We start from the raw sequence: 142,284 nt of genomic DNA on the forward strand, positions 1-142,284 counted from the left end.
ATCACTGACTGTGGAAACTTTACATTGGACCTCAAGCAACATGGATTGTGTGCCTCTCTTCTCTTGCTCCAGACTCTGAGACCCTGATAATTTACTTTTTATCAAAGAACATAACTTTGGACCACTCAGCAGCAGTCCAGTCCTTTTTGTCTTTAGACCTGGTGAGATGCTTCTGACGCTGTCTGTTGTTCAAGAGTGGCTTGACACAAGGAATGCAACAGCTGAAACCCATGTCTCACATACGTCTGTGTGTAGTGGTTCTTGAAGCACTGACTCCAGCTGCAGTCCACTCTTTGTGAATCTCCCACACATTTTTGAAGTGGTTTTGTTTCACAATCCTCTCAAGGGTGTGGTTATCCCTATTGCTTGTACGCTTTTTCTAAAACTAAGAATGAATTAAATCATAAATACATAAAAAATGTAACTAATAGCATGGCCTTTCCATTTCGTGTGTTATTATAGTCACTTGACTAGTGGCTGGTGTGTGAAGTTTCATAAAACTGGAAAACGTACTGAATTTATGTGGTAGGAGTTTTTTAAAGGAAAAATTAAGAGAAAAAAATAATCTACAAAAAAAAAAAAAAAGTAACTGTATGAACACTGTAAAATGTAATTTATCTAACCACAAGTATTTAATTTTTTCACTATTCAGTTCTTATTTGTTGTTTATTGTACATAAATAAATAAATTTGTTTCAAGGTCCTAAACTTATTCACGGAATATGTAGTCTATGTAATTGTGATATCAGTATCAATTATGAGGTGGGTTTTTGCATTACAGATTCCACAACAACTACTGGGTGACAGATTATATATAGCATAATTGTGTTTTTTCAGTTGATATCACTGTGGTTGATGTACATACGTACGCTGTCATCACGTGGTTGTGCTCTGCGCGTGAAGCTGCAGTAGCTGTGATAAACCACGTGACGCGGTGATCCGGGTGTCAGAGTGGAAGAGAAACAGGTAAATTTTGATTTTCTCGCTTATTGTCTGCGCGAGTCGGTTCGGCCTTGTTGTCGGTTTTGGGGAATCGATTAAGGACGCGAAAGAGTTCGTGTTTTGTTTCCGTCTGATAAGGAGGTTGATAGTAAAGCCTCTGTCTGTCGGCGCTATCTCCACGTTTCTGACATCCAGCCGGGTCTTTGGTTAGTACCTCGTCTGTTGTTCATTTTTATCATTCTGGGCCTGTAGGCCTCAGTGAAGCCTCGGTGTCGAGTGTACAGGTGAACCGACGGGAGTGCGCCTCACCCCGTGGGGCGTGTGCCTTCCAGATAAGCAAATGCAAAATATTATCTTCTCTATTAATCTAAGGAACTATTTACCCACAGTGTTTCAACTACGTTGAGAAATCATGTAGTTGATTAGAAACCGGAAAACTTTCATTGGTGGCCAGCAGCAGCATCATGATGCCCGATAACCGGCCATGAGGTTATTAGACGCTGCCAGAGCGGAAGCCACCCATCATCTAACGTTAGATCTCGTCTATTTTATTTAACGTATTAACATTATTTTAAGACTACTAAAAACCGTCTGTATGTGTTCATATTGTTTCGTTAGATCTTGTGTGTTTGAGTTTATACCGAGTTGGTTTTCCAAGGCCCATCGCCTCGACGTATCAGTAGTCCTTCATCCCTTAAGGTTTATTATTATTATAATTTACTAAGTTGGAATAGCTTACATTTTTCCTTCCTTTTTAGCCAGTAGTTTAATATGGGATTCCCAGGATGTAGATCTAGTGTAGAGCACAACAGGTAAAGTAGGTTACCTGTTGGATGCTTATTTTAGAGATTGATTGGAGACTGTGTAAGTTAGGCAGTGTTTAATGTTCCAGTGCATGGAAATGAATGCCTTTTATGTGCTTCTATTCCTAGAAAATATCCCTTGTTGTAGATCTACTTGGGCTTTGGTGTTTTAATTACTGTAGGGTGTGAGTGCTCAAGGAACATGAAATGACGTGCTGACACTTTCACCCATGGACTGTGTGATTGGTTTCACGTCTCCATCATGGTCTCAGTCTGACAGCTTCATCCTCGCTCTCACCCCGTTCAGAGGCCATTGAGGGTGTTTTTGTTGAGCTGTGTCCGGTAAAGCACGTCGTCCGTCTGTTTTCCAGCGGCTGGTCCCGCGTGTTTCTGTCACGCTGGCTGATTCTATGCGCGTTCCAAAGTGCGCAGTTGCTTTCGGCCACCACATGCCCTGCATTTCCTTATGCGCAGAGCCGCTACACTGGGCTGTTTGGCATTACCACACACAGAATATTTCACAATTTGCAGCAGGTTTATTGATTTTGGTGTCTCTTTATCGAAATATCAATAGTTGCGGTGTGTGTGTGTGCGTTTTAAGAATTAAAAACAAACAGAGGATGTTGAGCCCCGGAAGCGCGTACATGGTTGACCTGTTGCGCCTTGACTTGTAAACATCATAAAGTATTGCTTTTCACGTGCGATAATTGCGCAAAGCTTTCGAATTTCTTGGAATCGTATTTCTGTTGGTGTTCCTGAAAACCGCTGCCGTCTTTTTTATGGGTAGAGCCTCAGGCATGTGACGATGTTTACTTCCAGTTTTGGCTTATCAAAATGGCCACACAAAGGTGTAGCGTGTTTGTTTGCATGCAGGTTTAATGGGAATATGGCTTGTCAAGACCATGTGATGTTTTAAGGATTGCTTATTTTTGGCGAGTTGTCAGTAACATTTCTTCTACCTGTTTCTCTTTTAAAGGCGTGATTCCTTTGTAAATACTGTTATTTGTATATACTGTAAATGATGACTTCAGTGGGCGGAAGCCGGGCCCGGGGCAACTGGGAGCAGACGCAGGGTCAGACACCGAGCCAGTCACAGCACAAGCAGAGGCCCCAGGTGAGCTCTCACACGAGGTTGTGTTGATTAATTCTAGTGATTGGAGAAGTTATGTCAAAGCCCCTTTAGCCCACCCCAAAAAACTGTCTACACCAGTTGAATTTTTATTTTTTTTTAAATTGGGTACTCTTTCCATCTACAGAATATATTTACAGATGTTGACATTTGTTATAACTTTTGACAGGGGCATTAAAACTAGGTCTTGAAATCCTGCATTTAAATGGAGTCTGTATGTTAAAATATCTTAAAACTAAAAAGTTAGGCTTAAGCCTTAAAATAAGTCACTGCCATTGATTTGCATCGAGATGTACACCAGTAAAGTTTTTTTTTTTTTTCTAAGGCACATTTAAAAAAACTAAACGGGCCTAAAAGTGTTAATTTAAGCTTAAATGTCATTGCAACAAGCAACTGTATTATAATTGATCGTATTGGAATATTCAAGATGCCAGCTCATTTGTAAAGATTTACTTTTGTTCTGTGAAGTGCAAAAAACACAAGCTAACCAACAGCCATCATGCACATTAATTTTGAAGGTATGGCTATTTGAAAGCATCAAGCTAATTAATTGTTTTTAGCTTGAACTTAAGACTTGATGCATGATTCAAGGTGATTTACTAATAGATTTTGTGGGTGAAAGGGAAACTCCTACAATGCATATGCCAGGGGTGTAGAAACTTGGTCCTGGAAGGCCAGTGTCCTGTTGAATTTGTCTGCAATTTGCCTCAACACACCTGACTGGAAGTTTCTGGTTCAGGTGTGTTTATTTGGAGTTAGACAGCGTCCCTTAGGACCAGGTTTGGACACCCCTGGCATATGCATTCTCATTAGATGCAAAAATAATTCTTTAGTAAATCCTGAAAGTAAACAACACCAAAAGAGGGATTGTGCTGGTGCTGTTAGTAAATCTGGCACAATAAATGATGCCTACAATCATTGCAGTATGTTTCTCACCTGCCCTGAATTCAGATTTAATAATTTTGTTTATTCAGGCCACTGCTGAGCAGATCCGACTCGCGCAGATGATCTCGGACCATAATGATGCAGACTTTGAAGAGAAGGTCAAGCAGGTGAGTAGGGATGTCGGGAAATGATAGCAGGTTCTGCTTAACCTTCATCAAATGGGCCCTTCAATAAAGACGGTGGTTTGACAGTAGCTTCTAATCAGTTTTTCGTTGCGCTGTTCTGATGTGCCTGTACCTGCAGTCAGCGCACACACAATTTCCCTCAGTGCTCTCTCTATAGCTCTGACGGGGACTATCTGTGCTAGAGTAAAGTTTGAGCTGCTACCGGATGCTCTCTCTCAGTCTCACTCTGAGTTAGAGAGCAACATAAAGCTCAGACACTTCAGTGTTTCCATCAGTCCCCTGAGCCACTTCAGTTTCATTTTGTTGCCTTCCAAATATATGGCCCAAGTCATACACCCATGTGGAGCTTTCATTTCTCTTTTCCAGCTGGTTGACATCACAGGAAAGGATCAGGATGAGTCCATGATAGCGCTTCACGACTGCAATGGAGACGTCAACAGAGCCATCAATGTCCTGTTGGAGGGCAGCCCTGACACCGTGAGTTAAAAAGCCCAAATATATATCATTTATATACTCCTAATATTTAGATTTTGAATTTCTTGAATTGGCTTTGTTTATCTCATTTCAATTTGCTTCAGCATTTTTTCACTTTTTTTAATTTATTATTATTATATAGTTGGGCTTCTATAGATTTTGTTTCGGTATTAGTACTTCAGTCTTTTTAGGAATGAAACTGAAAATATTTTTGTGTAATATTAATAGTTTAACTATAACAATACAGTTTTAAGCTGTTTATTAAAATGTGTTTATATTATACCTGATTCAAAGTCTTATAATTTCAAATCTGTTTTTTTTTTTATATCCATCCCTCTTTTACATGTTAAATTTGCCCTTTGCTTTGCAGGACTCATGGGAGATGGTTGGAAAGAAGAAAGGAGTGTCAGGTCAGAAGGAAAGCACACAGACAGATGGAGGAGATGAAGGCAAGGAGAACCGAGAGAAAGGAGGAGAAAGAGATGTGGCACGTCGCCGAGGAGGGGCCCCGCGGAGGGGCCGTGGAGCCAGCCGTGGGCGAGAGTGTGAGTGGAGAAGTTACTTATGCTTTTGTTGCTACTCCTTTATTTTAGTCTGAAAGATATCTTCACCCTTTTTTTCCAAATTAAACGAGGCATTAAGTTAAATTCAACATTTGCTTTGGGCCATTTAAGAGAACTGTACTTTCTTAGTCTGCAGTCAGCCTCAGGACAGACTGCAGCACACCACAAACCCCTCGCTGCTCTCTCTATAGTGCTGAAGGGACCGTGTGTGCCACAGTAAAGTTTGAGCTGCTACCGGATACTCTCACTCAGCCTTAGTCTGAGGTAGAGAGCAACATAAGGCTCATATACTTTGACTCAAGTCTTGTGGTTTGTTTTATAATCTGACATTGAGAGCTGTTAGTCTTCAGCAATCATTTGAAGGGCTGCCAGTCAAAGTGAGATAATGAGAAAATGAAATATGCTAATCCTGAACACCAAAAGAATTGATCATAAAACGTGTAAAAGTTTGCCAAGTGTTTTGTTGCTCTTGGTTTTGTGCAACATCATTATCCTGATACTTTTACAATGGAGGCTGCTTTTAACCTTCCTTTATTTTTATATTATATTTATGCGTGCGTATTTACATTCATTTATTTATTTTCTTTTCAACTCGTTCCATTCTTTGTTTCCTCTCTTCAGTCCGTGGGCAGGAGAATGGGTTGGATGGGGCCAAGGCAGGTGGGGTTGCAGGCAGAGGAATGGAGCGAGGCCGTCGGGGAAGAGGCAGAGGAAGAGGTAAGTACTAGGGGTGTAATGGTTCAAATTACTCCTGGTTCAGTTTGTATCACTGTTTTAGAATATTTTGCTATATTTAGGGAAGAATTTACTACTGGCAAATAAAAAGAAAGAAAATAACAAATTATTCAACTTCAAGCAACAGCACAAATAGATACAATAGAGCAAAGATACAACTAAAATAAACAGTGCTTTTCAGGTTTTTTAGGTAGGTCTAACTTTAGTTTATAGTTAATGAAATGGAACAAAGTAATCAAATGTAAAATAACATTGCATATTAGACTGTATAAATTAAAGAGAAATCCTTAAAGTTACAATGAAGATTCATTCAGCAGCAGTGAGGCATTTCCTGGTCTTTTCCTTGTCTTTTGTTGTTTGGTTTACATTTAAAAAATTAGAAGTGTGCACAGATCCAGTACACTGATACTCTATGTACAACCAACTATGTCTGCTAGGATACTGACCAAGATGGGCATAATTCTTTTTGTGTGAATTTGTCCAATCAAACAAAAAAAATGTGTGCACTCTCTGAGCACACACAAATCCCCTCACTGCGCGTGTGCTTTCTCATCAGTTACAATGTCAGACACATAAAAGACATAACATAAAACAGACAAGCAGATGCCACATAAAAGCTCAAGTAAAATGCACCTCATTCACATCTTCTGGCTCTTGAATGTTTAAACTGGCAAGGCTTGATGAGTTTAGTTTAAACTGATAGCAGCATGTGCTAAGTCTTTCCTGTGCACATGCTCTATCAACACCTGGGTGATGACCGCATAAATGACTGCTCATATTCATATTGGCACTTGCATTGAACAAAGTTTACAAAGAGTGACTGTTTTGTACAATTATTATTTTTTTTTTTTCATCACTGTTGTTGAAATGTGTTGGACAGCCAGAATGCGTATCCATCGACAGAAACATACAATAGGCAAACTTTGTTTTACGCTTTATTTTTAACAAACCATATTACAGATGCCTTGTCAGATTTAAGTTGAACTGTGGGGCAAATGCGTGCAGAGCAGTACAGTGTCTTTGTATTTTGTTTTTAAGGGAGAGCTGTTACACCCCTAGTAAGTATCACTATTGATAATGGTTAACGAGGAGAATGAAAATGGTTAGTGGTTTTGGATTGACTTCATATTTCTTTCCTTCAGGTGGAGCTGGAAGGCGAGGGGGGAGATTTTCAGCTCAGGGCATGGGGTAAGTTTGTGTTCTTCCATTAAGATCCTTACTTTTTTTGCATGTTCTTTAGAGATCTCCCAGATTGGCAGAATCTAGGAAATGCTAATGGTGTCCAGTTAGCAAAAATGTTAAATTCTCTGCTTCAAAAATGGTTGAAGATATGACACAAATACTTTGTAGAGAAAGCTGTTCTGTTGAGTCCAGCCTGCTGGGTTTTTAAGGCCTGCTGGTGTGTTTATCTTGAGACTCTTTGCACATTTATGTCCTGTAAACCACAAAGAATTGAGCATGTTTTCCATGTAGTAGTTTAACCAGGTAAGTAAGAGTTATTGTGGGTTTATTTGCTGCTTTTTGGTGCTATGCCTTTTTAGACTTTCAGGGCTTAACGCTAAGAATCTTTTGTAGTAGCCCGGTTGAAACGGTGATTAATTTTTACTTGCCCTGCCAAAAACTTTCACTGGCCAGCTGTTCAGCTGTAAACAAAGCAGTGCAGCTGTAATTAACACTACTTTAAATGCGTTATACAGAGGCTAAATGAAAACACAATGTGAACTTTTCTGAAGACAGTCAATTGCCCACAGAGACCCCCAATTCAGTATTTAGGATTTTCTTCCAATTGATCTTGCTCTGCCTGCTACAGTATTTTTTCCTCTGTGTCCGTCTTGAGCATCTCTGTTCTCCATTAATGGCCGTTTACACACTTAGTTATATTTCCACACAAATGACAATTAAAAAAATGACTGCATGAAGTCCAGAACAGAGATCTGTTGAAATAAAAAAAAAATGGCCAGTCCACTGGTCCATCTATACTCCATTGTATAAAGTAAATATAGATAAATTATTGTTAAACTACAAAGTTACTTGGCAAGAAGGGGATTATTTATTTGTCCATTCAAGACGCATCTCTCTGTGTGCGCTGTACACACAGAACACAGCGCACGAGTACTGACTCAACTTGTATTTTGCGTCTTGCTTGATTGTTTTAAAATCACTGGAATTTTTTAATTAGCCAGGCTTAAACTAGTCCAAATGATAAACATTCATGATGACGTAGCAGTGACCCAATCAGGCTAGGGATGCAACAAATGATTTTGATAATCGATTAATCTAACTTATTAGTATGGTTAACCGACTAATTGTTTTTTATTTCACTGATTAATCAGGCCTGAGATCCAGTTTTGATCTATGCAAACCAAACTATTACTTTAATGACTTTTTTTTTTTTTTTTCACTAATAAAAAAATCGCCGTATTAGCTAGCTCCACACTTGAGAGCTTGTATAATCAGATGCGGTCTTAACTGCTGCTTTCACACAGCTGTCAGTCTTTGTTATTGAGAGCAAAGCACACAGCATATGTTTACGTAATCATCCAAACGTCGCTGCGCAGCTTCAGGTTCGGTTCTGCTCCGTTTGCTCTGAAGCACTGTCTTCTCTTGAATTGCATCAGGAGGGCTGAATTACAATCTTGCGCTACAGTGCCACACTGGTCAAACTGCGTTATTGCAGGGTCTTACATTAGGTCATATGAGATTAAACGACTACTCTACAATGAAAATATTTGTCTGCAGTTTTTTTTCTTCTTTCTTGAAGTTGTCGATTATGTAGACTAATTGTATCCGCACTAAATTGGGCTAGTGACAAATTCGTCGACTGTTCCAAGTGTCTTTCACGCTGGGCCAGGCCATCAGGCAGTCCTTATTGTCAAGCACTGGGCTTGATGACGCTTCACTAAACTGGTGGCAAATAGGGGTGTGCAGTAGAAATGCAGGTAGATAGGTCAACCTCTAGAAATTGGAATAATTTATTTTGCGGTTATCAAAATGCCATATATCAGAGTGCAGGGAATGTCTGTTGCTCTCACTTCGTTTTTGGAAAGAAAAAGAACAAGCTTATTAAAGCAGTATGATATGGAAGTGAAGCTCTCATGTTTTATATCTGCACCTTCACTTCCACTGTCGACATGAAATGAGAAGTGTTTATATTCACTGAATTACCTCAGGTATGGAAAAGTACATCGCCTGTCAAAAGTTTGGATTTTATATTTTGTTCATTTGATCTAATGCTTCTAAAAATGTGTAGATTTTCTGCATCGATTTGCTGCTCACCCCAACAGTAACCAAGATGCATTGTAGTATTAAGGCATTACAAGCATTTAAAATGTTTTTCATTCTTTTGTTTAAAAATATTAGAGTTTCAATGTCAAGCGTCTAGTTTAGCTTTTTACTGCAATATTCATTAGTCTAGAATGTAGTCATGTTGCGGCCCTGGAGCGGTTTTCTGTTTCTGTCAAGGCCGTCTGGTCACTTTTCTTTGACTTGCAGTCAGGCTTCTTACTGGCCCCTTTCGCTTGTTTGGTTTGAAGTGTGCTTTTGGATTTTGCATGTTTGGTTTTCAATTCTTGGCCTCCGATCTTGCAGAGTACCACCAGTTTAGCATCGTTTGAGTTGGCAAGTCACACCTCTAGCTTAGCTGTTTGATTCTAAAGCATTGTCTGATTCTTTTACACTTGTAGAGCAGGTGTGGTGGTTTGACCAGTAATGGATGTGAGCATGACGGTTGAAATCGCTCTCTCTCTGTCTCGCGCACATACTCAAGCACATCTTTGTTCACACCATGCACCCCCGTCTTTCTGCTTGTGTTGAGTTGCTTGTAATTCTCCCTGTTGTTTCTCCCTAAAGCCAGATTGATAAGAGCCCCAGATATGATTTTTCAGGAGATGAGAGGTGAGTTGAATACATTTATGAGCGTGTTGGTTTTGTTTGTGTAGGATCAAAAGGGTTTATAGCGATTAGTTATTGAAGAATGCATCAGTTTGAGCTTCATATGTGTTTATTTTCCACTGGTTTGTTTTCCGGGTTTGAAAGTGATTCGAAAGCACATTTGCGTCTTTGGTATAAATGCAATTAGCACTTTTTTTTATTTTTTTTTGCACATTGTTACTGATGGTCGATGACTAACTATTTCTTGCCTCCCTCATTCACTCAATGTTTGCTCAAAAAACAATTTATTTTATTTTTTTTCTTTTAGTACGTTTAACCCAGCGGACTACACTGAGCCAGCCCAAACAGAAGAGAGCTACACAAGCGGCAGCACTTGGAGTAACACAGGCAACCTGGAACCCGAGGATGGAAACAGTGAGTGATGCCACAAGTGTCTCTTGTAAACCCCTCCTCCAGTTCCCGGCAATGTTGGCCTTTCATCAGGCTGAAGTACACAGTCCATTTAAAACAAATATGAAAGGGTGGATGTTCTGACCTGAATCTGTTTCCACAGGGCTTGAGTTTACAGGTGGAGAGGGAACAAACTATCCTAGGAAGTTTGACTCCGCCCCTGGTGAGTATTGCATTGGGCGTTTTGCTAAGGATTTGGTCACCTGTTGTCAATGTAAGTGAGCTTAATATCTGTATAACAGGTGCTTGGAGAACTGCCACAGAAGAGTGGGGCATGGAGGACTGGAATGAGGATGTTAGTATTTGAACAGATACTAAAAAACCTGCTTTTAAGTTTAAGACTGAGCAAACTAACTCTTGTTTGTTATTTAGTTGTCAGAGACCAAGATATTCACTGCCTCCAGTGTGGCGTCCATGCCCATTCCACAGGAGAATGTCACAATTACAGCTGGACAGAGGTAAGCCAGTGGCTATTTCAGGGCTTCTGTGAAATTCACTTGCCATGTAAAATGATTTTGGCCTTTTTTTTTTTTTTTTTTTATGGTAATTATTATTATTTTTTAATACAGTAAAAACATTTTCATTAAATAAAACAAATGTTTAAATGCATTTAATATTTAAACATAATTTAATATTTGAATGATCACTACTATAGAAAGTCTACATTTTGAATGCAGGCTATTCTTCTATTTAGAAGGCATGCAATTTGAATAATTCTGTGGTGTCTAGATTTTCACAACCCAATTCCAAATATTTATACATGTGCTGCTGTCTCGGCTTATGTGAACGTCATGGACATAAGCTTGTTTGATTTTCAGGATTGATCTGGCGGTGTTGCTGGGGAAGACACCTCCCTCCTCTTCCTCAGAGGCAGAGCCTGCTTCGCTTGAAGGCCCACAGCCACCATCTCTGTCTCAGTCTCTTGTGTTCAGCAGCTCAAAGCAGACCGCATCAATGTCCCAGTCCTCCTCTAGTGCTCCTTACAGCCAGCACAGCATGGTGAGCAAGATGTCAAATGAAGTCATAAAGGTCACGTCATTGCTGTTTTTAAGGGCCACTTGTATTTATTTTGTCAGTTGTATTAGCCAGTTGGCATTCATAACTGAAATCGATGTTATCGTACCCAAATAAATTGGTGGCAGCCAAAACATTATCATTTTGTCTCTCTCTGTTCTTACCTCAGGTAAGCATGCTCACTAAGGGTTTCGGTGATGTTGGTGATCCAAAAGGAACCACTGGAGGCTCCACAACTGGTTCTCAATTTCTGGAGCAGTTTAAGACGGCCCAGGCTTTGGCCCAGCTAGTGGCCCAACACTCACAAAGCAGCACACCCAGTGCTGGTGCTTCAACCTGGGATACCAGCCCCCCTACACTGGGGCAATATGGTAAGGGGACTGACATGGTTTGAATAACTTCTATGATTGTTAAGACCTTTCTGTGTGGTCTTATTCTTTCTCTGTGTCTGCAGATATGAAACCTCAAACAGAGCCTGTGCACAGTCCCTTTACCAAACGACAGCCCTACAAGCCCACCTCCACTTCCTCCTCAATGGATGCCTTCTTGCAGGACAAAGCCACACCTGCTTCTACCACCTCAGCCATGCCCCCTCAGTCCACTCCATCCTCATCATCATCACTGCCCCATGCCACCATCACCACCCCTCTCCCCAAACCCTCAGGTCCCAGCCCAGGTCAGCAGAACTCTTCCAGCCCAGCCGATCCTCAGGCATCCAGCCCACTCCCCCTGCAGCAGCACAAACTAAAACAGCAGAAGAAGAGGGCTTCCATCTCAACCAAGGTCATGATTCTCCAAGTTTGTTGTGGTCTTTTATTGCTGTTTTGGGGAATAATGGCATTGATCAGCTTTGCCTTATCTGTTTACTCAAGTGCTGTTGTGATTTGCAGATTCCAGCCCTAGCAGTGGAGATGCCAGGCTCTGCGGATATATCTGGGCTCAACCTGCAGTTTGGAGCATTACAGTTTGGCTCTGAACCGGTGCTTCCAGAGTACGATGCCTCGGCAGCTGTTGCCACGACGACACCAGGCATCCAAGGCCAGAACAGCCTTTACACAAGTGCTAGCAAGTGGGTAACTCATGTCTGCGTAAGACTGTCAGACTAAAGCTTTTATCTTAATGCATTCATAGTTTCAAGCACAGTAACAAAGCTGTACAATTTTGTAAGGCTTTTTGAAATTAATAAAAGTTTTTTTTTTTTTTCACCTCAAACAATTATGAAAATACAATAAACGAGTGAAAACGATTGCACCCCATTCTGCCATCATTTGCAGTGTTCTGCTTTTGTTTCTCCAGAAGAGCCCCATTTTCTGTGGAAAATCAATTAAATCATGTTACGTGACATTTGCTAAATGGGACCTGCTTGATTTATCGTAGTATATTTATTCATGTTTTTAACAATAGAAAAATCAGGGGATCTCAAGGTACATCTAAATGCATGAAATCCGAAAGAACGGAACATAAAATTTTCCAAAAAGGAACCATCACCGGGCAAGTAAGAGCCAACTGTAGATTTATTACACAAATGACAGCAAGGTTCAAATCTAATCTTCATATTGTATAGTACACTGGGATTGAAATAGGCTCTGTTAATACATTTATAATGTGATCACTAGCTGTTCCTGTCTAAATGAACATAAAATGTGCAATTACATCACAGCCTTTACAACTTAATCGCAGTTATATAAAAAAACCCATCCAAAGTGCGCACACACCACAGTGAACACACACCCGGAGCAGTGGGCAGCCATTTATGCTGTGGTGCCCGGTGAACAGTTAGGGGTTCGATGCCTTGCTCAGGGGCATCTCAGTCGTGGTGTTGAGGGTGGAGAGAGTGCTGTGCATTCACTCCCCCCACATACAATCCCTACTGGCATGAGACTCAAGTTTGCAACCTTTGGATTACGAGTCCAACTCTCTAACCATTAGGCCATGACTTCCCTTTTTCAGTTTTACTTTGATTATGCTGTCCTAACAGCATCCCAATCATAGAATATCTGTTGACGTTTTTCTGGTTTGTCCACAGTGAGCAAGCAACAGCCCTGTCCAACCCCAGTCAGATGGAGCTTTATGAGCCAAGAGCCAGCCAGACACGGCGCTACCCTCCTTCTGTGTCCTCATCACCACAGAAAGACATTCAGTCCAAGGTTAGATTCAGTCTAAACACAAGCAGCCCTTAGGCCGGTGACACACTGGATGCGTGGCGCAAGCGTCTCAGCCGCGTGGCGTGTCGGTTTTTAATTCGGCTCCCATGTTAACAGGTTAGAGCTTACAGACCGCCTGCGTGAGACGTGCGGCAAACGCTTGCTTGCTAGAAATAGAACCGACGCCTATTTTTACCGCGACACGCGCGCGTGTTGGAAGCTTTTCCAGGCTAAATATAATAGGAAAATGTGTTTAAATGTCATTTTGTACACAAATACATATGATTTCCTGATATTTTGATATTTGAAAGTCCATAGGTTGACATAAATTCAGATATAAATGTAATAAAAAAAAATAATAATAATTATCGATTTTCAAATATTGCACCTATCAAACATAATCTATTTCGTCCTTTATCAGTAGGCGTAGGTGTAGGTGTGTAGAAAAAAGTATATATTGTTGTAATGAAGACATGAGCCTGGTCTGTCAACGGTCTCCCTCTACAGCAGCAGCGCGCCAGCGCCGCGACAGGCACGCTTCTGGTGTGTAAAGACACAGAATCCGCCACGCTTCTGGGACGCTTCAGACACGCGGCGCTCACGCCACGCATCCAGTGTGTCACCGGCCTTAGTCACCTATCAGTTTAGTGAGGGTTTATTTTATTTTTTATTTTGTGAAAATGATGCTTCATCTAAGCTAACCTTTTCTTTCTGATTACAGAATGGGTTCAATTCGATGCAGACGTCACAATCTTTGGAAGGTATAACTTTTAAAGTTTTAAAAATCTGAATCCACCTGACTTTAAAGAGCTTGAGCATTTAAAGCAGTAGATGACATTAGTTCTGCGAACACTAATGAACAGAATGTAATTGTCTGTTGTTGTGTACAATAATATAGTTGTTATAGTTACCGCTCTTGTGAACAAGTCTCATACAACTGATAAAACTTGTTAAATATCCCATTATCATTCCTAGCTGCAGCAGGCTCTGCAGTGCCAGTGAAACCAGTGTCCGAATCAGTCGTCCCATCATCGGTTTCCAACATATCCTCATTGACTGATCCCTCATCAGGTCCTCCTTCCCTGCTGACTACATCCAGTCAAACACCTCTCAGTGCTCTTGGACACGAAGACGGCTTGCCCGGCTCACTGGCCCCTCCTCAGCACAATAAGTAAGGCATTTTGTTTGCATTACTTCAGTTTAGTGTGTCTGGATAAGAGAGATGCTAATAATACTGCACCTTTCCCTCAGCCCCCTTCCTTCACAGCAAAGCAGTTTGGCACCTTCTTCAGTTCGCACTTCAAACTCAAGCCTACTGGTGAGTTTGCCACTAAGTGTTATAAGGACAGAGCAAGTGAATATGAAGTCAATATTATGTCTGTTTTGGTAATGCATAGTCTTATTTGGCACAACTCATCGGTGTTCTTATCGTGAAAATATAATTACTTGATCTGCCTCATGACTAATTTAAATTTAAATCCCTTGTCACTGTGCCTCCTAGCACCCAAGTGTGGATGGCGATTCCAGCTTGCACTCCTCGTCCTTCTCATCTGTCTCTGTGGCTCCTTCAGTTCCTCCACCTTCTTTAGCTACTTCAGCAGCCCCTGTTTCCCACACTGGCCCCATTCCCCCCTCTTCTTCTGTCAGTTCGGTCTCTGCGCAGTCTGCATTGGGCCCGGGCAGCAGTCTGACCCTGGGATTGAATAGTGGTGCTGGTGTGGTTTCAATGGTCCCCCCTACGGCTGCTGCATCTTCATCATCTGCTGCCTTGGCCACTGCGGCACCTTCATCTGCCTTGTCTCGCAGCACGGCTGCCTCAGGTATGAATTGTGGTTGGAGTTGGGCAATATGACCTGAGTCATTTATACGGTGACATTTAAAAACTTATTTTTATTGAAATTTTTTAGTAAGGTGCCATCAAAAAGACTAGAATTATCTGATACGTGCAACTGAAATGTTCAAGGCCCAGAAATATAGTAAGTGACATCTTCTTTTCTGTGTCAGTCTCCGCTGTGCATTCACGAGAGTACCATGACACGTGTGTGCATTCCTCTGCTTGTAAACAAGGTGCAGCGCATGTGTCTTGTATGTCAGAACACCGGCTCCTGTGTCCGCAGTAATACACACATGCATCGTTGTACCCTCCTGAACACGGTTGAACCACCAGTGTCACTTGGACTATTTTATCGTTGTCCTTACTACCTTTCTGGGCCTTTACCGTTTTAGTTGTTACTGTCTATACAGGGTCAGAAAGCTCTTGGATTTCATTAGAAATATCTTGTGTTCCGAAGATGAACAAAGGTTTTGCGGGTTCGTATTGACATGAGTGCGAGTAAATAATTTTATGGTGAAATATCCCTTTAAAGTCACTGGACTTTTAGTGATTATTAATCTATTGCAACACTTAGATGTTACTGATTCTATGGGATGACTCCTTATTTGTTTAGCTAGAAAAAAAAGTTTATTGCGTGGAATAAATGAATGCAGAATCATCTTTTTAACATCATGTACAGACATGATCAATATCACTTTTCTTATCTCAGATGTATAAAACTAAACTTAAATGCTTTATGTAAGAGGATAAAACCACTTCAACTTAATTTTATTGTATGCTGCTTCATCTAAACAGGGAAAGCACCTCCAAACCTGCCTCCTGGAGTGCCGCCTTTGCTGCCCAACCCTTACATTATGGCTCCCGGCCTGCTTCACCCATACCCAGTGAGTGTTTAGACATTTTATTTATTTCTTTTTTGTTGTCAGTTCTGTATTCTTTTAGGCATGCTTTTTTTATCATGTATATTGTTTTGACTCACACCCTACTCTTTATATCCTTTAGCCCCAAATGTATGGCTACGATGACCTACAGATGCTGCAGACCAGGATACCACTGGTGAGGGGTTGTTCCTGTTTGATTAATAGCAGTATTTGACATGAAAGTTACTATGCTGTGTTTGTTTGTGCTGGATGTAGTTGAAACCTTATTTTCTTCTTCAGGACTATTACAGCATCCCATTTGCCACTCCAACCACAGCACTGACTGGCAGGGAAGGCAGTTTGACAAGCAACCCATATTCTGGTAAGATGCACTTTTTGTTGTTGTTTCTTTTAGGTTTGGTTTGCGCATTGAATTCAGTGTCCGGTGAGGGAACCCAAACACAATTTCTGAAACACTGTTTCTCAAAACTTTCTTGTAGCTGGTGACCTGTCAAAGTTTGGTCGTGGCGACGCCTCGTCTCCTGCACCCGCCACGACGCTGGCCCAGCCACAGCAGACCCAGACACAAACGCACCATACCACCCAGCAGCCCTTCCTCAACCCAGCCCTTCCACCAGGATACAGCTACACCAGCCTGCCCTATTATACTGGTGTCCCCGGTCTGCCCAACACCTTCCAGTACGGCCCTGCCATGTTTCCGGTAAAGTTTAACGCATCTTTTACACAGCCAAGTTAAAGCTTCTGTGCCTTCTCAAAATTCAGTGTAAAGAGACTGTGCAGCATAAAATCTAGACTTTAACCCGAAACCTGCTTTAACCCTCCTCAGCTTCTATTTTCAAAGTATTAAGCTGTAATTGCGGTGTGAATGTGTTTGTGTAACGTAAGTTTTCCTCTGAAAATTATGCATTTTGGCTGTTTATCTTGCTCCATAATGGCATTTTAAAATTTGCAAACTTTTGTAAACTGTATTCAGAAACAAACATTTGTGAAAATGTCATGCATAGGCGTATTTCATGTTCAGTGTATAATACTACACTCTTGGATAATACTTTGGTAACTGTTGCTATGGTTACTTTTAAGAAACACGGGCTTGAGTCCCATTGCACGTTCATCGCGTGAACGGGACTTCTTGAGACTTACAACCACATTTACTTAAATCCCAAAAACTAACTGTGTGGATGTCACCCATGTCTGAGCCTAAGCTTCTCAATCCAGTCAACGACTGATCACTATTCTAGTTTTTTTTTTCTTTGATAATCCACTGCACTTGGATGTATGTGACAATGCAGTAGAATATATTTGGCTACATCTGTTTCGTTGTGACTTTAAAGACTGTTTCTGAACGTTCTTTCAGGTGGCTCCTACCTCCTCCAAACAGCACGGTGTGAATGTCGGTGTCAATGCGTCCGCAACAGCCTTTCAGCAAGCTAGTGGTTATGGATCACATGGATACAGCACTGGTAATGCATTTTCTTATGTCCATGCAATATTTAAAATACAATAAAACTGTTCAGATGCTTTGACAACTCGGAGGCTTTTTACAACTCAATCTGCCTAGAATTAGTCTACCCTTTTGCTGAAGTATTAGAAAAACTCTCTAATAACGTCTAGGTCTTGTAACCATCTTGAGTTTTCAAGCCATGTATAACTAAACTAGCTCAGTCACCTCTAAACCCTGTGTTGGCCAAATCTCTTCTTTTTCTTTTCCGTGAAGTTAAAGCATGAGACAATTAATCTTATGGTGTAATCCAAAGTACTGTGTTTTTGGAGAATGTTTGGTTTTCAAAACCAGCTGACTTTCACAGTCACAACTGTACTGCATGGTGTTTTGTGTCGCTGTTTTAAACATGGATTCTACTTGTGGGGTAGTTTTAACAATTGAGGATTGTACTATTGAGTGTCCTGGATATCAACCTGCAGCCTCAGGAATATGGCCAACATTGATTTGGACAATTATCTACTGTTATATAGTGAATCTTAACTGTGCACAGATAGGCTAAAGCAAGCACTTCAGAGTGCTGCCGATGGGTGGGTCTCTGTGGAACCAGTGATGTAAGGAGAATGAGGTGGGAGGGAGGTCGCTTGGTTGAGGGTGGTGGGTCCACTCATGCTTTCCACACGCTGCTGTTGCTTTTGATCTTCCACCACTTTTGAGCACTGCTTGTTTTACTCTTCCATCACTTTGCTCTTACACTCCCATTCAATCTCCATGTCCTTATTTTTCTTCTGCAAATTCTTCCATATTATCTTTTCATACCAACGTTTTTCATAACTTCTATTCTTTCATTGATATTTTCCAGCTTCATCTTCTCCAGTCCTAATGTTCTGTTTTTGCAGTCTTTTTATTTCCATTGCTTCTGTTTATAAACGTCTTTCACCTTCTCGTCTTGTTCATGTTATGTTCTTAAATCACCAGTATTCTTTTCTGATAGGCCCCTCCCCCAGCTTGCAGTGTCTTTAGCCCCATCCCTATGCCCCGCCCCTTCACTCCTCCTCCTCCTCCCCTCTGGCCCTGCCTGGTGTGTGTCTAATGCTGTGGGGCTGTGGCTGTGTGTGTCTGACCGTTTGCAGGCTATGAGGATTTGGGCCAGGCTTCGGCAGGGAGTGGTGATTTCTGTAAGGGTGGCTATGGCACCGCCGTTGCCGCAGCCGCTGCTGCCGCCGCCGCCGTCGCTTCTGCACAAAACAAGCCCGCCAACTCTGTCACCGGGCCCGGAGTGGGTGAGTGCAGCCTCACGCTAAAACCCCCATTTTCCTTTTTCCTCCTCCCTTTTCTTTCTTAAGCTCTCTCTCTCTCCCCTCATTTGCTCCTAACTTACTACTGGTCAAGCTTGATGAAGCTGCCATGGACCGCATGGTCTCAGCTGGAAGGAGATCAGGAAACGGTGTTTCATTAGGAATGGTGGAGGACATGAAAGTATCCCTCTTTCGTTGGGTAGAACATCAGGGTTGTTCCTCTTGTGACTTTAAAACGTTCAAAAAGGGTTTCTTGATGGATGCCATCCATTACTGCAGCCAACTGTCCAAAAAGTGCATTGATTAGTGGAACAGTTTAAATGCCTTTATTTTTCTCCAGTATTTTAAGGTATTTGAGTTCTGATCAGAAGTTTTGTTTCTCTGAAATGGTCAAGTTTTCACTGTTAATGAGGTAAAATATCAGTTTCATAGAAAATGCTTTATGCATCATATTTTGTTAAAAGGTTTCTCCATCTTGTGAACATTTTTGTCAGCTTGATGATCTGGACTACATTGTGTGTTTTACACTACTTATGGCAGCTGTTTTTTTTTTTTTGTTTTTTATAAATGTAAGTAAATTGTGTAAGTGCATGCTCCTTTTCGATTTTAAATTGCATATATTGGTAAAAAAATAATTAAACCAAGTTCAACGTTAAATTAATTTGAAACCATAATTGGGAATATTGTGACAAAGTATTTTGTGGTTATTGCAGAGAGCATTGTTTTCAAATGTACCAAAAATGTATTATCATAATTGTTTAATTGAATTTACCCCATCCTCAAAGATTTCAGTCATCTTGGCATTTCTTCAGCCACCTAAGAACACTTAACTCTGTTAGTTTTAAGTGTTATTTTTATCGTTCTTGCTTGCGTACCATTTAGTTCCTCGTGTAAAAAGCACAAGTGTTGTCTGTGTGTGGATTTTCTTTTTAATTTTTAGTTTTTGCCTCTGATTAGCCTTGAAATGACCCTACTCTTGTTCACTGTTCTGTGGTAAAATGTGGAGGCACAGATGAGCAATTTTTACACCCGGTCTTCTCATAAAGCCTATTGGAGGATCACATTTCTATGTTTCTGTATTTAAATAAGCGTTCCTCATTTACTGGATTTATCACAGCGTCATACTTCTAATCATATGCAAGTCAACATTAAAGGGTCAGTCTGTTTCAAGCTAAGTGATGTTTTCCTGCTTTCAGCAATCATCATTTTGTTTTTGTTTAAACTTTTCTGCTTTAGGGGTGTCTGTGACCTCAAGCAACACGGGAGTCCCTGACATTTCAGGGTCTGTTTACACAAAGACGCAGGTGAGGATGCTCATCAAATTGAGTTTTTCTTTGTTTGATTAACTTAGTCACCAAAAGTGTCTCAATCTGATCTCCACAGTCTTTTGAGAAGCAGGGTTTCCACACCGGAACCCCCAGTGCTTCTTTCAGTCTGCCCTCAGCACTTGGGAGTGCTGGCCCTATCAACCCTACGGCTGCGGCGGGTTACGCTCCAGCCCCTTACATGCACATCTTGACCCCTCATCAGCAGCCCCACTCTCAGATGCTCCACCACCACCTGCAGCAGGACGGACAGGTAAAAGCTTGCACCATCACCTCTGCTTTTGTATTGGTAACCTTCATATAGACCCGTCAGGTTCAGGAAATAAAAACCTTCTTTCATTTCACATTTTCAACTTCTAGTAATGAATTGATGATGATGATAATTATTATTGTTATTAAAATGTTGTAAAAAAAAAAAAAAGCTTTTTTTTTTAAATTTATAATAAGAATAGTGTTGTTTGGCTGTTTTTTCCTTCCAAATCAAAGCTCGTTTAGCTTGATCAAAGCCAAATAAATGTTTATGAATAAGAAGACTTGTTTCTAAACAAATGTAGTATTACTCCAAATTAAAGCTTGATTTAGAATGCTTTTAAGTTTATTTGATGATATTGTTGTTTTATTAATTGTATATTGTGTTTGCATTGCTAGAATTACTATTATTATTTTTATAATTATAATATTTGATTATAATATAATTTGTATTAATATATAAAAAAATATTTATATACTGTATTTTCCAGACTATAAGTTGCACTTTTTTTTCATAGTTTGGCTGGTCCTGGACTTACAGTCAGGTGCGACTTAATTTATCAAAATTAATTTGACATGAACCAAGAGAAATTAAACAATAGAAAACATTACCATCTACAGCCGCCAGACGGCGCTCTATTCTGCTCGGTGCTCCTGTAGTCTACACTGAAGACATGGAGCCCCATTCCTCAAATCTTGCCCTGGAGGTCCAATGCACTGCAGTGTTTAGCTCCAACCTGATCAAAGTCACCTGTCTGGGATTCTCTAATGATCCCAAAGACATTCATTGACACTGATTAGCATGCTCAGGTGTGTTTGATTAGGGTTAGAGCTAAACTCTGCAGGAAAGTGGATCTCGAGGTCCAGATTTGAGGATCCCTGACATAGAGCCTCTAGCGGCTGTAGACAGTAATGTTTTCTCTTGGTTCTAAATAAATGCGACTTATAATCCAGTGCGACTTGTGTTTTTTTTCTTCATCATGACGTATTTTTGGACTGGTGCGACTTATAGTTCGAAAAATACGGTAGTAACTTTTCTTCCCCATGAAACCAATGCTCTTCATTTTGTTTGGTATAAAAGTTTAAAATTCACTTACATTTTTCTATTAATTTTTTTTTTTTTTTTTTAAGAGCTCAATATAAATGTAAAATTTTTAATATTAAATATTTTATTTACATTTCCGTTCTCTCAGAGTGGCTCTGGGCAACGCAATCAGAATGCCTCCATTCAACAGAAGTCTCAGATCAACAAGTCAGGATACAACAGCTACAACTGGGGAGGCAATTAATACCCTGTCCTGCCCCGTCTGGTGTTCCAAAGGCTGGATTAGTGGAACCATACCTTTCTCTCCAGAAATCTCCCCCTTTTCTCTGTCCTCCACGGCGCTCCCTCTCCTCTCTCTGCACAGTCATCCTGCAGTACCAGCCCCATTCCACTGGTGGCGCTGTTCTAAGAGAGATACAGCACTGTAAGGTGCCGCTTGAAGAAGGGGCACGGGGGAGAAGTCTTAAAAGGGAGCGTGATCTCGTGCATATATGGATAGTTACTTAGGCCTTCATGATTGGAGTAATTGAGTGTTTGGAGTTTGTGTTCAAAATACATAAAAGCCCCAAACTCCCTTTTCTTGTCTTTCTGGAATATGTAACATAGATCTGTTTTCTAGAAGGACAAATGTTTAGTTTTTTTCCCCTGTTGTTTTTCTTTTTACTATTGGATAAATATCTTTCTTTATGTAAGAAAGAGAGAGGGCAGTGTTTTTTTTTTTTTTTACGTTTATTTCCCTCCTTTCTACTTCTTACTTCAGCACCTGCAATCCAAATGTACAAGTGCTGCCTCTGTTTCTTCCCCGCTATGAGTTTTTACCAAATTTTATTTTGGGAAAAGAAATCACTCTAAATTGGCTAGTGCAGTTGTGAAGTTTATTTTTTACCAAATATAAACGGATATATGAAAAAAAAAAATGTATAGCTGAGTTCACAGGCTTCAGTTCTGTAGCGTGCATGTGTGTGTGTTTTGGTTTATTTTTAGTGTGTGTGTGTGTGTGTGAATGAATGAATTGCATCATCAGGGTGGCCAGTGTATGAGTGTTGTACTTATAGAAAAGGCTTCGATGTGTATTCCTTTTAATTTCTTTATTGGAGCCTATTGTACTCTCCAGTTGTGAGAAGTGCACTGGTCACCTTATACTTTAGCCTATTTTCTGCAAACCTTTTTCTGTTGTTGTTGTCCTCATTAACCACCCTTCCTGTAGTGACAAGACTGGATTACGCCAAGGCATGACTTTTGATCTGTGTTTTGCCATAAGCGTGAAGTTTTTCATTTGCGAAAGGAATTGAGGTTACAGGTTTTTTTTTTTTTTTTTTGGCCACCGTGTGTTCTTCCACAGCTTTTGTCCTCCTGTCATACCTGCAGTCATTCTCCCCCTCAAACACCTGTCCCCAAATATATTCTTTTAGTAATATGATTATTAGGAAAGTGCTGATGGACAGAATTGTACTATGAGTATTTTTTTTCTTTTTCTTTTGTCAGTGACTTTCTTTTTGTACTGTGCGTTTTAAAAAGATTTAAATGGATAAACTTGTCTTGTACATATATGTATAAAAACACAAGTACTGTAGTCTGTTTGTTTGATGGCTTTTTTTTCTCCCCTCTTGAATCCTTACACACAGACTTGTTAGCTTTTTTTTGTTTCATAATGTTTTTTATTTTGTAAAAAAATATATAAATATTAAGTAAATAAACAAGAAAAAGACATTTTCATCATTTTGGGATGTGAATGTCTTTTTTTAAGAAAACCATGTTTGTGTGCCTTTTAACTGAAGTCTGCTGCTTTGTCTTCAAGTTTTAAAGTTTAAGGTCTTTTAAATGTTGCTTTGCAAACATTAAACAAAAATATCCAAATTCTTTTAAACCCAACATGAGATGGCCAGTTGACAGATAATTAAAAAATGCCAAGTTTATGGGTTACTTGTCAACTGATTTTATATATAGATCTATCTATCTTAAGGTGTCATTATTGTTAATGCATAAAACTGATATTTGCAAATGGGAGCATTACAAATGTTAATTGGGGATTTTAATTAAATGTCATGCAAGACATTGAGAAGTTCATCCATGAATTGTCCATAAATACTGTGGGTGCAAAGTATTGCACTAATCTAAGCTATTTTGCTTCATATAGGAGTAATCAAATATCATATTTTGTTTGGTAAAAACATTTTACAATGCATAAACTGCCATACTCAAGGTAATTTTAATTAAAGTTAGTACTGTGTATTTGCTGTTTATGTTGTCCCTTTGATCTTGTGTAAATGATAAGATCCAATATATAGGTTATAATATCATGCTTCAAAATTATCTTCATTTTGTTCTTGTGGAGGTTTCTCTTGGGGTCAATGGAAGTACATGCTTAATGTGTTTTTATAACTATATAAATTTTGGGACCTTATTTAGGTAAGTTGTATGACAAAAAATTCATGACATTTGTTATATATACACGCGCGTGTGTGTGTGTGTGTGTATATGTATGTGTATATATATATATATATACATATATATATAAAAACGTGACCTCAGTTAGAAGACGGTCTAATATGATAACATCGTGTAACCATGATTTTGTAAATATACAAATTGTGGTTATTAAAACCTGTTTTCTTTCTTTTTTTAAATATCAGCATTCAATTCATTTTACAACACCTAATGCAAAGCCTTCATCATAAAATTCTCATGTTGATGATAATGGCTGTTATTTTCCAACTAATGATAGCCTAGTATTGTTATTGATTATAACTATTGATTTTGAAATGCAAGTTAAAAACGGTCTTCCTCATCTTGACGTTTTATTAGTCGATAATGATCGCAATTACGGCGGACTTTTATTTTGAACCGATATTCCGGAAGCAAGTGGAAAGATCTCGTAGGTTTCCTCGCTGTCCTTCCTGCGCAGGATCTCTGACGCAACTGTGTTTGTTATGGTGAAGGATCACTGCAATCTGCGTCCTTAAATGAGTGTTTTTGATCTGTTTCGGGGGTTTTTCGGGGTTCCCGGTGGTCATTATCGTGATGATGGCCGCAGGTGAGTCTGTCTGACAGTTTAAAGTTTAAATGTCCTCTTACAGCAGTAGCTGTTAGACGAAATAACACTTTAATATAAAAGTTGATCTTGTGGGTTTGAAAAGAAGGTAAGTTACACTGGTTATTATATTGCGTTAAACATATATCTCTTCATGTGAAGGTTTCTCTATTAGTGTCAATGAAAGTAAATGCTTGCTGAATGTGTTTTTATAACCATATAAACATTATAGAGTGAGTTACTGTGTTATTTTAAATCATTTTAAATTGTCATTACACAGTTATAAATTATTTGATAATGGATTCATTGGTGTGGCTGTATTCTCCAGAATCATTTACAGATTACTATTATATATGTGAAGCCATATGGAGTAGCACACTCTCTTTCAGATTTACTTTGACACATCAGGGCATACATAACAGTGGGCTTCATATTTTGATTATTATTATTCTAGAATGTGAAAAATAGAATTAATGGAGAATAAGAAATTGAAGTTTAGAATTTATGTTTTTCATAAACCTGTTATTAGAAGCCTGTTGTTAATATTAGCTCTAAAAATAAATGTTGGTCTAAAGTGGGTTTATTTTCCCAATCATTTTTCTGATAAATACAGTACAGTACCATTGTTTAGTTCTGAGCAGCTTGCTAATGTGAATGTGTTTTGATCAGGGACCCCCTCTTTGATGGTATGATTCATGAAGATGATGAAGACGAGGATGACGATGACAGTGGATTTCACCACGGTGAATTTAACAGGCCCCGTAGGGACCCGTTTGATGATGCCTTTAGATTTGGTTTCAGTTTTGGGCCTGGTGGGATGCGCTTCGAGGAACCAGAGCTGTTCGGCCAGATCTTCAGGGACATGGAGGAGATCTTCGCCGGTCTTGGACGCTTCGATGAGCGTCATGGCTTTGGACATAGCGGTAGGTTTGTTTGCTCTGTTCCACAAGCTGCAATGATTTATTTATTTAAGTTGTTCAAAGTATTTCTTCAACTTCCAAGATTGTTCTTTATCTTAATTTAGATGATGCAAGCCTATCAGATGCTCTACTCTTTCCCAACAGGTGCTCCATCAGTAGAAGCTCCGCCTCCTCAGGAGGGTGCAGAGAAAGGCAGGGGTCGGCCAGGAAGCAGTAACCCGATTAGAGATTTCATGTTGAAGTCTCCTGACAGTTCACCCCTCCCTCCCCCCTCTGGGGCACCAGACGACAGGGGCTCCTCTTCTCCACAGGATCCCAGCAGCCACTTTCCTCAGTGGAAACCCTTCTCAAAGGTAAACCAGTTCACCGCTTCTGTGCTTTAGAGTCTTGCCATGCTGGCTTCTCACCCGATTGTCTTTATTTTATTTTTAGTTTCATGATTTATGGAAAGATGGGGTATTAAGACCGAAAGAGGGAGAGAGAAAAGAGGATGGAGGTGATGCATTTTGCTCATTTTTTTTTCTATGATTTAAATGTATGTACAGACTGTACACAGTTCTCAAATTACATTGTTGGTCAAATGTTTTTTTGTAATTCCTTATCTTAATGAATCATTTGATATCCAGGCATTTGGAAATCAACTCCAAATAAAAGAATGATGGATCAGTGCAGCATGAAATTTCAGTTAAAAAAGAAAATGCAAATAAATGCATGGGTTATTTTGTCTATGATTTTTTTTGTGCTGACATTTCAGTGAATATATGAATTTCTTGCCTGATATCCAGTTGAGACATTGTGTATAACTCATCCAGGCCTTTTTTTGTCTTCTGGTTCCACTCAGATCTGGACTCGCAGGTGTCTTCAGGTGGTCTGGATCAGATCTTGACTCCAGCGCCTTCACAGCCTAAGATAAGGTCAACTTTTAAGTCTGTCAGCGTTACCAAGGTGGTCAGACCAGATGGAGTGAGTGATCCTGTGTTATGTTGTTCTCATGTTATTCTGATCAAAAATATAGTAATATTATAGAGCAAGGCTTCAAAATATACCACACATCTTGCTTTCAGATGTTGCCTAACAAGCCTGGTAAATACCTGATTTGAATTACAAAAATACAGATTGAATGTGTGTGTGTGTGTGCAGACTGTAGAAGAAAGGCGAACAGTCAGAGATGGTGAAGGTAATGAAGAGACTTCAGTGACCATCTCTGGTCCAAGTGTCCAAGACGGGCCGCAAAATCAGTCTGGTCCTCTCATGCCAGGTTAGTGGTGTCCTGTCCTATGTTATGTATGGTCCCAAAGGTAAAAGACAAAGAGATTATTAAAATAAAATAAAAAACATCCTCTTTTAGATTTTACATTATAAAATATCACTGTTTTTCCAAATATTCCTCAAGCTTCTGCAGTGCTTTGCTCTATCTTTTTCTGAATAATCATCCAGAAATCAGTTTTCTGCATCTTTCAGGTGGGTTGAACCCCTCTGCTGACATGCAGGATGATTTCTCAGTGTTTTCGAAGTTCTTCAGAGGCTGAAGAAGCTCTGGACACAACCCTACGGATGATCTCTTTTCATCCTTTCCCAGAAAACCCACCAAATACAAGCTACAATAATAATGAGTTGATTATACACTGTTCGGTCTGATTGTGGAGATCTAGTCTGGATGATATGAGTGAAGAACTATTATTTGCAGCGACAAAATGACCCTAATAAAGTTGCCTACTCTTTCACTTTTCAATAAAATTGGATTAAGAATAGTTTAAGAATTATATGAACATCTCAGACCTTGGGTTAGTTGATGATGCCACGATATTTTGAAAAGGACTGCCACAATTTTAGTTTGTTGGTAAAGAAGAGCAGATTGGATTTGCAGATGATACTGCCGATAATAAACCAGAGTTTAATATATTTATAAGTTGTATTTTCAATGGTGTTATCACTGTGCAATATAAAGAAAAGAATAAGATCTGCATTGTTTATTTTTCTTTTGTTATTAATTACTGTTTTAAGTAACATCTAGGTGCACAAGCAGATGCTTTGTTTTGAGAGCAGGTCAGTTTAAAAGTGACGAACAGTTCGTTCAGCTCTGTTTTTACGGTGTGTCAAAATCCTAAAAATGCAATGCTTTTCTTATAAAATGTGAACTGAACAAAGCCAAGCATAACTAATCAGTCTGGATTTCCCTTTCCCCCGGTTTCGCATAAAAGGCTTAGTCCCAGACTAAAATTTAAGTCTGAGCTGTTTCAACTAAAATAAACTTGCACTGATTGATCTTAAAATATGTCGGCACCCATGTTTTGTCTCAGGATGCACACCATGAAAAGGACACTGAATTCGTTTTTTTTTATTTTTTTTTTTTATCCTTGGGCATTTTATCCTCCTGGTAAGTCTAAAACAGAATAAACCTCTTTAATCTTCATTCATTTTATATTTCTGACATTTTATTTGTCTTTTATACATTATTTATTTGAATCTCTAAGTTGTTCAGCTCATCACGTTCCATGTATGTGATCTGATTTCACGTTTAGCAACACGTTTAGTGTTCGTTTGAAATCTGTCAGTCTTGTCTCACAACAGGCCGACCCAGTTCTGCCACATCTAGAGACTTGCCTGTCACAAGTTTTCGTCTCTGTTCTTGTTGACTGACAGTGCTGACAATGTAAGCTAACACGTTTAGTAAACAACCGCTTAAATTTTAACAGTTTAAAGTGAATTAACAGTGAAAACAGAAAATAATTTAGTATTCACTAATTTCGTATTTCCTTATAGAATATTAACACATACAGGAACACCAAGGTCAAAGGTGAACACCAGACCTAGTACACTGCTCTCTTTGGTTGTTGGTGCCAGACAGGTTGGTCTGAGTATTTAACAAACTGCTGATCTAATGGTATTTTCATGCACAGCCATCTCTAGTGATTACAGAGAATGGTCCGAAAAAAGAGAAAAGTGGCAACTGTGTGGATGAAAATGCTTTGTTGATGTCAGAGGAGAATGTGAAGACTGGTTAGAGATGATAGAAAGGCAACAATAGTTCAATTAACCACTCCTTACAAACAAGGTATGCAGAATACCATCTCTGAACACACAACACGTCGAACCCTGAAGCAAATGAGCTACAGCAGCAGAAGACCACACCGAGTGTCGCTACTGTCAGCTGAGAACAGGAAACAGAGACTACAATTCACACAGGCTCACCAAAATTGGACGATAGAAGATTGGAAAAACATTGCTCAATTTCTGTTGAGACATTCAGATGGCAGGGTCAGAATTTGGCGTAAAGGACATGAAAGCATGGCTCCATCCTGCCTTGTCTCTATGGTTCAGGCTGGTGGTGGTGGTGTAATTGTGTGGGGGATATTTTATTGGCACACTTTGGACCCCTTAGTGCCAATTAAGCATCGTTCAAACGCCACAGCCTACTTGAATATTGTTTCTGACCATGTCCATCCCTTTATGACTACAGTGTTCCCATCTTCTGATGATTACTTCCAACAGGATAATGCACCATGTCACAAAGCTCAAATGATCTCAGACTGGTTTCTTGAACATGACAATGAGTTCACTTTACTCAAATGGTCTCCACAGTCACCAGATCTCAGTCCAATAGAGCAGCTCTGGGATGTGATGGAACAAGAGATTCCTTCATGGATGTGCAGCCGACAAATCTGCAGCTACTGCGTGATGCTTTCATGTCAATATGGACCAAAATCACTGAGCAATGTTTCCAACACCTTGTTGAATCTTTGCCATGAAGAATTAACAGCAGTTCTGAAGGCAAACGGGGGTCCAACCCGGTACTAGTAAGGTGTACCTAATAAAGTGGCCAGTGTGTGTGTGTGTGTGTGTGTGTGTGTATATATATATATATATATATATATATATACACACACACACATATTGTTGAAAATATTGAAGGTATTTTGTATGAATTAGTTCATTAAGCTTTTGTTTTAAAATGAATACTTCTCGTTTTATTACACTTTAGGGCAATTTACTACATGTAATTGTCCTTTCGTGAAGTGTGGTAATTAGCTAAGTTTAAATGTTAGCTAGTTTATTTTGGAAGACTGTCCATTCTGACTGGGTCTTTTCATCACAGACCTTCTCTATGAAGCACTTAGAGTCATCTGGAGTCCATTTACTTCCATTGTAAAAGAACAAAACAAACAAACAACAGAGGAAAGAGATTATGGATGCCGAATCAAGAGCAGATTGAGTCTATATTTTGTTAGTAAGTCTTCATAACTATTTGTAATTTGGAAATGTGTGCCATTAACTGAAGTCAAATATACTTCTTTCTGCCCATTAAATATTTTCTGTAGCAAATCTTTCCATTTTTTTACTTCAAGATTTCACAATTCATTGTAATTATTTGTGAGATTTACTTAAAATTTCTGAGTGAAAATTGTTTCTACACCATTTTTATTTCAGTGTAGATGTATAAAGTAAATGTTTAGCATTGTCAATATAAAGAACAAAAAGGTAATTCATTTGTGGATGTGTAACAAAATAGTTTTTATACAAACAATTAGGAATTCTGTTCCATGGTGATCTTCTACATCTTGTTAACTTGGATTAAAAAAAAAAAAGGGTTATTAATGATCAAATATATCATTAAAACAAGTTTTGTAAAGTGTCTGACTGGATTTTCACCTCTTATGAGTTTTAGGAGTATTTCCATTAGTAATTCCACTGGATTCAATGATATTTGCATAATGCAACTGCATTACACCAGTGTTTGTGTTCCCAGCATGCACTGGGATATGAATAATTATTGACACCATGATCTGTACCGTACCAATTTACTGTTTTATTTATAAAGAAGGGCAAGAGAACTAACACAGATGTACGGCAGTGAAACAGGCAAGTCTCACAGAATAAGATGGCTGTCTATAGACATATACATATATTACTGGAGGAACAGGAAGTCCCACTCACACAGATGATTCACACTATCACAATATTACTTTGAAGAAACGTGGTGTTTGACAAGCACAGAACTTTCTGATAGAAAAGACTCTTATCAAAGAAAAAAAACACACAAACAACATTCATATTTGTACATAATTTGTCATAAAACAGACAAGCATTCCTTCAAACTCAATGCCAATTTCCGATTCAGATGAAGTCATATAATTACACCAGGCTCCGAACCCAAACTTTCATTTGTAGTATTTCAATATCGACTTTAAGCTAAGGAGAAAACAAAATTTACAAAGACTGAATTTCTTCACATTTCCAAACGCAACAACCATATCAAACTGATGTACTGCATTTACAGACATTTCAAATGTGCTGAAGTGTACCTGTGAATGAAATGCATCCATGTTAACTTATATTGACCTTTTTTGACTATTTAAACTTTACAGTACATCTTTGACCTCATAAACATCTGCTCTATTTCTCCCTGCACAAATGAAACTTTTTCACCTCACTTAAAGTTCAATGATTATCAAAAGACTGATGAATGCTTTAATATAAATAAATATCAGTACCACAATGTCTGTACAATATTGTTACATTTAAAAGTCAGTGTTTTCCTTTATTTAAAAAAAAGCCTTCACTAGCACCCTTTTTGCTTTCATGCTTTTTTTGGATTGACGCACAAAACGGCTCAATGTAAATTAGTTTTCGAGCACATACAATTTGACCTTGTGTAAATCAAAAAAGACTGTGAATGTTGCAAGCAGGGAGAAAAGGGAAATAACTTTATTACCTTTGCATTTTGGAAGACAGATCACGTTACAATCATAACAACAGGTTCAATTTTCCAAGTTATATGTATTAATTTTAAACTCGTCTTGGACCGTCCAAAGCTGTGACCCATTTTGTAACGTTTTGTCCTTATTTTGTCCTGTCTCACTTCTACAAGGGCTTGTCGGTCCTGTGTGCTGTGATGAAGGCCATGCCATGTGTGCGGAAGTGAGTGTTAAGGTCCGAAGCCTTGTCGAAGCGCCGGCCACACACCCTGCAGCTGACCACCCCCCCCTCCCCTTCCTCGCCCGCTTTAGGTGAGGATGGAGAGCCGTCCTGCGGCGACGTGCTAGGTGATGCGTTTCCACCGCGATTGTCATGCTGACCTTGGCGTAAACGGTGTGTGATGAATTTGTGTCGGCTGAGGGAGCCAGCCGAGGCGAAGCAGGCGCCGCACTGCAGGCACTGCTGAGGTGCATTCTCCGTGTCACAGTGGACGGGAATGTGGTGCTGGAACTCTTCCCAATCCTGTGTGGTGAAGCCACAGGGTGTGCAGCGGAATGTGCCGTCGTCTTCCTCCTGCTCCAGCGGGCAGTTCTCAGACACTCGAGTTCTTTTGGGGTCCTCTCCTGTGATGTCATCAGTATCAGTGGCGCCCCCTACTGGTGGATCTCCGCTCTCGTTGTCAAGCTCAGACGAGCTGCCTGCCCCGTCAGCCGGAAGCGAACGCTTTCTGGTGTTTGGAGCATTCTGGGAAAGAAAATTTAAATTAATATTTAGATAATCAAATGTCTTTGAACTCTGAAGAGGTGGAGTGCTCATACTGACCGGTCTGTCTGATGTTTGTCGTATTCTGATGCCATGTCTGACCCGAATGTGCTTCTCCAAAATCAGACGACTACTGAACGTACGCTTGCCCTCTGAACAGTGCCTGAGGAAAGCAACATATGCAGAATTAGAAGGGCAAACAAATAAAGACTCCTTTTTAGGGAGGAAAAGAAAGAATCAAATACAGGTGCTGGTCATATAATATCATCAAAAATGTAATTTATTTCACTAATTCCATTCAAAAAGTGAAACTTGTATATTATATTCATTCATTACACACAGACTGATATATTTCAAATGTTTATTTTTTTAATTTTGATGATTATAACTGAAACTAAGGAAAATCCCAAATTAAGTATCTCAGAAATTAGAATATAACTTAAGACCAATACAAAGAAAGGATTTTTAGAAATCTTGGCCAAATGAAAAGTATGAACATGAAAAGTATGAGCATGTACAGCACTCAATTCTTAGTTGGGGCATGGAGTCGATCTGTGGCATTGCTCAGGTGTTATGAGAGCCCAGGTCGCTCTGATTGTGGCCTTCAGCTCTTCCCCATTGTTGGGTCTGGCAAATCACATCTCCTTCTACACAACACCCCATAGATTTTAGTACTGGTAGCTTTGGCACTGTGTGCAGGTGCCAAGTCCTGTTGGAAAATGAAATCTGCATCTCCATCAAGTTGGTCAGCAGCAGGAAGCATGAAGTGCTCTAAAGCTTCCTGGTACAGCTGTGTTGACCTTAGACCTCAGAAAACACAGTGGACCAACACCAGCAGATGACATGGCACCCAAAACCATCACTGACTGTGGAAACTTTACACTGGTCCTCAAGCAACGTGGATTGTGTGCCTCTCCTCTCTTCCTCCAGACTCTGAGACCCTGATAATTTACTTTTTATCAAAGAACATAACTTTGGACCACTCAGCAGCAGTCCAGTCCTTTTTGTCTTTAGACCAGGTGAGATGCTTCTGACGCTGTCTGTTGTTCAAGAGTGGCTTGACACAAGGAATCAACAGCTGAAACCCATGTCTCACATACGTCTGTGTGTAGTGGTTCTTGAAGCACTGACTCCAGCTGCAGTCCACTCTTTGTGAATCTCCCCCACATTTTTTAATGGGTTTTGTTTCACAATCCTCTCCAGGGTGCGGTTATCCCTATTGCTTGTACGCTTTTTTCTACCACATCTTTTCCTTCCCTTCGCCTCTCTATTAATGTGCTTGGACATAGAGCTCTGTGAACAGCAAGCCTCTTTTGCAATGACCTTTTGTGTCGTTCCCTCCTTGTGCAAGGAGTTGTCAGTTATAATCAAAATGAAAAGAAATAAATATTTGAAATATATCAGTCTGTGTGTAAGGAATGAATATAGTATACAAGTTTGACTTTTTGAATGGAATTAGTGAAATAAATCAATTTTTGATGATATTCTAATTATATGACCAGCACCTGTAAACTTGTGGTTGTGTTTGACTCACGGGCAGCGGAAGACTCTCTTGACACCCTCATGTATTATTCGGACATGGCGACGAAGGCTGTTGGCTGAACTGAAGGAACGTTCACACAATCTGCAGGGGAACTTCTTCATTACCTAGAGAAAAAAACAAACAAAGCAAAAAAGGCATATCACAAATGTAAAAAAAAATTGGATTTGTGAATGTTTTTAAGAGTACCAACCGTGCCATGGTCATTCTTCATGTGGTCGATGTAGTCTTCTCTCTCAGCATAGCGTTTCTTGCACTCCTTGCACCTCCACTCCATGCTGCCATTTTCTGGAGAGTCCGTCTGATCTTCCTCCTCATTCTCCTCCTCTTCTCCCTCATCTCTCTCTTCCCCTTCATACTCCCCCTCTTCCTCTTCCCCCTCCTCATCCTCCTCCCCCTGTTCCTGGCTCAAGTCCTCTGAATTGTTTTCAGTGGGTTTAGGTTTAGAGGCGGAGTTGCTGGCGGGAGCTGAGACCGGAGATGAGGTGGTGGGAGGAGTCTCTGCTTTGACGGACAAGCCTCTGTGAGCGGTCTAATGGGAAATATTGAGAGACAGCTCTGAGGTTAAAAGCATGAGTGTGACTGACAAGAAAATGTGACAATTCACACTGTGGTGGCTGTTGTACTTGGTATGAGCTTTAGACAAGGTGATACACAGAAATCACTTTGTAAATGCCAGACCAAGAATTTTTATGTATGCCTTTGCTGACACCACATTCTTTAGGGGAAGAGAAAAGAATGGGTAACACAAAAGGCAAAATAATAATTAATTTAAAACTTAATATTCTCAAATGCATATATAGCATACACTATATAACAAGAATAATAGTTGTTATTATTATTATTGATGTTGCTTATATTATCTAATGTACTTTTGTTATTGTTATTAATAAGGCGTTTACCTTGATGTGTTCCATCATGGATCCTTTCTGGGCATAAAGTTTAGTGCAGTCTGGACATTTGAAGACATGCACCTTCTGTTTGGCCAGGTGAGTGTCAAAATGCATGTACAGCAAAGGTTTCTGGGTGAACACTGTGTCACACATGACACACTTGTAGATCATCCTGGAGAAATAATATAAGAAAATTCAGCGTTAAAGTATTAGGCACTAATAACAAAAAGCTGTGTGTGATGGGTCAACCTACTTAGCCTGTGCAGCTGTGAGGGCAGGATGCTGGGAAGTGATGTGCCCCTGGGTGCTCTGGGCAGATTTGAAGGCCATCGGGCAGTTGGGGCACTTGTGAAATACTTCACAGTGAGCTGTTTGTATGTGGGACTTTATGGAGTTCAAACCGCCAAACACAACCTGACAAATGGAGCACCTGGAATAAAGAATGCAAATTTGAGCATGGGCACATATAACTAAGCATTTTTCTTTTTTTCCTTGCAGGAAATCTAGTAGATACCCTATAAAATACAGCTGCAAAGCAGCAAAACTGTCTGTGATATCACATAACACGGATAGGATATTAAAGGCTAAGAACCTGTAGCCAATCCGTCTGGCAAAGTGCAGGCAAGACTCTTCCAGATGGGTTTGAAACGTGGCCTGACGAGCAGTGCCACCACACTCTGGACACACATGGGGTGCGCGGTGCTTATGGATCCGCTGATGGGCTGAAACACTGCACCAGTTAGGCAGCATCATGGGGGGAGAGCAAAGCATACAAGTCTGAAAGAGAAAGACAGGAAGAACAACATAAAGGAGTTAGTAAAGCAAGTTTTTTTTTTTTTACTTACACATTATTCTAAACATTACAGATGCTGGGCATCATTTAAGAAACAGCAGAATGAATGTGTTAAATGTTTGTGAAATTTTCAATAAAAACCGCATTCCATGCAAAAATGTTCTTATTCAACAATTGTCTAATTAGCATTAAACAAAAGTCTGTGCATGAATCTTCTATTTAGTCATTTTAAAGTTAATTTCTAGCAATTATTGCAAATTAAAATAATTGGAAAACACAGATTAATTACATGTTTTAAATAATACATAAATGAATAAAAGTAAATGTAGGGCCCTATGAAACCCATTGAATTTTTTCCCAATTTCCGTTTTACATTTTTTGTATTAATCAAAAAGCATGTCTAATTAATTTAAATCATAACACTTATACATTTTCACAATTTATTAAAAGTTTAAAGAAAATGTTTAGGGCCCTATGAAATGTTTTATTTTTTCTTCACCATTTGTTTTATTATTACCTAATTCTGTGTTTTGGCATGTTTAAACTGTAAATTCCGATTTTATGACTGGATTCCACGATTCCGTCTGCATTTTCTGCATCACGGAATTCATATGGCCCTATAAATGGTATGGTTAGTAAAATTGCTGGCAGGGCATTAAAACAAATAAAAAAATCTGAAATACTGATCTAATGGACCAACGGAATAAAATCAATGCATTTATTTCAACACATTTATAATGTTGAAACTTACTGAATTAGGAGTAGCTCTAATTTGCTGGAAATGAGTCACTAATTCAGTCTTGCTTGAAAACTGGGTTTGACATTCAGGACACTTGAAGTTGTGGTATTGCAGGGCTTCGCCTTTCTTGCAGGGCAGCGGCATCAGGGCCTGGGGACTCTGGGGACCACGGCGAGCAGGGCTGGGCTGGCTTGAAACCGTGCCTGGAGAAGGGGAGTCCTTCAGTGGACTGGAAGTGGACTGTACAGGAGTCGTCCCTGTCGGGGTTGTGGAGGATGACAGAGATGGAGAGGACAGAGATGGAGAAAGCATACCTAGAGGAATGAGAAATTTTAAAAGGGCAGTTAATTCACCACTGGCAAGATGGGCATTTAATAAAGAAAGACTGTCTATGAATAAAGGCGAAAATAATTGAAATTGGTGCCACGTGACTACAGAAAACAGAAAAGGAGTTACGGGGTTCTCTTGCAACAGAGAATGCCACAGCTCTTCTTCTCTGTTTGGTCATGTAGCACCGATTTTTTTCAATAAATAAACTGGGATGTCTGGGTGCAGGTAATACTGCCGAAAGAGTATGTATTGTTCATTGACATATACTGTAACTATACAGCTGATTAAAAATCTTTGAACTTATTCCTAAATATTAAGCAGAAACAGTCATATTCAAATTGACACAAAGACAGCATTTTGCAAAACCTACCAATGGGAGTAGTGTCTTGCTGGCCAATCATCTGCTCCACTGTAACTGGTCTCATAACCAAATGCGAGCACTGCATGACCAGGCCTCGTTCCTTGTGCTCCCGAGCATGTAACAGCAGGCTGCATTTGTTGAAGAAAGCCAGCCGCTTCGCGCAGTGATTACAAGTCACCTCTATTCTCAAAGAGCGCCGGTCATAGTGTCGTGCCAGGCTACGCTCCAAAGCAAAAGCATCTCCGCACTCCAAGCAGCGGTAGCCAGTAGCAGGCATAGGAAGACCCCATTGGGAGGGTGGCGGGGTCGAGAGATCTGGACGGTAGCTGGGCAGCAGGTTCTTGCTGTTCAGAATCTTGTTGAATGCCTCAACAAGGCTTGACTGGCTACGGGAAATAACAGCACCAGTGCTGTTGACAATAGACGCTGGTTTACACGGCACTGTACCTCCATTGGCCGTTTTACTGACTGTAGGGCGCACACTTATGCCACCAACGGCTGGCGCGACTGGTAAAGTGGTGGCTTTTGTGATGCTCACCGCCGTGGCGGAGACTTTCATTTTATCGGATTGCATGGCCATTTTGTTTTGGACCTTGCTGGCTGCTGCTAGCATGGCACTACTGGCTTCGAGAGTGGATACTGGTAGTGTTGAGCATTTTACTACTTGAGCTTCAATTTTTTTGGTGCCTTTCGCAAGACCAACTCGAATTCCCGTTTGGGCTTTACTTGCATCTTTGTCTGTCCTGGCAGTGCCTCCTTTACCTGCTACTCGGGTAACCGTGCGTGTGATGCCTCCTGTAGATGTCTTAATGGTCTTGATACGGACTTTAAGAGGTCTGGAGGGAGCATTTCCACCAGATACAGCTTTGCCACCACTGCTCAGTGATCCGGCGTCTGCTGGAAGGGATTGCGCAGCATCTACCTCTATTTTCTCTCCATCCTTTTTCCTGTCTTCCATACCATCTGTATTAGCCGCATTTTGTCCATTCTCGGCTAAACCTTTGTCTACCTCCATCTCCTCTTCTTCCTCCTTAGGTTCTCGAAGGGCAGCTGATGGTGATGAAGAGGCAACCGCTGGGCTGCATGATCTTTTGGTAACTGCAGATGTTGGCATGGAGGACTTGGGGATCTCAGGCTCAGGGCTCTCCGGTGAGTCTCGTTCTTCTATCACATGCTCTGGGTTTCGCTCTTCTTGGGGTAAACTCTTTCCAGTTCCTGTTTGAACTGGTGCGGAAAGCCAGTTCTGTTGAGCTTGAGGTGAAGCTGGTGATGCCAAGGGAATGTCATCTGGTCTGGGGTAAGTGCTGGGCGATATGGACGTCGAAGGAGGGAGAGAAGGGGACTGTGAAATTTCTGGAGGTGACCTCAATCGACGTGATAGTTTCGGAGGTGTGGGAGAATCCGGACTCTCGTGGATGACTAGAGATCCTCTGGAATCAGGATCTGAATCCTCCTCATCTGAATCTACACGTCTGAAAGCTGACGAATGAAGACGAGGTGATCCGTTAAACGGCTCCGTTAGAGATGTAGCAAGCGGAGATGATGCCACGGCCCCAGAAACACGGGAACCAACTGAGGGAGAGGATGATGAGGGTGAGGACGATGACGCTGTGGAGGGAGTGGAAAGAAGTTGTTTAGGTGGGGGAAAGAAAGGAGATGCTGCTCCACTTGTCCCACTAGGAATCGCAGGGGCTTTTGCCTTGTCCGCACCTTCTAGGGTAATCTCCTGCTGCATATGTTGCTGTTGCAGAAGCTGCATTTTCCTGGCCCTTCCAACAGAGTCTCCAGAACCTTGTGCCATCAAGGGTTTCAGTTTATTGAAGATGTTGCTGCCCTGTTTGGAAGTGCTGGAAGATCCAAGTGCTCCTGCAGTCTCTGGAATCGCCTTTGAGCTGCATATGGGCCACTGCTGCCCATTCTGGGACCGGGACTGAGACATATGCACTGACCCACTGGCCGACACAAATCCATTATGGTTTAGTGGATCTGGTACCGAGCTGTCGCCACCATCAAAGGGTTCAGGGTGAACACAGTTCTTCACAATCACGCTCACAATAGATTGGTCGCTCTGAGAATCCGTGGATGGGCTGGGCGATCTTAAGGCTGAACTTCCACCAACTGAAGCATCACCAGGCTTTATGAGCGATCCTCCGCCTGCTCCTTGATGCCCCTCCACCTCATCCGGGGCAGACTGGATAGCCTCTTTGGCATCAATGTCAGGAATGTCAAACGCTGCCAACAAGTCATCAAAGTCGGGGGTTTTCATGTCCCCCATGACAGGTCAGTGGACTCAATCCTAGAATACATACAAGTAACATGTAAGAAGAAAGTATGTAATAACAATTGCAAATTAAGGGATATTTCACCCAAAATGATGTACTTACCCTCATGTTTTTCCAAACCTGTATGACAAAAAAAGATATTTTATGAAATCTCTGTGTTTTTTGTTCATATAATGTAAGTCAATGGTCACCAAAACAGTTTGTTTACCAGCATCCTTCAAAATATCTTCTTTTTTTTAAATACAAGTTTGGAACAACATGAGAGAGAGTAAATGATGTGAACTATCTATCTACTTTGGGTAAACAATCCCTTTCAAGTTTATTTTATTTTCTATTTAAAAATGAAAATGAGACAGGACACATGGAAGGGCTCGTCCCATTTAGTGATTGATAATATCCTTAAATATTGTCTTTACAAATCATGGTGTGATTTAATTGAATTTTTTATGCAGGAAGTAATGTATTATGTATTTTTATTTAGTTTCACAAGCACAGTTTATTAACAACTCAAGTACTCTAGCTATCAGTTTTTAACCATAAAAAAGCTGCTTCGTGCTAAGGTACCTAACGTTAGGTGAAACTGAAAATGATTTTAGCCGCCTGTATCATGTCATTTCTCTTTCTTTTAGCAACAAAACATATACGCAGATGTATAACACAACACCAAATTATAACGAACGGCTTTTGTTAGCTTTGGCTAACCAAACAACCACGTAATGTCTCTGTATCAACTTAGCATTGGTGACTGAACGCCAATATGAAAAAGCAATCATTTTAACATATATAACGTAACATTATGATCCAGCATTCAATTTCTGCCTAACAACGGATAATTTAAAGGTAACAGAGCCTGCTTAGCACGCTGAAGCTGCTATGATATCAACACGAGAATACAAACAAGCCCTCTAATATGAAATAAGACACTGCATGAATACACAATCGCCAAATAAATAAATATATTGATACAGTAACAACTGGACACATGCTACAGAGATCATATATATATATATATATATATATATATATATATATATATATATATATATATATATATATATATATATATATATATATATGACAAATACAATGGTCTAATAATGGCTAAAACCTGCAGCTGACCTGGATAACGTTAACCACAAATGAGGACCGAAACTGAATCGCTAATCGCACGGTTAAAGGGCTTCTGTCACATGTTGTGCCTTAGATGTTGCTTTAGTATTGCTAGACTGATAAAGAAACAGCTGGTTTGTTGATAAGCATATATGCGAGGTGTATTTTTGGTTTTGTTCTGTGATGACGGCGGGGTCAGTGCTGCCCGTCGCGAGGGTCATTTAAGTGCAGGCCACTGCATGTGAACGGCAACATTTAAGTGTTTCAACTGTTTATAAATAACCTCACGTGGATGCCACATTATGCCTTTTTGATCATGCACTTTATGTACGTGTGTATTATTTTACAGATTGTGTGTATGCATGCACGGGGAGTTATTTTGTTTACCTGCTTATTATTATTTTATTTTATTTTTTTAGATTCCCGACTATCCTTGCTCCAGATGAAGCGCCTTAACTTCCCGTCATCGGTCGAGAACGGCCAGGTCTTGGCAGATAACGATAATAATAATGGACAGGAAAATTATTTTCCGTCTTCCTTGGTTATATTGTTACGTTTACATGCATAGGTCTGATGATATTTTATCATTATATTTTAAACCCAAGAAAAAAAACATGACCAATGTCATTGTATATTATGGATGCACCATTGTTGTTTATTTACGTCCTTCCAGGATCTCATGTTTCACTGTCTTTAGGTTGATTTGGTTTAGGCCTTGATTAGAAGGATTGCGGATTTATTACATCCCCCAAAGTACAGAATATTGTTTGTTTTAATATCGTATATGTATTGCAAAAAAATTCTGCACAGCTGCCATTTCATAAATCATCCACAAAAATACAGACAACTAAGATAAATCAATAATAAAATCAATAGATTGGGTACCAATATGAAAGTTAAACATCCACTATAATACATCACTGCCAAACTTCGAATCTGTGGGCTCCTGCATAGATAGACAGATATAAGTTCTTTTAGAACAAAATATAAATCTATATTGTATATCACCAGTTTCTTGTTATTTTAAGATGAGAAATATCTCAAAATAAATTGCCATATAATAAGACAATAGTTGTTATTGACAATCTCAGGACATTTTAAATGTAAATTTAAATTTTACATTTATTTTAATTCGTTTTTCGTTATTACAACTATGCAAAAGAAAAAGTAAATGTAATCCAATACCATATCTAAAATAAATCTAAATTTAGGGTATACGAAAAGATAAAGGGTTAAGCCTTTCATTCAGAATCAGCTCACTGAACCTTGCTTTGGGTCGCACAATAAAATGGAATTGTTCGCCTTTTAATCCTACAGGTTTTAACGTAATAATAATAATAATAATAATAATAATAATAATAATTATTATTATTATAATTATAATTCCTTACATTTATATATCACTCAAAGCGCTTTACATTGCCAAGGGGTATCTCCTCATCCACCACCAGTGGATGAACAATGCTCTTTGAATTGAACGCCATTAACATATAATGAACATAAGTGTAATCAATCATAATAATGAATCAAAAACTTTCCTAAAAAAAGCATAAAAGGAAAGTCTAAAAGGAAAACACAGAAAAGAAAACATGAAGTGTCCATGGGGACTTTTATTTGCGAAACGTAATAGTACGACGTTTTGGTGACGTCATCACATATTCTCCAATCAGAAAGCACTTGTGAAGATTCGAATGTTTATGGGCGGGCTTTCTTACTCGCTGAGAGGGAAGTTTAAGCCTGTCTATGGTTCAAGCGCTAAAAAAACGTAAACAGTTGTTGTTTTTGCAAATTGCATTCGGGAAAAAATAGTGTTTTACACTGAAACAAAAGTACTATTTGATGAAATAATCGCCACAATTATTACATTTACAAGAAAGAAGAAACAGTAAGTATCATGCATGATTGTACTAATCTAGAATAAAAGTTGAATTTCCTTGATTGCTCGTTAGCTAGAGTGGCTAACGTACGTTAACGTTAGCAAGGGAACAATCTGAAACCTGTATTAATACAATCCATCTGCATTTATTGAGAATTAAATCTGATATTTACCACTGTAACGTTAGTTTATTTACGTTTGAACAAATAACAATAATGACTTTACTTTACACAGACTATTTGAACAAATATATGTGACATATCAGTTATTTCATGTTTTTCCATCCAGAAACAACAACACGCTATGTCCCACAAGCAGATTTATTACTCAGACAAATATGACGACGACAAATTCGAGTACAGGTAACGTTAGGCAAATACTCAACCCATCTGTACAGTTTACAATGAATGTTTACAGTTTTTATCGTTTGGAGTCCCTGAGACCGCAGTGCTACATGTACAAATAACAATAATATTACGTTACTCAGTATTATGTTGTATCAAAAAAAAAAGAAGCCATGTTTTAATATAGTTCACGTTCAGTTTTCTTAAGTTTAGAAAAAGTAGAAACATGATACTTTAGTGTATTTTCTGAGCTGTTAAAATTACGTCATCTACAGATGTTTATAATGAGATTGTTATGTATGGTAGCGGAAACATAGACATACAAAATACATGACAGAGAGTTTTTTTTTGTTTTCTGTTCATTTTCAGGCATGTCATGCTCCCTAAGGACATTGCTAAAAAAGTTCCTAAGACGCATCTGATGTCAGAGACAGAATGGAGAAATCTGGGAGTTCAGCAGAGTCAAGGATGGGTACATTATATGATCCATCAGCCCGGTATGTGTGTGTTTGCAGGATGTCAAATCTCAACCCAAAGAGGTGGCATCTCTGCTGTTGTTGATGTACATGTTCATTTTTATTTTCTTTATAGAACCGCATATCTTGCTCTTCCGACGTCCACTGCCTCAGTCCCAGTGACTCCAGAACCACAAACTAATGGAATTCTGAAAACGGGACACAATCTGAAGATGTCCGAGTCTGTGAGATGCTGGGTGTACCCCAGATCAGTTGGTGTCAATATCATCTGTGCTGCTTTTGACTTCTGTTTATTGACAGATTATCATCACTGTGCTTGATCTCTGCCTTTAGAACTGTGCGCAATTTCCTACTGCATCTGTATATATTTTTATTCCTTATCAAGCTTGTGTTATAACGATTCTGTAAATGAGCTTCACTTGATGAATTTTTGCATTGATGAATTGACTCAAAAAGGTCTAGCAGCATTGGAAATTGTTTTGCAAACTACACTTACTTAATTTTTCACCCTTTAAAGTATTAATAATGCCATTTCTAACAGTATAACTGTCACCAGTACTAGTAAGCAACTGAACCTGTTTTCTCCAAAAATGTTTTAAAAAAGCCTCTCACAATAATATGTATAATACTATACTTATGTATAATAAAATGGTTTCCGTTCATCACTTTGGCTTCAACACCAGACCATGACTAGATAGAAAGCAAGAAGATTTACTACTTTGCATTTATCTCAATGCTAATGAATTTACATACATGAATGAGTGCTTTAAATTTACTTGACACATAGAAAGGCACAGCCATTGTAACATGTGCAAGGCTTCTCTTCCAGTTAATTTAAGTTGTACATAATTTTCATAATACCTAACCTATAATTTTTGCACATTCACAGGAAACTGCTGACTTCTCTGTTGCAAAATAAGGTGAATATACATCCAAGTACTAGTTCACAGCTCCATTGAGAGTGATTTTGTTTTAGATGTAAAAACAGACTCGTGCATTGTGATGGATGGAATGGTCAGTAATTGTGGGATTGCTTGTAATGTTCTTCATTTGTAAGTCAGATTGAAAAAGACATCTTCTAAGTGCAGGACCAGTGCAAGATTTGGAAGCCCCCTCTCCGAATAAAAAGCACTTGAAACAAATATGATTCCTAACCTTTTTATTTTTACAACATTTCATTAAACATTTATTTATAGAGTACCAGTCAAAAGTTTGGACACACTACTACTTTTTTATGTTTTTGAAAGAAGTTTCTTATGCTCATCAAGTCTGGATTTGTGTAATAAAAAATACAGGGGAAAAAACACTAATATCGTGAAATATTACAATTTAAGATAATGGATTTCTATTTTACGACACTTTAAAATATAATAAATTTCTGCGATGCAAAGCACATGTCATTACTCCAGTTTTCAGTGTCACATGACCATTCAGAAATCATTCTCATTTGTTGTTTTATTATTAACGTGACAAGCAGTTTGCTGCCTAATATTTATTTTAAACCTGATCCTTTTCCAGGACTTTTTGGTTTAAAAAAACAAAACGATATAAGTCTTTACAGCCACATTACAATAAATTTAACACATTACATTTTTTATAGATATTTTTGATCAAATAAATGCTAAAGGCTTAGCATGGGCAGGATTTCCCTTTCCTGTTTAATAAATACTAACTACAGATATAGTCATGTTATTAATATTAATAATATTATGTTATGTTTTGCAGTGTAACTATAAATATGCACTATATAAACTGAACGGGAAAACAATCATCTATTAGGAATGTAATTATTTACTGAACTCATGATTTGATTCATGATTTTTTTCTCTCAAAATGATATTTAAGATAAATTATTAATTAAATGTGTCCTTTTATAATTGATTGGGCAAAATGCTGTAAATTTATTTGTGACTAATAATATGCTAATATAGCTCTTGCATATTATTGCTCTTTTGTTGGTTTTGATTTCTATACCTAATTTGTAAGACGCTCTGGATAAACCATGTGCTCACTAACAAAATTTAAATAGAATGTAAATGTAAATAACAAGACTTAATTGAAATTTTAAAGCTATCCTCAAATAAAATAAATAACACAAATAAAATAAATCTATATTAAAAATTAGGTTTTGATCTGTAACTTCTGCATTTTAATCATGGCCCAAACAAAGATGCTGTGCATACATGTAACATGAGCAGTTTTTAATGTAATTTAGATTGTTTAATTTCGAAATTTTGAAGCAAAAACAGAAAGGCTTGACTGAAGTTTTGTTAAACTATACATAAAAAATGAGACGCAGAGTCACTCTCTGCCAGCAGGTGGCGCTTTAAGCGTTTCTTTGGTTTTTGCTGTAAACGAAGCAGCGCTGCAATTATGAACTTTAATATGCATTACACAGAGTCAAGAGGAAAATAACAAATACCATCTAAACTTTTCTAAAGACATACATTCAAATTATACATATAAACTCCTACACATTCACATACATATATACTCCTACCCCTAAATTAATCGCGATTTGTTTAGGATCTGAATCGATTGGAATCTTTACATACTTATCATTTACCTATAGGAATATGATGCCTACCACGGCATTTTAGGTCTATTCCGTATCATTCAGGATCTTTATCAGTTGCTCAGAAGCAAATTTCCCACTCTCCATCCCCAGCCCCGCTTCTTGTCACAGTCAAGACTGGTTTTCTGATATTCCTTGTTTCCTGAATCAGACTCCTTTTATCTTGAATAATGTTGTCACACTAAAATGTCGTTAAGAACATTAATTATATATGCTACATCATGTTCTGTTTGATGTTCTGCTCTCTCCTCTCATATTCATGAAGTTGCATGGATGGGCAGGGAGTTTTTACCCAGAACAGAACCATATCCCCACTCCAAACTTAAATCATTTGGTCCTGACAGAAATGTATTAAGGTTCTTGAAAATTAGACAGCTACGTTTTTAATGTACTTTCATGTTTCGCTATAAAACGGTTATAATAAAAAACAACAAATAAGCAGGCTATACAGTTTGTGTATCATGCAACCCTAGCTAATATAAAACCCAAAATTCAGAAATTTTATGAAAATGAATCTTCCACCACATAAAAATAAACACACTTAATATAAAATGTTTGCTGTAAAAATTGACTGAAAATGTGTTACACTTGTTCCACAGTTGTTACGCTTCTTTCGTGATTTGTGCCGTTTTTCTTGGGCTTCTTGTTGTTTGTTGAGCATCAGTCATACAGTTGGTCTAGAAGTCTCTCCAGCTGTTCAATCTCTCTGGAGACATCTAGAACAGATATGTAAAAAGATATCACATGAGGCAACAACTGAAATGACTTGACATTGTGAAAGGTTGTTTATTTGAACTTTTCTGTGGGGAAATTTTTACCCTTCCGTTTATTGTTGCTGGTTTTTGATTTTGAGCGTTCTATTGCTTCCTGTAGTCCGGTTTCAAGAGCACTCTTTATGTCCAGCTTTAGAAAGAAACAAGAAGATTCCATTTGACTTTAGTCATTGTACAGTTCGATATATTAGCGTCTTAATTAATGTGAGATCTGTACCTTCAAGTTATTCAACTTTTTTAGCACTTCCACTTTTGCTTCGTTGAACATGTCTTGTTTTATTTTATCGACTGTGGATATTAACAGTTCTTGCCTCATCTTCATGGATCCTATTCCTGTCACAGCTGCAGCTTCTAAAATAAACAACACTCAGTGTTCATTCATTTTCTTTCTCATTAAGACACTTCAGAACAAGGAAATCTATCAATTCCTGGATGTGTGTTTTGTGAATGAAATGTATTTTGTGACATGCTGAGTGGCTTTTGTTTCATGCAGGATATAATTTACTTAAAATAAATAACTGATTATCAATTGTAACTCTTAATGCTAGTTTACGCTGATAGCAAGAAGCCATTTGATTCAAAATGGTTATTTTGATTGATGAGTAGATGTCCATCTTCATGTCAACAATGTCTCTGTTGAGTGCTTCCTTCAGTTTGGTTTCCTTTCAAAAGGGAAAAAAACACCAAAACGTCAAAAATCAAGTCCCCTGCTTATTTCAGTCCTACATTAAAAGTTTGTTTGGTGTATTTCACTGCTTACTGGTTTATAAAAACAGCCTGCTTAATTAAAAGGAATGAGCATTCACATTTTCCACTGTGTGGTTTGACTCCGCTCTGCACGGCTTGCTTCACTTTGGCTGGGTTTGCTTTTCTACTGAAGTTTAGTACCGCTTCACAGTGGGTGGGATTATAGACTGATCATTATATTTGTGCCACGATACAGCCATTCATTTCTTCAAGTTGAATGCAAAGGTTGTGTGAACAAATGATACTGCAGTGGCTATTTCTGACGATTTAAATCTGGGTTTAGTGTCTCGTGTCATAAATCAAATCATGCTGGTCTTCTCTCTTACCAATCAGAGATCTGCAGTGTTTACATGTCACATTTTAGTATGGGTATATGGTTCACTTGGAATCTCAAGTGAGGTGGTGCTAAAAAAAGTACCGGGTACTTAGTTCTATAGTTAAACGCCCCCAAAAGCGAGCTGTACCAGGCAGTGGAAAAGCACCAACAGATTTCAACAGATGACAGACATTGAGGATCAGGGGCAGAGTGTGACCCATTAGTGTTCCCAAGAGGACAGCTGAACTCACCTCTATTTTGATGAAGTTTTGAATGTTATCTAGTATGTCACAGCTGGGGTAAGCAGAGTCACTCTGGATGATACTGAATTTATCAATCTGTTCCTGCACTGACTTCCCTGTTTTCCCAGTCACACTGCAGCCAAAAAAATAAATCAATAATCAATTTAGAGTTTATTTTATAACCATTGAACAGAATATAGTCTGTATATATATCTGATATCTGAGAATTACTGGAAGGAAATAACAATGGGAAAGAACACACAAAGTTTGCTTTATATTGCTAGTGTTTAACATATGCTGCTGTCATATGACAAATTAACAAAAAATCAGAAAGTACTTGGAAGGTGGGCAAATCATTTATCTTTCCTTTACAGAGTGTATGCACCAATTTAATTATAATAATTTGTAAACAAAATGGCAACAATATAATTATCAACAATGTTATTTAAAAGTACACATCTTTACTTGATCACGTTAATGCAGGAGTTTATTTATTTTATTGAATTTTATTCTAAACTCCACAAAGAGAGGCTAGAAAAGGAATGATAAAACAGAACTTACGGAAAAATTTGATAGAAATCCTCATCAATGTGTTTGTGCAAATACTTGGCCAAAGTTTTGTTCAGGTCTCGAACTACATCCCGATTTTTTGACCAATAGCATCCATAGTTTTTGCACAAAGCTCCAAGGATTTTATGGAAACCCCTTCCATCTTTATTCTGAGTAATGAAAACACACACACACACACACACACTGTTAAAAGGACAAGAAAACAGTGATTATGCAAGATAATTTGAATCACACTCACAGGTGCTATCATTGCCTTTGTGGAAGCAACACATAATTGCACAGATTCGTCCACTCCATTTGAGAGATGTTGCTCCAGAACATTAGAAATGTTGTCAAAATATTTGTCCAGTTCAATTAGTGACTTCCTTAGATTCTCCTCAAATTTTGTAAGGGTGTTGACTTTCATTTCAATCTAAAAGACATCCATACAACAGCAGTGAATTACAGAATAATACACAATGCCAGTATTCTGAAGATTCTAATTCTAGTAATTTGTAATTCTAACTCATACCATTTTCTTGTCTGGATCCAGCTGGCCACTTTGAATTAAGAGCAAAGTTCCCTTTACTTTATTGACATAATCTCTAGTCAGTTCTCTGTTAATGCTCTTGTTAAGATTCCTCAGATCATCTTGCAACTTTGGGATTTCTATAAATAAACACAAGGATGTGATTTGGACTTATTTTGTCAGTGTTTTTATTTTTGTTGACATGAATAAATAAAGTGGTACAATTAAAGTAGTAGAGAGAGGATAGTTTACCTGTTTCACTTGATTCCAGATTTAAACTGTGGTCAAAGAACGCATTGGAACTTACAGTGAAAACTTGAAACTGATTGTCAGTAATGAATATTTTCTAAAAAGAAAAGAAAGAACCCTCAATAGAGTTTTTAAAAAGGTAATGATAACAAAGAAAATTAGGAAAGAATGAATACCTTGATTTCAGAATCTTCAAACTTTTCTTTGACTATTGTCTTGGCCTGATCATTTCTATGAAGTATGCATGTTTTTCCCTTAAAAAAAATATTCAAAATTAAATAAACACACACATATGTATGTATGTATGTATGTATGTATGCATGAATATAGGTCTATTGTAAAATGTGATTCATGAGTTGATTTTATATTATACAGATTCTTCTTTTCATCTCAGTAAATTATAATAATCATTAAATTGCAGTTACAGTGATATTAGCTCTCACTGACATAAGTAACACCAACAGCAAAGACTTACTGGGAAAACTGACAGCTAAATTATATACTGGTCTATGAAAACAAAGGGGCCATACTACAGAAACACTGATAGTATTGTCCTTATACATTGCAAACCTTGTCTTCAGAGATTGTGTCTATTTTGAGATTTGCACATCTGAAAAAGAATAATAAAAAGTTGTGTTGCATGCTTTAGACTCAGAATTAGACCACTTCCCATCCCTTCATTTCCTATAATATTCACAATATACCTAATATAGGCTTCTGTATTGATATCATCAGTCTTTGTACAGATGAAGTTGATCTTTTTGCATTTTCCTCCCGGTCCCAGTTCTTCAATGCAGTGCTTTAATATCCCCCAGGGATCTCTGTCAGTGGTGGCTCGTTTGATATCACTTACAATCCACACAGAAGAGCACTCCCTCAGTTTCTACAGGATGTAAAATAGGGTGTTAAGAGCAGGGCCAGTTCTAGACATTTGGAAGCCCTAGGCAAAATTCTTGTTGGAGTCCCCTACCCCCAATAACAAACATTGCTAACCTTTTTATTTATACTTTTAATTCTAAATATTGTATTTTTTTAAAAACAGTACCAGACAAAAGACTGGATACATTACAAAGCTGAATTTTCATCAGTCATTACTCCAGTCTTCATTGTCACATGACCATTCAGAAATTATTCTAATATGATTTATTATCAATTTTTGCTGCTTAATATTAATTTTATAACCAGTGATACTTCTTTCATGATTTTCTTAATAATAAAAAGTTGTTTAAAAATCTAATAAATACAATTGTCCAATAAACGAAAAAAATAAAAAAATAAAAATATATATATATATATGCAAGTCTTTACTATCACTTTTTATAATTTTAATGCATCATTGCATAGTATTACTGTTTTTATTTCCCTGTATTTTTATCAAATAAATGCAGTCTTGCTGAGCATAAGAGAATTCTTTCAAATATTAAAAATAGCAATGTGTCCAAAACTTAAACAGGTAGCCTAATGTATATAGTAATCAAACATAATCATAATCAAACTTTATCTAAGGTAATCTCTTTTTGTTTGTTGGGGATGTTATTATATACATAATATTATTATTTTGTTCAGCAATTTATTCACAGTTCCTAAATACCACTTCAGTAAATGAAAATCCTGCTATGATTACCCTACGCTTAAAGCATAAATTTGATTTAAACAATAGGTATTCATAACATTCATATGCATTTCACAGGGACATGAAACCTGCAGTTACAGAATAAAATTGACTACAATTTAAATCTATAACATTAACCTATTTTATCTCTCACTTCTGCCTTTTTTTCCCCTCGCAAATGCAAACGTATATATCCTAGTTTATAACTATTTTATAGTTTATAACTAAATTTAACTTAACAGTTGCGAGTAGGTCAATTGTGAGGGAAACAAGCAAGAAGTGTGGGATTATAAACTCATGATTCAGAGCCGAGGGAAAATTAGAGAATGACTAGATATAATTTAGGAATTGCAAAAAAAAAAAAAGAGCAAAAATATGAAATATAAAAGATTCCCTTTTTTAAAAATTATTTTATTCCATGGCTTACTTGGACTGCTACTGCTACTAAAACTGTAATTTTCTGCCACACGCTAAAACAATACACTACGAACTTTCCTCCATCTCTTCCATTCTGCTTTTCACTTCCTGCCCTCCATCTGAATTTTGCACATTATTAGAATCATGTGATTGCAAATTACATGAGCTATTAAAAAGCTATTACTGCTCTGCTATAGATATCGCCGGCCCTGGTTAGTAGACATAGTTATGTTTCACAGAGGCACAATAGATTTGATGTGTGCTTCTACAATATATATGGTAAAATGTTTCTTTGTAAAGAGTGTAGAAATATATTTACAGATTTCCACAGGTCATCTCTAATCTTGTTGCAGTCTCCAGTCCCAGGAAGATCAAGAAGCACAATGTGTTCCAGGAGTTCACGACAGTCTGGTATCATGATCGTCACACTTTTCACAAGCGGCCAGTACCAGTCACCAGGACGTAACTCACTGTGTTGTATGTAACTGGCAACATCGTTGGTAAATTCAGAAAGCTGTTGAGATAATACATAGCTTTAACTTAGATGAAAAGCATATTAATAATGTATGTTAAATATTAAACTGTCTCTTAAAACTTACATTACTGTTTGAGATTATTTTCTTACTGATAGACAAAAAAGTTTTAATCTCAGCAAATTTTTTATTATTCTTGAGCTCTTCTAACGTTTTCTTGTTTGCATCAACTCCGTACAGTGCTTTGATCTTTTCTTTAGCAATTTCAAACAAGTCCTCATTCCTGTCCTCACTGTCATCTTTTATATTTATGAAAAGATCTTTGAGCTCATTCTCCCATTCCTGCAGAGGTACACAACACACAGTATAGAGAAAAATTAGGCTTTGTTCCATTCCCAACAGCAGTGATCCTCAAATCTGGCTCGCGAGATCCACTTTCCTGGAGAGTATTGCTCTAACGCTAATCAAACAGACTAATCAATTTCTTCAGGATCATTAGAAAATCATAGGTAGGTTTGTTTGGTTAGGGTTGGAGCTAAACTCTGCAGGAAAGTGGATCTCACGAGCCAGATTTGAGGATCACTGCTCTACAGTCTTATTAATTTACATATTTATAAAGAGCTCTATTTAAAGGCTTGGTAGGATAAATGAGGAAACCTCTTGAGAAAAGAGTTCGATCTCTGCTTTGTAGTTGGAGTCATTCAGATTGGCTTCCACCTGAGTAACAACAGCTGTACAGGCACCAAAACAACCAGACGGTAAGAGATTCTTTTTCCCCAAGACTGCACTTAAAAGGGAACTCTTTCCTTCTCCTGATTTTCCAAAAATCCCTATGGTTGCCTTCTTCCTGCTGCCTATATTGATTTGATCGGAGTTTTTAGCGACTCTTTTCAGAATTTGTCTAGCATTCTCCATGATCATATCTGTGAACAGCAAAGAAGAGAATTACACAGGCATGTTCTATGCTTGAGATACTGGAATATGATATATGAAAAATGATTTAAAAAATGGGTGGATGCGACATTCCAAATCCAAGTTGCCCAAAGGTCTGTATAGTAAGTTCAATTAAAAGAATTGAATAGCAGATAATAAATATCCATGAAAAATCATCAATACACAAGATACAAGACAGTCCCAAAAGGGTAACTACAGCAACAATACCTGATCACTCATCCCTGATCAAAGACTAATGAAAAAAAAAACTTTTTAACTGCTTCTTAAATTCATTAAAGGAACCTCTTTTTTTTTTTTTTTTAAATAGGTCAATTTTCGAACAACCCTAGAGCTAAACAGTTGAGTTTTACTGTTCTTGAATCTCCGGGTCTGGCGGTAGCACTTATAGCTTAGCTTAGCATAGATCACTGAATCTGATTGGAACATTTGCATCTCGCTCAAAAATGACCAAAGAGTTTTTATATTTTTCCTATTTAAAACTTGACTCTTCTGTAGTTACATCGTATAATAAGACCAACATAAAATGTAAAGTTAAAGAACCCATGATGTGGATTATTTTCTTTTTTAAATGCTTTTTTAATGTTTCCTGAGGTGTTCTTATAATGTTAGTATGATTTTTACATTTAAAATGTAAAAATAAAAGGCATTTTTATATCCTGATTTTAGTCCTCTGGCTTGAAGGCTCTGTTTGAAGGGGCGTGTCTGCTGTGAGACTCAACTGTTGTGATTGGCTGACATCTTTGCATTGGAAATGCTTGAGAACCCCTCTCAAATACTTTTACTATGTTTTTTTTTTTTTACTATTACAGCAGTCGAGATTAATGAATCATGTAAGTGTTGATTATAGCATTATTTTTTTTATCTTTTCTCATCACATGAAAGGCTGCAGTGATGAGCATTGAGTAGACAGAGTCTGTTTATCGCGTGAATGCAGTGATCTCGTCATTGCAACGCATTTTCTCTCACAAAATGCTTTCACCACAACTCATCGGCCTCATCCAGGATGGTGATGAGTCTGCTTACAGAAAAGAGGTTGAGCAGCTGGCTGTCTGGTGCAGTCTTAACAACCTGGAGCTGAACACGCTCAAAACAGAGGAGATGATCGTGGACTTTAGGAGAAACCCACCTGCACTTTCCCCACTCACCATCATGAACAGCACTGTGACTGCAGTGGAGTCATTCAGATTCCTGGGAACCACTATCTCTCAGGACCTGAAGTGGGACAATCACATTGACTCCATTGTTAAAAAGGCCCAGCAAAGGTTGTATTTCCTTCGCCAGCTTTAACCTGCCACAGGAGCTGCTAAAACAGTTCTACTCGGCCGTCATTGAGTCTGTCCTCTGTACTTCAATAACTGTCTGGTTTGGTTCAGCAACAAAATCAGACATCAGAAGACTACAGAGAACTGTTCGGACAGCTGAAAGGATTACTGGTGCTCCCCTGCCCACCCTTCAAGAACTGTATACATCCATAGTGGGGAAAAGGGCTCAGAAAATCACTCTGGATCCCTCACATCCAAGTCACCCCATCTTTGAACTTTTGCCATCTGGCCGGCAAAACAGCAAGGCACAAGAACAGTTTCTTCCCCCAGGCAATCTACCTCATGAACAGTTAAATGTTCTCTACTTGCTTATAAACGTGCAATATCCTTATATTTATTTGTTAACCCTCCATCCTAGAACATTCCTGCATCTCACTAAATCCTATTCCATTATCATTTATAGCACAATTGTTTATACACTTATTTATTTGGCAATTTGTACATCTCTCTTTTTTTTTTTTTTTTTTTTTTTTTTTGTGTGTTGTTGTCTCTGTGTACTGGAAGCTTATGTCACTAAAACACATTTCTTGTATGCGTAAGCATACTTGGCAATAAAGCTCTTTCTGATTGTGATTGTGATTCTGATTCTAATAGCAAACACAATAATAACATGAATACAGTAAGAGCTTCGTTGTACAGAATAACAGCATCATTCATTATAACGGCAGTTTGGGCAAGTGTGCAGATATACGGAAGTGTGATTGACAGCTCCGAACAATATAAAGGGAGCTTCTTTAATCACTCTCAGTAGTTTAATCAAAATTTAAATAACAGATTTGTTTCCTGCTATGCTAATAAGAGAAACCACGTGAAGTTGATCGTTTAGTCACTGGCTTGTTCACTGATGCATAAATAATATTAAATTATTTAGAAAGAAATTCTGTGTGAACTTGAATAATTAGCTACACATCAGAAATCACTGATCACAGGTCAGGCATTAAGGGGGGTTGAAATGCTCGTTTTCACTCAATATCCTGTTAATCTTGAGTACCTATAGAGTAGTACTGCATCCTTCATAACTCCAAAAAGTCTTTAGTTTTATTATATTCATAAGAGAAAAATAGTCTGTACCGATTTTTCCCGGAAAAACACGACCGGCTGGAGGCGTGACGTGTGGGCGGAGCTAAAGAATCACGAGCGCCAGTAGGCTTTTGCGTTGAGAGTGTTTGGAAGCTGTGACTTTACCGTGAGGACAAAACCAACCAAAACAAACCATGGCTAACAGTCAGATTCAGCGTATATTTATGATCCAGAATCAGATCCAGAGGCTGAAATTTAACAAGAGCAGCATCAGCAACAACGTCTCTATGTGGTATGTACTGAAACTGTATATATTTGCTTAGCGGTTTTGGAAAATGAATAAGTTCCACTTTGTCGTCTTTTTTTTTTTTTTTTTTTTTTTAAGCTGTACATGTGGAAAGTGCAGTTTGATGACAACATCGCATGTTGTTTACTTGATGTGCTTACGCGCTGATAGCTAAGTTAACAACACAGAGATATTTGAATCAGTTTTACTCTCCGCATGCGGTTCCAACACACGATCTTTTTAGTTGGGACTGAATTATCCTTAAGAAATAAACGATGTGCAAATCCGGCGTCAAACTGGACCTTTTTTGTAAAACAAGCATCTTCGAAATGCAGGGAACAAACACAAACACTTGAACAACTCCGTTGATGCTCTGTAAAAATAAACTCCATCCACTGGTCCCTTAATGCTGTTTTTTTTGGTAATCTGTGCAGGGTTGTCTTGCCCTTTTGTGACATTTCGCGACGCTCTCGCTCTGATCAGTGAACGTCTGTTGTGCTATCAGTGCTCTGCTATACGGGAGCACGCGCTCTTCCGGCAGACGTGCCCTTAGGACCCATATAAGGAAATTTTGCTCCATCTAACGTCACACAGAGCCATACTCGAAAAAAACTTTCCGAAACTTGTGACAAACCGGAAGGAGTATTTTTGGAACAGAAATACTCCTTCAAACGTACAACTTAATTTTTGAAACTTTGTCCATGTTTAGCATGGGAATCCAACTCTTTAACAGTGTAAAAAACTCAGTATGCATGAAATAGCATTTCACCCCCCCTTTAATGAACACTGTTACTCACTGTTTGAGGCGATGCTGTTGAATCCATATGGTAAAAATCTGTTGGTAAAGCCTGTGTTGACATTGCAAATTTGCAACTGAATTAAATGTAAATGTTTGGGTGAGCAAAGTAGAGAAAGGTGAGGTAACCTTTCCCCTTATGATGAAATAAGAGGAAGATTCCAGATCGGCCTGTCTGAGCTCACGAGTTTCTCAAAGGCAGAGCAGCACACCCATATCAGCCTAGAAAATCACAACTTTTCATTTTCCATTGTTTTTAGTACACAATGTAACTACAGAACAATCAAATAGGAAAAAATATAAAAACTCTTTGGTAATTTTTGAGCAAGATGCTAATGGTCCAATCAGATCCAATTATCTATGCTAAGCTAAGCTAAAAGTGCTACCGCCAGACCCAGAGAACGGCTGAATGGATTCAAGAACAGTAAAACTCAACTGTTTAACTCTAGGGGAGTAGGAAAATTAGCCTATTTTCAAAAAAGTGGAGTGTTCCTTTAAGAGATGATAATTATTGCATAGCCACTGGCAAATTGTTCCAAAGCATAAGAATTTAGAGGTGGACATGAATTAGATTTTACTTGCCTGTTGTCAGTGGTGGCTCTATATTCATGTCAGATGATTCGTGATCTCGTTTTCTTTTAATACCTATCAGAGAATGAATTACCATTCAGTATTTGTTCTTAATCATAGAGAGTACAATGATTTTTATTTTCACTTTCATCTTTATACCTTGGCTAACCATTGTAGGGTCAATGGAAAGTCCTGGAGGGGAAAGAACATATTGAAGTTGATCATGTTTTTTCTTACTTGTTCTAGATTGTGATGGGACAGGAAGCAGTGGAGGTGTATTCTTCTTCATCCCATGATATGCTTCCATCTCTTCTTTTGGGGCTCCACAAATGGCTGATCTATAAAACAGTAAAAAGTAAAAAAAAAAATATATATATATACCGGTGTATATATATAAATTAAAGCACAAATTAAACAATGTAGGCTACAGCTTCACTAATTATGGTCCCCATACATATGTACAGAGCTACTGTCGCAAATCAGTAGATATGGTATTTCCTTATGTACATTATGATGAGTAACAAGTCAAGTCACCTTTATTTCTGTAGCAGAATATTGTGTTTAAGCAGAACCAGTTATGTACACAGTTTGTCTCATAATGCTACTTCTACAACTGGGAACATTGGGGAAAAATTTTCTGCTCCAGTTCATCATTTTTTTCTCCTGAACAAAACACAAGGACTGCAAGTCACTATGGAATGACTGTATTTCCTAACCTGCATTTGTTTAAAGCATAGGCTTTTATGTATATGGGAAAGGTCTGAATTTAGCAAAGATTTTAACCAGTGTGCTCAGACTCCTTTCTCTGTCCAAATGTCATATCCTTTTTCATTCTCCTCACCTTAAATCAACATCCATTGATTCATTTTCATCACATTCAGTCCCAGCATCCCTTTCATCTAATTGAGTGCAAATTTCTGCTGATTTTTCTTCGTTCTTCTGAAATGTATCTATGTACCAGTCATTAGAGTCTTCATCCTTAAAATCGTTTCCTGAGCAGTTTAATTGAAGCAGTTCACCATTTCCTCTGGATAATATCTCCATTTCATATACATCACTAACACTGTTCTTCACAGTAGCTTTGACGTTATCTAGGTCCTCAGGTTGAAAGCAAACTATCACACTTTGTTTGAAAATAAAAATCCCAAAGTTTTCTAAATTGTCAAATAACTGTGAGGCATAGCTTTTCAGAGCAAGTGTAATGAGTCCTGGGGTCAAAGGGCAACTCTGATGCAGCACTTTGTATTTCTCCACTGAAAAATCTTCTTCTGCATCATTGAGGAGGTTTTCTATTATGAGAAGATCCTGGCTCAGAGTCGGGTTTGAATTTTTGTGCTGTTCCAGCTCATCCTTAATATGACTTAAACTTATTAAAGCATAATGTGTTTTGGGAGTGATCATGAGAGTAGCCGAATCTTTTGGTATTTGCCCTTTTGGAAGAGACTCCATGACATCTTCAAGACGTTTTGCCAGAATAGTTGCAATGATAAGGAAGTCCACGTTAAAGAAGTGTTGACTATCATCATGTTGACTTTTCACAGTTTCATTAAAGAGTTTCTCAGAGCAGTTAAACACACCTCTGTGGATTCTGTCATAGATCATCTTTATGAATGGAATTAAATCCTGCATGTTGTCTTTGTAGAAGGAAACTGGGATGCCGTCTGGTCTCGGTGTGTCTGACACTTGAAGAGAATTAACAGCTGACACAATATCAACCTCACTGACTGCATGTGGGCTTTCTTCACCCAGTAATGAACTTGTCTCACATGTCAGATCCTTTTTTAAATTCCGCCATTGGGAGACTGATTGTGTCTGGCAAACTTTATGAAAAGGTATTGCAGAAATGTTTGCCTCTAGAAACACAGGCTGGTGGTCTTTGTTTTCATTCATTTCTAAATCTCTTATATCACAACTTTTTACACGCCACATACATTCTTCTGGAATGAAGAAGTAATCCAGTCTGGACACAGGGGAGTCTCTTATGTAGTACGTATAATCCTGCTTCATGGGGTTTTTTCTTCTCCAGATATCAACCAGCTGAAGAGATTTCATGAACTTCTCCACAAATAAAAGCAATTTACTATGAGTACTCTTTGTAATCTTGTTCCATTTTTTGTCAATGAACCTATTCAGAGCTGTGTTGAAATCTCCACCGATCACCAGCAGTCCTGTGGTCATTGACTGCAGGTACCTTGAAAGTTTATCAAGGGTTTTTGTGTCTGTGTGATGGTTGTAAACACTAACCAGAGTGTATGGCTGACCTTTCAGTTTGCATTTCAGCACAACATAGGCTCCACAGTTATCCTTTTCATCGCTTATGTGTTCAAAATCTAGGCTTTTCCTCACTAGTATGGCTGTTCCCTTGCTGGAGGAGGTGTACTTTGTGTAGAAAATATGCCACTCATCTTTATAGAGTTCTATAATATCTCCTACTCCAATGTGTGTCTCTTGTAAAAAAACAACGTCAGCATTTTGTAGTTCTTGAAATTTCTGATCTCTTTGTCTTCTAAGTCCATTAACATTCCAAGTGATGAAGTTTATGGTCTGTGAAGCCATTGACAGATCTGCTCTTACAGACCAAAGGTCCTCAGCTTAGTAAGTTCCCTGTCAAAACAAAAAGTAACATAGGATAGAAACTTTTTGTTTTTCATTCTCAATTTCAACTGCATCCAAGGTTTACATTTTATAAATTCATCCATTTCTTGGGAATTAAACTCAAAACCTTGTTCCAAATACCATGGTGGTTGGCACTTGCACTCTATAAAGCTTCATGTTTGTACAGCATCTGTTCTATTTTTCTATAAATAGTTGATAAAATGTTCTTGTACTCTTTTAAATGAAAGCTCTCTCATAAACCCCTCACACAAGTGCTTGTCAATGCGGACGTCTGTTGTTTTTGTCTATTTTGATGTTGTTTTCTCTCTTAGTTTCATTTTCTACTGTGAAACAACAGCATGGACAAGTGTTGCCACATGTAGAACAATAGATTAGTGCAAAAGCAACTTAATGTTTCAAAGTATGTTTGTTTTGGTTAATTTTCCTGACCGAAAATTGTTAACCAATCATTAAACATGAACAAAATTATAATATTAAATCTACTATAAACTAACTTAGAATGGATATAGTGTGTGTGACACATTATGCATACAGTGTACTACACCCAGTGGACCATTTTGTACCCATAAAAACAAAGTATACTGGCCTTAAAAGTTAACCCTCTTGAGTTTACTCGACATGATGCGGCACAGAATAAAACGGCCGATTTTGTCAAATATTTCATGCGACCTCCCCTGCACCAGATAGCAGACATGTAATACTTCATCTCTGACTCAAAAAAACGCCATGCTCCTGTGATGTATCTCTTCAAAGAAGACACAAGAGACGTAATGTCTGTCTTTAGACCACAGCTTTCTCTATTTTTTTAGACTGCGCAGAGCGCGCCCCCGAACATTACCCAACATTCCCAGCACACAGCTACGGAATCTCTATAGTCTCAAAATGTTAACTTGGAATACATCACATTACCCCCCTTTGAAACAACAAACATTCAGATTCACCTGAACCCTTGCATGGCACAAAACATTATCGGCATAACCAACAACATAACAGTTACTTTCTTCTTTCCAAAAACAACGTCAGAACATCAGAAAAACATCATCCCGTAGTGCTATTGCAATGGGTGTATGTCTAATGAATTACAGATCCAAACGTTTTGGTGGCTTTCTACTTCTGGATGAGCGGCGTGGACTCTGAGCCACCCCTGTAACCCCTCCACAGTCCTCTTGAGAAGGCTCAGGGACTGCTTGTTTTTCCCCCTCGGGAGCTCGGGTTTGGATCGGAGTGTCAGTCCCTGAACAGTCAGTCTCTTTAACCAGCTCATCCTCCACAACCCGGGGTCTCAATTGGTCACCATGTCTCCTGAAAGTGACATCTGAGTCTCATCCCTGAACTTTGTAAGACACTGGCCCGGTTTGTTTTACTATCACACCTGGAATCCATTTGTTCCCTCCTCCTGTGGTGTTACGGAGATACACTGCGTCCTTTGCAGAAAAAGACCTCTCCACAGCACATTGGTCATGATAGTACTTTTGCAGGTATTGCTTCCTGCGAACAGCAACAGTGACATCTGGATGAATAAAGTCCAGGCGAGTGCGCACATGCCTATTAAGAAAAAGATCTGCTGGCGATTGGCCTGTAGTGCAGTTTGGAGTGGTGCGATACTGCATTAAGAAAAGAGAGATCTTATCTTCCAAGTCCATTGTCAAGTGTGCAAGTTTCTTCATTCCGCTTTTAAATGTCTGCACATACCTTTCTGCTAGGCCGTTGGTAGCCGGATGACCTGGTGCACTCGTTGTATGAAGAATGTCATTTAGCTGCATGAAGTTTTTGAACTCCTCAGATGTAAATTGTGTTCCATTGTCAGTGACAATTTGCTCTGGAAGTCTGTATGCCGCAAACAACCTCTTCAGTCTTGCGATGGTAGTTTGTGAGGTGATATTAGACATTCTATACACCTCCAGCCACTTCGAGTATGTGTCCACAAGTATCATAAATGTGTGTCCTAGAAAAGGACCAGCAAAGTCTATGTGTATTCTTTTCCAGCTTTGACCAGGAAATTCCCAAGGTTGTAACGGAACCTGTCGTGGAGCCTTTTGTTCCATCTGGCATGGCTCACAAGCTCTGCTAACCCGCTCCAGATCTGCATCCACTTTAGGCCACCACACATATTTGCGGGCAAGAGTTTTCATCTTTACGATCCCTTGATGACCGACATGCAGTTCTTTCAGTACAGTTTCTCTCAGTTTATCAGGTATTATCACCCTTGTGCCCCAGAGCACGCATCCTCTCTCTGCAGACAATTCATATCTGCGTGAGTGGTAAGCTTTCAAACTTTCATCCACATCCAATGGCCATCCCTCCAAAACATACTATGTTCATTACCGTGTTTCTCTGAGGGACAGTATTCAATGTAGTAGTCATAAGCTGAGAGGATGATTGCCCATCTTTGAATCCTGGCCGCTGCCATGGTGGGTAGACTTTTATGCTCTCCAAACAAAGTCAGCAAAGGTTTATGGTCAGTCACCATCTTGAATTTCCTTCCCCACAAATATTGGTGAAATTTTTTTACTCCAAAAATGAGCGCCAACCCCTCTTTCTCGATTTGTGAATACTTTTTCTCCGCAGGGGACAGAGTTCGTGAGGCATAAGCTACAGGACGTTCCTCTCCAGTGGGCATGGTGTGTTGCAAAACAGCTCCAATTCCATATGCTGAAGGATCGCAAGCCAAGGTGAGTGGTAGACTTGGATCATAATGCACCAGAATCCTGTCGTTGGTTAACAAGTCTTTACATTTCCCAAAAGCTCTTTGCTCTTTGCTCTCCATACTCAATGCGATCTCAAACGCACGTGCGAACGTCAGATTAGATTCAGACAACAGTCGCCGTTGGCAGGCTTCGTTGCGGATTCCACTTACGAAACGGTCACGCGATGCCTCGTCTAGTGTTGCTCCGAACTCACAACTCACAGCGCACTGTTTCAGCTCTGCTGCATATTCCATCACCATCTCATCAGCTCTTTGATTGCAATGATTAAAACGGAATCTTTCAGCAATCAGCAACGGCTTTGGCTCAAAATGATTCTTTAAAGTGTCCACAATGTCTTTGTAAGACTTATCCTTTGGCTTCTCTGGTTGCACCAAGTTCCTCAGTAAACTGTAGGTAGTTGCTCCCATCACACTCAACAGCGTCGCAACCTGTTTCCCTTCGCTTATGTCGTTCGCCTTGAAGAACTGTTCAAGCCGTTCAATATAAGCCGACCAAGACTCTGCTTTCGGAAACAAACTCGCTAATATTTCCAATAAGCGCCATAATGTGAACAAGACTTTATCCTCGTCGCCAATTTTCTGTGATGTATCTCTTCAAAAAAGACACAAGAGACGGAATGTCTGTCTTTAGACCACAGCTTTACTCTGTCTATTTTTTTAGACTGCGCAGAGCGCGCCCCCGAACATTACCCAACATTCCCAGCACACAGCTACGGAATCTCTATAGTCTCAAAATGTAAACTTGGAATATATCACAGCTCCTATACAAAATCTTCGAGCTAGATCGCATTGAATCAGTGCGAAAAAAAAAGCTAGTGTGAGAGTGAGCCATTTTATCTGGCCAATATTGTCAACGTCAGCAAGTATTGGCATTAGATTATTATTATTATCATTATTATTATTATCTAATGGCATCAATAAAGCTTCAATAAAGCCGCATTGAGGTGTTGGGACTTCTATTCGCGGACACTGATTCTGAAGGGGAATATCTGCATTCAGAAGATGACGGTGATACTGAAAGTGAAAGTATAGCCCTACACCAAGCGCAAATGGTGAATCCTTTGCCCAATGTAAATGGTCCTTTGCCAAATGTCAGAGGTGTGAACAATGTTTGCAGGGGTCGTAGTGTTCATCGCGAAATTAGCAGGCGTGTTATTGTTGCGGGGACGAGGCGGGAGATTTTTTACCGCGTTAGACACGTATATTTGTCTTCTGACCGCACCTCTCCGCGATCGTGGTGACAGTATTCTAGTGGAGAGTTTGTCTAATGCCACTGGATATGTTAGACGAGGTCGAAGTATTCATAGGACAGTTAGGAGGCAAGGTGGGGAGTTGCAATGATACTGACAGTAGTCCGAGCTGTGCACACTCTGCGTGTGCGCAAGGCTGATCTGGCCGCGCTGCTCGTAGCAGAAGCAGAGGCTTTTGAACTAAACAGGTCTTGTGTACTCGTGTTTGTGTGTCATATGAATAATATATATGTGCCCCATACATGGAATCTGAGTGCCTGCTGTATGTAGTAAATTGAAAATCCCAACCGCTACATGCATTCGGTTTGTTTCTACCATTTATTAGTAATGATTTACACAGTTTGTTTACTACTTACTATTTACCTGAGCATTCAGTATTGTGCAATATAGCACACAGAAGGTGAGGGACATTTTTTGGGAGAAAGAAGTGCTGCATTTTATTATTTAAACACGTGACTTTTCATGAAAATTCTATAATTCAAGATGGCCACCCCCATATGACGTCATAATATGCAAATTAGATGGGAAAATGTAATCCCTACATAAACATTGGGTCATCCTTAATATTTTTATAATTGACAGAAAGTCTCTATCTTTTATAAATTTTAAGATATAGCGTTTTAAAATTAAGATGTCAAAATCGAAAGCGTTGGGAATAAACCTAAAGGGTTAAGTGGCCTAAAGGGTTAAGTGGTGTTGCTGTCGGCTGGCTTACATCACTTCAGAATACCTACTGCATATGAGTTTTTTTTTTTCTATTTATATATATATATATATATATATATATATATATATATATATATATATATATATATATAATAATAATTAATATCACACAAGCAAGACTTCTGTTTCCCATTTTTAGCATGTGTGCGCAATATACAAAAGTTGGTCGCCATGATTTTGCCAAGTAAGACATGTTCCTGGATCAACATTTGATGATGACCCTTGGATCAACATTATTGTTAAAAAATATAGACTTAGCCCAATCCCTACCTCTAAACCAAACCCTACCCATAATTTATTCTTAAAATCAGTGGGAAATGATAGCTGATTAACAAGGGTGAAGCACCTCAGGTTGATTCTAAGCCTAAAACAGATATTTCCTGAAAAGTTATATCTCAATTCTGATTGGTTGATTGTAATGTTGTTCCAGGATCAACAAGGATCAAACAAGAAGTTAACTGAGTGAGTAACATTTTTGTCACAATTTGCCTTCTCTTTGTTTTGTAAATGAAATAGCTCCAAACAAAGCAACAGCAGAACATTTATGTGTCTCAGAACAACACTACGGTGTTTCCTTCCTGAATTAACATGTTTTTGAACGAAATGAGTAAGCAAAAGATTTAATGATACTTCCATAAAAACAGTGACTGCGTTTGAAACCGTATAGCCTACTCAATGGTAGGCCTATTTCGTTTCAATAAGCAGCCTACTTACTTAAGGAGTGCTAAAAGAATACACACTCAATAGCCTGATCGCATTAAGTATAAATGCGATCCGGACGTCATCTACCATGTTTACATTAGGTGTGTTCAATTTCATTTAGTGCAGTGCAGACTGATTGGCAGAGGTGGGTAGTAACGAGTTACATTTACTTTGTTACATTTACTTGAGTAATTTTTTGGGGTAACTAATACTGTTGGAGTATATTTAAAGATGGGTACTTACTCTTACTTGAGTAAATTTTTGGAGGGAAATCAGTACTTTTACTTCGTTACTGTGTGTGACGCTCTTCTCGTTACTTTATCTTAATGCAATAAATGTTATAAATGCTTCAGTTTATTCCAAACACGCCGTCTACTTTTCTCTGGACAATGAGAAGTGAGCGATGCTCATTCGCAAATGATTCATTCGCAAATGATTCATTCGCAAATGATTCATTCGCAAATGATTCATTCTTTTGAGTCAATTCTGTTCAAAGGCTTGATCAAACCAATTGACAAACGAGTGAATTGGTTCATGAATCAGTTTGAATGAGTCATTCAGTTCCCTGCCGCACGCGCTGAGCGTCTGAAGCGGTTCACTCAGAGTTGTAACGTTTAACATCAGCAGCGTTGAAAACGTGGCTATGGAACTACACTGAATTGAAAGAAAATCTGCAAAGGCTATTATTTGCTAGCGATGAAGATTTTTATTAGATGAACACCGCGTGTGCTGTCTACTGTTCAACAGGTAATAACGTGGGCTACATTCGATTACAGTATAGGACACCATACTGTGACATTAGTTTGTTGTACGTGTGACTTATAACCAGTGGTGGACAGTAACGGAGTAGCTTTACTTCGTTACTGTACTTAAGTACATTTTTCAAGTATCTGTACTTTACTGGAGTAGTTTTTATTTTGAGTGACTTTTACTTTTACTTCACTACATTCCAAACCATAAAATCGTACTTTTTACTTCACTACATTTCATAAAACATATCGTTACTCCCTATAATATATCACGTGCTCCGACACGCAGAAGCGGTGTCTGATTCATCATGAACGAACTGAGTCTTTTCAAAATAAACTTTTAAATCGGATCGTGAATCGCACCAAATGATTCGTTTAGGAGTTAGAATGAATCGATTGCAGCAGCTGTTCTGGAGTCGACCACTCACTGATTCAAATGAACCGTTTAGTGCGAGTCTCCAGAAGTAAGAACCGGGAGATCTTGTGAGCGCGCGTGCGTCTGATGTTGCTAAAAGTAAGTTATTAATGTCGAAATTTAGGATTAATTATTGTAACTGAAAATCATATTTAGGTCAAAATTGTCAGTTGTTTGGGAACTAAATCCGCTGTAAAAAGTGATCTGTTTAAGCCCACTGAAATGCTCGAGTGCAGACGCATCAATTTTACGTAAAAAAAAAAAAAAAAAATACTTTAAATAACACAGATTAAATACAATAACTTATGCACGTTCAAATTCCCCGCTGCCCTAATGTTAAACAGTTTTATTAAAATGTCCTATGTGACGTCTGTTTTTATATTGTTTATCAACAGTAACGTTATACATATTGTTTGGATTAACTAGAAGAGTAGACAGACATAAATGTTTATTCATAACCGTACTGAAAATAAGTAAATATTGTTAGCTGATGCTAACTGTCTAGCTAAGATTTTTAATTTTTTATAATGTCCAAATATTTTTATTCAACCACCTTTATATATATATATATATATATATATATATATATATATATATATATATATATATATATATATATATATATATATATATATGTAGATTACACCTGGGTAGAAAAGAAAGGATGTGATGTTCAGAACATGGTAACTACAGTAATTATCAAAGTGGGAAGAGATGCACCCCGTTTGGCCAGGGGTGTTTTTAAACCACAGACAAGGTTTGAGAAAGAAAAAATCATTATGAAAATATAATTATATTTTCCTTAATGTTCTTCCTAACTTCAGGCCTTATTATCATGTCATATATACAGTACAGACCAAAAGTTTGGACACACCTTCTCATTCAAAGAGTTTTCTTTATTTTCATGACTATGAAAATTGTAGATTCACACTGAAGGCATCAAAACTATGAATTAACACATGTGGAATTATATACATAACAAAAAAGTGTGAAACAACTGAAAATATGTCATATAGGTTCTTCAAAGTAGCCACCTTTAGCTTTGATTACACTGCTTTGCACACTCTTGGCATTCTCTTGATGAGCTTCAAGAGGTAGTCACCTGAAATGGTCTTCCAACAGTCTTGAAGGAGTTCCCTGAGAGATGCTTAGCACTTGTTGGCCCTTTTGTCTTCTGTCTGCGGTCCAGCTCACCCCTAAACCATCTCGACTGGGTTCAGGTCCGGTGACTGTGGAGGCCAGGTCATCTGGCGCAGCACCCCATCACTCTCCTTCTTGGTCAAATAACCCTTGATGCCTTCAGTGTGACTCTACAATTTTCATAGTCATGAAAATAAAGAAACCTCTTTGAATGAGAAGGTGTGTCCAAACTTTTGGTCTGTACTGTAACTTTGATGTTCTGTAAAACAACAAACTTTAAAATACTTTGTTCTTACTGGTGAAAATCAGATGGTCATCTCTGTTTTCTCTCAGGTACATCACAGTGTAAGCTTCAAAGTTAACATCACTCTCATCAGCGTAGTCCATATCAACAACAAAAATATATCTTGACTCCATATAGTGGTTATTTTGGAAAAAACCCCGGGTATTTTGAGCAGTAGGATTATAAAAAGAATATGTGCTAATATAAAATTAAATTAAGTAGCCTATATAAAATTGCAAACATCTATCTTTCATTACTTTTTTACTTAAGTACATAAAAAATCGAGTACTTTTGTACTTTCACTTGAGTAAGATTGAAAAAGGAGTACTTTTACTGGAGTAATATTTTATTATATGTATCTGTACTTTTACTCAAGTACTTGACTTGTGTACTTCGTCCACCACTGCTTATAACAGAAGGGAACCAAGCTGAATGCAGCTTCCAAAAGACAAAAAAATAGCCGATTAATATTTTATAAATTTTAATACAATCACACCGGCATGAGTACGTTCAGCGAGTCATATCCGCGGCAGCCCTCGAGATAAGCCCTCCTCGTGTGAAGACCGAAGAGTGTAAAGACCATCGACTCTACCGTGCGACTCCACCGGACAGGGACACCGGCAGGGGATATAAGTATTGTTTTGATTAATCTTTTTACTTTTCCTTGTTTCATTTCTGTTTCAGTTGTTTTTGTCATGATTCTGCCCTCGTGTCCTTGATTTTTCCTAGTCTTGAGGCAGGATCATGACAGACCCGTGTTTTGTGTACAAGCCTTGCCTTTAGGCCATGTGCTTGTGTTGTCTCGTTCCCTTGCCCCGCCCCCCTTGTTAACCTAGTCGTGTCGTGATTGCTATCTGTGCCACCTGTCGTGTCTTAATTGTTCCCCTATTTAGCTTTCCTAGTGTGCTCTGTCTTGCGTCGGTTCATTGTGTTCCTCATATGTGTTCCTACCTGTCAGCCTTGTGAAAGAGTATTCCCCTTTGAGATATTGTATCCTGTATAACCGTGAGTGTTATTTGTAGTTAGTGTTCTCCTGTTTTGAGTCTTTGTTTATCTTGTTTAATCAGTCCTATTTAGTATTTGTTGTATCTGCCCTAGTCCTGTTTTCCCCCTCGTGGGTTTTTGTTTTCCCTTTTTGTAAATAAACCCTTTTGTGTTGAGAATCCTGTCTGCACTTGAGTTCCTCCCTAGCCAAACCCTGACAGAATGAACCGACCACCAAGGAACTCAGCAGACGGGAGGCAATGCTGGATGTCATCAGCCAGCAAGCGGGATGTTTTTGAGGGCTCTCGCCTAGTGGTGTTCCGGGGGACCAGGGGAGGTCGCTCCGGAGCAAGCGGTCGAGAGGAGGAGCCACAGAGGTCCCCTCCACCTACCCACCTGCCAACGATTCCAGAGGGTCGTGTCCTGGCCGTGGCAACCCTGGGGGATCAGGCAAGTCCCCCCCAGAGCCCTGAGGCGCCTTCCACAGCCTGCAGTCTCCCCATGAAGCGAGGGAGACGATTGTCGTGGGAGTCAGCCTCGGAGGCGTCGGCGTCAGAGTCTGCCCTGCCCGAGACCGAACTCCCCCAACCCGTCTCTGTCCCAGCGGTGACCTCTGCGCCGCGGCCTAGAAGGAAGAGGAGGAGGAAGGGGTCTCCCGGTCCTGCGACTCTGTCGCCTCCTGCAGCGGTGAGCGTGCCCGAGCCAGCAGCGGTGAGAGCTGGCGTGCCCGAGCCAGCAGCGGTGAGAGCTGGCGTGCCTGAGCCAGCAGCGGTGAGAGCTGGCGTGCCCGAGCCAGCAGCGGTGAGAGCTGGCGTGCCCGAGCCAGCAGCGGTGAGAGCTGGCGTGCCCGAGCCAGCAGCGGTGAGAGCTGGCGTGCCCGAGCCAGCAGCGGTGAGAGCTGGCGTGCCCGAGCCAGCAGCGGTGAGAGCTGGCGTGCCCGAGCCAGCAGCGGTGAGAGCTGGCGTGCCCGTGCCAGCAGCAGTGAGCGTGCCCGAGTCAGCAGCGGTGAGCGTGCCCGAGTCAGCAGCGGTGAGCGTGCCCGAGCCAGCAGCGGTGAGCGCTGGCGTGCCCGAGCCGGCAAAGAAGAGAGCTGTATGCAAGTCGGCAGTCGTGAGAGCGGAGGAGAGTGCCGCGGCCGACTCTGCAGCAAAGACTCTAGTACAGTCTGTCTCATCTTGTAAGGAGATGCCAATTATCCTAGCTGCTAAAGCCTTTTCAGATTATTTGTCTAGTCTTGTCCGGATCCTAGAAGTCCCCGTCAGTCCTGTCTTGTCCCCAGACCCTGTCCCCAGAAATCCCGAGTGTCCTGCTGTTGTCTCCCCGGGTCTTGTAGATGTCGTCTCCCCGTGTCCCGTGAGTGTTGCCCCGTGTCCTGCGGATATAGTCATGTGTCCTGTTGATGTGGCCCCATGTTCCGTTAATGTTGCCCCGTGTCCCGTAGGTGTCCCGTGTCCTGTTGTCCCCCCGTGTCCAGTAGATGTTGCCCCGTGTCCAGTAGATGTTGTCCCCCCGTGTCCAGCTGTCGCCTCCCCGCGTCCCGTAAGTCTTGCCCCGCGTCCCGTAAGTGTTGCCCCGCGTCCCCTGTCAGTTGTCCCGAGACCCCTCCCCGCCCCTCACCACCCAGACCTGCCCGTACCCCCCGTCGTCAGCCTTCGTCCTGTCCTCCTAAGATTCCTACCCCACCCACCCGCCCTGGTCTGTCCCCCATGAACTTTGTGGTCCCGCCCCCTCCCCTTCCCTGTTTGTTTTTTTTGATTTGTCACCCTAACCCTGCCGTTGTGTACTCATGTTTGCCTTTGTTGTGATTTGTCATGTCTTGTTGGTTTGTGTCTGTGTCCCAGTCTGTCATGTCAGTCATGTCCCGTGTTTGATGTTCCCTTGAGGAGCGTCTGGAAGCCGCTCCTTAAGGGAGGGGTTCTGTCATGATTCTGCCCTCGTGTCCTTGATTTTTCCTAGTCTTGAGGCAGGATCATGACAGACCCGTGTTTTGTGTACAAGCACATGGCCTTGCCTTTGGGCCATGTGCTTGTGTTGTCTCGTTCCCTTGCCCCGCCCCCCTTGTTAACCTAGTCGTGTCGTGATTGCTATCTGTGCCACCTGTCGTGTCTTAATTGTTCCCCTATTTAGCTTTCCTAGTGTGCTCTGTCTTGCGTCGGTTCATTGTGTTCCTCATATGTGTTCCTACCTGTCAGCCTTGTGAAAGAGTATTCCCCTTTTTGTAATAAACCCTTTGTGTTAAGAATCCTGTCTGCACTTGAGTTCCTCCCTTACCAAAACCGTGACAGTATTATAAAATCAGTATAGGCTAAATAGTTTTCTGTAATTTAATGTAAAGTAATGTAACACAAAGTATTGTCTTATATTGAATGTAACATAAAACAAATGATTACTTTTCGTTAAAATGTTTATTTATGCCAAAAAAGCTTACATTTATGTGTCTTTTTGTTCAATGTAGCAGCCATGTTGCCGAGATAATTCATATATTTCATACCCTAATATCTTTGAAATCTGGTCCCGAAAAATCTTAGTTTGAAGGGCTATCTGGCCCTTCCCCTTACCCCTACTGTCACGTTTGGTGAAACAGAAAACAAGGAGAGATCCAAATGCAGGTATGAGTCTTAATTAAAGGGCAAATCCAAAAGGGTAAACAGTTCAGGCAGGGTCAAAACCAGAAAATCCAATGACATCACAAACAATGACAAGAACACATGGCAAGAGCAGACTCCGGAATGTATCACATATAAGACAAGGACTCCGTGACACAGACTCAGACAGACCGGCTATAAATGCACAGAAGGATAATGAGGGAACAGGAGACAGGTGGGGAACAATCAATTACTCAAACAAGGAGGAAGGGAACAGGAAGTGATAAGGTGACAGACACAGTGGGAAAAGGAGGACACCTAGTGGAAACCCAGGGAACACAACCCAGACACTGTGACACCTACCCCTCCAGCCAAAAGAGAATCGAGACACCCCTTCCCCTTTACGTGAACTCGCAAAACGGAGGGTCTTATAAATGTACATTTGTCAAGTCATGGTCTGTTTAGCTGTTTATTTGGAATTAAAACTGACCATGGGTTCATCTACAACTCATCTTCAGTGGATGACTGTTACAACATTACTTAACGACAATATGAAAAACTTTGTTAGGTTTATGGTGTTGCTAAACTTTGTAAACTAGTCGTCACAGTGAAATGGGTCCATGTTCTCTGATAAATTCTTCACTGCTTAACATATCACACACTTATAACCTTTTTAAACAAATTTACACATGAGAAGAAAAAGTTTTCACCAAAAAAATTTATTTAAAAAAATTGAGGAAAGTGGAGAGGGATAAAAAGCAGTCATTTCAGTCACAGCTTATGAATAATGGAATAATGGGAATTTATATACAATATTATTTTGAAAGAAAAGTTACCTTTTATCTCTCAAGATACTTTAATCTTTGCGACTTAACGGATCTGTAAGAACTAGATTTTAACACGCCAAAGACACAGGAAAACATGAAATCGCATCATATGAAATCATATTCTAATTTTTTGCTTTTACTTTAGATGTACTTCTTCCTTATTTGTTGACCTCACCCCAACAGTTTCAAGGTGTGTCCTGTTTACAGTGATTCATTTGTAAATGATGAGGACAGGGTTGCTTCTGTTACATTTTTTTAAAGCCTTTTTATTTTCTCTGTCCTTAGTGAATGAGATTTAAGGCCCAATCCCAATTCTATTTTATAAAATATTTTATGGGTAAATTTCCCATTCATTTCTCCCATTGACTTTCGGAAAAATACGTATCTAAAGAGTTTTAGAGCATATCTGAGGATAACCAGCTACAGCTGAACTGGCTGAAACAGCATACAACATATAATTTTGAGTGAAACAAGTAAGAGAAAATCCAAAAAAAGTCAAAGGTACAACACTGTGTACATATTTTCATTTCCGAGCAAAGGAACTACTCATCCCATGAACCACCGCGCTTCACTGAATTCGATTGAAGCCCACAACCACGAACGAGCCTTTTGAGCGACTTCCAAATCTGATGACGGCCGCGCAAACTTTTTCCTCCAGTGAATTTTATTTTATATAGTGAACGTGCAGTAATAGCAGTTCTTTCATTATTAATCATGTAAATTAATAGTGTTTTATATAGGTATCGTGTATTTTATATATTGTGTGCGTGTTTGAAAGCGGTTAACAATAATGTCAGCAACATGGTGCTTTGCTTTGTACCTGACTGCAATCACCGCTCAGTAGTCAATACATGTCGTTGCCATTAAACAAATGTTCAGTAAATGTACAAAAAGGTATGCCTAGGCTAAATATTGTTTTGACAGTGGCATCATAAAATGCTTAATATGACTCATACCGTATGAAGGCTACAGAAAAATATATACACAAGACGAGCTAAAATGTTTTGTCAATAAAATAAAATACACTGTTACTAATAAAATAATGGGCTTTTTTAAAGAATTAAAAATAAGCAAAGTTTGACAGTTGAACACAAAACAAATAGACCAGCCAAAATGCTTTACATTTCTTGAAATAGTCATTTCTGAACATTGACTCTTTCTCATTGTTTCTAATTAAAATTCAAGAAAGTAATTATTGTAAATTAAATTGCTAATCCCAAATAATAGCATAGTTTAATATTAACAATTATTATTGTTTATATTTTATATATATTTTATATTTTACATAGCTACCCCATGTGAATGCCTTGAATGTCTTGCTTACATACAAATTCTAAGTTGAGTATAAAGGATCGTACAGAGAGATAAAAAAACTAAATGTTGATGTTGAATGCTCATTAGATAAATTTGTCGTAATATGTATGTCTATAGTTTGTTTTGGAAAACAGTAAGCTAAAAAAGAAAAGAAAATATTTTTGACAAAATAAGTTTTTGAATTTTAGTTAACTTTTAAACACCTTAATAATTTGAAGAGAACATTACCTTTTATCTCTCAGGATGATGTCTGTAAGACAGGAAACTGGTGTCGATTCAACTGTTGTGTTGAGCAGAGTGAGACGTCTGACGTAAGAGCCGATTCACTTTTGGGGTGTGGACTTAACAGAAAATGAAAGCTAGGGAAATAAAAAAAAAGAGAAAGAGTCTCCTAATCTCATTTGATATGACTTTTATACTTAATAAAATGACTATCATACATATGTATTGTATGTTTTTTTTTCCTTTTTTTTTGTAAGATATTTAATTTCAAACCACTCAGCTCCTTTTTTAGGGACATTATGTACATCATCAGCAGTAGTCATTTTAAAGAATTAGAAATAAGCAAAGTTTGACAGTTGAACACAAAACAAATAGACCAGCCAAAATGCTTTACATTTCTTGAAATAATCATTTCTGAACATTGACTATTTCTCATTGATTCTAATTAAAATTCAAGAAAGTAATTATTGTAAATTACATTGCTAATCTCAAAATAATAGAATGGTTTAATAATAACAATTATTATTGTTTATATTTTATATATATATAATATTTTATATAGCTACCCCATGTGAGTGCCTTGAATGTCTTGCTTACATACAAATTGTAAGTTGAGCTTAAAGGATCGTACAGAGAGATAAAAAACAAAATGTTGATGTTGAATGCTCATTAGATAAATTTGTCGTAATATGTGCGTCTATAGTTTGTTTTGGAAAACAGTAAGCTAAAAAAGAACAGAAAATATTTTTGACAAAATAAGTTTTTGATTTTTAGTTAACTTTTAAACACCTTAATAATTTGAAGAGAACATTACCTTTTATCTCTCAGGATGATGTCTGTAAGACAGGAAACTGCCGTCGATTCAACTGTGGTGTTGAGCAGAGTGAGACGTCTGACGTCAGAGCCGATTCAGTTTTGGGGTGTGGACTTCACAGAAAATGAAAGCTAGGGAAATGAAAAAAAAGAGAAAGAGTCTCCTAATCTCATTTGATATGACTTTTATACTTAATAAAATCACTATCATATATAGCCTATGTATTGTATGTTTTTTTTTTCCTTTTTTTTGAAGATATTTAATTTTAAACCACTCAGCTCCTTTTTTAGAGACATTATGGACATCATTAGCAGTAGTCATTTTGTAAAATGCAAGGGTTAATAAGGAAACACAAGAGTTTGCATGTTGTTTGCTTTTAAAGCTTGCCATTTCCCCTAAGGCAAAGTTGCATTAAAACCAATTATTAATGAATGAATATTAATGTTTGATTAATAATGATTATTTATAAATATATATGGGGCTCTAATGCCTAATTTATTCCTAAGATTGTAAAGGGATCAGAAATTAGAAATATAGATTTTTATTATTATATATTTTTATAATATATAAATGCATTTTTGTTTGTTTGTTTTTGGTTTATTTGTTTAAAAAAATGTGGGTTATTTTATTTTAAAAACATATAATTACTCTGTTCACTGTAAAAAATAAGTTGTTGCCTAATTTTAATTAATACAAGTTAATACACATCAGGGGCGGACTGGCCATCTGTGTGATCTGGAGAATCACAGAACGGCCGGTACTCCAGGACGGCCGGCGGGCCGGCCCACCAACAGCCACGCACGCAGTCATCATCAACTGTTTTTTCTCCCCCCCACTAATCTGTTTTACACTCCAGGACTGTAGGTGGCAGTAATACACCTTTAAGTTGTAGGCCAGCTGCACTGGCCGTGGCTGCCAAGTAAGAATAAGAAGTGGAAGAGTAGGAAGAAATTACGTTAGCGTTAGATATAAGAAGCATAGAAACCCGAAACAAACAAACAATATGCATAACGCGGCCGGAGGTAAAAAAAAAAAAAAAAAAAAACGGAAAGAAAAGGGTGGGGCTGAGAAGGCGAGAGAGAAAAAAGCGGAATTTATATACTGAAGCCACTAAATTTCCCAAACTAAATGAAATATATAGCAATATTTTCCAGCAGCAGCGCCTAGCAGTTAAATATTAGCAGCAGTGAAGAAGTGAGTCAGACAGCTATGCAGCAACATGCCACCAGTGGTGAGGGAAAGAAAGATGAGCGGGTTCCACAGGCAGATCCAGATCCAAGTATGAAACATGAGAGGAGAAAGAGAGGTACTTGCTAGAAATTATGTTAAGAAGTGATATTCAGGTTGGTACATTTTTAATGATCACAGTAGTTAAAACAGCTAAACTTCAACATTTTAGCTGTAAAATGTCACATGCAGTAGCTAATATTAAGAAATATGTTGTGCTTGTACTTTTAAAAATGTTGGTAACATTACAGTTACAGTGCTTACAAGCTCTGTAGATTTTGAATACAGAAGTTAAATTTGTAATGGTGCATTTTCATTTAGATGTGGTATTATTATCTGTGCAGTAAGATGAATTAATTAATAACTGCATAAATTAAGATTATTAAGTAACAAATTAATTTTAAGACAGCATGGAATATATTGTAAAATATAATGTTATAACAGCATATTATATAAACTATTCCTTCCCATCTTGGAATAAAACCTGTTTAAAAAAAAAAAAAAAATCAATTCCGTCGTTGTTTATTCAGGTTGAGCTTAGACCAAGAGCAGAGAGAGACACCCACTCCAGCTCTACATCAGTGCTATTGCTATAATTTGGATGGTATGGTATCATGAGCCACAATTAAAGTCTTGTGACACTCATGCCAGGAGTTATTGTTGTTGTTGTCGAGTTTACGCGCGTCTAGTCAAAGTCCAGGGCCGTTTTTTAGTCCCAGTCTGTCCCTGATACACATTACATTAGTTATAAACTAACTTAAAATAATCAAGTTGAATCTTGCTTGCAGTTAACCCATTGGGTATTTAAACCCCAGTGTTTTCTGTATCCTTGTACTGCAAGAGCAATTTAAAAACAAAGAACCGTCTGCTATCCGGCACTATGATTTCATATGTTGATGTAGCACGATGTTTCTCAAACAATCCAACCCGTGGTCTGTAGTGGATGCTCCACCTGTTGACGTCATAGGTTCCCTTGCTCGAGAACAGCAAGGTTCGGGGCGGTTTAAAACTAAGATCTGCACACTGGCCCAGGATTTTTTTGAGTGGAAAAGCGCAGACCTGTTTCTAGCTCTGCACCGCAGCGGTCAGCGGTTTAAAAAAGAATGCGCTGAAATACGGGGAGGAACGGTGCCGGGAGGTGATCAGTTCAGTTAAGCTTTGTCTCAAAGTTAAATGCACACACTTAGAAGGCCACAGACTTTGAAGGCGTCAGAAGTGTATGAAGGGCCCTACGAAGTGCATGAGATGCTCCGCCTTTGCAGGATTTCCCAATTCCACCACCAGGTGTTCCCGATTACCGCTTTGTCGCATAGCAATGGCGCTAGAGGAGAGCAGATGAGAGGGCAGAGCACCACTATATCCGCTACCCATCATATCTACCCCCTTTCGACGCATTGCCATGGACATTGTGGGACCACTTGAGAAGAGCAGTGCAGGACACAATACATCTTAGTCATCTATGACTACACGACAAGGTACCCAGAAGCCTTCCCACTTCGCACCATCACTATGCCGAAATCATCCACGCTCTTATCCAGCTATTTTCCAGGGTATGCATCCCAGAGGAGATTCTAACTGACCAAGGGACAAACTTCACTTCCCGCCTGATGAAGCAGCTCCACCAGCAATTGGGTATTACTGCATTGAGAACCAGTCCCTACCACCCACAGACTGACAGGCTGGTGGAGAGATTCAATCAGACACTGAAGAATATTCTGCGGAAGTTTGTCACAGACACAGGATGTGACTGGGACAAGTGGCTGCCCTTCGTCTTGTTTGCCTACAGGGAAGTGCCTCAAGCCTCAACCGGCTTCTCCCCCTTCGAGCTCCTGTATGGGTGGCAGGTCCAATGGGCCTGAAGAAGGCCTGGATGGCGCCAGCAGATAAGACAGGAGAGGAGCATTGTTATCTTCATCTTGGAAATGAGAAATCGGCTCGAGCGTTACAGAGAAGAAGCTAAAGAAAACCTACAGCAGGCACAAGCATCACAAAAGAAGTGGTACGATCAACAGGCACGATTTCGTCAATTACAGCCGGGGCAAAAGGTGCTGTTACTGTTACCCACGTCCACGAACAAGCTCCTGGCAAAGTGGCAAGGGACCAGTAACCCATGAGATCCACCATCCTGACAAGAGGAAATTGCACCAGACGTACCACATAAACCTGCTGAAGGAATGAAAAGAAGTACCCAATAAAACACCAGAGAGGTCGCCGATGTTAAGGTAGGTGAGGTAGATGAGGATGAAGAGGATGAGCCTGCTCCAGAGGTGAGACCTCAGAGACACCCTGCAATGGTGAACTTGAGCCATCTGAATTATCCCTTAAGGGCTGAAATGCAAGATCTCTTGGACCACTTCCCATTACTGTTCTGTCAGAGGCCTGGACAGACAGAACTGGTACAGCACGGCATCCACCTTAGCGATTCAACCCCTTCACGACAGCGGCTGTACCAAATACCAGAGAGACTACTGAAACCCTTGAAGGAGGAAATTGAGATGATGAAGCAGCTGGGCATAATCGAACCATCCAACAGCGAATGGAATAGCCCCTTGTCATCGTTCAAAGAAGGATGGATCCTTGCGTGTCTGTGTGGACTTACGAAAACGTAATGCCCAGTCAAGGTTCGATGCCTACCCAATGCCTAGAATTGATGACTTGCTGGAGCGGATAGGACAGGCATGGTACATTACTTCGTTGGATCTGTGTAAGGGGTACTGGCAGGTGCCTCTTGATCTGAACTCCAAACCTTACACCGCATTCAGGACGTCAGTGGGACTGTTCCAATTTACGGTCCTACCCTTTGGGCTGCACGGGGCACCTGCAACCTTGCAGCGACTAATAGATCAAGTTCTCCAGGGCTGTGAAGGGTGGTCTGCTGCATACTTGGAAGATGTTGTGATTTACAGCAATACATGGGCAGACCACTTGGAACATCTACGTCAGACTCTGGAGAAGATCCAAGCAGCAGGCTTGACCTTAAATGTGGCAAAGTGCGAGTGGGCTAGGCAAGAGACCAGTTATCTGGGATACCATCTTGGCTATGGTGAGCTGCGAACTCAGGTATGCAAGGTGGAAGCAATTCAGCACAGTACCAGACCTAGGACGAAAAAGGAGGTGAGATCCTTCCTGGGCCTAGTGGGCTGGTACCGCAGATTTATTCCGGACTTTGCTAACATTGCAACACCACTAACAGACTTGCTAACCAAAACTGGGAAGAACCCGGTGGCATGGACTGGTGCCTGTGAGGAAGCATTCAGCACACTTAAAGAGAGGATGTGCTCCGGGCCAGTCCTACAAAGTCCCGATTTCAATCAGCAGTTTCTGGTGCAAGTGGACGCTTCAGAGAAGGGAATTGGAGCAGTACTAGCCCAGGGAAATGCAGGAGAGGAGAAGCCAGTTGTCTTCCTGAGTAAGAAGCTGCTGCCTAGAGAAACCAGGTATTCCACAATCGAGAAGGAGTGTCTCCCAATCAAGTGGTCCCTGGAGTTCCTCCAATACTACCTCTTGGGGAGAGAGTTCATCCTGGAGACAGACCATGGGGCATTGACATAGATTCACACGATGAAAGATCAAAACGCCCACATCACAACATAGTACCTAGCTCTCCAGCCCTACTGTTTCAAGGTACGACATCGGCCTGGGAGACTTAACCTGGTTGCCGACTACCTGTCTCGGTACCCGGACAATACAAGGCTTGGAGAGGGGGGAGGTGATGTGAAGAGTTGATCTTCACCGTTGGGAACGGCAGTACTGGCACACACAGTTAAATACATGTACGTACACCCATACCTCATTCCTACCCCGGCTGGTTAGCCATCGGAGAGTGGGTGCACACGTAATCAGAATGGCACACGGACGTTTCACACTCTCTACATGCCCTTTAAAGAAGACATACCCCGGTTCAATCACACAGACGCTTGGTTGTTAGTTTAAAGTTGTATTTTTAGTTCATCTTGTCTTGGGTATGTGTGGGGAGTAGTCGGACTTCCATGTTGCGCCGGCCAAACCAAACGATCAGGTGGTGCTCGCTTTTGATGTCACAACCCGCGATTGTAGTCCGACAAAACCATTGTTGTTCTGTGTGGGGGGAGGTGTTATCTTTTCAGCAGGAAAAGGGAAAATATAATGAATGTTAATTATTTGTGTTAGTAAAATATATTTTAATAATGGGTTAATGGTTTTTGTGTTAACATATGATTAATGTTTTATGTGAAGTTTATGGTTTAAAATGGGAGTGTAATATTAAATACTTACCTGCCAATGGTACCCTCCATGTGGAGCCTGGCCTATAAGAAGGGAGGCCAAGCTCAGAACAAGGCTTGTTTACCAAGTCAGCAAGCGTGCTACTGAGGTGATGTGAGCTAAATAAAAAACGTATTGTATACTGTGGATATTCGTTTATACATATTATTTGTTGTTTATTTTTTCCTTTTATTTCTGTTTTGGTACTCTGCTTTGTTGGGACTTAGCACTTGTGTAAATATTATATACTCTCGCCACTGGATAATTTTTTTGGCACACTGTAAATAAAAGTCACTAATTATTTACTTCTACGGGTCAAGCCATCATTATTTTTTTATTTTCCCTTTTTTTTCTGGACCTAAAATGTCCCGCAGTAGATCTGCAAGGGTCTACTGCATCACAGGCCCTCACTGCAAATCACTCTCCAAAGCACAAAAACCCTCCTCCAAAACACACAAACATGCACAATGCATATGCAGACCAGAGGCTAACCAGCAACACAATGAGAGATGGCATTGGTGGACGATTGAATGCAACTCTGTCAGATTCATGTCTCATCCACCAGTGAGAAACATTAGAGTACAAAGCGCATGATATTACAATAATAATGCCTTCCATTCTAGCTCTTTCAGCAATTGAATAATGGAAAAAATAAGGGAAGTGAAATGTGACAACATGCCCCATAGGTGTGGCATATTTGAACATCTGAGGGGCACATTGTAACTTGATCATATGACAACTTAAAATGTTATCTGATCTACTAAAGAAAAAAATATATACACAAGATGAGCTAAAATGTTTTTTCAATAAAATAAAATACACTTTTACAAATAAAATAATGTTTTTTTTAAGAATTAAAAATAAGCAAAGTTTGACAAATAGACCAGCCAAAATGCTTTACATTTCTTGAAATAATCATTTCTGAACATTAACTTTCTCATTGTTTCTAATTAAAATTCAAGAAAGTAATTATTGTAAATTACATTGCTAATCTCAAAATAATAGCATAGTATATTAATAACAATGTTCCCCATTCCCATTTAAAACCGGTTAGTCTTCTGCTAGCTAGTGAAACATTAGAAAATCTAAACTGACAAATAACAGTTTAGAGCTTAAAATAATAGCAGATTTGTCTTTTTAAAATAAACACTAAAAACTGAGATAAAAAAAATTACATTAGTCAGAAATGTACTTTTGCTATGGTTGAATGAATGTTCAGCGACATCTTCAAAAGATTTTAGAATTTTGACTGAATTTTTTCTTTATATAGTGTTGATATGGCAACTAGTAAATACTGTAAGTTTAGTTTTGCTAGTATGTGTGGACATTTTTAAACCATATGTGTTACAACTAACCACAAGCTCCCCTGTTCTAAATGCTTAAACAGGATTTCCCTTGAATCAAACCACAACAGGAGAAAACAAATCAGTTTTTCAAGAAAATGCTTCTTCATTTATCAAAATGTTGCAATATAAACAGTTTGAACAGTGTTCCTGTATGATCAAACTGACCCCATACACTTCCATTAATCCAACTATCCATACAACCAAACCTAACCTCACCCGTATCAGTAAAAGGAAAGGTGTTGCACTATATTAACAAATAAGCGTTTGATCACTGTATAATATCTGTTAAAACAATTTGTAGACTTTCAATTAAAAGTTTATTGATGTTTGACTAAGCATTTGATTTAACATTAAATAATCATCTTATTAAACAAACCATTATACTATGTGGCCGTTGAATGTTTGAATCTGATTGGCTGACGAACATTTTGAGGTGTTCAATTATTTTCTGGGAAACGAATGTGGCGAACGTAGTTACAGGCAGCACTCTTGACCGCATTACAGTTCCATATCACTCCGCATAGTTAACAGTAATGACGGTCACACAAAAAGGTGTTGTCAGCACTGCCCTGACGATTTTATCCATTAGCCTATATAGTTTAGCAACTTAAAGGCTACGCATGACATTTCTCAGTAGCAATTGTAATAACAGCGCTGTTTAGAGACACTGCAGCAGAAGAGTGTTTAAAGCCGAATCACGTCGAGACTGCATCACCACCTCATGTGTGCATTATCTTTCTAATAATTCAACGGCCCATCGTCAATTATTCCTTACTTAAGTAATGTTTAATAAGAGGCTAAAATGATACCAATAATATCTTTGATTTTTTATCTGATTTAGTTAATAAAGAGTTCCACTTCTACCATTGTTCCACAAATCACATATATTCAACCTTTTAAATCATACATTATAGTGTGGAAAAATGATAAACTGAAATAATCATTTTAATTATAACACATAACTAAGTTTTTAAAGGTAAAGTTGTTTTTAAAAACAATATTTTGTTTATATTATATATACCCCATGTGAATGCCTTGAATGTCTTGCTTACATACAAATTGTAAGTTGAGCATAAAGGATCGTACAGAGAGATAAAAAAAACTAAATGTTGAGGTTGAATGCTCATTAGATGAATTTGTCATAATACGTATGTCTATAGTTTGTTTTGGAAAACAGTAAGCTAAAAAAGAACAGAAAATATTTTTGACAAAATATGATTGGAGTTTTAGTTAACTTTTAAACATATTAATAATTTGAAGAGAACATTACCTTTTATCTCTCAGGATGATGTCTGTAAGACAGGAAACTGCTGTCGATTCAACTGTTGTGTTGAGCAGAGTGAGACGTCTGACGTAAGAGCTGATTCACTTTTGGGGTGTGGACTTCACAGAAAATGAAAGCTAGGGAAATAAAAAAAAGAGAAATAGTCTCCAGATCTCATTTGATATGACTTTTATACTTAATAAAATCACTATCATACATATGTATTGTATGTTTACATATGTATCTAATGTTTTGCTAAGATTTTAAAGGGATCAGAAATCAGAAATATAGATTTTTATTATTATATATTTTTATAATATATGAATGCATTTTTGTTTGTTTGTTTTTGGTTTATTTGTTCAAAAAATGTGGGTAATTTTATTTTAAAAACGTATAAATACTATGTTCACTGTAAAAAATAAGTAATTTTAATCAATACAAGTCAATACACATTACATTAGTTATTAAACTAACTTAAAATAATCAGTTAACCCATAAAATAATGCAGTTAACCCATTGGGTATTTAAACCCCAGTGTTTTCTTTCTCCTTGTACTGCGAGAGCAATTTAAAAACAAAGAATCGTCTGCTATCCGGCACTATGATTTCATATGTTGATGTAGCACGATGTTTCTCAAACAATCCAACCCGTGGTCTGTAGTGGATGCTCCACCTGTTGACGTCATAGGTTCCCTTGCTCGAGACCAGCAAGGTTTGGGGTGGTTTGAAACTAAGATCTGGACACTGGCCCGGTGCCTGGGAGGTGACATGGTCAGTTCAGTTAAGCTTTGTCTCAAAGTTAAGTGTGCACACTTAGAAGGCCACAGACTTCGAAGACCAGGTGTCAGAAGTGTATGAAGGGCCCTCCGAAGTGCATGAGATGCTCCGCCTTTGCAGGATTTCCCAATTCCACCACCAGGTGTTCCCGATTACCGCTTTGTCGCATAGCAATGGCGCTAGAGGAGAGCTGGTGAGAGCATAGACAGAAAAAAGAAATGGACACAGCTACCCATTGGACAAACGGAGTCTTTAAATGCCTCAGATGTAAAGTTATTCACTGTCAAAGTGACGGCAAAATGAATGGGAGTCAATGGGAATGCTAATGCAAGTGAAGTTCTGCTACAAGATGGCGGCACCCGGCCGACTTCAACCTCCGGTCGACTTCCTTGCCGCCTGGGTGAGAGGACAATCCTGCCAAGATAGGTGGAGCCACAATCGCTCATTTTTGTTTTATGTCATAATGGAGGAGAAGGTGATCTCAGGTTTAGCCAAGACCGAGACCAGGTAAGTTACACTAGTTTACTGCAACCTTTGTCTGATTACAACTTTAAATGCAGGTATTGGCTTACTTAATTACACATACACACACATAGCAGTTCAAATACTTTAAAAAGGTGCAATTTTATATAGTTGATTGTCTTGACAATGGTGATCATACGTAGACAGGTTTGCAACCCAGATTTTTAAGGCAGTTAAGAATAAAAATAAAACTGTGATTAAAAAAAATAGAGCATTGTATAAACCTCAATGTTCAGTGGCAGCTGTGACAGCTGAACAGTGCTCTGTTTGAACGGTCCGAGTCCTTCAGAAGCAGTCTTTGATTTAGTTAGCAAAAATCTGTTAGTATTGTGGCAAAAATGTTGATACTTTCATTTTCAAAATAATCAGAGGTGGACTGTAAGGAAGTACATTCATTAATTTCACTCGTACAAATATGAAGATTTTTTTTTTTCTCTTACAGGACAGCAGCACTAGAAAAATACAACACAGTCTCACTCCCTACTCGTCCAATGTCTGACGTATGGTCAAGGGACCCTGGCCTTCCAACTGGTTTTTGATGTTTAAAAACCCTCGCAATCTGACATCAAAGTGCCTTCTGTGCAAAGGTTAGTGCGTTCATCAAAGTGCCATCTGTGCAAAGGTTTAGCGCGTTCATCAGCGGTGAGTTTAACAACGCTGTCTTTGAGTTTGATTGTGTTTAACTAAATGAACACAGCTGCTACCTGGAATGATTAAACTATCGGCCACGTGAAGTGCCATAGACCTTGGACTCATTTTATATTCATATCAGTTTCAAAGATGTACGTTGTATTTGTAGTAAAATCATAGTAACCATGTCACGTACAATAGTAACAAATGAAATTTAAAGTTTACCATGTTTTTACCACAGTAACTGTAGTTTTACTATGGTATAGTAATAGCACAATAATCAACTAACTATGGTTGTACAACTATGGTAGTGTTTTGATGTGCTTTTATATGACAGATATCACAGTAATCACAATTTTTAGCTGAAAAGACATGAAGGAAGCAGTCAGCCCAGTTGTGTTTGTGGAGAGGTATTCCTTCAGAAATAGAGAAGAGAGAAAGCTGTGGAGGCAGACATTTGCAGCAGTAGGTTTGTGTAAGTTTTACCTTTTTATCAAACTGCTGTTATAATTTGCACAGCATTTGTTGTTGGGGTTCTCCAGGACCAGGATTGGGAACCACTGCCTTATGGGACACATTTAAGTTTTTCTTACCTTTCTGGACATGGACAGTATACCGTTCACACAGTTTCAATGGAGGGACTGAGAGCCCTCGGACTAAATCTAAAATATCTTAAACTGTGTTCCGCAGATAAACAGAGGTCTCACGGGTTTGAAACAACATGAGGGTAAGTTATTAATGACATAATTTTGATTATTGGGTGAACTAACCCTTTAACCTCTTAAGCACAAATGCTATTTTGGGGATTTCCGTTTTTCATTTTCCTACCTAATTTTGAATGCCTGCCTATACTAATGCTACAGTGTAAGCTCAGAAAGTTTGGTATAATTTCAAAGGAAACCCTTTGAAATTACATAAAACACTGTTGAAATTGATAAAAATGACAATATATGCTGTCTGTGTTATAATAAATAGGGAAAAAAACAAGGCGCTTTTTTATTTTATTTGTGTAAACTGAAGTTTGAAATGGTATAACTCAGGCATTGAAGGGGCTGGCAACTTCAGACCAATTGCTTGTGATTCTTCCAACTGTCTGCTATTAGAGGAAAACAGAAATTTCTTTCTATCCTAATCTATGCAAAAGTTATTCTATTCCAACTGAAGGAAGGAATAATACCATTTTTGTATAAAATTTTTGTCTAAATAAGTATGAAGTCATCTTTTGCACACTTGCAGTATGGAATAATGTGATCTCTGTATATTATTTGACAGAAAACACTCAGAAGTTACATAAAAAGCTGCTGTTTGTGACAAATAGTATTATTTATGTTGTTTCACATATGATGAACCATCTCAATACAATGTGCTTTTTTTGTGTGTGGGTTTTCTGAAAGAGAATAAGTCATATTACACAATAGCAACATGCATAAAATTATAAAAAATATCTGGTCTATCACAATCTAAAATAGAATCCACAATCTCCAGCTTCATATCGTTTCATTTATGTCTATTCTGCATCGTGTAGAGATTGGGAGACCTCGCCGTCTCTTTCATATTTCATATTTTGATTTTTTATCAGCGTGTATTTTGGTTTCGGTTTCTATATAGCGTAAACAAGCTCCCCGAAGCTTTTGCGCGAACTTCGGAGCGTCAACAAACTAATTTATGTTTATTCCCCCAGTACTGTACGGATTACTGTACATTCACTGAGATGCGGTCGAACACTGCACAGTTATGAAAATAAACATATTAGCTTATTGCTAGCGAAGCTTCCAAGCCTCAGAATAAAGAATCAAATGTATGAAAGCGAGTAGCACGCGTATAGGCTTACCAGATGCGCGTCCTGACCTCTCCACGGCGAAGGTGGCCACCCAGAACTTGTTTTATGAATATTATGGATTATAAATCCGGAGCTTCGGCCATTTGTAGTTTTTTCCTCGCGTGTCCTTTGTTTAGAAGCAGCCAAAGACTCAGTTTCCCAGACATCATTGCGTCAGACGAGCGGAAACGAGTGGGCAGTCGCTGTCCAGTTCCAGCACCCCCGCGGTGCTGAATCACAGCTTCGATTGGAGAGAACGACTTGTGAATGGCACCTATCAGGACAAATAGCGCTTCACAAAAGAAAACAGACGTCTATAGCAGAAGAAAGGCATTTAGACCCGTCTATATGACTTGAAGATCTTTTCAATAATACAGCCCTTGGAGCGCTTTTGCGCACTTGTACAAAACGCTTTATATCTCAGCAATGGAAGCACGCAGAAACGTAAAAATGGTCTTGTTTGAAAGAAGAGATTCTAATCTAAAAGATTATATCGAGTATATAGGTATGCGTGGCTGTTTGCGGCTGACTGAAGCGGTGCAAAATGTATAAATAATAAGGTGAGAAATTTTACATCGCGATTCTGTTGAAGATCATTCGATCTGTGATTGTCACACAATAAAATGATCTACATCATCAGATTCCTGAGAATGAGAGCTTTCTTGTGATATATGACTTGACTGTTTTGTGAAAAATATTTTAAATACACATTCTTACGAAAACGTATTCGCAATCGTTAGATGGAAATTTATGGGGGGGGGAAATATATTTCTTAGCTTAATTTGACTACTTTATGTATCATAAAATTAATGGTATTCTTTGTAAAGAAAACACTCTAAGCTTTCAAATGAACCCATTTCTGGGCAAATGCCATATAAGGAAGGATATGCAAATGAGACACAAACATCTGGCATGCTATTTTCGGACCCGGTACCGGGTCTGCAGAGTTTGTTCCAGGTTTGGGATTTTTAGTTTTGGGTGAACCATCCTTTTAGCTAAGGTTTTAAATGTGATAAGTAGTTTTCCCCAATGTGGTGTTTTACTAAAGTACCTCAATATTCCTTTTACTAATTACTTTGTAATAACTCTAAACAATTTATCTTTTCCTTCTTTCCCTAAATCATTCCAGAACAATGTACTGCAGGATAAAGCTGAATGTGCCAGCGCCGGACAGGTTTTTAAATGACTTTCAGCTGAGCTGGGCAGCCTGACAGTGCTGCTGGATCTTCTGAGAAGTGCCAGAATCCAAACCCTGGATGTTCTTTTTTTTTTGTCTGCCAGTGGTACATCATACAGATTTGTCTCCAAAATGTTTTTAACATGCCTCGTTACACCACATTGTCCTCCGAGTCGCTGAGGAGGTGCTGGCCATTCACCCAGAACACATGGAGGCAGGGCTGGGCGTATATATATATATAATTTTTTTTACAAGATAAAAAAATAAACATATATCTGAATATTTTGTAAAAAAAAAAAAAAAAAAAAAAAGCTGAAAAAAAATTAATGTACATAATTACTTCTCTCTTATTTATATATGTGAATATGCAAAAAACAAAAATACAAAATGTACAGAAAGTATTCAGACTCATTTAAAAATAAATCACTCTACAAAAATGAATAAAGTATTTTTGGGGAACTTATTAATTTAATTTTTAACTAAACTTAGGTTGTTTCAATGATAATGTGACAATTAAAAAAATATACTGAAAACATTTTATGTACCCATTTTTTCCACTGCTTTCTCTTGCCTAATATGAGAATGGCTAATAAATACTGTATTTGTAAAGCATTCTCTCAAGAAGAGAAAACTGTCTCTCCATTCTCTCTTGGCTTTCTCTCTGGAGTTTGATGTCCTCCATGAGTAGCTCCACCAGCTTCCACTCACTCCCTCGACCTGTCCCAGGACACTTGCAATCCTAAGGCAGAGCAAATAACCATGCCTGTTAACAACAGCAGCTCAATGAATTTCAATGTAAATTCCCCCATAGAACTCTCAGCCATCATGTTCTTTGAATATAAACACTGTCATCATCTGCGCGCAAGTGATTCTGGGATATGGTAGGGTGCGATGTGTCCATCTGATGTACACTTCATTTTCTGGGAAATGGAGGGTGCATTTTTGATGAAAATTGCAATTGGCCTTGGAATGAGGTCTTTGGTTGGTGCATAGTGAATTGGGACAGCTTACATCGTGATGCTGTGATGCAATCGCACTTCAAATGGGCAATTCGAAGTCCGTGCACTTCAGTTTGGGACACAGCTTTATATTTGTTGTGGCCACAACATAATAATTTGTGGGAATGTGATAATATGCCTCAGTCCCCTTTAAAATTCATATGAAAACGGCGGCAGACTTCAATCGGCTCCTCCCTATGATGACCGGAAGGTGACATGTTTGGTTAACTTAGTTTTGTCGTGGCCATGACATAGCTCATGGGAATGTGATAAAATGTCACGGCCATGAGATATTAATTTGAGGGAACAAGATATTAATTAAACATTATATTAATTCTTATGTGAGGGAACAACATATTTTTTTCGTGGTCACGAGTTTAATGCGTAAACAAACTGTCACGGTTGGTAAACACTGGGTTGTTTACACTTTGTGGTGAATTCTGTATGTTCCGCGTCTGCACTGATTAGTTGTGGGCATCTCCGTTAATTGTATCAGCAACAGCTGCCACTCATTACTCATCGACTATATAATGGCTTGTCTCACGTCCTGTGTTTGTGAGATCGTTGTTTCATGTCATTGTGTTTACCCCCGTCTGGCTTCTGTGTAGTTTGCATTGGATGTCTGTGTTTCCCCAGAACCTCATCCACTCTTCGCACGTTTCGGCTCTATTCCCCGCAGTTCCTGTGCCACTCTCTCCTGCTGCCTCACGCCGTCAACACCCGGATTCCTCACCTTCTCTCCACCACCGTCTGGACTTCTCACCGCAACAACCATCCCTCTGGAGTGTCGCTGTATCATCGTCATTGTGTGTTTTTGTACCATCATCATATCTTCTCATTAAATATCTGTAACTCGCTATTGTTTCCAGACTGTCCTTTCACCAGCCGTCACAGAACGATCTCACCAATATGGAAGCAGCGAGCACTAATACCCTCACCGAATTTATGCACCACAGTGTAAAGAGGATGGATCAGCAGCAGGAGAGCATCTCGAACACCGGACGCGCTGTCCAAGCGCTGGTGGCACAGGTGTCCAAGCTCACCCAGCAGATCCATCAGCTCACGTCTCCCACTGTGCCCATCACACCGCCTGCGCCGTCCGTTCCCCCGGGGATTCCCCAGGACCACTTCCGGCCAGAGCCGCGACTTCCGGCGCCGGAGAACTACGCGGGTGAGCCAACCTTTTGTAGAACATTCCTTAACAAATGCTAGATGCATTTTGCTCTGCAGCCCCGCACTTTCGCTACGGAGGAATCCAAAGTAGCGTTCACGCTCACGCTTCTCTCTGGCAAGGCTGCCTTATGGGGAACGGCGGTGTGGGAGAATCAACATCCGTGTTGTGCCTCGTTCCACCTCCTATCAGATGAGATGAAGAAAGTCTTCGACCGTGCCACGACCGGCAGGGAGGCCGCCCATCGCCTCTCGGAACTCCGGCAAGGACATTCATTTGTTACCGAGTATTCCATCGAGTTCCGTACCCTGGCGGCCGTGTGCCAGTGGAACGAGGCAGCGCAGTGGTATAGATTCCTGCATGGGTTATCCGACCGTGTTCAGCAGGTGCTGCCCCCTACACTCAACGAACTCATAGACCTGGCGTTGCGGGTGGAGGCCAAGTTTAATCGCCTGGGCCGCCAACACAGTCCTTCCAGACCACCCTTCTCTCCTGGTAGGGGGCGCTTGAGTCGAGAGAACACGGTCGGTTCTTTCGACGATCACGAGCCTATGCAGGTGGGTCGAGCTCGGCTCTCCCGGAGGGAGAGGGAACGGCGGAGGTCCCAAGGACTATGTTTATACTGCGGAGGCTCTGACCATAACAACTACTCTTGCCCGGTAAAAGAGTCAGCCCGATAGTAAACCTGAGGCTACTATTGGGTGGGATCTCCGCTGAGAAGTCCTCACCCACATCATCGACCCTCCTTCCGGTGAGACTGCGGTGGAAGAATCACCATCATGAATGTCAAGCCCTTCTGGACTCCGGAGCCGAAGGTAACTTCATTGATTCTTCACTCGCACATCACCTGAACATTCCTGTCCTTCCTGTGTCTCTCCCTATCCATGTCACTGCACTCAATGGCCAGGAACTGCCTCACATCACCCACCATACTGAACCCATCACACTCATCACATCTGGCAACCATCAAGAAACTATATCCTTTTTTCTCATGGACTCCCCTGTTGCTCCCATTGTTTTAGGTCACCCCTGGTTGTTCAAACATAATCCACGAGTGGAATGGGGTTCTAACACTGTCACATTGTGAAGTGAAAGTTGTCATGAGTCTTGTCTGGTTTCTGCTTGTCCTGTTGTTCCTGTTTCTGTTTTTCAGAAGGAGACCATGGTTTTGCCAAACGTGCCCGTTGAGTATCTGGACCTGAAGGAAGTGTTCAGTAAGTCCCGGGCTGCTTCTCTTCCTCCGCACCGTCCCTACGACTGTGCCATAGACTTAGTGTCAGGTAAATCTCCGCCTAAAGGCAAGTTATACTCTCTTTCTATTCCTGAGAGGGAGGCCATGGAGAAATACATTTCTGATTCCTTAGCCTCTGGGTACATCCGTCCTTCCTCTTCTCCAGGGGGGCGGGGTTCAATTTTTGTGGGTAAGAAGGATGGTTCTCTGCGACCTTGCATTGATTACCGAGAGCTGAACAACATTACTATTAAGAATACTAATCCATTACCACTCATGTCTTCAGCTTTCGAGAGGTTGCAGGGAGCATCCGTATTCACAAAATTGGATTTCCGTAATGCTTATCATTTGGTCCGCATCAGGAAGGGGGATGAATGGAAAACTGCCTTTAACACCCCTAGAGGGCACTTTGAATATTTGGTGATGCCGTTCGGGCTCTCCAACTCGCCCGGGTTTTTCAAGCTCTCGTGAATGACGTGTTGAGAGATATGGTAGATCAGTTTATATATGTTTACCTGGATGACTAACTGATTTTTTCTTCATCTCTCCAGGAACATGTTCAACACGTCAGACGAGTGCTCCAGAGGTTATTAGAGAATGGGCTTTTTGTCAAGGCGGAGAAGTGCGTATTCCATGCACAGTCGGTCCCCTTCCTAGGGTATATCGTGTCGTCTGAGGGAATACGAATGGACCCTGACAAGGTAAAGGCTGTGATAGATTGGCCCTACCGCGGTTTCTGGGGTTCGCCAATTTCTATCGGTGTTTCATTCGTAATTACAGCCAACTAGCCTCACCTCTGACAGCCTTGATCTCCCCCAGTACTCCGTTCAGGTGGTCTGATGCAGCTGAGGCTGCATTCACTAACCTCAAGAACCGCTTTGTTTCGGCTCCCATCCTTGTGGCCCCTGATCCCACACGGCAGTTCGTGGTGGTGGTTGACGCATCAGAGGTGGGGCTAGGAGCAGTGTTGTCCCAACGTGCTGCTTCAGATGATAAGGTACACCCTTGCGCGTTTTTCTCACATCGATTATCTCCTGCCGAACGTAATTATGACATTGGCAATAGAGAGTTGTTGGCGGTCAAATTAGCGTTGGAGGAGTGGCGCCACTGGTTAGAGGGTTCAGGGGTTCCCTTTATCGTTTGGACCGATCACAAGAATTTTGAGTACATCAGAACTGCCAAAAGACTCAATTCCAGGCAGGCTCGGTGGGCACTTTTTTTTGGCCGTTTTGAATTTACCCTATCGTACCGCCCGGGTTCCAAAAATGTCAAACCCGATTCTTTGTCACGTCTTTTTGATCCCTCCGCCCGTCCCATTACTCCTGAGTGTATTTTGCCTGAGAGATTAGTAGTCTCAGCACTTGTATGGGAGGTCGTGTCGAAGGTCAAGACGGCCTTAGAAGGGGTAATGCCTCCGTCCGGTTGCCCACTGAACCACTTATTTGTGCCGGAAGAGTTAAGGTCCGAAGTGGTCCAGTGGGGTCATTGTTCCAACATGGCTTATCACCCAGGGATAAGTATAACTAATGGGTTGGTTAGACAACGATTCTGGTGGCCACGTATGGCTCGCGATGTCCGCGATTTTGTTTTGGCTTGTTCAGTTTGCGCTAGTGGTAAGTCATCTAACCGACCTCCTGATGGGCTTCTTCGACAGCTGTCTGTCCCTTCGAGACCCTGGTCCCATATCGCTCTAGATTTTGTTACCGCCCTCCCGCCCTCTAATGGCATGACAGTCGTTTTGACTGTAGTGGACCGGATCTCGAAGGCGGCACATTTCATTCCTTTGCCCAAATTACCGACAGCCAAGGAGACAGCGGTTACTGTTTTAGATCACGTCTTTCGGCTTCATGGCCTCCCGGTAGACGTGGTCTCAGACAGGGGATCTCAGTTTATATCCAAATTTTGGAAAGAGTTTTGCAAATTATTAGGAGCGTCAGTTAGCTTGTCGTCGGGTTATCATCCCCAAAGCAACGGACAATCTGAGCGAGCCAACCAAGATTTAGAGAGGACGTTGAAATGTTTGGTCTCCAAGAATCCTTCTTCCTGGAGTCAACAACTCTCTATGGTGGAGTACGCCCACAATTCGTTGCCAGTGTCAGCTACGGGCCTCTCTCCATTTCAGTGTAGTGTAGAGTACCAGCCACCAGCATTTCCCAGTCTGGAATCTGAAGTCGCGGTCCCCTCCGCTCACGCGTTTGTCCAGAGGTGCCACCGCACCTGGACCAGAGCCTGTGAGACTCTGCTCTGGGTGAGGGAGCGCACTAAGGCCAAGGCCGATCGCCACCGGTCAAAGCCTCCCGTCTACGTCGTGGGTCAAAAAGTGTGGCTTTCTACCAGTAACATTCCATTGCGATCCGTTTCTAATAAACTAGCTCCCAAATTTATCGGCCCGTTCACTATCACCAAGATCAATAGTCCGGTGACAGTCCGCCTCAAATTACCTCCTGCGTACAAGAGGATACACCCCGCCTTTCATGTGTCCAAAATTAAACCCGTGTTTTATGCACGTATTAATCCGCCTACTCCGGTTCCCCCGCCGCCGCGTCTCGTAGATGGGGAACCGACATATTCGGTTAATCGCATTCTGGACTCGAGACGGAGGGGACGAGGATTCCAGTATCTGGTGGACTGGGAAGGTTACGGTCCGGAGGAGAGGAGTTGGGTACCTGCTAGGGACATATTGGATCACTCCCTTATTGATGAATTCAATCAGCAGGTAGGCCCTTCTGGGAACTCCAGGAGGAGTTCTTGGGGGGGGGGGGGGGGGTACTGTCACGGTTGGTAAACCGTGATCTCAGGTTGTTTACACTTTGTGGTGAATTCTGTGTGTTCCGCGTCTGCACTGATTAGTTGTGGGCGTCTCCGTTAATTGTATCAGCAACAGCTGCCACTCATTACTCATCCACTATATAATGGCTTGTCTCATGTCCTGTGTTTGTGAGATCGTTGTTTCATGTCGTTGTGTTTACCCCCGTCTGGCTTCTGTGTAGTTTGCGTTGGATGTCTGTGTTTCCCCAGAACCTCATCCACTCTTCGCACGTTCACTCAGCCACAGACACTTACCTTCGGCTCTATTCCCCGCAGTTCCTGTGCCACTCTCTCCAGCTGCCTCACGCCGTCAACACCCGGATTCCTCACCTTCTCTCCACCATACACAGAATTCCTAAAAGAATTTGCAGATTTCCTCTCAGACCTTCTAGTTACAGTTGATAAGGCGCTAATCATGGGAGATTTTAATATTCACGTTGATAATACAAATGATACATTAGGACTTGCGTTTACTGACCTAATAAACTCCTTTGGAGTCAAGCAAAATGTCACCGGGCCCACTCATCGTTTTAATCATACACTAGATTTAATTATATCGCATGGAATCGATCTTACTGCTATAGATATTGTACCTCAAAGTGATGATATTACAGACCATTTCCTTGTATCGTGCAAGCTGCGTATAACTGATATTAACTATATGTCGCAGCGATACCGTCTGGGCAGAACTATTGTTCCAGCCACCAAAGAAAGATTCGCAAATAACCTGCCTGATCTATCTCAACTGCTATTTGTACCCAAAAATACACATGAATTAGACAAAATTACTGACAACATGGGCACTATTTTCTCTAATACATTAGAAGCTGTTGCCCCAATCAAATTGAAAGAAGTTAGAGAAAAACGTACTGTACCATGGTATAACAGTAATACTCACTCTCTCAAGAAAGTAACTCGTAGTCTTGAACGCAAATGGAGAAAAACTAACTTAGAAGTTTTTAGAATTGCATGGAAAAACAGTATGTCCAGCTATAGACAGGCTCTAAAAACTGCTAGGGCAGAGCATATACACAAACTCATTGAAAATAACCAAAACAATCCAAGGTTTTTATTTAGCACAGTGGCTAAGTTAACAAATTACCAGACGCCACCTGATTCAAATATTCCACCAACGTTAAATAGTAATGACTTTATGAATTTCTTCACTGATAAAATAGATAACATTAGAAATACAATAGCGAATGTAGATTCTACAGCATCTAACACTTCAGTTTCATCCATCGCACCCAAAGATAAACTGCAGTGCTTTACAACCATAGGACAGGAGGAGCTAAATAAACTTATCACTGTATCTAAACCAACAACATGTTTATTAGATCCTGTACCCACTAAATTACTGAAAGAGCTGTTACCTGCAGCCAAAGAACCGCTTCTCAATATCATAAACTCGTCGTTATCTTTAGGACACGTCCCAAAACCATTCAAGCTGGCGGTTATCAAGCCTCTTATTAAGAAACCAAAACTAGATCCTAGTGTACTGGCAAATTATAGGCCTATTTCAAATCTTCCATTTATGTCTAAAATTTTTAGAAAAAGTTGTGTCTGCTCAATTGAGCACCTTCCTGCATAAAAATGATCTGTATGAAGAATTTCAGTCAGGTTTTAGGCCCCACCATAGCACAGAAACTGCACTTGTTAAAATTACAAATGACCTGCTTCTTGCGTCAGACCAAGGCTGCATCTCATTTCTAGTCTAACTTGATCTTAGTGCTGCGTTCGACACCATAGATCATGACATACTCATAGATCGATTACAAAACTATACAGGTATTCAAGGGCAGGCTCTAAGATGGTTTAGATCCTACCTGTCCGATCGCTACCATTTTGTTTACTTAAATGGGGAGTCATCTCATTTATCATCAGTAAAATATGGAGTGCCACAAGGATCCGTCCTAGGTCCCCTTCTATTTTCAATATACATGTTGCCCCTTGGTAATATTATTAGAAAATACGGAATTAGCTTCCACTGTTATGCTGATGATACTCAGCTATATATCTCAATGAGACCAGATGAAACTTCCCAATTATCTAAGCTAACAGAGTGTGTTAAAAATGTAAAGATTGGATGACAAATAATTTTCTCCAATTAAATTCGGATAAGACGGAGATAGTAATTATTGGACCAAAAAACACTACACAGAATCTTGTAGATTACAATCTGCAACTAGACGGATGTACTGTTACTTCCTCTACAGTCAGAAATCTGGGTGTTATATTAGACAGCAATTTGTCTTTTGAAAATCATATTTCCAATGTAACAAAAACTGCATTCTTCCATCTTAGAAACATTGCCAAGCTACGAAACATGTTATCTGTTTCTGATGCAGAAAAGCTAGTTCATGCATTCATGACCTCTAGACTGGACTATTGTAATGCACTTCTAGGTGGTTGTCCTGCTTCGTCAATAAACAAGCTACAGGTAGTCCAAAATGCAGCAGCTAGATTCCTTACGAGGTCAAGAAAATATGATCATATTACCCCAATTTTACAGTCTCTGCACTGGCTACCTATTAAGTTCCGTATCAGTTACAAATTATCATTACTTACCTATAAGGCCCTAAATGGTTTAGCTCCAGCGTACCTAACTAGCCTTCTACCACGTTACAACCCATCACGCACCCTAAGGTCACAAAACGCTGGACTTTTGGTAGTTCCTAGGATAGCAAAGTCCACTAAAGGAGGTAGAGCTTTCTCACATTTGGCTCCCAAACTCTGGAATAGCCTTCCTGATAATGTTCGGGGTTCAGACACACTCTCTCTGTTTAAATCTAGATTAAAAACACATCTCTTTCGCCAAGCATTCGAATAATGTATCTTTTTAATTGTGAGTGTAGTTGCATCTGATCAAAGGTGCATTTTTATTCATTAGCTTGGGTTAAACTAATTTTACTATGTTGGATCAGCAGCTATGCTAATGATGTCTGTATTTTGTTTCTATGTTTTGCCTAGGATCTACACAAGCTCCAGTCTGGATCCAGAACACCTGAGAAGAGATGATACTGACCCTCAGAGGACCTCAGATGATGCTAACCCTGAATCAACAAACAGAACTAACAATTATTCCTAAATGTGTGACTGAATCATATAATAACTTAATTAATAATATTGATAGTTCATCGTCTAGCTGACTACGTCTTGTATTATTATTATTATTATTTTTTAGTTTTTCTAAAATCCTGTCAAATGTGCACAAACTACTAGCTACTTCTAAATATTGTAGAAACATAATTTTCTGTAAAGTTGCTTTGTAACGATTTGTTTTGTAAAAAGCGCTATACAAATAAACTTGAATTGAATTGAATTGAATTGAATTGAACCACCGTCTGGGCTTCTCACCGCCACAACCATCCCTCTGGAGTGTCGCTGTATCATCGTCATTGTGTGTTTTTGTACCATCATCATATCTTCTCATTAAATATCTGTAACTCGCTATTGTTTCCAGACGTTCCTTTCACCAGCCGTCACACAAACCTGCATAACCATAACAACCCGGCAGATGCTGAAAAGAATTCAGCACGTCTGTGCATTTCATTCACACAGACACACACAGAACACACATGATTCATATGTAATAAAAAAAAATTGCCTTAATATGTACAGATAGTTCATATTGAAATTTAAGTGTAATGACAAATTCTGTCCAAGTTTTCCGCGTCACGGAAATCATAGAGCCCTAGTTTCATTTTTATCTGAAGCTGCTCCACTAACGTCTGTCTTGTCGGTCTCCATCTTTCTTGTGATTTTAGCAGAGTTTGTTCTCCTGTCCTGCTCCTGCTAATAATAATAATAATTATTATTATTAACATTCACTGCTGTAGTTCCAGGGTGCTTTTTATTATTATTTTATTCTTTTACTCATTAATTAATGAGTTTTAAAATGTTGCAAAGTACAATACTTCAAACTAAATATACTTAAGTTAAAGTAAAATTACATATTTAGAAGTACACAAAAAAAGCAACTTAATTATAGTAAAGCGATATTAAATTAGTTTCTTTCCTTTCAAAAAAAAAAAAAAAAAAAAAAAAAGGCAAGAAAAACACTCAGTAGTGTCCAAAGTAGCAAAACAAGACTTCACCAGAGTAACACAATGCAAATGTAATGCATTACAGTAACATATTACTTTTTGCTGTAATGCAGTAGTGTAAGTCATCGCAAGACATTAACGAATTAAAAATATTATATATGTACAAAAATATTGTATAAATATATTTATTTTCTGTGTCCATCACTGATATATTTGTTTAGCAATTTATTTTATTCATCTCCCTCTCGCTAGTGGATCTTTGTATTGTGTGACATAGTCCAGTGAAGGTGTGTTTAGGGCGGGTTTTACAGGAGTGCCACAAGCATGACACGGCATGATTTCGGCCACTGTGCTTGAGGTCCGAGGCTTTTAGTTCCACTCGACTCGCTGTTAGCCCTGGCTCGCACTGGCCAGTGGAAAAGCGGCTAATGGGTGAAGATGGCAGAAGACTGTACGTTCGTTCGCAAGATGGACATATGTGCATCTTGTCATTTTACAATTGCATATGGCATTAGAGTTTATATATAGTCCTGTTGTGTCTAATAGGAATAGGCCCAAGCAAATCACGGATATTGCCAGATAATCGCTTTACCTCTACCATACTTTTAACAGACTTAGATCGTTTGTGATTCTGGCGGACACCTGTTCTTGCATTGTCTTGAGCCTTAACTTTGCCAATTATTAGCTATGTTATTAGTACTCTGGATAGCCCAGAGTCATTATGCTACATCAATATACCCTTTACTGGATGTAAAATGCTCTGCAGTACATTTTGTCATTTCAGAATGTTACATTTAATTCTGTAGTTTTAATATTGTAAGGTAATGAATTACTTTTAAATTACAGTAACAAGTAATCTATAATGTATTACAGTTTGGAAGTAACTTGCACAACACTGGCATTTGTACATTAATTAAAGATTCCCCCAGACTGTAACATCACACAAAAGTCACATGTTTGTCATCTATTAGATTTTCACTATTTTAAGACTTCATCTGTCTAAAAAAGGGAAAAAGAAAGATAAATATAATGTGCGGTTAAGGTTTATTTTGAATTAAATCATTACATCTTATCTATGTGACACTGAAAAAGAAACAAATAGCCTATTAGAATTAAACACCACAACTACAGTAATTGCATTTGAGTTAAGGAACATAATTGGATCAGAGAAATAAAGCCACTACTGTAATACACCTGAAAAACTGTCTATGCATGCAGTGATACCACAACACATTGTCACACAAGTCAAACACATTATCCAGTTTTTTATCATTTCCTCCAGTCAGCTAAAGGGTGATGGATCTTATCTTATCTTACCACAATATAAAAACCCCTGCCTAAACCTAGCCATATATATTTACATTTGTATCGATTTCAAATTATGAGTATTATAAGCATTTCTTCTCAAGACCCAATATTTGAAGTAAACAGTGGCTAGCTACATTAGTACACATATTGTTCTTTACAAAATTAATGTCTAATGTGTAGGCAGTTAAGCTTACATGACCTATGAATAATTGTTCCAAAACTCAGTCAAAAGACATTCCGGTCACTGACTGGAAGCTACTATCCAGCAGCATGGCATCTGAAGTCAGACCTGAAGGGGGAAGGAGGTATACAATGATCATTAAACAAATGAATGCAGGTTCCTTAAAGGGTTAGTTCATCGACAGTATATCGTACATAGGTTTTCAAAGGAGGGACAGAAAGCTCTCGCACTAAATCTAAAATATCTTAAACTGTGTTCCGAAGATGAATGGAGGTTTATGGGTTTGGAATGACATGAGGGTGAGTCATTAATGACATAATTTTCCTCTTTGGGTGAACTATCCCTTTAACATAGAAGTATGCTTTGACAAAACCATTATGGAGAAAATCAGCCAATAGGAAGTTAGACAATATCACATTAATATTTATTACTTACCTCCACAGACTCTTGGTCTATTCCGACCGATTCGATCAGTTATGGACCACAAATAATTTTTTAATTCAGCATCACAGTCTATCCTTATTACACTTTGTTTTAATGCAGCATCTGAAAGAGAAAACTTGAATTCATTGGTAATTTATTGGATGGTAGTGCTTTAAACTAACAGCTGCTCTTGTACACTGCTCTTGTGATTAGAGCTGTAGTCAAGTCCAGCTTTGTCGAGTCCAAGTCAAGTCCAAGTCCAGGACTAGTCGAGACCGAGTCAAGACCGAGTCCAAAGAGGTTCGAGTCCAAGTCAAGTCCAAGTCCAAAATTTTCAAGTCCAAGTCAAGACCGAGTCCAAATGAGAGAAAAAAGGGTCCTCTTCAAGACCACACACTTAACTACTGATAATGTTTGTGATGCGAGAGACAGCATATCTCCTATTCTAAGAAAATAAATTTACATTATTATTTGTAATGATCAAAAAGCATGTGCAAAGTAAAGTAAAAACTCTTTAGGACAGGGGTCTCCAAACTACATCCTGGATGGCCAATGTCCTGAAAAGTTTAGCTCCAACTGGCCTTAACACACCTGGAAGATTAGTGTGTCTATTAAGAGCTTGATTAGATGGTTCAAGTGTGTATAATTAGGGTTAAATCTAACAGGGGCGTTATACAAGATCCTGTGCCCTATGCATAGGCAGCCCTGATGGGCCCCCATGCCCCCCACCCATGAAAATATCCAGGTAAAATAAAATATATTTCAGATTCATAAAGGACACTGGCCCTCTAGAGCAAAGTTTGGAGCTGTAAGGTCAAATAATTTGTATGTACTTTATTTTCATTTTATTTACTTAATGCTGCTTTTGCTGACATTATGTCTGTGGTCAAAGATGTATATGACTGATGCCTTGGCACAGACACACGCAAAGCTCGGGATATGACAAATGCGCGAAGCAAGGCTAGAATGGATACGTTTGGCTCTACTGGGCATGCACACATAAATACAGCGACATTTTTGTCATACTATACTAGTGTTTGCATAGACTAGTCGAGCACTGTCGGAAACAATCGACTACTCCAGCATGCATTAACCATAATGCATACAAAGTGTTGGCAAGTACGATGTGAATTTTAGAATTACAATATTGCGTGGAGCTGTTACTATATGACCTTATCTATGTTGCATGTAAAAAATAAAATATGTAATAATTAGGGTTGTGCCTGAAGCCGAATGCCTTATTCCGAATGTTTAATTCTGTACTGAACAGCTTCCATGCACTTGTCTGGTGATTTGAATGGGGGCCAGTAACATTGTTTCTTGTCTAGACTCCAGTTTGTTGGTGCCACCACCACCTCATCTGAGTCTTGCAGAGTAACAATTGCATACATGGTCTGTCTAGTGGAGGGGAAAGGAAAACAACAAAACAGCATGTTTAGCTCTGATTGTGAGTGCTTAATTTTACCATTAATTGACCGGAAAAAAATATTATGCAAACCATGGGATTGACAAAAGTTACAGAAAAGATGGTACCAATTCACCAATCATAGAGCATTGGTATCTATACCAATTCACAGGTATTATTTTTTAATTGGTTGAGCTAGCCTTGCATTCTTTAGTCAGATGTCTATTCTAATTGCTTCACAAATTATGGCAAACACAATCTTTCTACACTCAGTGGATAATATATGTACATTATTAAAACACATAGGAAAATTAGATCTTGATCGTCTTCATGATCCTCACTTTCAACCATCCTTCATCAGAATTTCTTTTTGCTCATTTATTACAGACCCAAAATCATGCTGTTCACAGCCTCTACTCTCTGTATTGCCTTTTATATTGAATGTTATTCATGAGTGTTTCTGGCTCCCTTTCTTTCCAATCCTCAGCCATAGACTCATTTCCCAAGCACTTTAATTGTTTACCATTAGCATTTCCTCTGTGTAATTCCTCAATGTAAAACACTTCATTAGCTCTTTCCATCACAGCAGCTAATACTTTCTCAAGGTCCTCAGGTAGGATGCAAATTATCACACTGTCTTTAAAAAAGAATATCCTGCTGTTTTAAATGCCCAGCTAATGCAGAGCCAAATAATTTCAAAGCCAGCATAATGAGAACTGGGGTCAAAGGACAGCCCTGATCCAGCAGTTTGTCTCTCTCGATTGAAACATCTACAGATTCAGTATCTACTTCTGGTGCATCTCTGAGGAGGTTTTTCACAATGAGGAAATCCTGATACAGGGTTGGGTTTGACCGTTTTTGCTTTTCTATTTCATCCTGAATATGAGACAACCTCATCTCAGTGCAGAATGTTTTGGAAGTGATCAAGAAAGTAGTGGAATCTTTTGGTGCATGATCCTTTGACTGAGACTCCAAGTAATCACCTAGATGTTTTGCCAGAATAGTTGGAATGACAAGGTAACCAACGTTAAAGTGCGGTCGAGACAGAAGCCCACCAGGGTGGCGCATGCAAGCACAAGATCTCATGCATAGACATTCACCAGGTCTGCTCTGCATGTCTTGGGCTGAAACATGCTCAAATGGCGGTCGATAGTCATGGATCCTGTGAGCTAGTCCCCCTCCGGTTCCTACCCCTAAAGTACCTATTCCTGTAGAGCTGCCCACCACGGCAACTTTATCATGGGGTGAATAACTGGATGCATGCGCCCCCCTGGGCCGGTGCCCTCAACACGGACGAGGAAGAGGAGGGTGCGTTTGAATTTGAGGAAGAGGGGCAATCGAATTTCCTTCTCTCTGAAGAGGAGGAGGATTTAGAGGATTCCCCTTTTCTCCCCCCTGTGTAACCGGCACAACCCCTCGTAACTGCAGGATCCACGGAGGAGGTGGGCGGGGCACCATCCTCTCCGCTTCTTAGTGTGGATCTGCAGGATGTGTGGAGGGTATGGAGAAGGAGGGCCTTCTTCGCATTCCCCCCATGGAGCCTTTAGTTGTAGCGCATCTGCATCCAAAGCATACAGTGGCTGCGAATCCAACATTGCCATCAAAAGCAGACCACTTCCAGTCGAGCATGATGGAGCACGCTTACAAAGCAGTCGCTCTCTCAGTCCGGGCCATGAACACCATCTCTCTGCTAACGGGATACCAGGCAGAGCTACAATACGAGACATGCCAAGTCAGACAAAGTGGAAAGAAAAAACTGTGTTGTCACAGATCTCTCACTCTGTCTTCAGAGATGTGGCATTCAGGCAGTGGGCAAGGCCATGGCCATGATCATTCAGGAGAGAGGACGCTGGCTTAATTTGACGAATCTCTCCGACAGAGAAAAGGAAGCCATCTTAGATGCAACGGTCGTCGCAGAAGTTTTTTGGTTTTGGTTTAGCGCCGATATGGATGCAGAAGAGATGCGAAGAGAAGAAAAGGGATGATGAGGCCTTGCAGCACTGCATGCCAAGAAAGATGCAGACTGGACCCCCGCAACCTCCTCGGCAGGCTTTTGCGCAGGCTACAGCTCGCCTACCCCCCCAGCTTTCGCATTCCAAGGCGACAGAGATTGCGTGTGAATGCAACAACAGTTCAGAGTGGCGTACCAGAGCAGAAACCTGCCTGGCCCAGGAAGAATTATCCGCCCGCGACCGCTCAGACGGACCAGCCGGCTCCTCGCCCTACCCAAGTGATGAGGAGGAGGAAGAAGAAGGCCATTTGAGAGGGTCTTCCTGAGGGAAGGGGAGAATGGGAAGGTTCACTCCGCTGAAGGTTGTGAACCACGTAAACTCTGTCCAAACGCAAAGTGTTCGCACATGCGCAGTTAAGACCTCAAACCCGTTTATGACTCGGCCATATGATGGCGCCGGAACGCTGCAAATAAAATATTGGGAAGAGTGCACACAGTCCCGTTGGATGCTGAGTACGGTTACAGACTGCAGTTTGCCACTTCTCGCCCACAGTTCAAAGGAATAATTTATTCTCAGGTGCGGGGAGCATTCATACATGTTCTTCAGGACGAAATTACCTCCCTGTTGAACAAAAAGGCAATAAGAGTGGTTCCACCCGACTAAAGTCACAGTGGGTTTTAATCGAGATATTTCCTAGTCCCAAAAAAAGTGAATTGAAATCTCTGCCCCATATTAGATCTTTGTGCACTGAACAAATACCTAAGGAAGTACAAGTTCAGAATGTTCACTCATTCTACAATTCTGAAACTGGTGCGTCCAGGAGATTGGTTTACGTCAATAAACCTGAAGGATGCATATTTTCACATAAGAATATATCCACCCCACAGGAAATTTCTGAGGTTTGAGGTTGAGGAATTTCTAGCGTTCTTCTGTACGTGTTCCCACCGATTGCGTTGATATCTCCAGCCGTGCCACAGAGTGAGGGGGGAGGGCCTGAAAATGATACTGGTAGCTCCACGGTGGTCAGAGAAAAAAAAAGAGGTGGGTAAACTATAAATTCTGGGTGACCACATTGTGGTCACGGTAAGGTGGGCCACTGCCTACCGGTTTATGTGTATCCTGATGACATCACTATAGGCTATCATTTGATATTACTACCAAGGGTATCACTGGTTGTTCCCTCATATAGGTCACACAATCACTATGCAATTCATGGGCGTAGGTTTGGTCTCAGCTTTGGTGGGGACACCCTCATAACCCCCCCCCCCCAGATATTGTAAGATACCAGTGATTTAATGGTGAATTAGTATAACTGTATAATCTCAAAAAAGCACTCTCAAAAAAAAAAAATCTGAGACTGTGTAATGCTGAACAACCAAACGTTTTATTAAGATAAATTATTATGTACATTAGTATTTACACTAACAAAAAACACTATTACTAAAACACATTACTATCATTCTATCTGGGTAATACTATCACCAGTTAATACTATTTTCCACAGCAGAATCTGCATTTGAAAGCCTGTTCAGTCACTACTGCTTGTTTATTTGTGTGGCTAGCTAGTTATTTTGCCTACTTACACTCTGACTCTGCTTTATGAAAAAGCTTCTTATGTCCCCTTTCTTCTTCTTGGGTGGCATCTACAAAGTACAAAAAGGGGCAAAAAAAAAAAAAACCCGGCATATTAAAATGTTTTTACTCTGGCCCTTGTAACTTACCGTCGGCGTCGTCAACATGCGCGCAGCCGCGCACACAAACCACCCGCTCGCTGCTAGTGGAAACACAAAAGTAGTCCGGGCCCGCGCGTATAGCCTGTCAGATACCCCGCCGGCAATCAAATTACGGCGTTTCTTGTACTGTCGTCGTCCTGGCCGTTAGAATCGATCCAAATAGCAGTGCAAAGATCCAAATAGCAGTTCAAAGGAGCTTGCTAAATATTGGTGGGGACAAATTTGTCATCTCAAAATATTGATAGGGACTAGTACCTAGCGTCCCCCCCTAAACCTACGCCCATTCATACATTAATCTAAGTTCTTGTTAAAGAGACTCAAGAAGGAATAATAAGGTTGAAATCTATAAAGTTTACTAAATGACAAAACAGAGAGAACATTTTTTTTTAAAGAGGAATAGAGAAGGGAGGCTTACTGTATATCCAGGGGTTCCAATGCAATGCACTTGTACGTAATGATTAGGGATTTGGGATAATTTTAATGGTCGATTAATCTGTTGAATATTTTCTCAATTAATCGGTTAGTTGTTTGGTCTATAATATGTCAAAAAAATGTGGATCATTGTTTCCCCAAAAGCCCAGGAATGGTCCTCAAATGTCTCGTTTTGTCCACAACTCAAAGATATTCAGTTGACTGTAACAGAGGAGAGAGGACACTAGAACATATTCACATTAACAAGCTGGAATCAATTATTTTTTTACTTTTGTCTTTCATATATTTTATCAATGACACAGACTGCAATGACACAGACAGCTTCATTGCAGAAGGACATCCTTTTGGTCACGTGGTTCACGTGAGATGATTGACAGCTTTACAAACTAATTATATTGCAATGATGTCATAGCTGACACGAATCGATAAGAGGCGAGTAATAGTTAGCTCTGTTAGCTGTTTTAGCTCTTCAGATCGCATAAATCAGTGTAAAATAAATAGAAATGTTATTCTGTATGACGAAATTATTATCTCTTCAAATATGCGCACCATTAGACTATACTGGCGGATCGTGGATATTGTATGTATAGAACACAAATAAACCGGAGATGAGATGAATGGCTGCTGTATGAGTGATGATTTCTATTCAAAATAACGAACGTTACTATTATTATTCCTATTATTATTATTAATTGCCGGATATCCATTCTTGAATCTTGATGCAGTCTGTTGCGTGTGGTTCATTTTGAACGAATCTTTAATATGACTCAGGACTATCGAGTTGTCTCAGAGAGTGATTCGTTCATTTTGTGTTGACAGCACATGTGCATTACACAACATATGGGCTCTGAATCGTCAGGTGAGGTCTGAGTCTTTTATTCTTCCTGTCAGTCCCATAGAGACGGGAAGAGAAAAGATTAGTTCATTTTGCAGAACGAGACTCAAAGATCCGAGTCAGTAAAATGATCCGAACTTCCCACTATTACTGGCAACACTTTAAGCAATTGGTCAACACTGACAAGTTGCAGCGCAATATGAAAGACTTCAACCTATGAAACTAATAATGAACAATATGGTGCGTAAACGGCGTTTAAGTGCGTTTAGCCTCCACTACATCCCTGGGTGTGCGGATATGATAGATCAGGTTAAAGCATTCTCAACAATAAAGGTGTTTCTGGCCTCAATATCTGCCTGTCATGTGGGTTTTGATAACAAAACTGTGGGGCAGCACCCGTTAGTGTGCCGGATTATGAAGGTGGCACGTCGCACTTTGCCAGTCTCAAAACCGCTTGGTGCTTGATGCGCTTTCAGTGACTCCATTTGAGCCACTGGACAAATCTGACCTGATATTATTGTCGTTTAAGACAGCACTGCTGTTAGCTTTGGCTTCAGTGAAGCGTGAAAGTGAAATTCATTGTGAATTCAGCGTGTACATGGTTTATGCCAGGGGACGCAGGGGTGTTTTTGAAACCTAATCCTGCTTTTATGCCCAAAGTGGTCAATTCTATTGTTCCTCTCAAGTTAGGAGCCTTTAACCCACCACCTTTTTCTTCAACAGAACAGCAAAGGCTGAATACGTTTTGTTCGCTGCGTGCTTTACGCATTTACATGGAGAGGACTAAAGGGTTCAGAGAGAGTGATCAGCTGTTTGTGTCTTGGGTGAAGCCACGTATGTGGAAGCCGATTACTAAACAGCATTTATCCCACTGGATAGAGGAGACAATTTCTCTGGCATATTCCAGTAAGGGTCTTACACCTCCATCTGGTTTACGTGCTCATTCAACAAGAGGAATGTCGACGACATGGGCCCTCTTTAAATGAGTTATGTTACAAGATATTTGTGATCCAGTGAGTTGGTCCTCACCACACATATTTGCGAGGTTCTATAAACTGGATGTTACAGCTCAAATGTTTGCACATGCCGTTTTGAGCGTTGGATCTTAAGTGTTAACCAAGTAATAGTTCTTTGGATGGCAGGAGACTTTGAGACAGGCTATCTGGAAATACGGGAGTTAGGATATCCCATAGTGAGACACCGAAACGTATGCTTAAAAGAGAACAATAGGTTACTTGCGTAACCCTGGTTCTTTGTTAGCATTAAGTGAGGTGTCTCATCAGATCACCCTCCTTGCTGTGTGAAGCGAGGAAGAGGTGTGCTTGTTTTGAATGTCGTAATGACGTTGCGTCGCTTCTTTCATACCGAGAGGGAGCCACTCCCTGACGCAACGTCATGTCTGCCAGCCAATTGGGGTTGATAGTTGAACTGTTTGAGCTTGAGACATGCTATGCGTCTGTGAATTGTTGTGTGTATGTATTTTGATATCTCTGCTCGTGTGTAGGCATGTTTGTGTTCCAGATGGGTGTTGCCTCTGTTATCCAGATAGAAATTGTGATTGGTCCTACTATGCACCTCAACGAGATATAAGGACCGCCCCCAAACACTCATCTGCTGCCTTTGAGCCTCGTTGACACTGTAAAGTCATGTTTCACAAGCATTCTGATTGACTGTTTTCTACTAATGTTTGTATCTTCGTCGTTGTTTGGATGCGGGTATCGTACAAGAAAGAGATATTCTGTGTAGTAAATCTGTTGAGTGTCTATCATTTTAAGTTCAAATTCAGAATCTCCTGTTTATCTAAACATTACCTGTTTTGACTACAATTTGGATTCTGATTCTGCTTTGTGTACACCCTGAAACTTTGTAAATATATTTGTAAATACTAGTTTGCCAAATTAAGGGATGGAGGGTTAGATGCCATTTTATTTAACTATGTATCTTTTTCTTCACTTTGTTTATGGTTGAGGGAGGAAGGTGAGTTGGTCTGTATTTTGTTTTCTTTATTTCCATGTTAAGAGTTTTCAAAATAAAAAAAAATAAAAAAAATTTGGCCTTGTCTGCCCCTGAAGAAGTTCCCGTTGAAAGAGAATAATTTTTTTTATTTGGCATCCCTCTGGTGTGAACTCTCTTTCTGTTATGGCTAACTCCTAGAGCTTGTAACAGAACACAAAACAAATAGACAAGCCAAAATGTTTTTCATTAAAATTCATGAATGTAATTAGTGTAAATTACATTAGTAATCTCATTTAATAGCATACTTTATTAATAATGCAGTTACAATGTTCCCCATTCCCATTTAAAACCGGTTAGTCTTCTGCTAGCTAGTGAAACATTACAAAAAATCTAAATTGACAAATAAAAGATTGGACATTCAAATAATAACACATTTGTCTTTTTTAAATAATCACTAAAAACGAATGAGATGAACAAATTATTTCAATCAGAAATGTACTTTGGCTATGGTTGAATAAATGTTCAGCGACATCTTATAGATGTTTGAATTTTGCCAGAATTCTTTCTTTATATAGTGTTGATATGGCAATTAGTAAATACTGTAAGTTTAGTTTTGCTAGTATGTGTGAACATTTTTAAACCATATGTGTTACAACTAACTAAAAGATCCCCTGTTCTAAATGCTTAAACAAGATATCCATTGAATCAAACCACAACAGGAGAAAAGTGATCAGTTTTTTAAAGAAAATGCTTCTTCATTTATCAAAATGTTGCAACATATAAGTTGTACATTGTTCCTGCATAATAAAACTGACCCCGTACACTTCAATTAATCCAGCTATCTATAGTCCCAAAACTATCCTCACCCGTATCAGTAAAAGGAAAGGTGTTGCACTATATTAACAAACAAGCGTTTGATCATTGTATAACATCTATTAAAACCATTTGTAGATTTTCAAGAACCGCATGATTAAATGAATTGAAAGTTTATTGACATTTGTATAAGCATTTGATTTTACATTAAATAATCATCTTATTAAAAATTACCAACCATTAAGTAATGTTTAATAAAGGGCTAAAACTAAAAACTTAGTTAGGTTTTCAAATGTTAGCTAAATTTAAGAACCATAATACTTTGAGTGAAGTGTTACCTTGTATGTCTTGGGATAATGTCTGTGGGACAAGACACTTGCGTCGTTTCAGCTGCCAAGCCCTGATGAGTGCTCTGACCTCAGATCTGTCTTCAACTCTCGGGTGTGGATCTCTAAAATATTCCAATATCTGGAAACACACTCTGTGCCAAGCAAAGGGGGAAAAAGTTATTAATCGAGCGCAGCGTTAGTTCAGTCAGGCCACGAAGGCATAGGATGCGAACAGCTGATGGGGTCAGCTGTCAAATGGCTCCAATCACTCCTATTCTCCAATTAGATACGGGACATATATACATGGCACTACTACTTGGTAAGTATGGTCAAATGGCTCGCAACCCTCCCTCTCTCCCTCTCCCTGTCTGAAATAAGTTGTATTTAAAAATTCATATGGCACTGAATTATTATCATCTATTATAACCTGGACTGTAAGCCAAAGGTAAAGGATTCAGGTCTGTTAGATAAATGAGAATGTACTGTGATAGAAATTGGCTGTTTTTATAATGTGCTTCTCCAAGTTTTCTGTTTTTTTCTGAAATTATACATTAAAATGAAAAAAAAAAATTGCGGAAAATGTACTCATCTTAAGAACATCCAAAATATGAGTTTAATTCTTAATTAGAACAGATTTGGATAAATTTAGCATTACATCGTTTGCTCACCAATGGATTCTCTGCAATGAATGGGTGCCGTCAGAATGAGAATCCAAACAGCTGATAAAAACAAAACCATAATCCACAAGTAATCCACACAACTCTAGTTCATCAATACATTATATGGAGCAAAACTCTCTGTTTGCAATAAACTGATCATTGTATTTCAACTTCAAACTGTTGTTTTCTTGCCTAAATGATTCTGACAGAGAATCTATACCTTGGATGGCCTGAGAGTGAGCAAATTTTCTGCTAATTCATTCATTCTTGGATGAGCTATTCCTTTATTCTGTCTAGATCACAAGCTAGTTTTTTTTTTCGGTCACTCAACTCCTTGAAGAAGTTGGAGAGGCAAAAATGTACACCATTCTATGCCATTATAGCTTAAACTGGGAATGCCATGCACCAGAATATATGATTAAATATTTTTTAAGCTTACCCTATCTTTCATCGGTGTATGCTTTCTCAAAAATCTCAGTTGTATCTTGAGACTGCAATCTAAAGTGTTGGTGATTTCCTCTTCATGCTGTTCGTCAAGCTGTCTGTGCAGTCTTCTTTCTCAGATGAAAGAAAGCACCCAAAAAAGCTTCAAGCTTACAGATTAAGTAAGTGAGTTGCAGATGCACATTTACACTACAATCTACAATTATGCTTGTTTTTTTCTAACCGCAATGCACTGCATAGGATGTGGTACATATCGTATTACAGGATGTGTGTGTGCACGCTATTTCTCTGTAGACATAAATGCAAGCATTTTAATCAGGAAACACAAGCATTTCCATATTGTTTCCATATACCCTTTTAAAGCAAAGTGCATTCCTTTATAGAACTTAATCGTTACAGGGGTGCTGGGAACAGTCGCACTCAGCAAACAGCAAACAAGCCCAATGTGAAAGCCACCTAAGCTTCATCCATGTCTAATGTCTGCTCTGTTTTTCTTCATAAGTTATGGCCGATATGGCCAATATATATATATATATTTACCCCCTTCAATATTTCTCATTTCTGATCCCTTTACAATATTAGTAAAACATTAGGCATTAGATCCCCATGTATATTTATAAAGAGTCATTATTAATCAAACATTAATATTCAGTAATTAAATATCATCACAGCTTTTGCTTATATTCAAAACTGACTATGCTTCATTTTCATTGGTTTTAACGCAACTTTGCCTCAGGGGAAATGGCAAAATTTTAAAGCAAACAACATGCAAACTCTTGTGTTTCCTTATTAACCCTTGCATTGTACAAAATGACTACTACTGTTGATGTCCAGAATGTCCCCTAAAAAAAGGAGCTGAGTGGTTTGAAAATAAACATCTTCAAAAAAACAAAACAAACATACAATACATATGTATGATAGTGATTTTATTAAGTATAAAAGTCATATCAAATGAGATTAGGAGACTCTTTCTCTTTTTTTTTTATTTCCCTTGCTTTCATTTCACGTGAAGTCCACACCCCAAAAGTGAATCGGCTCTGACGTCAGACGTCTCACTCTGCTCAACACAACAGTTGAATCGACGGCAGTTTCCTGTCTTACAGACATCATCCTGAGAGATAAAAGGTACTGTTGTCTTCAAATTATAAAGGTGTTTAAAAGTTAACTAAAATTCCAAAACTTATTTTGTCAAAAATATTTTCTGTTCTTTTTTAGCTTACTGTTTTCCAAAACAAACTATAGACATACATATTACGACAAATTTATCTAATGAGCATTCAACATCAACATTTTGTTTTTTATCTCTCTGTACGATCCTTTATACTCATCTTAGAATTTGTATACAAGCAAGACATTCAAGGCATTCACATGGGATATATATAATAATAATAATAATAATAATAAAAAAACAGGTTATACCTTAAAAAAAAGTCATGTTATAATTACAATTATTATTTCAGTTTATAATTTTTGGAGACGTCTGTTTTTTCCACACTATAATGTATGATTGAAAAGGTTGAATATGTGTGATTTGTGGAACAGTGGTACAAGTGGAACTCTTTATTAACTAAATCAGATTAAAAAAGAAAAGCAGGTATACGATCTTATCCAAGATACTCTTGATATATTTCAAACACACTTGTTTTCCAAGAAGTAACATTGTTTTATTAATATGCATGCATAAAAATGACCTGCTCATGTTTTTATCAGAGACAAACACCTGGTTAAACAGGGAGTGGCAATTGTGGTAGAAACAGTCACATGGTCTGTTTGATTACAGTCTGTTAGCAAGTGTAACACAACATTAATGCTTAAACCATACAGTAAACAAAACAACTATAATAATAATAATAACCATAACAATAATAATTGAAAAGTAATATTTTTAGAAGAAGGGAACAATAGCATTGATTTAAACTGTTGGCATCGGTTCGATTCCTAGGAAATTATAAATAATAGGAGAAGATAAATAATAAATCTTAAATATAATTTAAATCACTCTGGATAAAAATGACTGCCAAATAGAAAATTGTTCTACTGGTGTCAGGAAACCATGAAAGTCTCAGTAATTCAAAACAAAAATGTTCTACCTTCCATCACCCTTTGTTTTGACAGGGAACTTACTAAAGCAGATCTGTCAATGGCTTCACAGACCATAAACTTCACCACCTGGAATGTTAACGGACTTAAAAGACAAAGAGATCAGAAATTTCAAAAACTACAAAATGCTGACGTTGTTTTCTTACAAGAGACACACATTGGAGTAGGAGATGAACATATTATAGAAGGTCTAAAAAACAAGTGGCATATTTTCTACACAACGTATATGTCCCGAAAGGGATCAGCCATACTAGTGAAGAAAACACTGGATTTTGAATACATAAGTGATGAAAAAGATGACTGTGGAGCTTATGTTGTGCTGAAATGTAAAGTGAAAAGTCAGCTGTACACACTGGTTAGTGTTTATAACCATGGCACAGACAAAAAAACCCTTGATAAACTTTCAAGCTACCTGCAGTCAATGACCACAGGACTGCTGGTGATCGGTGGAGATTTCAACACAGTTCTGAATCCATTTATTGACAAAGACAATTCAAAAAGGGTGACAGATACCTCAATCCACAGAAAGCTGCGCTTTTGTGTGAAAAAGTTCCTGAAATCTCTTCAGCTGGTTGATGTCTGGAGAAGAAAGAATCCTGTAAATCAAAATTATACGTTCAATAGTCAAGTTGCTTCCAGGCTAGATTATTTCTTCTTTCCAGAAGAATGCATGTGGCGTGTCAGAAGTTGTCAAATCAGAGACTCAGGGATGCGCGATCATCGTCCTGTGTACTTGGAAATGGGAAATGTACTTTTTCAGAAAGATCTCCACGTACAATTATTCTCCCAACTATTTAATCATAAAAAGCATATTTTGACATATGAGACAGGTTCATCACTGGGTAAAGAAAGCCCACATGCACTCAGTGAAGTTGATATTGTTTCAGCTGTAAATTCTCTTCAAGTGTCAGACACACCGAGACCAGACGGCATCCCAGTTTCCTTCTACAAAGACAACATTCAGGTTATAATTCCATACATAAAGATGATCTATGACAGAATCCACAGCGGTTCATTTAACTGCTCTGAGAAACACTTTAATGAAACTGTGAAAAGTCCCCATGACAATAGTCAACACTTCTTTAACGTTGATTACCTTGTCATTGCAACCATTCTGGCCAGACGTCTAGATGATTACTTGGAGTCTCAGTCAAAGGGTCGGGTACCAAAAGATTTAGCTACTGTCATGATCACTCCCAAAACATTCTGCACTGAGATGAGGTTGTCTCATATTCAGGACGAAATAGAAAAGCAAAAACGGTCAAACCCAACTCTGTATCAGGATTTTCTCATTGTGAAAAACCTCCTCAGAGATGCACCAGAAGCAGATACTGAATCTGTAGATGATTCAAGCGAGAGAGACAAACTGCTGGATCAGGGCTGCCCTTTGACCCCAGTTCTCATTATGCTGGCTTTGAAATTATTTGGCTCTGCATTAGCTGGGCATTTAAAACAGCAGGATATTCTAGTTTTCAAAGAAAGCGTGATACTTTGCATCCAACCTGAGGACCTTGAGAAAGTATTAGCTGCTGTGATGGAAAGAGCTAATGAAGTGTTTTATGTTAAGGAATTATACAGAGGAAATTTTAATGGTGAACAATTAAAGTGTATAGGAAATGAGTTTAAGGATAAAGATTGTGCTGAAATGGATGCAGAAACATTTGTAAACACAGAGGAAGAATCAAAAGCCAGTTGGACTAGTAGAGAGGATGAAGAGGATGATTTTGTAATACATAAGGAAGAAAACATTTCAGTGGAGGGTGATGGAAGGTGAGGATAACCGATATGATGATGCCTTAAAGTGCATCATCATGCACATCATTAAGCACTTTGTGCCACTAGTCTTTCATGTCAGTCATCACATAATTTAAGGGGCTAAGCACCATAGAAGCAAAAATGAGCAAGCAAGGCAGAAATTAGTTAGTAAATTAGTAAACCCCCTGGCCCCACCCTAGTAACACCCCTGTATTAGTGTGAACAAAAAAGCAGACAGGCTTAATGAAATTGCAAATTCACTTTCTTACAAAAGATGGCACTTATGGAATAGCACAAAAAAAGCTTTTCCCTGATTACCTCTGTAATGCCATCAAAACCTTTCTGAACACAGTAATTTCCTCTCAGAGATACATTCCTAAAAACATCACAAAAATCTCACCCAAATCTTTTGAATTTGCATGAATCATGTAAATGGCCAGTGTCATAACAATGACAGAATTTTATTGAAAAGTGGTGATTTTACAGGTATTAACACCATTAAGTAATTGATCAAATAGATTATCGACAGATCACAAGTAATTGCTTGGCAAAAATATAGACTCTTCATTGACTGCAAAGTACTGTGAATTTGTGAGTCGGTATTAAATGTATTCAATTAAATGAGATAGAAATGATCTCTGCTTGCAGTGCATCAGTCACGCTTGTCAGGAAAGTAAGTGAGAAAACACAGAAATACACAGTTTGATCAATTCATATGTCAGCATTAGTAGTTCACTTCCTAGTGATGATTGTGTTCACATCAGAAACAAACTGTTCCAGAAAGACCAACCTTTTAGTCAAGTATGGTTCACAGGTGTGCACCTTAGTATAGAAAACAGCGATCACATTATCCAAACAAACAAACATAAAAACCCAGGTGCATACCAAAACTGCTAATGTGAAGCCTACATAAGACCACATTTTCACACTTTTGTCTGTCACAACTATTTCAGGTCTTAAACTAATAGCCTCTACTAATGAGCTGCCGACTTGAATCTGGTGCATTTGATTAAGATGACATGCAAAATGTGAAATGTTGGAGGGGCTCCACATTGGGAACTACTCTAGACATAACTGTAAACTATGAAATGTAATATGTTAACCTTTTAATGATTTTTAATTTGTGAAAGAATCAAATTTCTGACAAAATAAGTACCCACCCCCAATCTTACCAATTTACTATAAAAGGTAGTATATTTATTTTTCAACCAGAGCTAAATGCTGTCTTGTTTGTGTTCCTTTTCTATCTCTCTATTTTTCCCCACAAGGCACACCATGTATGCAGTTGTTACTCTGCAAGACTCAGATGAGGTGGTGGTGGCACCAACAAACTGGCTGAGCCTAGACAAGAAACAATGTTACTGGCCCCCATTCAAATCACCAGACAAGTGCATGGAAGCTGTTCAGAACAGAATTAAAACTGAAACAGGAGGGAAACCATGGGAGAAACTGAACATTAGCTTTCACAGAGAACATGGTAATGGTCACTATTTTAAAGGGGGGGTGAAATGCTCGTTTTCACTCAATATCCTGTTAATCTTGAGTACATATAGAGTAGTACTGCATCCTTCATAAATCCAAAAAGTCTTTAGTTTTATTATATTCATAAGAGAAAGATAGTCTGTACCGATTTTTCCCCTAAAAACACGACCGGCTGGAGGCGTGACGTGTGGGCGGAGCTAAAGAATCACGAGCGCGAATAGGCTTTTGCGTTGAGAGCATGTGGAAGCTGTGACATTACCCAGAGCCATTGAAAAACATATTAAAGGCTCTGACATTACCGTGAGGGAAAACCCATCATCCAAAACAAACCATGGCTTACAGTCAGATTCAGCCGTTTATTTATGATCCAGAATCAGATCCAGAGGCTGAAACTGAATGAGAGCAGCAGCAGCAACGACTCGCTCCGAGCGGGGCTCGAACCCGGGTCTCTGCATGGGAGGGGGACGCACTAACAAGGAGGCAGAGATATTTGAAGCAGTTTTACTCACCGCCTGCGGTTCCAACGTGACCCTTTTTCCTTGGGATTGCATCATCCTTAAGAAATAAACGATACGCAAATCCGTCGTCAAACTGGGCCTTGTGAACAAGCATCTTCGAAATGCAGGGAACAAACAAAAACACTTGCACAACTCCGTTGATGCTCTGTAAAAATAAACTCCATCCACTGGTCCCTTAATGCTGTTTTTTTTTTTTGGTAATCTGTGCAGGGTTTTCTTGCCCTGGCCACCAAAAACACACTTCTTTTGTGACTTATCGCGACGCTCTCGCTCTGATCAGTGAATCACTCTGATCAGTGAAATGTCTGTGAATCCAACTCTTTAACAGTGTAAAAAACTCAGTATGCATGAAATAGCATTTCACCCCCCCTTTAAAACAACTTAATTTAAGATGATGTACTGTCTTATAAGTTTTCAAATAATGTAATATAATATTCATCTTACTGCAGACACTTTTGAGAAGGCAAAAGAGGGGCAAAAAGAAACCAAAGAACAGAAAGAACGGTAAGTAACTTGCATTATTTTCCAAAAAATACAAATTGTTCAATAGATTTGATCTTTGAAAGATTTTTCAAATAAAGGTCATATCTATTAGCCACTGGATTCCCTGGAATACTAAAAAGACAAAGACTTGAAAGCACTCAAGGAATGTCAAATAATTATCTACAACCACTTCCTGCAGTAACACCTGCATCGACATCCAGAATGACAGCTGATGGTGAGTCAACTTCATTTGACATAATCAATATGAGAATATGATTTTTTTATTTTCTATAATTATAGCACACCTCATTTTACACAACAGAGAAGGATGAGCTCCTCCAAATGCTGAGAGACATCAAGAGCACGGTTCAGGAAAACCGTGCTATGTTAAAGAAACTACTAAAAGACAATACAGTTTCTGAAGCCCCCAGCAGTACAAGCGTGCCTTCAAAAGCTATTAAAGCAAACCTAAAACTGCCTCTTGGAACCTTTGAAGATTTGGCCATGAGTGAAAAAGAGCTCAGCACCGCAACAACACGGAAAAAATATGTGAGTCGACACAGCATTTATTTAAAGGGATACTGTACATTAATTTGGTCATGATAACAAATTAATATATATATATATATATATATATATATATATATATATATATATATATATATATTCTGATTTGAATCTAAATTATTTTTGTATCTTTCTAAGAAAGGCTTAAATGTAAGAAAACTAAGAAAAATGGTCCAGGCAGACTATTTATAACAGTACAGTTTGATGTCATTATACAAAATATTTGAGACTTTAAAAGCAATGTATTGGAATCACATATAAAAAAAATTCTTCACAGGTAAAATTTTTGTCAGGACTTGGAGGTTTTGGCCCCAAGGATGTGATTAAGAATATTATGCAGCAAGTTATAACAGATGATCTGGCTAAGGAGTTCAACTGGCAGGGGAGAGGAGAAAAAAGACCCTTCTCTCATCTTAGTTTAACAGATGTGATCCGAGGTAAACTCACCGCTGCATGAACACTTCCCACGAATCAAGAATGTTTGTATTTTGTCTGCAATTGTCTTTACTTTCAAATCAAAACAAATGCAGATAAATAAAATGTATTTAAAGAACTCTGAGGCAAATTTGACATAAATAATGTTCAAACTATTTACAGCTGTGAGTATGAGGCTCTATAGAACAAATGCTTGAGAATTTCCAATTATTTTATAATCAAGTTTATTTTTTCAGATGCTGCATTCAAACGAAGTGTAAACAGGGCTGAGTGTGAAAATGAAATAAAAAAATATTTGAGTTACACAGCTGACAGACTCGGTCGGAAGCGACTAAGAGAACAAGGAGGTGAGTGATACAGATGTTATAGATGTCACGTGAATGCACTCATTGGATTATATTTCAGATATAGATCAGCTTCTGACATACATACAGGGACTTCCTTGGATTTGATTTTATTAAGCTGACTTCAAAAATAATGCAATGTTGAATACTTAGATCAAATACAATGTGCTTGTATACCTATGGCATGAGTATGTATAGGACATTTTATAATTTTTTGTAATTGTATTGAAAACCCCAAATAATGGTGGTCTTCACATATTAAATAGCCAACTCTATAGAAAACCTCTTTTTTAACCATCCTTGTTATATTCTGCATAATAACCTCCTCCACCTGCAGGTCCTGGGCTTGAGAATCCAAATGAGATTTCCCCCTCACTGATGCCAGAGACAGAAATACCTTGGGACATTTTGGGATTTTGATCATCAATCAAAGGTCATGAAGACCTACTTGTATATTAAACACATAAATATACAATTTATTTCACTTTGACATGATTAAATTAATTGTCATATGCCAGCAGTGGGATTAGCATGCTTGTCTGATCCAATATCTAAAAGATTAATAAAAAAAATAAAAAAATAAAAAAAAATAATATATATATTAGGGGTGCTCCGATCACGAGCACACCTAATATATATATATATATATATATATATATATATATATATATATATATATATATATATATATATATATATATATATATATATATATATATATATTAGGGGTGTAACGATACGCGTATTCGTATTGAACCGTTCGGTACGAGGCTTTCGGTTCGGTACGCGGTACGCATTATGTACCGAACGGTTCGTTGGACTAATTAATTAAATTTGGAAAATAAAAAAGGTGTGTGAAATATAATGTTATGCGTTCAACAAGGTAGCCCAATAACCCAAACGACGTAACAGGCAATGCCCCTGACACCCCCGAAGAAAAAAAACACCAACTTATATGTTTATGTTAGGCTACTCAGTCAGGCGCTCGCTCACTCAGTACGCGCTGAAGGCTCGGTACGGAGCCCCGCACGTCACCTGTAGGAGAGAAAAAACATCAATCCGTGGCGACGGTTTTGCAATCCGTCCCCTCAGTTTATAAACCGTGCTCATGAATTAATAAACTGTTCACTCGGTTTAACAAATCGTACCCAGGATTAACAAACCGTGCCCACGAATTCCCAGTCCGTGCGTTTAGATTGTGTAAACCGTACCCTCGGTTTTTGAATCCGTACCCACGAATTCATAATCCGTGCGCACGCTTTCGCAATCCGTTCCCTCGGATTTGAAAACTGACACGCATTTTACACTTAACAGTGAAACATGCATCTAACTCCGGCAGGTGGGGTGAGGTGGGTGGAGCTTAGTATAATAAAATCACAAAAATAAGTCTTCATGTTAAGAAAGAATTGTACACAAGCATTTCCAAAACTGTCCAAAGGTTATTTAAAAATAAAGCAATTCACAAATTATTTTATGACAAATATTTTTACTGTCTTGTACTCATTTATTTAGCCTACAAATTAAAATTATAAAAAATAACTTTATTTTTATTTGTATCATTATTATATATTATTAAACAGGTTATGCATAAGAATCTTTTATCCAAAATAACTTACAAAAGAGGAAAAAATTACTCCAGAGTCAGTCACAATGCCAGGTTTATTGCACAATAATAATCAAGTGCTATTATAGATTATCAGCAATTGAACAAGATTTTAATGCGCATCTTTCTTATTAAATCTTTGTATTCCACCTCGTACTACACTTGATAGAGAATCACTTAAGACACTTTGCTGTAAACCTATTCCACATAATAATATTCAATAAAACTGTATGTTAACACGTAGGAGTTTGCTGCATGAATCCGTGAGTACGGTTTACAAATCCGAGGGAACGGATTGCGAAAGCGTGCGCACGGATTATGAATTCGTGGGTACGGATTCAAAAACCGAGGGTACGGTTTACAAAATCTAAGTGCACGGATTGGAAATTCGTGGGCACGGTTTGTTAATCCGTGGGCACGATTTGTTAAATCGAGTGAACAGTTTATGAATTCGTGAGTACGGTTTATAAACTGAGGGGACGGATTGCAAAACCGTCGCCACGGATTGCTTTTTTTTCTCCTACAGGTGACGTCCCGGGCTCCGTATACGGACATCACCGCAGCGAATGGTGCATTTACGTTATAGCCGCGGATATGAGACCTTACTCTGTAGTGGAAAACGCAGGTTTTAAGAACATGCTTAATGTAATTGAGCCCCATTACAATATTCCTTCACGAGCCCATTTCAGACAGACCGTAATTCCTGCTTTGTTCCAAAAAACATAAGCCCAAATAGAGAACCAATTGAGTAAAAACACACTAAATATAAAGAGTTATAGAGTTCCATATAAAAAGAGTTACATCTTTGTATTTGTTCATAACCACTACAACAATATTACATTTAATTTTTAAAAAAAAATTTATAAGGAGCTATTTTTGTTTTATACAGTATGCTGCTAAGAAAACACCATAGAAGATGGGTAAAGAATAGCTCCATCATTGTTCAATGTAAAAAAAACACATACTTTGTTAGTTTTAATAAATAAAACATTTTTAAAAAAATCAAGGAAATTTATCTGCCAATTTTTTCTTTTTGCTGTATCTAAAACGTACCGAACCGTACCGAACCGAACCGTGACATCAGTGTATTGAACCGAACCGAACCGTGAATTTTGTGAACCGTTACACCCCTAATATATATATATATATATAATTATTATTATATATTTTTTTAATGTAGACTATATTTGTCTTTTCCAATGTTTCATTCAAAATAAACCAGAATTACAGAAGATTTCTCCTTCTTTCCAGTGCAGGATTTTTAGATAACTAATCTTACACTAGTGAATTTACTGTATTTATGATCAAAATAAAAGATACACCAATATGTTTTTGCTGGCTCCCATCCCAGTTATTTTGGATGTCATATAGTGACACCTTCTGGTAATTCTGTTAGCATAGAATGCCAAACAATTACCTCCAGTTGTATTTGCATTTATTTGTCAGTGATGAGTTGATCCAATTGAGCGGGTGCCTGCGGTTATGAGTCATCCAAAAATATTTTTAATGATATTTGGTTCAAGGTCGGTCGGGTCATTTGAAATAAACATGGCAATTGTAATTTATATAGTACTATACACAATTTTGAAGTACATAGGCCTATACTGGCTGAACAACTGGCGCAATTATAGAGTAACCACCTGTCCCGCTTTACATCCATAGGTGTACTGTTAACTTATGTCCAATATTTCAGAGGAGAGCAATAAAAGGTTAGTCGATCAAACTGTTGACTGGTGCAGGAACGCCTCCTCAACAGTGTCAACAATCTCAATTTGGAAAGTGCTCACGCTGTTCGGTCAGGTTAAGCAGCCATGGCCAGTGTGGCCACGAAAAAGAGAAGATGCACTTTTAATAGCGATTGGACGCTACATAGCCTACTCATGGTTAAGACCTGTAGATGGCAAAGCAGAGAGAGCTTTTTGCAATTTATGCAAAAGTAGTTTTGCTGTGGGACATGGTGGAGAATACGACATCGCTCTACCGACTGCAGTAAATGACTGTAGCCCCAGTAAATTTTCCAGATTCTAAAAAATAGCTAAGAAGAAAGCTGTAGAAACTTTGGGTGAGGTAGTGTCTTAATCTTTTAGTCGGTGGGTTTAAAAAGAAATATAGGCCATATATTATAGAAAGCTTGAAATGTCTACATTTAAACGAAAATATTCAAACCAATAAATAGGCTGCTATCTGATTATGTAATCCATATGAAATGTGCATATGGCGTTCATGGCGAGTCCGCATCATCAGCTTCATTTTATCAGCGACACAGAAAACACTAGTTTATTACTAAACAATTAAATGTCTACTCGCTAATTTAGACACATTGATAATCATTACTTTAACCGGTTCTTCGTGACAAGCTGTGTGCGACCATAACGCTTATTTAGCCTATTTAAGTAATTAAATTAACATAAAGGGGCGATGCATAATACTTTTAAAAATGCGGATCAGGAAGCAGGTCGAAGACTATATATATATATATATATATATATATATATATATATATATATATATATATATATATATATATATATATATATATATTAGGGCTGTCGCGAGATACCGGTATTGACGATAACCGTGATATTCAAATAAAAAATAATCGTGTTAATTTAGTTTATGAGGATATACCGGTATTAGTGATAACTGCAATATTTAAAATGAACAGTTCCCTTATGATGACACCACATGTCAATAATTGGTAACAGTACCTGGTTGAGTGCCCAGGTGGCAGTATCGTGCCTTAAATCTGACACCTGTCACACAAGAAGAAAACGCAGAACTCGCACTCGAGGAGAGCTGTGTTCATAAGAGTAAGTTGTTATTATTTTACTAGTCATAGACTGGGAAATATCATATAACCTATTAATAGCGGTTTTCTGTTTTCATATACTTAAGGGTGATTATTTTAATAAGTACCGCGTTTTCTTTACTCGTCTTATTTTTGTATTTGCAATCAATACGGCCTGTGCGTAGTAACACTTCATTTCTTTCTTTGTTCAAATCTTTACACGATTTACACGATTAAAACGGATCTTGAAAAACTGAACGACCACATTGCTACATCAAACTCTTTAAAATGTTAAGTTGGTCACAGCGCCAAGCACTTAATGCCTCATCTGTGGTCATTCTTCAATAAGGTTCATTAGTTAACATTAGTTAATTACATTAGTTAACATATATAAATAACAAATAATAATGAACAATATTTCCACAGCATTTTTTTTATCTTAGTTCATGTTAATTTCAGCATTTAGTAATGCATTGTTAAAATCACAAGTTGTGTTTGTAAACATTAATGTACTATGAGCATGTCATGAACATTGAATAACTCGATTTTTATTAACATTAACAAAGATTAATAAATTGTGTAATAAAGTATTGTTCATTGTTCATTCATGTTCGTTAATACATTTATGTTAACAAATGGCATCTTATTGTAAAGTGTTACCATTAATATCTATTCATCATACTGTTGAACTTGACCGTATTTTCTCTCTTGTTGTTTCATAAGAGCTTCAAAGAAGACGGAGAAAGCCAGAGTCTTGTGCCCTGCGTTTATCAGTATCAATATTATGCTCGTTGGGTGAAAAAGAAAAACTCAATAAACAAAGTAAAAACATAATTTGACTGATATCTTCCCCAACCCAAGGTTTCTATAGATATCACGATATATCGACATCGTGAATTCTTATGGCCACAATAACCGTGATATGAAAAATCTAATATCGTGACAGCCCTAATATAGTTGCAAACATTGGTCGGGCGCGGGTTGTTTATACATTGACCCGCGCATCACCTATCACGTTAACACATATTTTGATTTCTTTCTCTCAAACATTAAAGATATGATGATAAGCAAAATGTTTAGTCAGCGAGTTCATGAAATGTGTCTTAGCAATTGAAAAATATGTTAGAAATGCTAGCAGTGCTGATTTTAACTTGTTTGAAAATAACAACAACTATCGTCTGGATAGCCAGAAGAAGAACTTACCAACTAAATAGTCACCTTGACTTACAAACCAAACCAAATCTTCTTTCTGGGAGAATGTACTGTATGTGGCCTGTCTGAAGTTGTGAAATCAGAGACTCAAAGATGTGACCATTGTTCTGTGTCCTTGGAAACACCAGTGCTTCCATAATGCTTATTACATCCTGACACAATCAGATACACAACGATTAAATGCAAAAAGTTATGCTTTGAAAGAAAAGACAGGTTCATCACTGTTTGAAGAATGCTCACAGACAGTCAGTGAGGCTGATAATGTGTCAGCTTTACAAGTGTCAGACACACTGAGACCAGACTACATCCCAGTTTCCTTCTACAAAGACAACATTCAGGATCTAATTCAATATATAAAGATGATCTATGACAGAATCCACAACGGGTGCATTTAACTGCTCTGAGAAACACATAAATGAAACTGTGAAAAGTCCACATAATGATAATCAACACATTTTTAATGTTGACTACCTTATCATTGCAACTATATTGGCAAAACAACTAGATTTGTCAGTGTCTCAGTCAAATGTCAGCTACTGTCATGATCACTCCCAAAACCTTTCTGCATTAACATGAGGTTATCATATATATATATATATATATATATATATATATATATATATATATATATATATATATATATATATATATATATATATATATATATAATGACGCGATAAAAAAAAAAAAAAAAACAGTCCCGAACTTGTATCATTGTACATTTTCAGATTTGATTTTGATTTATATCCATCAAATGCATAAAATCTGGGTCATTGTTTTTTCAAGTGTATGCTCACTTACACACACATACACATTACACACTCGATTCAGGGCTGCAAGACAGTTTTTGTCTCTCTTACATGCAAATACATGCTTTTTTTTGTCTTTTCATACATGACTTTTTGAAAAGTTTTTCATATTCACACATTCATTCTTATGAAGTTGTGGCCTAGTGGTTAAAGAGTTTGACTACTAACCCCTTGGGGTTCGAGTCTCGGGCTGGCAATACCATGACACAGGTGCCCTTGAGCAAGGAACTGAACCCCAAACCGCAGCATAAATGGCTGCCCACTGCTCTGGGTGTGTGTTCGCGGTTTGTGTGTGTTCGCTGTGTGTGTGTGTGCACTTTGGATGGGTTAAATGCAGAGCACAAATTCTGAGTATGGTTCCCAATACTTGGCTGAATGTCACTTTCACTAATATGTTAAACCAGGAGAAAACAGAGAACTTAAACATAAAGATGAATGACAATGAGCCTTTGTGCTTCTTTGCTGGACTATGACTGAATGGTATAGGCTCTCTCTCTCTATATGATAACCTTATATTAGTGCAGAAAGACTCAAGGTATAGGCTCTTGTTTCTCCATTAGAGGGAAGCCTAACCTCACAAAACAAACATTTGACTGCTGTGAGACATTTTTGATTTGATCATTTCCCCTGGAGTTTACCACTGGGATGAAAGTGTAGGTCAAGCCATTATACAAGTGTGCTGCTGATGAACAATAAAAAAATAAAAAATACAGAAATAAGGCCTCCTAGAAATGGAAGCCTGAAGCCAGTGCTGAAGCGGTCTCATATGAAGCACCAGGTGAAACCAGGTTTCAGTGAAACCGCTCTCTTGCCCTTAAATTTACTCAGACAATTCAGCAGTGACTGCCCGCGCTCATTCATAATCTGCACGAGCATGGCCATATGTCTATTTCCATAGCAAAAAAAAAAAAAACAGATCCTCTGCACAGGGGAGAGTTTGCTGTGTCTGAGCACCAGATCACTGTGCTCACACAACCATGCTCGAGAGTGAGCTAGAATCAGCCAGTAGTCGAGGTAGTTGAGGATACAGACACCACATTCCCTGAGAGAAGCCAGGCCTACCTCTGTGACTGTCGTACAGACGGGGGAAGACAGAGCCAACCCGAATGGGAGAACCTTGTACTGATATGCCAGCCCCTTGAAAGCAAACAGAAGAAACAGTCTCTGTCTGGGAGAATCTCTCAAGCATCCAAAATATCGACCCATACGAGCTCCCTGCAGCAGCACAGAGACCTGGACCATTTACCTCCATGCACCCAGATGGACATTGGGAATTATACTGTTTTTGGTTTAAGTTAAGTGTTTCCATTTTATAAGTGTTTCCAGAAATGACCATGCTGGGGAAAGACTTAAAAAAATACAAAGTAAGTAAGTTAATACACACATTTTTTATGAAATTCATTGTGCTGTTGTTGTTTACAGCCTTGGTTTATTTGCTCTGCCTTAGGATTGCAAGTGTCTTGGGACAGGTCGAGGGAGTGAGTGGAAGCTGGTGGAGATATTCAGGAAGGACATCAAATATATATATAGAATTACATTATTCAAGGTGCATCACTTTCGCCTCCATTATGACAGAAAACATAAAAACAAACAAAAATGATCAATTATGGTCCCACCTATCCTGGCAGGATTGTCCTCTCATCAGCTCTCCTCTAGCACTGTTGCTAATCAACCAAGCGGTAATCGGGAACACCTGGTGGTGGAATTGGGAAATCCTGCAAAGGCAGAGCATCTCATGCACTTCGGAGGGCCCTTCGTGCACTTCTGACACCTGGCCTTCGAAGTCTGTGGCCTTCAAAGTGTGCGCACTTAACTTTGGGACACTTTGGGAGCATCCACTACAGACCACGGTTTGGATTGTTTGAGAAACATCGGTGCTACACAGATCTATCACCATATGAAATCATAGTGAAATCAATAGCAGACGATTCTTTGTTTTTAAATTGAGAAGACAGAAAACACTGGGGTCTAAATATTGGGTTAATGGAAAAACAATTTAACTTGATTATTTTAAGTTTGATTAATTTAATGTAAGTTGTATTGACTTGTACAGTTAATTTGATTAAAATTAGGCAACAACTTTTTTTTTTACAGTGAACCGAGTATTTATAAGTTTTAAAATAAAATAACCCACATTTGTTTGAATAGGCTAAATCAACTAAAAACAAACAAAAAATGCATTTATATATTATAAATATATATATATATATATATTTTTTTTTTCTCAATATTTCTAATTTCTGATCCCTTTACAAACTTAGCAAAACATTAAGCATTAGAGCCCCATCTATATTTATAAATAGTATTAATAATCAAATTAATATTCAGTAATTAAATATCATCACAGCTTTTGCTTATATTCAAAATTGACTATGCTTCATTTTCATTGATTTCCCTAAGGGGAAATGGCAAGCTTTAAAAGCAAACAACATGCAAACTCTTGTGTTTCCTCATTAACCCTTGCATTTTATAAAATGACTACTGCTGATGATGTCCATACTGTCCCTAAAAAAGGAGCCGAGTGGTTTTAGATTAATCATCTTCCTAAAAAATTAATAATAAATAAGCATGCAATACATATGTATGATACTGATTTTGTTAAGTATAAAAGTCATATAAAATGTGCTAAGGAGACTCTTATTCTTTTTTTTATTTCCCTAGCTTTCATTTCACTTGAAGTCCACACCCCGAAAGTGAATCAGCTCTTACGTCAGACGTCTCACTCTGCTCAACACAACAGTTGAATCGACGGCAGTTTCCTATCTTACAGGCAGTATCCTGCTAGACAAAAGGTAACATTCTCTTCAAATTATTAAGATGTTTAAAGTTAACTAAAATTCCAAAACTTATTTTGTCAAAAATATTTTCTGTTCTTTTTTAGCTTACTTTTTCCCAAAACAAACTATAGACATACATATTACTACTAATTTATTTAGCGAGCATTCAACATCAACATTTAGTTTTTATCTCTCTGTACGATCCTTTATGCTCAACTTAGAATTTGTATACAAGCAAGACATTAGAGGCATTCACATGGGGTATACTGTATATGATATTAAAAAAAATTTTTTTTGAAAGGGGCTTTACCTTTAAAAAAACAACTGATGTTTAATAGATGTTATACATGATCAAAAGCTTATTTGTTAATATAGTGCAGCACCTTTGCTGTTACTGATATGGGTAAAGTCAGGTTTGGTTGTATGGATAGTTGGATTAATGGAAGTGTACTGGGTAAGTTCACTGATCATACAGGAACACTGTTCAAACTGTTTATATGTTGCAACATTTTGATAAATGAAGAAGCATTTTCTTGAAAAACTGATTTGTTTTCTCCTGTTGTTGTTTGATTCAAGGGAAATCCTGTTTAAGCATTTAGAGCTTGTGGTTAGTTGTAACAGATATGGTTTAAAAATTTCTGTAACACTTTAGAATAGGTGACACTTGTTAACTATTAACCATGACATTTATCTCAATAAATTCTCAATTTGCTGCTTAATAATAGTTAGTAAGGTAGTGGTTAGGTTTAGGTACTGGGATATAGAATAAAGTCAAGTAGAATATGGCATTTATATTTTCTTATTTAGCACTAATACATTGCTAATATTCTAGTAATATGCATGCTAATAAGCAACTAATAAGTGTTACCTATTCTAAAGTGTTACCAAAATGGGTATAACTAAACTTTCAGTATTTAGTTGCCGTATCAACACTATATAAAGAAAAAAATATTCCAAAATTAAAAATCTTTTGAAGATGTCGCTGAACATTTATTCAACCATAGCAAAAGTAAATTTCTGACTGAAGTAATTTTTTCATCTCAGTTTTTAGTGTTTATTTTAAAAAGACAAATATGTTATTATTTTAATCTCCAATCTGTTATTTGTCAGTTTAGATTTTTTAATTTTTCACTAGCTAGCAGAAGACTAACCGGTTTTAAATGGGAATAGGGAATGTTGTAACTGCGTTATTTTTAAACTATGCTATTATTTGAGATAAGCAATGTAATTTACACTAATTATTTTTTTATTTTAATTAGAAACAATGAGAAAAAGTCAATGTTCAGAATTTTCAAGAAATGTAAAGCATTTTGGCTGGTCTGTTTGTTTTGTGTTCAACTGTCAAACTTTGCTTATTTTTAATTCTTAAAAAAAGGCCATTATTTTATTCGTAAAAGTTAATTTTATTTTATTGACAAAACATTTTACAGTAACTCGTCTTGTATGTGTATGTGTATATATATATATATATATATATATTTTTTTTTTTTTTCTTCAGTAGATCAGATAACATTTTAAGTTGTCAAAGGGTCAAGTTACAACGTGCCCCTTCCCTTTTTTATTTTTTCCATTACGCAATTGCAGACAGAGCTAGAATGGAATTGTAATATAATGCGCTTTGTACTGTAATGTTTCTCACTGGTGGATGAGACATGAATCTGACACTGTTGCATTCAACCATCCACCAAAGCCGTTTCTCAATGTGTCACTGGTAACAGTCATCCACTGAAGATGAGTTGTAGATGAACCCATGGTCAGTTTTAATTCCAAATAAACAAACTAAACAGACCATGACTTGACTAATGTACATTTATACATTTATAAGACAGTACTTTGTGTTACATTACTTCACAGAAAAAACAGTTAGCCTTATACTAATTTTATAATACAAAAAACTGATGGCAAATTTGACATCTTTCTGTCTGTATTCAATGTCTCAATGTTTTTTATTTTGGATATCCATACACGATTTTGAAAAGAAAAAAAATTCTTCGCTGTTAGAACAAATGGGAACACAAAAATTATATTTGTTGTAGTTTCGGTTCACCATAATAGAGATGTTTACCCAACTATGACAAAAACTTCAGAGAACACTGGAAATCTGAAAAGGGTCTATTAATGCTAAACACACACTATTTAGCCCAACAATACAATAATAGTGAAGCAATATTTAATATATATTTTAGGGGTGGCCGGTTCAACTTTTTTATGGTTCGGTTTGTTTCACGGTTTTAGAGTCACGGTCTCAGTACAGTTTGGTATGCGCTATGTTTACGGTAAAACGATACTTTCATAATAATAATAATAATAATAATATTTTATCCAACTACACGCAACAGCACAAATAAATACAATAGAGTAAATAGGCAATACAAAAAATAAATAGTGATTTTTCTTTACGTAAGTTTATAGGTACAGAAATTGAATAAAGTAATCAAATGTAAAACAGCATTGCATATTGAATTGTATAAATTTAAGATTATTATTTATTAAAGTTACAAAAGCTTTTCAATCAAGAGCAGTGAGTAATTTCTTTGTTGTTGCTATTCGATTAATATAAAGACTATGGGCCCTAATTTAATGATCTAAATGCAAAGTGTAAAGCGTACAGCGCTGGTGCACTCAGGGCGTGTCCAAATCCACTTTTGCTATTTTAAAGGGATAGTTCACTCTCAGATTAAATTTTGGTATGTTTTAGCTTACCTCAAGGACATCCAAAATGTAGGTTTCTATGTTTCTACATAATGGATGTCTATGGTCACCACCTCAAAGAGCATGCACAGAGGAGTCAAAATTAAACAATTCCCCATCGTAAGTACACATTGATGACCTAAGACACGAAACGTAATTTGTGTCAATTTGCCCATTTAAACTAAATACTTGATCTCAATACGTGATCGTCCCCTCATTCTGACTACCCCCCACCTCACCCAAGAAGAGTGTGAAAATAGATTTCTATTGAAATGAATGAAATATAATGGTTTATTTAAAAAGCATAGTTGCCAAATGCATAGGCTTTCTAGCATATGATGCTACTAGCCTACAGCAACAATTCAGGACAGTCCTTTTCACAACACAAAGTCGTATTTAATCTAATTTAATTGTTGCTCTGACACAAATTCCTATGCAAGTGGTGCAACTAAGAAAGCAGCTCTCTCTCTCTCTCTCTCTCTCTCTCTCTCTCTCTCTCTCTCTCTCTCTCTCTCTCTCTCTCTCTCTCTCTCTCTCTCTCTCTCTCTCTCTCTCACTTTCACTTTCACTTCCGGTGCGAGCGTGAGTGTGCAGAGCGTGTGGGTGAGAGCTCTTCGGTGAGTCTGAGTAAATCTAATCTTTTTTCTTTCTGGCTTTTTTTCTGATCTTTCGTTTGATTGTTTTTTTTTTTTTTTTTGTGCGATTTGGGTTTTTTTTGTAGTTGTTTTGGGCCGCGTGCCACCTTACCGGGAGCATGACGGCCCCACACGCACGGTGTTGTTTGGGTTCATTGACCCGGCGTCATGGCGTGAAAGTGGCGTCCGCGGTTAGTGTAGAGAAGTGCTGTCTTGCAGTGGGAGAGGTAGTTGGGCATGAAAACATTATGTCTGCCTCCAGGATGAATAATGCCACTGTGGTATTTCTCAGTACTGTTGAAAAGGCTAATGAATTAGTTGAGGCAGGAATAGTTATTGATGATCTGTTTAATGCTGTACTTCCGCTGTCAACACCTTCAAAGAAAGTCACGCTATCTAATGTACCGCCGTTTTTAAGTGATGAGATACTAGGTAAGGCTTTGTCTCGCTATGGAAAACTTGTCTCTCCCATTAAAAAGATCCCTATCGGTGGTGGATCGCCTTTATTGAAGCATGTCGTTTCATTTAGGCGGTTTGTCTACATGGTAGTGAATGATGATGCTGATATGGATCTGTCTTTGCACTTTCGGGCGGATGACTATGATTACATCATTTACGTGACATCGGGAAACATGAGATGTTTTAGTTGTGGACAAACTAATCATTTAATTCGTGATTGTCCCGGGAAAAATTCAACCAATGTGTCAGGTGGTGGTGACGTCAGAAGCGATGTCCTTAGTGCTGAAACGGAGCCGGTTGACGAGACTCCGGGTGAGTCAGCGACAGGGTTACAAATCTCAGAGGATAGAAGTGATGGTGTTCCTGCGATCGCTGTAACTGAAGAACCTGCGCCTGAAAGCACAGTTACTGATGTTACATTAGTTGTGTCTAATGTTCAGGAGGGGGGAGCCGTTATTGAGACAGAGAAGCATTTAAACGATGCTCTCGATGTTGAGCTGCAGCCTGCTGTGGAGAGCGTAGGTGACGTCATTCCAGTGGAAACAGTGCAGGCAGATTTTAAAGTCCCGTTAAAGAGGAGGAAGCCTGGTAGAACTGGGATTGATAGACACGCAAAAAAATCAGATAAAAGTGAGTTGTATGAAGATACGGAAAGTGATAGTACATCATCTGATTCAAGTGTTTGTCTTTCTCAGAGTGATTTTTCTGGTCATTACGAGGTTGATGATATTAAACTGTTTCTTAGAGCTACTAAGAATAAGAGGGGTGTGTGCATTGATGAATTTTTTCCTAATACAGAGCAGTTTGTTGAGAATACTAAGGCTTTCATGATGGAGGGATCCTTTACAAATAAAGAGGTCTACAGGTTAAAAAAAATAGTGAGGAAACTTAACTCTGAGCGTAGTAATGAGGATAGGGGGGAAACCTAATTCCATGGCTTTTAGTGGGGTTTTTTTGTGGACATTGTTTTTCTTTTTTTTCTTTTCTTTAAGCATGTGTCACGTTAATGTTGCTACTCTGAATGTGAATGGTGCCAGAGATATGTATAAAAGAGCAGCATTATTTGAAATAATTCATCAGAAAAAAATTGATGTTATGCTGTTACAAGAGACACATACTGATGTTATTAATGCTGCTGATTGGGCAGTGGAATGGAATGGGGTTGCTGTTCTAAGTCACAATACCACAATTAGTGGTGGAGTCGCTGTTCTCTTCGCTAAGGGTTTCAGCCCACACTCTTATCAGGTTGAAGAGGTTATTAAAGGTAGACTTTTAAAAGTAAGAGCCTCTTTTGAAAATGTTGTCTTTGTTTTTATTTGTGTGTATATACCAACTTCAGCTGTTGAGAGAATGCTTTTTTTAAGTACTTTGTCTTCTATCTTACAAAATGTTGCTGATGACGAGTATTTAATTTTGGGTGGTGATTTTAATTGCACAGAGTCTAATCTGGACAGAAATCATGTGGAACCTCATGTACCCTCACGTCAGCGTCTTGTTCAGTTAAAAAAAACACATGAATTAATTGATATTTGGAGGCAGCTTAATGGAGAGCAAAGGCAATACACTTGGTCTCATGTTCGTGGTAACACAATTTCTTTAGCAAGACTGGATAAGTTTTATGTTTTTAAACATCATGGGAGTATTGTTGAGAGCTGTTTTATTATTCCATCGGGTCTTTCAGATCATAGTATGGTGCAGTGTGGTATCTGTTTTAATTCTATCAAGCCAAAGAGTGCCTATTGGCACTTAAATACCACTTTATTGGATGACAAGTGTTTTAGGGAAAGTTTTAAATATTTTTGGAGCATGTTTAAAACTACAAAGAATTCTTTTAGAACACTGCAGCAATGGTGGGACTTTGGGAAAGTCCAGATAAAGCAACTATGTCAACAATACTCTCAGAACGTCACTAGAGAGGTAACCCTGAGTTTGAGCTCCTTAGAGACTGATATTTTAAAATTGCAAGAATTGGCTCACTTGCCTGAGGTGGAGTCTCTTATAAAAAATAAGACGACTCAGCTATCTGACCTTTTAGGGCTTAAAACGCAGGGTGCTCTGGTCAGGTCACGTTTTCTAAGCATAAATGAAATGGATGTACCATCAAGGTTTTTCTTTAGCTTGGAAAAGAAAAATGGGCAGAATAGAGTTATTCATGCCTTACGGTCTGAATCTGGAGCATTGTTAACTGACCCTAAGGATATCCGTAAGAGAGCAGCTAATTTTTATGAGTCTTTATATAAAAATGAACTGAGTCCAGATTATAGGTGTGACAGTGCTTTTTTTAAAAATCTTCCTCAAGTGGCGGAGGAAGTCAACGCAAAGATCTCAGGTGCTGTGACCATGGAGGAACTGGTTAAAGCCCTCCAAGGTATGGCGCTGGGAAAAGCACCAGGGATTGATGGTCTGCCTGTTGACTTTTATAAGTCCCTTTGGTCAGAGATTGGAGAGGACTTGCTAGAGGTACTGAATGACAGTTTAGCCGGAGGGTTTCTGCCTTTGAGTTGCCGCAGAGCGGTCCTGACTCTCCTACCCAAGAAGGGTGATCTGACGGACATCAGGTGCTGGCGACCGGTCTCCCTCCTGTGTGGCGACTACAAGCTGCTCTCTAAGGTCTTAGCAAATCGATTGGCAGAGGTTATGGACCAGGTAATTCATCCTGATCAGACATACTGCGTCCCCGGGAGGTCAATTTTTGATAATGTTTTTCTGATTCGTGACCTTCTTGATGTCTCTAAGAGGCTAAATCTAGATTATGGCCTTATATCATTAGATCAAGAGAAAGCCTTTGATCGCGTTGAGCACACTTATTTATGGAGAGTTCTGGAAGCCTTTGGTTTTTGCAAAACCTTTATAGATCAGGTGAAAGTTCTCTATAGTGACGTTCAGAGCATTCTCAAGGTTAACGGTGGTTTGTGTGCTCCTTTTAAAGCCTGCAGAGGTATTAGACAGGGGTGCTCCCTTTCTGGTATGCTCTATTCTTTGGCCATAGAGCCTTTATTACAACAAATTAGGTTGAAACTAGAGGGTATTTCTTTGCCATCGTGTAATTGCAACTTTTCATTATCAGCGTATGCTGATGATTTAGTAGTAATGATTAGTAAGCAAAGTGATGTGCAGGTTTTATTCGAATTGCTTGGAGATTTTAAAACCTTGTCTTCCGCTAATGTAAACTGGAATAAGAGTGAAGCCCTTCTGATAGGAAGCTGGGAAGGTGGAAAACCACAACTCCCTTCTGGTTTACAGTGGGGAAAAGAAGGATTTAGATATTTGGGGGTTTTTCTGGGTGAGGAGACAGTAGTACAGAAAAACTGGGAAGGTTTAATTGAAAAAGTCAAAGGACGCCTAGACAAGTGGAAGCATTTGTCTCCAAAATTATCATATAGAGGACGCGTTTTAATTGTTAACAACTTGGTGGCGTCTTCCTTATGGCATAGGTTTGCCTGTGTAGATCCTCCTTTGCAATTACTTTTAAAAATTCAGACTCTCATGGTGAACTTTTTTTGGGATAGGTTACACTGGGTTTCACAAAATGTATTGTTTTTGCCTAAGGAGGAGGGTGGACAAGGACTAATGCATCTTCAAAGCAGGATTGCAGCCTTTCGGTTGCAGTTTGTGCAAAGACAGCTGGATGGACCTTCAAACTGTAACTGGCGCGCTGTTTCATGCCTGATTCTACGGAGCTTTGCAGGTTTGGGACTTGACAAAGCACTTTTCCTAATGGATCCCCTAAAACTGGACACCTCTAAGTTGCCAATTTTTTATAAGAATACTTTTAAAGTTTGGAGTATCTTTTTTTGTCCAGCGTTCAGATAGCTCACCTTCTCTTTTCTGGTTACTGGAAGAGCCTTTAATCCATGGCGCCCGGTTGGATTTAATGGATAGTTCCTGTTTTCCTGGACTCAGTAGGGTGTTGGTGGGACATGACGTTCTCACTCTGAGTCAGCTACTGAGCATTGTGGGGCCAGATTTCAAGGATGAAGTAGCTCTAGCTCAACACTTGGGAATCAGGTCTATTCGTCTTGTTAACCAGTTGCTCATGAAATGGAAAGCTGCTCTTGAAACAACTGAAATGGAATTGTTAACGGAATATTGTGTAGGTTCTTGTGTTGCAAATCCCAAAGACTCCTTTCCTCGTTTATCTTTGGCTATAAATGTTGAAGGGATTATTTCCCCCTTTTTTAAAAATTCTGCATCTCTGTGTAAAGACTTTTTTTTAAGTGCTGGTAAATCTTTGTACAGGTCTTGTGTTTTAGTGTTTAGCAAAAATGTCTTAAGTGCAAGAGTTGATACTCCCTGGCGTGATGTTTTTAAACTGGACGAAGGCGTAAAGCCTGAGTGGAGTTCTTTGTATAAACCACCGTTAACCAAGAGAACAGGTGATTTACAGTGGAAGATCATTCATGGTGCTGTTGCGGTTAACGCTTTTGTGTCAGTTTTAAACCCTGAAGTTGACTCTGGATGTCCTTTTTGCTCTACTAGAGAAACCATTTTTCATGTGTTCATGAATTGTTGTAGACTACAACCTTTGTTTGAAGTTGTAAGCGATGTTTTTATGAGGTGCAATGAGACCTTTTCTCTGGAGACATTTATTTTGGGGTACAAGTATGTGAGAAAAAAAAGTGTTGTCTGTCAGCTTCTGAATTTTGTTCTAGGCCAAGCCAAGCTGACCATTTTTTTAAGTAGGAAAAAGAAAATAGAACAGAATCTTAATCAGAATATGGTTGCCTTGTTTTCTAACCTGGTGAAGTCAAGAGTTATGGTAGTTTTTTTATATTATAAGTCCATTGATGATTTTGTTACATTTGAATGTATTTGGTGCTACAAGGAGGCTCTGTGCTCTGTTTTTGAAGGCGAATTGATTTTTGTGCTGTGATTTTTTTTTTTTTCATTTTTATTTTGTACATTTATACTTTGGTGTAAAAGTCTGGTATGATAAATACTAGGTAATGTCTTGTACACTGTGTTGTAATAAAAGTTTTGTTAAAATCCTCTGTCTCTCTGTCTCTCTGTCTCTCTGTCTCTCTGTCTCTCTGTCTCTCTGTCTCTCTGTCTCTCTGTCTCTCTGTCTCTCTGTCTCTCTGTCTCTCTAGCCCAAACTTTAGAATTCAAAAGGATAAGTAAACGTAGACAGCATAGAATGAAAAATTAAGAGAATAGCACTATAGCAACCAAAATTAAAACACAAACTAAACATAAACCTTCAATCCAATTAATCACTTTTTGGATAAAATGTCTAAAAGTTGTAAAATGCTCCTATTACTGTCAGTAAACCATGAAAGTCTTTGTAACTCACTCAGAATGCAAAACATAAGTTCCTACCCTCCTCACTCTTTGTTTTCGACAGAACTTACTAAGCTGAGGACCTTTGGTCTGTGAGAGCAGATCTGTCAATGGCGTCAGAGACCATAAAATTCATCACTTGGAATGTTAATGGACTTAAACAAAACAGAGACCAAAAATTTCAAGAACTACAAAATGCAGACATTGTTTTCTTACAGGAGACGCACATCGGAGCAGGGGACGAACATATGAAAGACTATAAAGATGAGTGGCATATTTACTACACAAAGTACACCTCCTCCAGCAAGGGAACAGCCATACTAGTGAGGAAAAGCCTAGATTTTGAACACACAAGTGATGAAAAAGATAACTGTGGAGCTTATGTTGTGCTAAAATGCAAACTGAAAGGTCAGCCATACACTTTGGTTAGTGTTTATAACCATCACGCAGACGAAAAAACCCTTGACAATCTTTCAAGGTACCTGCAGTCAATGACCACAGGACTGCTGGTGATCGGTGGAGATTTCAACACAGTTCTGAATCCATTTATTGACAAAAAATTTAATAAATGCAAGAAGATAAAGAACGGAAATCAACGTAAACTGCTCTTATATGTGAATAAATTCATGAAATCTCTTCAGCTGGTTGATATCTGGAGAAGAAAGAACCCCATAAAGCAGGATTATACGTACTACATAAGAGACACCCCTGTGTCCAGACTGGATTACTTCTTAATTCCAGAAGAATGTATGTGGCGTGTAAAAAGTTGTGACATTACAAACTCAGAGAGGCCCGACCATCAGCCTGTGTTTTTAGAGATCAACAACATCCCTGCAATGACTTTTCAGAAAGATTTCTATATACCAACAATCTTCCAATGGCTGAAGCTAAAACAGCATCTTTTTACAGATGAGACAGGTTCATCTCTGGGTAGAGAAAGCTCACATGCAGTCAGTGAAGTTGACATTTTCTCAGCTGTAAATTCTCTTCAAGTGTCAGACACACCGAGACCAGACGGCATCCCAGTTTCCTTCTACAAAGACAACATGCAGGATTTAATTCAATATATAAAGATGCTCTATAACAGAATCCACAGTGGTGCATTTAACTGCTCTGAGAAACACTTTAATGAAACTGTGAAAAGTCCCCATGACAATAGTCAACACTTCTTTAACGTTGATTACCTTGTCATTGCAACTATTCTGGCAAAACGTCTAGGTGATTACTTGGAGTCTCAGTCAAAGGATCATGCACCAAAAGATTTAGCTACTGTCATGATCACTCCCAAAACATTCTGCACTGAGATGAGGTTGTCTCATATTCAGGATGAAATAGAAAAGCAAAAACGGTCAAATCCAACTCTGTATCAGGATTTCCTAATTGTGAAAAACCTTCTTAGAGATGCACCAGAAGCAGATACTGAATCTGTAGATGATTCAATCGAGAGAGACAAACTGCTGGATCAGGGCTGCCCTTTGACCCCAGTTCTCATTATGCTGGCTTTGAAATGCTTTGGCTCTGCATTAGCTGGGCGTTTAAAACAGCAGGATATTCTAGTTTTCAAAGAAAGCGTGATACTTTGCATCCAACCTGAGGACCTTGAGAAAGTATTAGCTGCTGTGAGGGAAAGATCCAATGAAGTGTTTTACATTGAGGAATTACACAGAGGAAATGTTAATGGTAAACAATTAAAGTGCTTGGGAAATGAGTCTATGGCTGAGGATTGGAAAAAAAGGGAAGCAGGTTTTAACTGGTCAATTAATGGTAAAATTAAGCACTCACAATCAGAGATAATTATGTTTTGTTGTTTTCTTTTCTCCCTCCTATAGACTGACCATGTATGCAATTGTTACTCTGCAAGACTCAGATGAGGTGGTGGTGGCACCAACAAACTGGCTGAGCCTAGACAAGAAACAATGTTACTGGCCCCCATTCAAATCACCAGACAAGTGCATGGAAGCTGTTCAGAACAGAATTAAACCTGAAACAGGAGGGAAACCATGGGAGAAACTGAACATCAGCTTTCACGGAGAACATGGTAATGGTCACTATTTTAAAACAACTTAATTTAACAATAAGTTTTCAAACAATATAATATAATATTCATCTTACTGCAGTCACTTTTGAGAAGGCAAAAGAGGGGCAAAAAGAAACCAAAGAGCAGAAAGAACGGTAAGTAACAGACACTTTTGTTTCCAAAAACAAAAGTTGTTCAGATTATTTTATTTATAAAAAGGCCAAATAATTCATTTGTGCTGTTTTGTTAAAGTTTTGTTTCTTTTAAAATAAAGGTCTTATCTATTAGCCACTGGATTCCCTGGAATACTAAAAAGACAACGACTTGAATGCAATCAAGAAATGTTAAAACAACAACTTCTTCCTGAACCATCTGCATCTACATCCAGAATGCCGGCTGATGGTGAGTCAACGTTTTTTTGTCATAATCAGTTTTAAAAGTTTTTTCTTTTTTTGTATTTACTGCAGAACTCATTTTACACAGCAGACAAGGATGAGCTCCTCCAAATGCTGAGAGACATCAAGAGCACGGTTCAGGAAAACTCTGCTATGCTAAAGAAACTATTAAAAGACAATACAGTTTCTGAGGTCCCTAGCAGTACCAGCATTCCTCCTAAAGATGTTAAAACAAAGCTAAAACTGCCTCTTAGAACCATTAAAGATGTTGCCAGGATTGAAAGAATGCTCACAAAGAATGCAACAACACACGAAAAATATGTGAGTTGACACAGCATTTAAAGAAAGGGATAAAGTACACTCAGCCAGCCATTATAGCAAAATATCCTCTCAGCTGTAGCTCCTGTAAGGGGTTTATTCTGCAATAATGGCTGTACATTATTCCTTGGCTACTTACTTATTAAATAAATAAAATAAATGGATATGAAATACACAATTATAATATTAATGCAGATTCATTATTTCTCCTCTACTGTACATAGATATTTTGTGGTCTATATATATCTAAATTCCAAAACATGTAATAATCATTAACAACACTTAATAAAAAGTTATAAAATAGTATTTATTTTTTCATAGGTAAGATGTTTGTCAAGACTTGGAGGTTTTGGGCAAAAGGATGTGATTAAGAATATAATGCAGCATCTCCTAACAGATGATCTGGCCTCGAAGTTTAACTGGCAGGGGAGGGGAAATAAAAAGCCTTTCTCTAAGCTTATTTTAACAGATGTGATCAGAGGTAAGCACTGCTGAACGAACACTTACACCACATATATGCGTTTTGTCTTCTTAAGAGTGTACAAGAGCAGCTGTGAGTTTAAAGCACTAACATCCAACAAATTTCCAATGAATTCTTCAACAAGTTTTCTCTTTCAGATGCTGCATTAAAACAAAGTGTTACGAGGATAGACTGTGATGCTGAAATTAAAAATTATTTGTGGTCCATATGTGATCGAATCGGTCGGGGTAGACCATGAGATTGTGTAGGTAAGTAATAAATATTATGTAATATTGTCCCACTTTCTATAGGCTGATTTTCTACCTAATGGTTTTGATAAAGTATACTTCTATGTTAAGGAACCTGGATTTATTTGTTTAATGATCATTGTATACTTCCTTCCCCCTTCAGGTTTGACTTCAGATGTGACTTCTGCCATGCTGCTGGACAGTAGCTTCCAGTCAGTGACCGGAATGTCTTTTGACTATATTTGAGTTTTGGAACATTTATTCATAGGTCACTTAAGCTTAACTGCCTACACATTAGACATTAATTTTGTAAAGAACAATACAGTATGTATACTAATCTAGCTAGCCACTTTGTACTTCAAATATTGGGTCTTGACATAAAATGCTTATAACACTCATAATTTTTAATCAATGTTAATGTAATTATATATATATATATAGACGGTTTCATCGGGCGCACGCGCCTGGACCTAAGTTAACTTCCGGTCTGTGTTGTGTATATCGGTCTGGCTGCATTGCCTTCTACAAACGCAGTTAAAGCCAAGGTGATGAGTAGACTGAAGTTGGGCTCAGGTGGCTGTGCTGCGGGATGTGTTTCCCATACATTTATTTATTTTTGGAGACTCCCCACAATTTTAAAACTGATCGAACGTTACATAACGTACTGCATGTTTAATAATAATAATTCCTTACATTTATGTTTAAATATCAAAACGAGGCACGGGTGTTTTTATATCGCTGTATTTCTGAAAGAAGACTTGCATGTTATATGCGTGATAAAGCAGCGTGTGAGCGTACCAGCTCTGCTTTGTTTACAGCTGTTACTGGGGAAACCTCTATTTCTCGCGCTTTATGTCTATGCTTTAAAACATCTCCTGCTGGCAAATAATGAATTAGCATTTTCATTAAGTCCGCCTGATCCACACAGAAAACACATTTTGTTTGTTATCAAAAAATATCTACTTTGTTTATGTTGATGCCGTTGAAACCGTATATATATATATATATATATATATATAATTATATGCCTTTTTTTTAAACAAATAAAGTCTTAAAATAGTCAAATTCTAGTGGATGACAAACATGTGACTACTGGCAAATGCACAGTGTTGTGAATCCAGTCCCATATCATTCTTCCCGCTCAGCACGAGAGGTCTCCATCACCTTCTCCTCTCACAATCCATTTCCCATAATCCCCAACCTAGGAACTGATTACAGTCACACCTGTTTCCTATCAGATTACAGTACACCTGGTCATTTTAATGTGTTTTTGCTGATTAGATATCTATCTGATTTATTAAAACATTTCCATTTACACTTGGCCACAAAACGGATAGAAATACGATCTTAATTCCTGCACTATATTTAAATTTAATTGAGTTCACTTCAACGAAATCAAAAGATAAGTGCTGCATTTTATTTATTATCAGCTCTTTTCAAGTACAAAACCCGCAGTAAGAGAGCGTGCAGCGTAAGCACTGGAAAGATAGGTTAGTCACAATACTTTTAATGAAGATGATTGTGTGTTGAGCATCTTATTCTCAGTTTTATTTGTGGCCGTTTGCATGTCGGCTTGCTGAAGGGATGTTCAGCTACTTGTCCGTGGCAATGCGTGTTGCATTAGCGCTGTCACATCGGACTATAATGCCATATAGACTATAACACACTCTCACATGTTTATTATTTTAACTTTTTAGGAAGAGTAAAATTTGTTTATGTGGTTTGCACAACCAGATGCATTTACACTTGTCCAGTTTCATCTGGAATGCATCCCAGACCACCTCCTTAAGTGGTTTGTGCGATCACATTTATATACCAGCAAACATTTCAACTTTTCATGACTTTTGAAAAGACATTCATGTGTTTGCTAGCCTATCACTTATTTTTGTGACTAAATGCCTGACATTTAAGCCAATAAAATGTAGACTTTATGATTGTATTTATGCCCATGTGTGATGATAAATGAGCATGTTGTGTTTTCGTTTACAAATGAAACTACGTGAATTAATAATTCCTCAATGAAACACTATAATAATAATAATATACAAATATTACAGGAAAAAGACGATCAGTTAATGGACTTACAAGACTGAACGATAGATAGAAAAGTTTTCTTGTAGGCATGTTTTATATTATGCACTTTATTTATTAACGTAACATTTATTCATGATAAACTTCATTTGAATGCTGCCCATCGCATGTAATACAGGAAGCCAATGCCAATGGTTAATATAATAATTTAATGATGTAATAACTTCTAAAAATTAAATATGAATGAATCAATCTCCGATAATCCCAGATTGCTATGGTCAAGCAGGTTTGTTTAAACATTATTCATAAACATTAAACATAATTCATAGCCACGGGAAAGATATGTCATTCCCTCAACATAAGAAGTTGTGGCCACATGCAACGGATGTCTTTCCCTCAACATAGAAGCTCGAGGCCACGATATATTATCACGTTCCAACAAGTTATGTCATGGCCACAATAAATCCAAAGTTGCGTCCCAAACTGAAACTACAACACAGAAAAATATAAAGTTATATCAAGACACCCAAATAAAAAAAATGTATAAACAAAAATAATCGGTTTAAAGTCTACATTACAGATACAAAGAAAAAACAGCAACTAAATGTCAATAATCCAAAAGGGAGTATGAGATCACTTTTCAAATAAATTCAGCTCTTTCAAATACATTTGTATCTTTACATTTTTTTTAAACTATCAATAAACTGAAGAGAATCCATATATGAATGTACATCAACCATAAAAACCTTCAAACAAGGTTTAGAATTATTTATTTTACTTTTATGGATATGAAACCTACCAAATAAAATCATAAGATTCAGCATAAAGTCAACTGTTTGATTCAGAATAAAATAAAATAATAAGTCAAATCACAACTATAACCAGTTTTTCTCTTGGACATACAATGATAAGTCTCCTCAAAACGTTTTTGAATGGTAACATTCATTAAAAATATGTACCAACAAAACTGATGCAAAATTGTGGTGATCTCAGTGGGAGATCAAATCTGTTTTTGTCATGCTTCTCACCATTTGGCGGGTTCTTTTAAATATTCTTTTAAATAACGTCAACGTCGCTTGATTGTGCCATCCCAAAAAAGCACAAAGTCACTTTTACAGACTTTTAAATTAAATGTTACCTCCTGGCGGAATGACCTTAGCCATCTTTAAGATTTGGCTTAAAACCCATCTCTTCCCTCTTTATTTGACCCTCTAACTTTAACACTCACTATTCTAATTCTATTCTTTAAAAAATCTAACTACCTTTCTAATCTTTTTGTATTCTATTTTCTTTTCATTTACTATGCAATTGTATATGTATGTGCGTGTGTATGTGTAAAGACCTCTAACTAGCTTGCTCTATTCTTTTATTTTTTTTATTCTATCTGTTTTCTTTTAATTTATTATATTAGTTAAAAACCCATGCTACGTGTACTGTGTTAACCTAACTGAGACTTGTTATAGCACTTATATATCATTGCTCTTTTTGTTGTTTTTGATTGCTTCCACTGTCTTCATCTGTAAGTCGCTTTGGATAAAAGCGTCTGCTAAATGAATAAATGTAAATGTAAATGTAAAAAAGTTTAAAGGTGACATTCTATAATCAGGTAGTTCAACAGAAGGGAAATGGAGATGGAGGTGGAAACAAACTAATTTCTGTAGTTTATTTTTGTGATGCAAAAATTAAATGAATGATTTGTATTCATTTTTTTTGTAGTGTAATTTATTTGTAAATGAGCCTGAGTACATTCTGTACTTATATTGGCATGTACATAAAAGAGAAGTACTCCAGGGCGAGCAGCCAACAGCCACAAGTCAGGGAAGTGAAAACTGGGAAAGAGAGAAAAAGAGAAACTGTTAAGAGCTATGACAAAGTACTTAGTAGAAGAAATATTGATGTACTTTAGTAAACTACTTTTAGTAACTATTAACACCACATTGGGGAAAAA

The 142,284-nt window shown here is 38.6% G+C and overlaps 9 protein-coding genes, 2 long non-coding RNA genes and 1 other non-coding gene across 39 annotated transcripts in view; 7 read left to right on the top strand and 5 right to left on the bottom strand.

Moving 5' to 3' along the window:
• The first annotated feature begins 855 nt into the window (after nt 1-855).
• On the top strand, nt 856-23,035 carry LOC113062209 (ubiquitin-associated protein 2-like). Of its 6 annotated transcripts, none has more exons than XM_026231882.1 (30): nt 856-965; nt 2,721-2,858; nt 3,848-3,925; nt 4,310-4,420; nt 4,788-4,962; nt 5,602-5,697; nt 6,858-6,903; nt 9,565-9,609; nt 9,914-10,020; nt 10,160-10,219; nt 10,299-10,351; nt 10,429-10,514; nt 10,875-11,055; nt 11,240-11,441; nt 11,525-11,853; nt 11,961-12,139; nt 13,097-13,217; nt 13,936-13,975; nt 14,190-14,385; nt 14,466-14,532; nt 14,716-15,034; nt 15,844-15,932; nt 16,051-16,104; nt 16,209-16,290; nt 16,409-16,629; nt 17,284-17,389; nt 18,501-18,650; nt 19,902-19,969; nt 20,049-20,243; nt 21,433-23,035. In XM_026231882.1, the coding sequence occupies exons 2-30, from the start codon at nt 2,763-2,765 to the stop codon at nt 21,526-21,528; spliced, it is 3,648 nt and encodes a 1,215-aa protein (XP_026087667.1). In that variant the 5' UTR covers nt 856-965; nt 2,721-2,762; the 3' UTR covers nt 21,529-23,035. The 6 variants fall into 6 exon arrangements, with proteins under 6 accessions (XP_026087667.1, XP_026087669.1, XP_026087664.1 ...); XM_026231879.1 differs by lacking the exon at nt 856-965 and adding an exon at nt 974-1,147; XM_026231883.1 differs by lacking the exon at nt 856-965 and adding an exon at nt 1,710-2,278.
• A 1,126-nt stretch (nt 23,036-24,161) lies between these two features.
• On the top strand, nt 24,162-27,508 carry hax1 (HCLS1 associated protein X-1). The gene is made up of 7 exons (XM_026231892.1): nt 24,162-24,318; nt 24,985-25,238; nt 25,380-25,588; nt 25,668-25,731; nt 26,077-26,198; nt 26,376-26,493; nt 26,697-27,508. Exons 1-7 carry the CDS (start codon nt 24,248-24,250, stop codon nt 26,762-26,764), a joined length of 906 nt encoding a protein of 301 aa, XP_026087677.1. The 5' UTR covers nt 24,162-24,247; the 3' UTR covers nt 26,765-27,508.
• A 2,513-nt stretch (nt 27,509-30,021) lies between these two features.
• On the bottom strand, nt 30,022-40,211 carry LOC113062210 (zinc finger protein 687b-like). Of its 4 annotated transcripts, none has more exons than XM_026231887.1 (11): nt 40,130-40,211; nt 38,735-38,752; nt 36,360-38,646; nt 35,672-35,973; nt 34,720-34,904; nt 34,381-34,557; nt 34,137-34,299; nt 33,428-33,766; nt 33,229-33,341; nt 31,755-31,857; nt 30,022-31,676 (listed from the first exon to the last, which is right to left on the bottom strand). In XM_026231887.1, exons 3-11 carry the CDS (start codon nt 38,623-38,625, stop codon nt 31,098-31,100), a joined length of 4,227 nt encoding a protein of 1,408 aa, XP_026087672.1. In that variant the 5' UTR covers nt 38,626-38,646; nt 38,735-38,752; nt 40,130-40,211; the 3' UTR covers nt 30,022-31,097. The 4 variants fall into 4 exon arrangements, with proteins under 4 accessions (XP_026087672.1, XP_026087675.1, XP_026087673.1 ...); XM_026231890.1 differs by lacking the exon at nt 40,130-40,211 and adding an exon at nt 39,752-39,821; XM_026231888.1 differs by lacking the exon at nt 38,735-38,752.
• On the bottom strand, nt 33,853-33,991 carry LOC113062661 (small nucleolar RNA SNORA13). The gene has a single exon (XR_003278572.1). It is a non-coding gene; the product is annotated as a small nucleolar RNA SNORA13 (small nucleolar RNA).
• Nucleotides 40,212-41,436: 1,225 nt separating the features above from the next.
• LOC113062212 (cyclin-dependent kinases regulatory subunit 1) lies at nt 41,437-43,580 on the top strand. Its single transcript, XM_026231893.1, has 4 exons — nt 41,437-41,627; nt 41,907-41,980; nt 42,332-42,459; nt 42,554-43,580. The coding sequence occupies exons 2-4, from the start codon at nt 41,922-41,924 to the stop codon at nt 42,598-42,600; spliced, it is 234 nt and encodes a 77-aa protein (XP_026087678.1). The 5' UTR covers nt 41,437-41,627; nt 41,907-41,921; the 3' UTR covers nt 42,601-43,580.
• A 392-nt stretch (nt 43,581-43,972) lies between these two features.
• On the bottom strand, nt 43,973-81,414 carry LOC113062213 (nuclear GTPase SLIP-GC-like). Of its 11 annotated transcripts, none has more exons than XM_026231896.1 (21): nt 81,288-81,414; nt 73,203-73,333; nt 72,395-72,525; nt 56,710-58,472; nt 56,028-56,191; nt 55,881-55,943; nt 51,578-51,843; nt 51,047-51,262; nt 50,767-50,961; nt 49,123-49,301; nt 48,989-49,028; nt 48,595-48,672; nt 48,422-48,515; nt 48,173-48,309; nt 47,900-48,073; nt 47,653-47,810; nt 47,101-47,224; nt 46,340-46,448; nt 46,004-46,137; nt 45,832-45,916; nt 43,973-45,729 (listed from the first exon to the last, which is right to left on the bottom strand). In XM_026231896.1, the coding sequence occupies exons 4-21, from the start codon at nt 58,422-58,424 to the stop codon at nt 45,674-45,676; spliced, it is 3,987 nt and encodes a 1,328-aa protein (XP_026087681.1). In that variant the 5' UTR covers nt 58,425-58,472; nt 72,395-72,525; nt 73,203-73,333; nt 81,288-81,414; the 3' UTR covers nt 43,973-45,673. The 11 variants fall into 11 exon arrangements, with proteins under 11 accessions (XP_026087681.1, XP_026087679.1, XP_026087683.1 ...); XM_026231894.1 differs by having other exon boundaries at nt 56,028-56,206; XM_026231898.1 differs by having other exon boundaries at nt 56,106-56,191; nt 81,288-81,413.
• LOC113062217 (uncharacterized protein K02A2.6-like) lies at nt 58,481-62,043 on the bottom strand. The gene has a single exon (XM_026231919.1). The coding sequence runs from the start codon at nt 60,614-60,616 to the stop codon at nt 59,807-59,809; it is 810 nt and encodes a 269-aa protein (XP_026087704.1). The 5' UTR covers nt 60,617-62,043; the 3' UTR covers nt 58,481-59,806.
• A 16,082-nt stretch (nt 81,415-97,496) lies between the features above and the next one.
• LOC113062218 (uncharacterized) lies at nt 97,497-109,275 on the bottom strand. Its single transcript, XR_003278514.1, has 4 exons — nt 108,925-109,275; nt 107,836-107,978; nt 98,384-98,494; nt 97,497-98,056 (listed from the first exon to the last, which is right to left on the bottom strand). It is a non-coding gene; the product is annotated as an uncharacterized LOC113062218 (long non-coding RNA).
• Nucleotides 109,276-109,941: 666 nt separating this feature from the next.
• Nucleotides 109,942-117,130, top strand: LOC113062214 (uncharacterized). Of its 4 annotated transcripts, XM_026231906.1 has the most exons (9): nt 109,942-110,054; nt 111,045-112,799; nt 114,053-114,261; nt 115,234-115,288; nt 115,366-115,502; nt 115,590-115,816; nt 116,112-116,271; nt 116,506-116,616; nt 116,951-117,130. In XM_026231906.1, the coding sequence occupies exons 2-9, from the start codon at nt 111,070-111,072 to the stop codon at nt 117,031-117,033; spliced, it is 2,712 nt and encodes a 903-aa protein (XP_026087691.1). In that variant the 5' UTR covers nt 109,942-110,054; nt 111,045-111,069; the 3' UTR covers nt 117,034-117,130. The 4 variants fall into 4 exon arrangements, with proteins under 4 accessions (XP_026087691.1, XP_026087693.1, XP_026087692.1 ...); XM_026231908.1 differs by lacking the exon at nt 111,045-112,799; XM_026231909.1 differs by lacking the exon at nt 111,045-112,799 and having other exon boundaries at nt 109,959-110,054; nt 114,057-114,261.
• A 6,165-nt stretch (nt 117,131-123,295) lies between these two features.
• LOC113062219 (uncharacterized) overlaps nt 123,296-142,284 on the top strand; it is a 27,490-nt gene continuing 8,501 nt past the window's right edge. The window contains exon 1 of the long non-coding RNA XR_003278515.1: nt 123,296-123,560. This is a non-coding gene — a long non-coding RNA (uncharacterized LOC113062219). The remainder of the gene's footprint in view (nt 123,561-142,284) is intronic.
• LOC113062215 (uncharacterized) lies at nt 124,502-138,806 on the top strand. Of its 6 annotated transcripts, none has more exons than XM_026231910.1 (10): nt 124,502-124,875; nt 125,687-125,817; nt 134,932-136,602; nt 136,697-136,905; nt 136,985-137,039; nt 137,159-137,286; nt 137,368-137,600; nt 137,919-138,078; nt 138,216-138,326; nt 138,469-138,724. In XM_026231910.1, exons 3-9 carry the CDS (start codon nt 134,978-134,980, stop codon nt 138,314-138,316), a joined length of 2,511 nt encoding a protein of 836 aa, XP_026087695.1. In that variant the 5' UTR covers nt 124,502-124,875; nt 125,687-125,817; nt 134,932-134,977; the 3' UTR covers nt 138,317-138,326; nt 138,469-138,724. The 6 variants fall into 6 exon arrangements, with proteins under 6 accessions (XP_026087695.1, XP_026087699.1, XP_026087697.1 ...); XM_026231914.1 differs by having other exon boundaries at nt 124,505-124,875; nt 135,086-136,602; XM_026231912.1 differs by lacking the exon at nt 124,502-124,875 and having other exon boundaries at nt 125,302-125,817; nt 138,469-138,806.
• The window catches only part of LOC113062216 (uncharacterized), an 11,137-nt gene continuing 7,319 nt past the window's right edge, over nt 138,467-142,284 (top strand). For both annotated transcript variants that reach the window (XM_026231917.1, XM_026231918.1), the window contains exon 1: nt 138,467-138,517. The gene's annotated coding sequence lies outside the window, so the exon portion shown is untranslated. The remainder of the gene's footprint in view (nt 138,518-142,284) is intronic.

Source organism: Carassius auratus, chromosome 44 (genome assembly GCF_003368295.1).
Source record: "Carassius auratus strain Wakin chromosome 44, ASM336829v1, whole genome shotgun sequence".
Taxonomy (NCBI): domain Eukaryota; kingdom Metazoa; phylum Chordata; class Actinopteri; order Cypriniformes; family Cyprinidae; genus Carassius; species Carassius auratus.

Excerpts from the sequence above, each read along its gene's own strand:
- LOC113062212 (XM_026231893.1), top strand. The coding sequence starts at position 41,922 with ATGTCCCACAAGCAGATTTATTACTCAGACAAATATGACGACGACAAA. Across the intron at positions 41,981-42,331 it reads GACGACAAATTCGAGTACAG|GCATGTCATGCTCCCTAAGG; the intron begins GTAACGTTAGGC and ends GTTCATTTTCAG. Across the intron at positions 42,460-42,553 it reads TTATATGATCCATCAGCCCG|AACCGCATATCTTGCTCTTC; the intron begins GTATGTGTGTGT and ends TTTTCTTTATAG.
- LOC113062215 (XM_026231910.1), top strand. The coding sequence starts at position 134,978 with ATGGCGTCAGAGACCATAAAATTCATCACTTGGAATGTTAATGGACTT. Across the intron at positions 136,906-136,984 it reads CAGCTTTCACGGAGAACATG|TCACTTTTGAGAAGGCAAAA; the intron begins GTAATGGTCACT and ends ATCTTACTGCAG. Across the intron at positions 137,601-137,918 it reads CAACAACACACGAAAAATAT|GTAAGATGTTTGTCAAGACT; the intron begins GTGAGTTGACAC and ends ATTTTTTCATAG.
- LOC113062214 (XM_026231906.1), top strand. The coding sequence starts at position 111,070 with ATGGCTTCACAGACCATAAACTTCACCACCTGGAATGTTAACGGACTT. Across the intron at positions 114,262-115,233 it reads TAGCTTTCACAGAGAACATG|ACACTTTTGAGAAGGCAAAA; the intron begins GTAATGGTCACT and ends ATCTTACTGCAG. Across the intron at positions 115,817-116,111 it reads CAACAACACGGAAAAAATAT|GTAAAATTTTTGTCAGGACT; the intron begins GTGAGTCGACAC and ends AATTCTTCACAG.
- LOC113062210 (XM_026231888.1), bottom strand. The coding sequence starts at position 38,625 with ATGGGGGACATGAAAACCCCCGACTTTGATGACTTGTTGGCAGCGTTT. Across the intron at positions 34,558-34,719 it reads GCCAGACGGATTGGCTACAG|GTGCTCCATTTGTCAGGTTG; the intron begins GTTCTTAGCCTT and ends TCTTTATTCCAG. Across the intron at positions 33,342-33,427 it reads TGAAGAATGACCATGGCACG|GTAATGAAGAAGTTCCCCTG; the intron begins GTTGGTACTCTT and ends TTTTTTCTCTAG.
- LOC113062213 (XM_026231895.1), bottom strand. The coding sequence starts at position 58,424 with ATGGCTTCACAGACCATAAACTTCATCACTTGGAATGTTAATGGACTT. Across the intron at positions 48,310-48,421 it reads TCTGGAATCAAGTGAAACAG|AAATCCCAAAGTTGCAAGAT; the intron begins GTAAACTATCCT and ends GTTTATTTATAG. Across the intron at positions 46,138-46,339 it reads AATGGCTTCTTGCTATCAGC|AAGCTGCAGCTGTGACAGGA; the intron begins GTAAACTAGCAT and ends TGTTTATTTTAG.
- LOC113062209 (XM_026231882.1), top strand. The coding sequence starts at position 2,763 with ATGATGACTTCAGTGGGCGGAAGCCGGGCCCGGGGCAACTGGGAGCAG. Across the intron at positions 3,926-4,309 it reads TTGAAGAGAAGGTCAAGCAG|CTGGTTGACATCACAGGAAA; the intron begins GTGAGTAGGGAT and ends TCTCTTTTCCAG. Across the intron at positions 10,021-10,159 it reads GGAACCCGAGGATGGAAACA|GGCTTGAGTTTACAGGTGGA; the intron begins GTGAGTGATGCC and ends CTGTTTCCACAG.
- LOC113062217 (XM_026231919.1), bottom strand. The coding sequence starts at position 60,616 with ATGAAAACTCTTGCCCGCAAATATGTGTGGTGGCCTAAAGTGGATGCA.
- hax1 (XM_026231892.1), top strand. The coding sequence starts at position 24,248 with ATGAGTGTTTTTGATCTGTTTCGGGGGTTTTTCGGGGTTCCCGGTGGT. Across the intron at positions 25,589-25,667 it reads AGTGGAAACCCTTCTCAAAG|TTTCATGATTTATGGAAAGA; the intron begins GTAAACCAGTTC and ends TTTTATTTTTAG. Across the intron at positions 26,494-26,696 it reads GTCTGGTCCTCTCATGCCAG|GTGGGTTGAACCCCTCTGCT; the intron begins GTTAGTGGTGTC and ends TGCATCTTTCAG.